The sequence below is a fragment of the Genypterus blacodes genome, unplaced genomic scaffold, assembly GCF_046128005.1.
Source record: "Genypterus blacodes isolate CSIRO-AG114 ecotype Tasmania unplaced genomic scaffold, CSIRO-AGI_Gbla_v1 ptg000011l_1, whole genome shotgun sequence".
Classification (NCBI taxonomy): Eukaryota; Metazoa; Chordata; class Actinopteri; order Ophidiiformes; family Ophidiidae; genus Genypterus; species Genypterus blacodes.
Window position 1 is genome coordinate 76,893 of NW_027466825.1, and position 144,179 is coordinate 221,071.

Genomic DNA, 144,179 nt, shown 5'->3' on the forward strand with positions numbered 1-144,179 from the left:
GACACCATACGTAACAGACAGTAAAATAGTTTATTCAAAATACGTTGCTCACGCTGAATTCTCAAACCTGTCGGCTGAAACATGCCTGAAAAACTTGCATTGAGGTCAAAACCTCAGGGGTATCACAATATTTTTGACAGACTGTGGAAAAATCTCACTTTGGTTTAGTATTAATCCTAGGCATTCCCTCATCACACTGCATCACAAAACAACCAGTTTTTGGTCTCGTAATGATTTGTAACAATTTGTTTGCAGTTGTTGTAACCTTATCCTTCTTCAGATGCAAATGCAGTTTTTCAATGCACTAAATGTTTTCCTCATTTGTCTAGTTATTCACTATGAAATATTTACTATTGCCCTTTGAAGTAGTACTACTTTATTAGAAGTAGAGCTTGGCTGCTTTAGTTTTTAAGGAGTTTAGAGTTTCAAAGTAGCTGTTTCAAAGTAGCTGTTTCAAAGTAGCTGTTTCAAAGTAGCGTCCCCAACACTGCCAGAAAAGGTATGCAAATCAGTCTGTTGTCTGGGGTAATATCATCCACAATCACATCCTCCATTTTTACTGCTAGAATGACAAAGTTAAGGTGTTTGTCACTGCATCACACACCTGCCTCTCTCCCTTCCTTCATTAAAATCGAGGACGCAAGCCCATTTCCCCAAAGTAATGCTCATTCACACTAATTTTTGGCCAAAAAGCCCTCACAAAAACACATATAAAACAACTGGTGCCCTGTCCACTGGTTGATTCACACACAGTCAACTCACATCATTTTGCTATGTGCCTACATGTCATTAGGGCGGTAAAACTTTTCGAAGTAAAAGTTTGAGAGAAAAAGTGCCACCACCCTCAAAAGGTACCCAACAGGTATGTTTATGTGTTATACTTCCATTACCACGTTCAGTACATCGTTAATTCAAGTCTGTTATATGATTTGATAGTGATACATGATAGATGATAGCCCTCATGTTAAGTGTGGATATTTGTAAATGTCTTTTCAAACATTTTATTGTTTGTTCTTTTATTTACATAGTTTGAGTTAATCTCAGATTTATAGTCTGCATTGAATTTGACTGTCAGAGGCGTGTTGTTGCAGAGATTAACAACCCGTATTGCGTGTTGCTGTCCCCTAATTGAAAACAGAAATAAACCTGAGTCCACCGTATGCCAGTGTCTCGCGTGTGATTGTACACCAGAACACAAAGCAGTGTAGTCGGAGCCTGCAGACCGTTACGGCTACACCTACATGTCATTAGGGAGCAAACAAATGTAAACTGTGGTTTATCTCTGATTATTAGATAACAAGTAAGGGTAGTGAAACGCAGTGATAATACAATAACATGGATATGCAGATAGAGAAGGGAGGAGGAGAGAGGAGCTCAGTGCATCATGGGAAGTCCCCCAGCAGTCTAGGTCTATAGCAGCATAACTAGGGGCTGGTCCAAGGCAAGCCTGGCAAAAAGGAAAGTTTTTAAGCCAACTCTGAGATTTCTGCCCCCTGGACCATATCTGGGAGATAGTTCCACAAGAGAGGACCCTGATATCTGAAGGCTCTGCCTACCATTCAATGTTTTAGATACCAGGAACCACAAGTGAGCCTGCAGGTTAGTCATGGAACTGAGCCTAAAAACTGACGGTAGGAAGGTATTTTAAGACAATGTATAGCTTATAGCTTAGTGCTTTTATGTCCTTGATTACAGTGCTGGAACAGTTTTTTATGTCATCAATCATCAATCAATCCATTCCAGCTCCACCTTGTCACACAGGACTTAGTAGTTAGACCACTCCTATCCATCATCTACATCCTCCTTCTTGGTCAGATCGTTGACACGACAGTCTCAACTTTCATGATACACAAGTGTATATTTCCATCAAGTCATCGATCTCCACCCGGCCATTAACTAACTGTCTGTCATTGATTCCTCCAAAAGTAATAAAAAATTAAGTATTTAAATCCAACTGGGCCAGAACACTGCATTTCACCTCAGCACCTGCTCTTAAGGTTGTGAGCATCTCAACATATCATCTTCACTGACTACACATTGTCTGACACATTTGTAAACAATTAATTAATTCATTTAATACTGTGAGATGGACTAAATTAGGCACCTGTAAAATGGTGTACAAAACAAAAAGAAATCTAAGAAGGCACAGTGTGCTAATTAAGAGAGCAAGAGACTGTTAGTTTTGTTTCTCTACTATGTCAGAAGTACTGTGCATCAACAAATAAACTGTGTTGTTTTTAGTTTTTTTGCCAAATAAACTGTTGACTCCCTGGCAGTGTGGTCCTTTACTCAACCCTCAGCATAACACAGACCCACAACAGAAACCTCCTTTCACCTTATTTCACCCTTCAAGCTATGAAGAAATGAAGCTTTTAAAAACGGCTTTTATTCTGATTGTTTTATGCACTGTTGTCAGTTGAGCCGTTTGTTCGTTCGCCACATTTTCAATTGTAAAGTAAAATCAGAAGACAATCACACAGTTTTACAGGTGACAGATGAGGTATGAGCTCAGTATGAGTGACATTCCTATGAATGGGGAACCCACCACTTTTGGGACATAGCACTACCACACTTGTACCTGTGCTTTTGTCCACCTGATAAAGCAGAACATCCATGTACGATAGTTACCGGAATAAACTTACAAAACCTGCAGTGCAGGTGTACTGTCTCTTTAAGTGTATTCATAGTTTTGGATACGTCATTTAGGCGGAGATTCTTCAAAAACAACAACACACCTCATCTCAGAACAAAAGAAAGAAGTCAGTGTTGGAACTCAGCCCAGAACCTGACAAAGTAAATGATGACAACGCATAGCTTCTAATAATTCCGATGTGTGTCTTCGGCTTTAGTGCCAGAATTTTTTTTAAGAATTCTTCATCTATGTGTCACTTTGATGTCACAACACTCCATAAGGGTCAAATTAAGTAAATTGTATTTGTATACACATAGTGTCTGAAAGGGCTTTACAGACCCACACCATCAGGAAAATTACCAAGTCCAAAGTCTAGTCCCAAATAAAAACTGAGAAAGTCCCAAGTCCAGTCCGAGTCATAAAGTTGAAATTTCAAAGTCTTTCACAACTCATGATCACACACAAACTATTTTTTTTTCTAAAAAATAACTTTGGAAACAAAGTTCAAAATATTTACATGAATCAGGTGTGCATTGCTTTGTCTATCAAAGTCACTCAAACTTAGAATTTTAATGATAATTAAATTAATCAATTAGCCAATTGAAAATACATTTTGGTAACTGCTAATTTGTTGAATTCATTTTGAGATTAATTATCATAGAAGCAATTCATAGATAAACTATTATTAATAACTTACCCCAACCAGAATGATCTCATCAGGAATTTTAGTAAATATGAATTCTATAACTGCTTGTAGAACAGAAAAACAAGTCTGCTACAAGTACAAGAGAAAACCAGATTACCTTAGAAATTGTTGTTTTCTCTTGTTGAACAGAAATGTCACATGAGAGGACAACAGAGCACCAATGACATCACTAAAAACTCACGAGGGTTTTGTCAAAATTCAATACCGTAATGTATTTACACTAGAATGAATTGGTCAGAGGTCCCACTTTGTCCATGAAAAGAAAAAAAATAAATGTATGACTTTAATTAATTGGCAAATTAGGGAACATAAGTGTTCAAGATTAAGAGATGGTTTGATTACATAACATGTACACATAATGTGCAATAACTTTGGTTTTGTAAAGTACTGTATTTATGCTGTATTTCTGATACATATCCATGTTTTATATGCATTTATGCATTTGGTACCCTTAATGACTTGCTAGCATTTCTGCTAGAACTGGAACCTCAACAAGGTACGAAACACGGCAGGTGAGTGGAATGCAGAAACTCATCTCACAGAACAATGAAAAGTGAGTCAGGCATGGAATTTAGCCAAGAGAATAAGGAAACAATTGACTCTGAGAGCATCTTCAGATTTAGACTTTGCTTTCCGTGGTGAGGGTGGGAAGACATTTTTGAAATACTCATCATCTGTGCGTCATGTGATGTCACTGCTGTATATAAAAGTCCATGGTGTGCATTCAAGACTGCCACTAATGTGAGATGGATTAAATGAGAAGACTCTGAACAGATACACAAAATTAAAAGAACCCTACTACAAAGAAGAGGCAGTTTTTTAAATTTGTTGTAAGTATGCAATATATTATATGAACATGTGGGTTTGTATATGTGGGTGTATAGGTATAAATTTGTTTCTTAAATTATCGATTTAAGAAACAAATGATCTATAATTATCCATTTCATATATACATCAAAGAATCAATGCTACTAAATTATAAATAAATGAAATAAAACACAGTTATATATATGTTTGTATAGAGAGAGAATATATAGAATAGAATATATAGCTGAGTTTTAATTCATTTATTTATAAATTAGTAGCATATATATACATATTAGTAGCATATATATATATATATATATATATACATATAGTAACCATAACACACATACACACAGCTACACAGATATATAAGCTGTGTTTTGTTTTATCTCATTTTTGAATTGATTGTGAAGCTGTCGCACACTTAATCAAACTATTTAACATCGAAATTATCTAGCCTGAAAAGCATACACCCGAGTAGCTATTTAAGCTCTTAAGCTTGATAACTTGTTGTAGCTTCTTGATATTTTGATTGTTTGGGTCTTTAATTCCTGTGATGCAGGAGACTTATTAGAAGTGTTCACAGTGTGTCTGATTTTTTATTTTTTTTTGGACTGCTGCTGCTGAAGTGAAGCGATAACCTGCTTTTCAGGTACAGCTCTTTCTGATGTGATGATTTATGTCTCTGTCTACCCAGTGGGGAGCATTGTAAATAGAAATGACCACTCTGTTATATTTAAGAAACACTGCATCTATCTTTACAGGCTGCTAACAATGTGACCATAACTGTAAGCTCAGCTTTTTTTGAACAAAGATAGGTTGTGTCGTGTTCCACGATGACAGGTGTAATCCACAGTCGACAAATGATATGAGGTTTCCTATCAAGACTTTCAAAACGTATTAACTAGTTCTTGAATAGTCAATGGACAAATTTCTGGCCAGATTTGAGAATGGTGAGATTTAAGGTTTCTAAAAGTCCAGGTGACGAGGTGTTTATTTTTTGGGTCTCTGTGCTGGTGTTGCTCGTTGGGTTGTGAAGGCAATATTGGTATGCACACACCCATGTCATACTATTGCAAATTTAAAGCAAAACAACCTTGAACATTGGGTGACTGAAACTTTGGCAAAATTTAAAAAAGGCATTGATAGACAGATATTGCAAATGTTTTTTTCATGCAAGTCCAGCCTTTGCATTGTTTTATATTTTAATTATTCTATAGATCTAAAGGAAAACAAGATGGATGTCAGACCACTTCTCTCCACAATGCTGATTCTAATGGGTAAGAGCTGCTGTGTAACTCTCTCTCCCTCTCTCTTCATGTTGTCTTTTCTTGTACTATTACAATTTGTAAATCATGCCCTTTCCTTGCCCCTTGTTTTACGGCTGGACAGGGAAGGATTCACCCCTTTGGGTTTTTTCTTCTTTGTCTTTGGAGGAAGCTTGTTCGAGCTCTATGTGATATTGGGCGATAATTAAACTTGACTTATATTTGTCCCCTTGTCTGATGGTAAAATATGTGTCATTGTGAGTACGTATTTATGAAAGTGAAGGGCTAAGAATAAGATATATGATGACCGATAGTGTATGTGGTAGGTTGCTTTTTATGGGCACTAAACAGTTATTGAATAAAGAGAAAGAAAAGACCAAAAAAGATCTACAAAAGACCAATTGTGAGAAAATCAATTCATTTTCCTCTTTGTCTTCTCTAAAAACAGGTCTCATTTATCTAACAACCATACCACAAACTGAAGCACAAACAACAGCGGCTACAACTGCCCCAACAACCACCACTACAACTGCCCCCACAACCACCACTACAACTGCCCCCACAACAACAACTACAACTGCCCCCACAACAACAACTACAACTGCCCCCACAACAACTACAACTGCCCCCACAACAACAACAACTGCACCCACAACAACTACAACTGCACCCACAACACCAACTACAACTGCACCCACAACCACCACTACAACTGCGCCAACCACAACAACTACAACTGCACCCACAACAACAACTACAACTGCACCCACAACCACCACTACAACTGCGCCAACCACAACAACTACAACTGCACCCACAACAACTACAACTGTCCCCACAACAACTACAACTGCACCCACAACAACAACTACAACTGCACCCACAACCACAACTACAACTGCGCCAACCACAACAACTACAACTGCACCCACAACAACTACAACTGCCCCCACAACAACTACAACTGCCCCCACAACAACAACTACAACTGCACCCACAACAACTACAACTGCCCCCACAACAACAACTACAACTGCCCCAACAACAACTACAACTGCACCCACAACCACCACTACAACTGCCCCCACAACAACAACTACAACTGCACCCACAACCACCACTACAACTGCGCCAACCACAACAACTACAACTGCCCCCACAACAACTACAACTGCCCCCACAACAACTACAACTGCACCCACAACAACTACAACTGCCCCCACAACAACTACAACTGCCCCCACAACAACAACTACAACTGCACCCACAACCACCACTACAACTGCGCCAACCACAACAACTACAACTGCACCCACAACCACCACTACAACTGCGCCAACCACAACAACTACAACTGCGCCAACCACAACAACTACAACTGCACCCACAACAACTACAACTGCCCCCACAACAACAACTACAACTGCACCCACAACCACCACTACAACTGCGCCAACCACAACAACAACAACTGCACCCACAACCACCACTACAACTGCACCAACCACAACAACTACAACTGCCCCCACAACAACTACACCTGCACCCACAACAACTACAACTGTCCCCACAACAACTACAACTGCACCCACAACAACAACTACAACTGCACCCACAACCACAACTACAACTGCGCCAACCACAACAACTACAACTGCACCCACAACAACTACAACTGCCCCCACAACAACGACAACTGCCCCCACAACAACGACAACTGCACCCACGACAACTACAACTGCCCCCACAACAACTACAACTGCACCCACAACAACAACTACAACTGCCCCCACAACAACTACAACTGCCCCCACAACAACAACTACAACTGCCCCCACAACAACTACAACTGCCCCCACAACAACTACAACTGCACCCACAACAACTACAACTGCACCCACAACAACAACTACAACTGCACCCACAACCACCACTACAACTGCGCCAACCACAACAACTACAACTGCCCCCACAACAACTACAACTGCACCCACAACAACTACAACTGTCCCCACAACAACTACAACTGCACCCACAACAACAACTACAACTGCACCCACAACCACAACTACAACTGCGCCAACCACAACAACTACAACTGCACCCACAACAACTACAACTGCCCCCACAACAACTACAACTGCCCCCACAACAACAACTTCAACTGACCCCACAACAACTACAACTGCACCCACAACCACCACTACAACTGCGCCAACCACAACAACTACAACTGCACCCACAACCACCACTACAACTGCACCAACCACAACAACTACAACTGCCCCCACAACAACCACAACTGCACCCACAACAACTACAACTGTCCCCACAACAACTACAACTGCACCCACAACAACAACTACAACTGCACCCACAACCACAACTACAACTGCGCCAACCACAACAACTACAACTGCACCCACAACAACTACAACTGCCCCCACAACAACGACAACTGCACCCACGACAACTACAACTGCCCCCACAACAACTACAACTGCACCAACAACAACAACTACAACTGCCCCCACAACAACTACAACTGTCCCCACAACAACTACAACTGCACCCACAACAACTACAACTGCCCCCACAACAACTACAACTGCCCCCACAACAACAACTACAACTGCCCCCACAACAACTACAACTGCCCCCACAACAACTACAACTGCACCCACAACAACTACAACTGCACCCACAACAACAACTACAACTGCACCCACAACCACCACTACAACTGCGCCAACCACAACAACTACAACTGCCCCCACAACAACTACAACTGCACCCACAACAACTACAACTGTCCCCACAACAACTACAACTGCACCCACAACAACAACTACAACTGCACCCACAACCACAACTACAACTGCGCCAACCACAACAACTACAACTGCACCCACAACAACTACAACTGTCCCCACAACAACTACAACTGCCCCCACAACAACAACTACAACTGCCCCCACAACAACTACAACTGCCCCCACAACAACTACAACTGCACCCACAACAACTACAACTGCACCCACAACCACCACTACAACTGCGCCAACCACAACAACTACAACTGCACCCACAACAACTACAACTGCCCCCACAACAACGACAACTGCACCCACGACAACTACAACTGCCCCCACAACAACTACAACTGCACCAACAACAACAACTACAACTGCCCCCACAACAACTACAACTGCCCCCACAACAACTACAACTGCACCCACGACAACTACAACTGCCCCCACAACAACTACAACTGCCCAAACAACAACAACTACAACTGCCCCCACAACAACTACAACTGCCCCCACAACAACTACAACTGCACCCACAACAACTACAACTGCACCCACAACAACAACTACAACTGCACCCACAACCACCACTACAACTGCGCCAACCACAACAACTGCCCCCACAACAACTACAACTGCACCCACAACAACTACAACTGTCCCCACAACAACTACAACTGCACCCACAACAACAACTACAACTGCACCCACAACCACCACTACAACTGCGCCAACCACAACAACTACAACTGCACCCACAACAACTTCAACTGCCCCCACAACAACTACAACTGCCCCCACAACAACAACTACAACTGCCCCCACAACAACTACAACTGCACCCACAACAACTACAACTGCCCCCACAACAACTACAACTGCCCCCACAACAACAACTACAACTGCCCCCACAACAACTACAACTGCCCCCACAACAACTACAATTGCACCCACAACAACTACAACTGCACCCACAACCACCACTACAACTGCGCCAACCACAACAACTACAACTGCCCCCACAACAACTACAACTGCACCCACAACAACTACAACTGTCCCCACAACAACAACAACTACAACAGCACCCACAACCACAACTACAACTGCGCCAACCACAACAACTACAACTTCCCCCACAACAACTACAACTTCACCCACAACAACTACAACTGTCCCCACAACAACAACAACTACAACAGCACCCACAACCACAACTACAACTGCGCCAACCACAACAACTACAACTGCCCCCACAACAACAACTACAACTGCACCCACAACAACTACAACTGCCCCCACAACAACTACAACTGTCCCCACAACAACTACAACTGCACCCACAACAACTACAACTGTCCCCACAACAACTACAACTGCACCCACAACAACAACTACTGCCGCACCCGTGACAACAACAAATACGGCAGCACCCGTGACAGCAACAGCTACGGCCGCACCCGTGACAGCAACAGCTACGGCAGCGCCCGTTACAACAACAACCACGGCCGCACCTTCTGTTGCTGTTTTTTCTATTGAAAGTCAGCTTGCTGAAGAATTCAATCCAGATCTCACAGACAGAAACAGTAAAAGATTCAAAAAGCTGAGTGCACGAATCCTCCCTGGCGTGAGTTAATCTTTTTCAATGTGTTGGTGTTGTGATTGAATTATTTGGAGGACAGCTTCATTGAAAATACATTCCATTCATATTTGGTTTCTGTTCAATTTATACTATTATTATTATATCATTAGATTGTGATATTACAATTTTAATATAAAAGCCTCCTAAATCATTTATTTATTTATTTTCCTCCTGCAGTGTAATCAAGTCTATAAAAGGATATTCAGCCAACGTTTCACAGCTTGCAAAATTAAAGCTTTCAGGTAAGACTTCATAAATTTTTCAGCTTCCAATGAAACATCAAATGATACATTTGAATAATTATCACCATTGTCGTTAATTATAATTTCTGTTAATCTGTGATGTATTCATTTTTGGTTTTGCTATGCAGGGAGAAGTCATCAAAACAACCACTCAATAACACTCTAGTTGAAATCGACATTGAGTTCAACTCTTCTGCTGGTGCAGTCCCACAGAGCAGTGAAGTTTTAACCACCTTCATAGATGCTGTGAAAAACAACACCCTCAACGTCACCGTTGATCCCAACTCTGTCTCAGTAATTGGTAAGTATTAGTACCATTTCCTTTTCCTTCATCAGTATCAAATCCTAAAATATCCTGCTCTGAAAAATGAAAGCAGTAAGCATTAGTTTTTTGAAATAAGTTTAGAAACAAAACTAAAGAAATCTTTCACTGTTTGGTGTTAAAAAGAAAAAAGTTATAAAGAATGATCACACAAGGTGAATACCGCTGTCTATCACTACTTTGCATTTTGACAAATTTCCAACTTATGAACTACACAATAATTTTGGGAAAGGCAATTGTTTTTCTGGTACAGCAGAGAAAGTGTTACATGTTTTTCTTTCAACTTTTTCTGTAGTAACTCCCGCACCACCAACCACTGCAACTACAACAACTGCAACTACAACAACTGCACCTGCAACCACTGCAACTACAACCACTGCAACTACTACAGCAGCAGTTGGAACACTGCAGCTGTCATTTCGATCCAACGAAACTTTTACATCAGAGTTGTTGAATCAATCTTCTCAGGCTTTTAAAACTCGAGCTTCACTGATAAAGAACAGCGTAAGTTTCCCCCAGAGAATGAAACGTCAATTACATGTCTCTGAAAATATACTTAAGTTATACTTAATATTACATTCCTTATCCTTCATTAACATCAGGGGGAATATAAGAAGGCAGCTTCCTTCCTCCATTCAATGTTATGAATGCACATTTTGGTATTCTCTGCAAAACAAGAGCAGATAACCATTGCAAACTGCCTAAGCCGTCATTTATTTTTTGTTTGTATAGCTCTCACCGGCATACAGTAGGGTATTCCCCTCCTTCAAAAGCCTGGTTGTGGACTCATTCCGGTAATTGGTCATTTCTTTACTTGAGGAGAAAATGTAAGAAAATTTGAAACATTTATGTTAAATAATATTTTTCTTTTTACAGTCGTGGATCAATCGTCAACGAAATCACCATGGTATTTAATGCCACATCGGTTCCTAATGCTACTCTGGTCGCAAATGTTCTGTTGTCTGTTGCTTCAAGCATCACAGGCTTCGACATTGAGACAGACTCCATTATTGTGGATGGCATACGTAAGCAATATTTACTGCTGTGTCATACAAATTTTCACAAATCCAAAGATTTATTCCTGAAATATAATATTCTGTGTTTATTTTTTATTTTTTTTATTCTTGTAGAAATTTCCAGTGGAATCAGTCATAAGATCAGTCTCATCACTGCGTCCTTCCTGGTGGTGTTGTCATGGCTTCTGTCAAGCCAGCAGTAGTGCCAGTGCTGATGACCATCTGAAAGGCAAAAGGAAAATGGCTGGACTTAATGGAATTAAAAGGACAGTGCCATTTAATAACAACAGCAACAACAACAATAATAATAACAACGACGAGACAGATTTACAAGAGTGGGTTAGGTTTTGCTGTCCATGTACACAGTAATAGACAACTTGGTCACTTGGAAACTTGAATGGGTGTTTCTATATCCCGGGATCCCATTGTGGACAGAATGAAATTAGTCGGCTCACCAGGCTCATTGAATTGTCAAGCTAACCAAGGACACTAAACTAACATGGACAGATACACCAAGAAAATCATTCATACCAATTCTCATATTATGTCCGTATATTTGCTTTGCTAAATTACTTGTTGAGTTCAACCTTTTATTCTAACTTTAGACCCCATGTGGCCATCAAATGCTTAATGTATACCTAACCATAAAACTAAGTAATATCCACCAGACTGAGTTTATATTCAACTTCTGGGAAATGTTTCTTTTGTTACAATTCACATAATCCAAATCTCCGATTTTCATATTTATTTTCATAATCAAACAAAATGTATTCTGTGAGCTTCTCAGTACAATTTTTGTGAGAAATGTATGTCTTCCCTATGATCAGAATACAGTTGTTGTTTTAAAATAATATCTATCTATTTGGTTGGTAAAGTAAAACTCAATTATATGAATTCAGAGATGTTTTCAATAAACACTTTTGTCATGTCTACAGTCAATCAAACCCTGCCTCATCATTTCCTAGATTTCATTTGACAATGGCATCTAATCAGTCATTTTTACCACTAACTCACCAGCCAGTGACTAACATTTGTTCACTCAGAAAAAACTAAAAGGTGTGTCACATAAAAATGTATCTTTCTAAAACAATATGCGGTCTTGTAAATGTAATGTATACAAGCGTATTTTTACACCAAAACCTACACCAAAAACACTGAACTAAATTATTACTGTACTTCATTACAGTAAACAAGTATGCCTACATATATGCCTAAAAGCCTAGAAAATGCTTTCTTAACTTTAAAACACTAAAATAAGAATTTGTCATATCCTGAACCACACATTATAGTTATTTACCAGTTTTCATGGATTTAGACAGTCTCACCTCTTGTTCCACATATTTTCTAAATGCCTTTCTTAGAATGCTTAGGGGCACATTTTTGATTAAATTGTTTTGTAGTTCTTAGGCTAAAGGTCCATGACAAGGTCCCAATTCATTGTGGTTAAGTCCTTTCAGTCATAAACCTACAGAGAGGGGGAGAGGAGGAGAATGTCTAGTAGTGGCTTCTACTCCTAGGAAAGGGTCTTCAAATTGCCATTCAGATTTATTCAGTGCCATGCAACAGACAGCTCTGCTGATTTCACCTACAGCTACACACTTTGATCCAGAAAGTTCACAAAAGAGACATTCAGATTGTAATGGAACAACGTAAATGCTCAAATTGTAAGACTATGTTACAACTGGAAAGCGGTTATTTAAACTGATGGACACGGTCGGTTCTAATTTAAAAGACGGGGCAAAAAGCACAGACCAATTGGCTGCGATTTAAGCCATCCCGCGTGATCTACTCAGCCAATCAAGTTTGTGCATTCCAGGTGGTAAACAGTGCAAACAGGTGAGAGAGTTAGAGGCAAGTTAGAGACGGTAGAAAGAAAGAGAAAGAGCGATAGAGGGGTAAGAGAAAACCAAGAGAGATATACAGTTGAATGAGCTGGAGGAAGTTGAGAAACAGGAGTGAGACGGAGAAAGTGAGACAAAAATGGTGCTCCAAAAAAAGAAAAGTGTGCAGCAAAAATAGAGCTCTTAATAATCCGGAATTATTTCTGTTCATATTCACACTTAACCAGTGTGGTGTGTCTCATATGTTCAGAAACAGTGGCACTTATTAAAAGTGGCAATGTGAAACGGCATTATGAAACAAAACATTAAGGTTTTGAACAAACATAGCCGCTAAAATCTGAAGTGAGATCATAGAAACAAAGTGGTCTAAGAGTCTAATGTGAGCAATCCACCAGGAGTCACCCATTCACTGCCCAACACCCTGCTCATCAGTGTTCCCTCAGAGCGGCTGGGATTTGTCTCTTCTCTTTTTGTGTTGAGATTTACTACCTGTAAAACTGGTTGAAACAGGCATGATGTGAATCACCAAATGGGAAATAAAAGCTCTTCCTCCATTTTCTTTATTTTATTCTAAGTTTATTGAAGTTAAGCACTTTATTTGAACATGCACAATTTTCACATGGAATTTATTTATTTTTTATGTATATGTTATTTTGAAATGCAGCCCTACTTTATAATATATAACTTGATAACCGGATACAGAAAATCTACAAAACTCCCTCAAAGGGGCTTCAGTGACAAAGACAGTAACAGACAGTTTATTCAAAATGCGTTGCTCACGCTGAATTCTCAAACATGTTGACTGAAACATGCCTGAAAAACCTGCATTGAGGTCAAAACCTCAGGGGTATCACAATATTTTTGACAGACTGTGGAAAAATCTCACTTTGGTTTAGTATTAATCCTAGGCATTCCTGCATCACACTGCGTCACAGAACAACCCATTTTTGGTCTTGTAATAATTTGTAACAATTTGTTTGTGGTTGTTGTAACCTTATCCTTCTTCAGATGGAAATGCAGTTTTTCTATACACTAAATGTTTTCCACATTTGTCTAGTTATTCACTATAAAATACATATTTACTTTTGCCCTTTGAAGTAGTACTACTTTATTAGAAGTAGAGCTTGGCTGCTTTAGTTTTTAAGAAGCTTAAGTAGCTTATAGTTTCAAAGTAGCGTCCCCAACACTGCCAGAAAAGGTCACCTGGTAATGCAAATGTAATGCAAATCAGTCTTTTGTCTGTGATTGGGGTAATATCATCCACTATCACATCATCCATTTTTACTGCTAGAAAAACAACGTTAAGGTTTTTGTCACTGCTTCACACACCTGCCTCTCTCCCTTCCTTCATTTAAATCGAGGATGCAAGCCCATTTCCCCAAACTCAAAAGTAATGCTCATTCACACTCATTTTTGGCCATAAAGCCCTCACAAAAAACACCTATAACTTCTATCTAACTATCTCAACTGGTGCCCTGTACACTGGTTGATTCACAACCCTCACATAATTTTGCTATGTGCCTACACGTCATTAGGGCGGTAAAACTTTTCAAAGTAAAAAAAAGTTTGAGAGAAAAAGTGCCACCACCCTAAAAGGTACCCAACAGGTATGTTTATGTGTTATACTTCCATTACCACGTTCAGTACATTGTTAATTCAAGTCTGTTATATGATTTTATAGTTATACAGGATAGCCCTCGTGTTAAGTCTGGATATTTGTAAATGTCTTTTCAAACATTATGTTGTATTTTTATTTTTTTTCATAGTTTCAGATTTATAGTCTGCATTGAACTTGACTGTGAGAGGCGTGTTGTTGCTAAGATTAACAACCCATATGACGTTTTGCTCTTTGTGTGAAAATTGAAAACAAGCATAAACCTGAGTCCACAGTATGCCAGTGTCTCGTGTGTGATTGTGCACCAGAACACAACGCAGTGTAGTCGAAGCCTGCAGACCGTTACGGCTACACCTACATGTCATTAGAGAGCAAACAAATGTAAACTGTGGTTTATCTCTGATTATTAGATAACAAGTAAGGGTAGTGAAATGCAGTGATAATGCAATAACATGGATATGCAGATAGAGAAGGGAGGAGGAGAGAGGAGCTCAGTGCATCTTGGGAAGTCCCCCAGCAGTCTAGGTCTATAGCCTCATAAGTAGGGGCTGGTCCAAGGCAAGCCTGGCAAAAAGGAAAGTCTTTAAGCCTACTCTGAGATTTCTGCCCCCTGGACCATATCTGGGAGATGGTTCCACAAGAGAGGAGCCTGATAACTGAAGGCTCTGCCTCCCATTCTACTTTGTAGATACCAGGAACCACAAGTGAGCCTGCAGGTAAGTCATGGAACTGAGCCTAAAAACTGACGGTAAGTAGGAAGGTATCTAAAGACAATGCATAGCTTCTTATAATTAGTGCTTTTATGTCCTTGGCTACAGTGCTGGAACATTTTTAAAGAATTCGTCATCTCTACATTTTTTATGTCATCAATCATCAATCAATCCATTACAGCTCCACCTTGTCACACAGGACTTAGTAGTTAGACCACTCCTATCCATCATCTACATCCTCCTTCCTGGTCAGATCGTTGACACCACAGTCTCAACTTTCTTGATACACAAGTGTATACATTTCTATCAAGTCATCTATCTTCCACCCGGCCATTAACTCACTGTCTGTCATTAATTCCTCCAAAAGTAATAAAAAATTATGTAGTTAAATCCAACTGGGCCAGAACACTGCTATCCACCTCAGCACCTGCTCTTAAGGTTGTGAGCATCTCAACATATCATGTACCATCTTCACTGACTACCCATTGTCTAACACATTTGTAAACAATTAATTAATTCTCTTCACTTTTAAAGCACATCATGCACTGGCCCATCATACCTGACTGACCTCATTCACCAGTATCACAGATGATGTGTTACTGTGAGATGGACTAAATTAGGCACCTGTAAAATGGTATTCAAAACAAAAAGAAATCTAAGAAGTAGTTTTGGATACGTCATTTAGGCGGAGATTCTTCAGAAACAACAACACACCTCATCTCAGATCAAAAGAAAGAAGTCAGTGTTGGAACTCAGCCCAGAACCTGACAAGGTAAATGATGACAACGCATAGCTTCTTATAATTCCGATGTATGTCTTCGGCTTTAGTGCCAGACATTTTTTTTTAAATTCTTCATCTATGTGTCATTTTGATGTCACAACACTCCATAAGAGTCAAGTTAAGTAAATTGTATTTGTATACACATAGAGTGTCTGAAACGGCTTTACAGACCCACACCATCAGGACAATTCCCAGTCAGTCCCAAGTCAAGTTCCAAATAAAAACTGACAAGTCCCAAGTCCAGTCCAAGTCATGAAGTTTAAATTTCAAGTCTTTAACAACTCATGATCACACACAAACAATTATTATTTTTCAAAAAATTATAACTTTGGAAACATTTCACAAAGTCACTCAAACTTCGAATTTTAATGATAATTAAATTAATCAATTAGCCAATTGAAAATACATTTTGGTAAGTGCTAATTTGTTGAATTCATTTTGAGATTAATTATCACAGAAGCAATTCATAGATACACTATTATTAATAACTTACCCCAACCAGAATGATCTCATCAGGAATTTTAATAAATATGAATTCTATAACTGCTTGTAGAACAGAAAAACAAGTCTGCTACAAGTACAAGAGAAAACCAGATTACCTTAGAAATTGTTGTTTTCTCTTGTTGAACAGAAATGTCACATGAGAGGACAACAGAGCACCAATGACATCACTAAAGACTCACGAGGGTTTTGTCAAAATTCAATACCGTAATGTATTTACACTAGAATGAATTGGTCAGAGGTCCCACTTTGTCCATGAAAAGAAAAAAAATAAATGTATGACTGTAATTAATTGGCCAATTAGGATTGAGAGATGGTTTGATTACATAACATGTACACATAATGTGCAATAACTTTGGTTTTGTAAAGTACTGTATTTATGCTGTATTTCTGATACATATCCATGTTTTATATGCATTTATGCATTTGGTACCCTTAATGACTTGCTAGCATTTCTGCTAGAACTGGAACCTCAACAAGGTACGAAACACGGCAGGTGAGTGGAATGCAGAAACTCATCTCACAGAACAATGAAAAGTGAGTCAGGCATGGAATTTAGCCAAGAGAATAAGGAAACAATTGACTCTGAGATAATCTTCAGATTTAGACTTTGCTTTCCGTGGTGAGGGTGGGAGGACATTTTTGAAATACTCATCATCTGTGCGTCATGTGATGTCACTGCTGTGTATAAAAGTCCATGGTGTGCATTCAAGACTGCCACTAATGTGAGATGGATTAAATGAGAAGACTCTGAACAGATACACAAAATTAAAAGAACCCTACTACAAAGAAGAAGCAGTTTTTTAAATTTGTTGTAAGTATGCAATATATTATATAAACATGTGGGTTTGTATATGTGGGTGTATAGGTATAAATTTGTTTCTTAAATTATCGATTTAAGAAACAAATGATCTATAATTATCCATTTCATATATACATCAAAGAATCAATACACATACACATACACACAGCCACACAGATATATCAGCTGTGTTTTGTTTTATCTCATTTTTGAATTGATTGTGTAGCTGTCGCACACTTAATCAAACTATTTAACATCGAAATTATGTAGCCTGAAAAGCTCTCAACATGCACCCGAGTAGCTATTTAAGCTCTAAAGCTTGATAACTTGTTGTAGCTTCTTGATATTTTGATTGTTTGGGTCTTTAATTCCTGTGATGCAGGAGACGTATTAGAAGTGTTCACAGTGTGTCTGATTTTTTATTTTTTTGGACTGCTGCTGCTGAAGTGAAGCGATAACCTGCTTTTCAGGTACAGCTCTTTCTGATGTGATGATTTATGTCTCTGTGTACCCAGTGGGGAGCATTGTAAATAGAAATGACCACTCTGTTATATTTAAGAAACACTGCATCTATCTTTACAGGCTGCTAACAATGTGACCATAACTGTAAGCTCAGCTTTTTTTGAACAAAGATAGGTTGTGTCCTGTTCCACGATGACAGGTGTAATCCACAGTCGACAAATGATATGAGGTTTCAAGACTTTCAAAACGTATTAACTAGTTCTTGAATAGTCAATGGACACATTTCTGGCCAGATTTGAGAATGGTGAGATTTAAGGTTTCTGTGTCCTAAAAGTCCAGGTGACGAGGTGTTTATTTTTTGGGTCTCTGTGCTGGTGTTGCTCGTTGGGTTGTGAAGGCAATATTGGTATGCACACACCCATGTCATACTATTGCAAATTTAAAGCAAAACAACCTTGAACATTGGGTGACTGAAACTTTGGCAAAATTTAAAAAAGGCATTGATAGACAGATATTGCAAATGTTTTTTTCATGCAAGTCCAGCCTTTGCATTGTTTTATATTTTAATTATTCTATAGATCTAAAGGAAAACAAGATGGATGTCAGACCACTTCTCTCCACAATGCTGATTCTAATGGGTAAGAGCTGCTGTGTAACTCTCTCTCCCTCTCTCTTCATGTTGTCTTTTCTTGTACTATTACAATTTGTAAATCATGCCCTTTCCTTGCCCCTTGTTTTACGGCTGGACAGGGAAGGATTCACCCCTTTGGGTTTTTTCTTCTTTGTCTTTGGAGGAAGCTTGTTCGAGCTCTATGTGATATTGGGCGATAATTAAACTTGACTTATATTTGTTCCCTTGTCTGATGGTAAAATATGTGTCATTGTGAGTACGTATTTATGAAAGTGAAGGGCTAGGAATAAGACATATGATGACCGATAGTGTATGTGGTAGGTTGCTTTTTATGGGCACTAAACAGTTATTGAATAAAGAGAAAGAAAAGACCAAAAAAGATCTACAAAAGACCAATTGTGAGAAAATCAATTCATTTTCCTCTTTGTCTTCTCTAAAAACAGGTCTCATTTATCTAACAACCATACCACAAACTGAAGCACAAGCAACAACGGCTACAACTGCCCCAACAACCACCACTACAACTGCCCCCACAACCACCACTACAACTGCCCCCACAACCACCACTACAACTGCACCCACAACCACCACTACAACTGCACCCACAACCACCACTACAACTGCACCAACAACCACCACTACAACTGCACCACCAACAACAACTACAACTGCACCACCAACAACCACTACAACTGCACCCACAACCACCACTACAACTGCCCCCACAACCACCACTACAACTGCCCCCACAACAACTACAACTGCACCCACAACCACCACTACAACTGTCCCCACAACAACAACTACAACTGCACCCACAACCACCACTACAACTGCCCCAACAACCACCACTACAACTGCCCCCGCAACCACCACCACAACTGCCCCCACAACCACCACTACAACTGTACCCACAACTACAACTACAACTGCACCCACAACCACCACTACAACTGCACCAACAACCACCACTACAACTGCACCACCAACAACAACTACAACTGCACCCACAACCACCACTACAACTGCACCCACAACCACCACTACAACTGCCCCCACAACCACCACTACAACTGCACCCACAACCACCACTACAACTGTACCCACAACTACAACTACAACTGCACCCACAACCACCACTACAACTGCACCAACAACCACCACTACAACTGCACCACCAACAACAACTACAACTGCACCCACAACCACCACTACAACTGCACCCACAACCACCACTACAACTGCCCCCACAACCACCACTACAACTGCCCCCACAACAACTACAACTGCACCCACAACCACCACTACAACTGTCCCGACAACAACAACTACAACTGCACCCACAACCACCACTACAACTGCCCCAACAACCACCACTACAACTGCCCCCACAACCACCACTACAACTGCCCCCACAACCACCACTACAACTGCCCCCACAACCACCACTACAACTGTACCCACAACTACAACTACAACTGCACCCACAACCACCACTACAACTGCACCATCAACCACCACTACAACTGCACCACCAACAACAACTACAACTGCACCCACAACCACCACTACAACTGCACCCACAACCACCACTACAACTGCCCCCACAACCACCACTACAACTGCCCCCACAACAACTACAACTGCACCCACAACCACCACTACAACTGCCCCAACAACCACCACTACAACTGCCCCCACAACCACCACTACAACTGCACCCACAACCACCACTACAACTGTACCCACAACTACAACTACAACTGCACCCACAACCACCACTACAACTGCACCAACAACCACCACTACAACTGCACCAACCACAACAACTACAACTGCACCCACAACCACCACTACAACTGCACCAACAACCACCACTACAACTGCACCACCAACAACAACTACAACTTCACCCACAACCACCACTACAACTGCACCCACAACCACCACTACAACTGCCCCCACAACCACCACTACAACTGCCCCCACAACAACTACAACTGCACCCACAACCACCACTACAACTGTCCCGACAACAACAACTACAACTGCACCCACAACAACCACTACAACTGCACCCACAACCACCACTACAACTGTACCCACAACTACAACTACAACTGCACCCACAACAACAACTACAACTGCACCCACAACCACCACTACAACTGCACCAACCACAACAACTACAACTGCACCCACAACCACCACTACAACTGCCCCCACAACCACCACTACAACTGCCCCCACAACCACCACTACAACTGTACCCACAACTACAACTACAACTGCACCCACAACCACCACTACAACTGCACCATCAACCACCACTACAACTGCACCACCAACAACAACTACAACTGCACCCACAACCACCACTACAACTGCACCCACAACCACCACTACAACTGCCCCCACAACCACCACTACAACTGCCCCCACAACAACTACAACTGCACCCACAACCACCACTACAACTGTCCCCACAACAACTACAACTGCACCCACAACCACCACTACAACTGCACCAACCACAACAACTACAACTGCACCCACAACCACCACTACAACTGCACCCACAACCACCACTACAACTGTACCCACAACTACAACTACAACTGCACCCACAACCACCACTACAACTGCACCAACAACCACCACTACAACTGCACCACCAACAACAACTACAACTGCACCCACAACCACCACTACAACTACACCCACGACCACCACTACAACTGCCCCCACAACCACCACTACAACTGCCCCCACAACAACTACAACTGCACCCACAACCACCACTACAACTGTCCCGACAACAACAACTACAACTGCACCCACAACCACCACTACAACTGCCCCAACAACCACCACTACAACTGCCCCCACAACCACCACTACAACTGCCCCCACAACCACCACTACAACTGTACCCACAACTACAACTACAACTGCACCCACAACCACCACTACAACTGCATCATCAACCACCACTACAACTGCACCACCAACAACAACTACAACTGCACCCACAACCACCACTACAACTGCACCCACAACAACAACTACAACTGCACCCACAACCACCACTACAACTGCACCACCAACAACAACTACAACTGCACCCACAACCACCACTACAACTGCACCCACAACCACCACTACAACTGCACCAACAACCACCACTACAACTGCACCACCAACAACAACTACAACTGCACCCACAACCACCACTACAACTGCACCCACAACCACCACTACAACTGCCCCCACAACCACCACTACAACTGCACCCACAACCACCACTACAACTGTACCCACAACTACAACTACAACTGCACCCACAACCACCACTACAACTGCACCAACAACCACCACTACAACTGCACCAACCACAACAACTACAACTGCACCCACAACCACCACTACAACTGCACCAACAACCACCACTACAACTGCACCACCAACAACAACTACAACTGCACCCACAACCACCACTACAACTGCACCCACAACCACCACTACAACTGCCCCCACAACCACCACTACAACTGCACCCACAACCACCACTACAACTGTACCCACAACTACAACTACAACTGCACCCACAACCACCACTACAACTGCACCAACAACCACCACTACAACTGCACCACCAACAACAACTACAACTTCACCCACAACCACCACTACAACTGCACCCACAACCACCACTACAACTGCCCCCACAACCACCACTACAACTGCCCCCACAACAACTACAACTGCACCCACAACCACCACTACAACTGTCCCGACAACAACAACTACAACTGCACCCACAACAACCACTACAACTGCCCCAACAACCACCACTACAACTGCACCCACAACCACCACTACAACTGCCCCCACAACCACCACTACAACTGCCCCCACAACAACTACAACTGCACCCACAACCACCACTACAACTGTCCCCACAACAACAACTACAACTGCACCCAGAACCACCACTACAACTGCACCAACCACAACAACTACAACTGCACCCACAACCACCACTACAACTGCACCCACAACAACAACTACAACTGCACCCACAACCACCACTACAACTGCACCCACGACCACCACTACAACTGCCCCCACAACCACCACTACAACTGCCCCCACAACAACTACAACTGCACCCACAACCACCACTACAACTGTCCCCACAACCACCACTACAACTGCACCAACCACAACAACTACAACTGCACCCACAACCACCACTACAACTGCACCCACAACAACAACTACAACTGCACCCACAACCACCACTACAACTGCACCCACGACCACCACTACAACTGCCCCCACAACCACCACTACAACTGCCCCCACAACAACTACAACTGCACCCACAACCACCACTACAACTGTCCCGACAACAACAACTACAACTGCACCCACAACCACCACTACAACTGCCCCAACAACCACCACTACAACTGCCCCCACAACCACCACTACAACTGCCCCCACAACCACCACTACAACTGCCCCCACAACCACCACTACAACTGTACCCACAACTACAACTACAACTGCACCCACAACCACCACTACAACTGCATCATCAACCACCACTACAACTGCACCACCAACAACAACTACAACTGCACCCACAACCACCACTACAACTGCACCCACAACAACAACTACAACTGCACCCACAACCACCACTACAACTGCACCAACCACAACAACTACAACTGCACCCACAACCACCACTACAACTGCACCAACAACCACCACTACAACTGCACCACCAACAACAACTACAACTGCACCCACAACCATCACTACAACTGCACCCACAACCACCACTACAACTGCCCCCACAACCACCACTACAACTGCCCCCACAACAACTACAACTGCACCCACAACCACCACTACAACTGTCCCCACAACAACAACTACAACTGCACCCACAACCACCACTACAACTGCACCAACCACAACAACTACAACTGCACCCACAACCACCACTACAACTGCCCCCACAACCACCACTACAACTGCCCCCACAACCACCACTACAACTGTACCCACAACTACAACTACAACTGCACCCACAACCACCACTACAACTGCACCATCAACCACCACTACAACTGCACCACCAACAACAACTACAACTGCACCAACAACCACCACTACAACTGCACCCACAACCACCACTACAACTGCCCCCACAACCACCACTACAACTGCCCCCACAACAACTACAACTGCACCCACAACCACCACTACAACTGTCCCCACAACAACAACTACAACTGCACCCACAACCACCACTACAACTGCACCAACCACAACAACTACAACTGCACCCACAACCACCACTACAACTGCACCAACAACCACCACTACAACTGCACCACCAACAACAACTACAACTGCACCCACAACCACCACTACAACTGCACCCACAACCACCACTACAACTGTCCCCACAACCACCACTACAACTGCACCCACAACCACCACTACAACTGTACCCACAACTACAACTACAACTGCACCCACAACCACCACTACAACTGCACCAACAACCACCACTACAACTGCACCACCAACAACAACTACAACTTCACCCACAACCACCACTACAACTGCCCCCACAACCACCACTACAACTGCCCCCACAACAACTACAACTGCACCCACAACCACCACTACAACTGTCCCGACAACAACAACTACAACTGCACCCACAACAACCACTACAACTGCCCCAACAACCACCACTACAACTGCCCCCACAACCACCACTACAACTGCCCCCACAACCACCACTACAACTGCCCCCACAACCACCACTACAACTGTACCCACAACTACAACTACAACTGCACCCACAACCACCACTACAACTGCACCATCAACCACCACTACAACTGCACCACCAACAACAACTACAACTGCACCCACAACCACCACTACAACTGCACCCACAACCACCACTACAACTGCCCCCACAACCACCACTACAACTGCCCCCACAACAACTACAACTGCACCCACAACCACCACTACAACTGTCCCCACAACAACAACTACAACTGCACCCACAACCACCACTACAACTGCACCAACCACAACAACTACAACTGCACCCACAACCACCACTACAACTGCCCCCACAACCACCACTACAACTGCCCCCACAACCACCACTACAACTGTACCCACAACTACAACTACAACTGCACCCACAACCACCACTACAACTGCACCATCAACCACCACTACAACTGCACCACCAACAACAACTACAACTGCACCCACAACCACCACTACAACTGCACCCACAACCACCACTACAACTGCCCCCACAACCACCACTACAACTGCCCCCACAACCACCACTACAACTGCCCCCACAACAACTACAACTGCACCCATAACCACCACTACAACTGTCCCCACAACAACAACTACAACTGCACCCACAACCACCACTACAACTGCACCAACCACAACAACTACAACTGCACCCACAACCACCACTACAACTGCCCCCACAACCACCACTACAACTGCCCCCACAACCACCACTACAACTGTACCCACAACTACAACTACAACTGCACCCACAACCACCACTACAACTGCACCATCAACCACCACTACAACTGCACCACCAACAACAACTACAACTGCACCCACAACCACCACTACAACTGCACCCACAACCACCACTACAACTGCCCTCACAACCACCACTACAACTGCCCCCACAACAACTACAACTGCACCCACAACCACCACTACAACTGTCCCCACAACAACAACTACAACTGCACCCACAACCACCACTACAACTGCACCAACCACAACAACTACAACTGCACCCACAACCACCACTACAACTGCACCCACAACCACCACTACAACTGTACCCACAACTACAACTACAACTGCACCCACAACCACCACTACAACTGCACCAACAACCACCACTACAACTGCACCACCAACAACAACTACAACTGCACCCACAACCACCACTACAACTGCACCCACGACCACCACTACAACTGCTCCCACAACCACCACTACAACTGCCCCCACAACAACTACAACTGCACCCACAACCACCACTACAACTGTCCCGACAACAACAACTACAACTGCACCCACAACCACCACTACAACTGCACCAACCACAACAACTACAACTGCACCCACAACCACCATTACAACTGCCCCCACAACCACCACTACAACTGCCCCCACAACCACCACTACAACTGTACCCACAACTACAACTACAACTGCACCCACAACCACCACTACAACTGCACCATCAACCACCACTACAACTGCACCAACAACAACAACTACAACTGCACCCACAACCACCACTACAACTGCACCCACAACCACCACTACAACTGCCCCCACAACAACTACAACTGCACCCACAACCACCACTACAACTGTCCCCACAACAACAACTACAACTGCACCCACAACCACCACTACAACTGCACCAACCACAACAACTACAACTGCACCCACAACCACCACTACAGCTGCCCCCACAACAACTACAACTGCACCCACAACAACAACAACTGCCCCCACAACAACTACAACTGCACCCACAACAGTTACAACTGCACCCACAACAACAACAACTGCACCCACAACAACTACAACTGCCCCCACAACAACTACAACTGCCCCCACAACAACTACAACTGCACCCACAACAACTACAACTGCACAAACAACAACTACAACTGCCCCCACAACAACTACAACTGCACCCACAACAACTACAACTGCCCCCACAACTACAACTGCCCCCACAACAACTACAACTGCCCCTACAACAACTACAACTGCACCCACAACAACTACAACTGCACAAACAACAACTACAACTGCCCCTACAGTAACTACAACTGCCCCCACAACAACTACAACTGCACCCACAACAACTACAACTGTCCCCACAACAACTACAACTGCACCCACAACAACAACTACAACTGCACCCACAACCACAACTACAACTGCGCCAACCACAACAACTACAACTGCACCCACAACAACTTCAACTGCCCCCACAACAACGACAACTGCCCCCACAACAACTACAACTGCCCCCACAACAACTACAACTGCACCCACAACAACTACAACTGCCCCCACAACAACTACAACTGCCCCCACAACAACAACTACAACTGCCCCCACAACAACTACAACTGCGCCAACCACAACAACAACTACAACTGCCCCCACAACAACTACAACTGCCCCCACAACAACTACAACTGCACCCACAACAACTACAACTGCCCCCACAACAACTACAACTGCCCCCACAACAACAACTACAACTGCCCCCACAACAACTACAACTGCCCCCACAACAACTACAACTGCACCCACAACAACTACAACTGCACCCACAACAACAACTACAACTGCCCCCACAACAACTACAACTGCCCCCACAACAACTACAACTGCCCCTACAACAACTACAACTGCACCCACAACAACTACAACTGCACAAACAACAACTACAACTGCCCCTACAATAACTACAACTGCCCCCACAACAACTACAACTGCACCCACAACAACTACAACTGTCCCCATAACAACTACAACTGCACCCACAACAACAACTACAACTGCACCCACAACCACAACTACAACGGCGCCAACCACAACAACTACAACTGCACCCACAACAACTTCAACTGCCCCCACAACAACGACAACTGCCCCCACAACAACTACAACTGCCCCCACAACAACTACAACTGCACCCACAACAACTACAACTGCCCCCACAACAACTACAACTGCCCCCACAACAACAACTACAACTGCCCCCACAACAACTACAACTGCACCAACAACAACAACTACAACTGCCCCCACAACAACTACAACTGCCCCCACAACAACTACAACTGCACCCACAACAACTACAACTGCCCCCACAACAACTACAACTGCCCCCACAACAACAACTACAACTGCCCCCACAACAACTACAACTGCCCCCACAACAACTACAACTGCACCCACAACAACTACAACTGCACCCACAACAACAACTACAACTGCACCCACAACAACTACAACTGTCCCCACAACAACTACAACTGCACCCACAACAACAACTACAACTGCACCCACAACCACAACTACAACTGCGCCAACCACTACAACTACAACTGCACCCACAACAACTACAACTGCCCCCACAACAACGACAACTGCCCCCACAACAACGACAACTGCACCCACGACAACTACAACTGCCCCCACAACAACTACAACTGCACCAACAACAACAACTACAACTGCCCCCATAACAACTACAACTGCCCCCACAACAACTACAACTGCACCCATAACAACTAGAACTGCCCCCACAACAACTACAACTGCCCCCACAACAACAACTACAACTGCCCCGACAACAACTACAACCGCCCCCACAACAACTACAACTGCCCCCACAACCACCACTACAACTGCGCCAACCACAACAACTACAACTGCCCCCACAACAACTACAACTGCACCCACAACAACTACAACTGTCCCCACAACAACTACAACTGCACCCACAACAACAACTACAACTGCACCCACAACCACAACTACAACTGCGCCAACCACAACAACTACAACTGCACCCACAACAACTACAACTGCCCCCACAACAACTACAACTGCCCCCACAACAACAACTACAACTGCCCCCACAACAACTACAACTGCACCCACAACCACCACTACAACTGCCCCAACAACCACCACTACAACTGCCCCCACAACCACCACTACAACTGCCCCAACAACCACCACTACAACTGCCCCCACAACCACCACTACAACTGCCCCAACAACCACCACTACAACTGCCCCCACAACCACCACTACAACTGCCCCCACAACAACTACAACTGCACCCACAACCACCACTACAACTGTCCCCACAACAACAACTACAACTGCACCCACAACCACCACTACAACTGCACCAACCACAACAACTACAACTGCACCCACAACCACCACTACAACTGCCCCCACAACCACCACTACAACTGCGCCAACCACAACAACTACAACTGCACCCACAACAACTACAACTGCCCCCACAACAACTACAACTGCCCCCACAACAACAACTACAACTGCCCCCACAACAACAACTACAACTGCACCCACAACAACTACAACTGCACCCACAACCACCACTACCACTGCGCCAACCACAACAACTACAACTGCCCCCACAACAACTACAACTGCACCCACAACAACTACAACTGTCCCCACAACAACAACAACTACAACAGCACCCACAACCACAACTACAACTGCGCCAACCACAACAACTACAACTGCCCCCACAACAACAACTACAACTGCACCCACAACAACTACAACTGTCCCCACAACAACTACAACTGCACCCACAACCACAACTACAACTGCGCCAACCACAACAACTACAACTGCACCCACAACAACTACAACTGCCCCCACAACAACGACAACTGCCCCCACAACAACGACAACTGCACCCACGACAACTACAACTGCCCCCACAACAACTACAACTGCACCAACAACAACAACTACAACTGCCCCCACAACAACTACAACTGCCCCCACAACAACTACAACTGCACCCACAACAACTACAACTGCCCCCACAACAACTACAACTGCCCCCACAACAACAACTACAACTGCCCCCACAACAACTACAACTGCCCCCACAACAACTACAACTGCACCCACAACAACAACTACAGCTGCACCCACAACCACAACTACAACTGCGCCAACCACAACAACTACAACTGCACCCACAACAACTACAACTGCCCCCACAACAACTACAACTGCCCCCACAACAACAACTACAACTGCCCCCACAACAACTACAACTGCCCCCACAACAACTACAACTGCACCCACAACAACTACAACTGCACCCACAACCACCACTACAACTGCGCCAACCACAACAACTACAACTTCCCCCACAACAACTACAACTTCACCCACAACAACTACAACTGTCCCCACAACAACAACAACTACAACAGCACCCACAACCACAACTACAACTGCGCCAACCACAACAACTACAACTGCCCCCACAACAACAACTACAACTGCACCCACAACAACTACAACTGCCCCCACAACAACTACAACTGTCCCCACAACAACTACAACTGCACCCACAACAACTACAACTGTCCCCACAACAACTACAACTGCACCCACAACAACAACTACTGCCGCACCCGTGACAACAACAAATACGGCAGCACCCGTGACAGCAACAGCTACGGCCGCACCCGTGACAGCAACAGCTACGGCAGCGCCCGTTACAACAACAACCACGGCCGCACCTTCTGTTGCTGTTTTTTCTATTGAAAGTCAGCTTGCTGAAGAATTCAATCCAGATCTCACAGACAGAAACAGTAAAAGATTCAAAAAGCTGAGTGCACGAATCCTCCCTGGCGTGAGTTAATCTTTTTCAATGTGTTGGTGTTGTGATTGAATTATTTGGAGGACAGCTTCATTGAAAATACATTCCATTCATATTTGGTTTCTGTTCAATTTATACTATTATTATTATATCATTAGATTGTGATATTACAATTTTAATATAAAAGCCTCCTAAATCATTTATTTATTTATTTTCCTCCTGCAGTGTAATCAAGTCTATAAAAGGATATTCAGCCAACGTTTCACAGCTTGCAAAATTAAAGCTTTCAGGTAAGACTTCATATATTTTTCAGCTTCCAATGAAACATCAAATGATACATTTGAATAATTATCACCATTGTCGTTAATTATAATTTCTGTTAATCTGTGATGTATTCATTTTTGGTTTTGCTATGCAGGGAGAAGTCATCAAAACAACCACTCAATAACACTCTAGTTGAAATCGACATTGAGTTCAACTCTTCTGCTGGTGCAGTCCCACAGAGCAGTGAAGTTTTAACCACCTTCATAGATGCTGTGAAAAACAACACCCTCAACGTCACCGTTGATCCCAACTCTGTCTCAGTAATTGGTAAGTATTAGTACCATTTCCTTTTCCTTCATCAGTATCAAATCCTAAAATATCCTGCTCTGAAAAATGAAAGCAGTAAGCATTAGTTTTTTGAAATAAGTTTAGAAACAAAACTAAAGAAATCTTTCACTGTTTGGTGTTAAAAAGAAAAAAGTTATAAAGAATGATCACACAAGGTGAATACCGCTGTCTATCACTACTTTGCATTTTGACAAATTTCCAACTTATGAACTACACAATAATTTTGGGAAAGGCAATTGTTTTTCTGGTACAGCAGAGAAAGTGTTACATGTTTTTCTTTCAACTTTTTCTGTAGTAACTCCCGCACCACCAACCACTGCAACTACAACAACTGCAACTACAACAACTGCACCTGCAACCACTGCAACTACAACCACTGCAACTACTACAGCAGCAGTTGGAACACTGCAGCTGTCATTTCGATCCAACGAAACTTTTACATCAGAGTTGTTGAATCAATCTTCTCAGGCTTTTAAAACTCGAGCTTCACTGATAAAGAACAGCGTAAGTTTCCCCCAGAGAATGAAACGTCAATTACATGTCTCTGAAAATATACTTAAGTTATACTTAATATTACATTCCTTATCCTTCATTAACATCAGGGGGAATATAAGAAGGCAGCTTCCTTCCTCCATTCAATGTTATGAATGCACATTTTGGTATTCTCTGCAAAACAAGGGCAGATAACCATTGCAAACTGCCTAAGCCGTCATTTATTTTTTGTTTGTATAGCTCTCACCGGCATACAGTAGGGTATTCCCCTCCTTCAAAAGCCTGGTTGTGGACTCATTCCGGTAATTGGTCATTTCTTTACTTGAGGAGAAAATGTAAGAAAATTTGAAACATTTATGTTAAATAATATTTTTCTTTTTACAGTCGTGGATCAATCGTCAACGAAATCACCATGGTATTTAATGCCACATCGGTTCCTAATGCTACTCTGGTCGCAAATGTTCTGTTGTCTGTTGCTTCAAGCATCACAGGCTTCGACATTGAGACAGACTCCATTATTGTGGATGGCATACGTAAGCAATATTTACTGCTGTGTCATACAAATTTTCACAAATCCAAAGATTTATTCCTGAAATATAATATTCTGTGTTTATTTTTTATTTTTTTTATTCTTGTAGAAATTTCCAGTGGAATCAGTCATAAGATCAGTCTCATCACTGCGTCCTTCCTGGTGGTGTTGTCATGGCTTCTGTCAAGCCAGCAGTAGTCCCAGTGCTGATGACCATCTGAAAGGCAAAAGGAAAATGGCTGGACTTAATGGAATTAAAAGGACAGTGCCATTTAATAACAACAACAACAATAATAATAACAACGACGAGACAGATTTACAAGAGTGGGTTAGGTTTTGCTGTCCATGTACACAGTAATAGACAACTTGGTCACTTGGAAACTTGAATGGGTGTTTCTATATCCCGGGATCCCATTGTGGACAGAATGAAATTAGTCGGCTCACCAGGCTCATTGAATTGTCAAGCTAACCAAGGACACTAAACTAACATGGACAGATACACCAAGAAAATCATTCATACCAATTCTCATATTATGTCCGTATATTTGCTTTGCTAAATTACTTGTTGAGTTCAACCTTTTATTCTAACTTTAGACCCCATGTGGCCATCAAATGCTTAATGTATCACTAACCATAAAACTAAGTAATATCCACCAGACTGAGTTTATATTCAACTTCTGGGAAATGTTTCTTTTGTTACAATTCACATAATCCAAATCTCCGATTTTCATATTTATTTTCATAATCAAACAAAATGTATTCTGTGAGCTTCTCAGTACAATTTTTGTGAGAAATGTATGTCTTCCCTATGATCAGAATACAGTTGTTGTTTTAAAATAATATCTATCTATTTGGTTGGTAAAGTAAAACTCAATTATATGAATTCAGAGATGTTTTCAATAAACACTTTTGTCATGTCTACAGTCAATCAAACCCTGCCTCATCATTTCCTAGATTTCATTTGACAATGGCATCTAATCAGTCATTTTTACCACTAACTCACCAGCCAGTGACTAACATTTGTTCACTCAGAAAAAACTAAAAGGTGTGTCACATAAAAATGTATCTTTCTAAAACAATATGCGGTCTTGTAAATGTAATGTATACAAGCGTATTTTTACGCCAAAACCTACACCAAAAACACTGAACTAAATTATTACTGTACTTCATTACAGTAAACAAGTATGCCTACATATATGCCTAAAAGCCTAGAAAATGCTTTCTTAACTTTAAAACACTAAAATAAGAATTTGTCATATCCTGAACCACACATTATAGTTATTTACCAGTTTTCATGGATTAAGACAGTCTCACCTCTTGTTCCACATATTTTCTAAATGCCTTTCTTAGAATGCTTAGGGGCACATTTTTGATTAAATTGTTTTGTAGTTCTTAGGCTAAAGGTCCATGACAAGGTCCCAATTCATTGTGGTTAAGTCCTTTCAGTCATAAACCTACAGAGAGGGGGAGAGGAGGAGAATGTCTAGTAGTGGCTTCTACTCCTAGGAAAGGGTCTTCAAATTGCCATTCAGATTTATTCAGTGCCATGCAACAGACAGCTCTGCTGATTTCACCTACAGCTACACACTTTGATCCAGAAAGTTCACAAAAGAGACATTCAGATTGTAATGGAACAACGTAAATGCTCAAATTGTAAGACTATGTTACAACTGGAAAGCGGTTATTTAAACTGATGGACACGGTCGGTTCTGATTTAAAAGACGGGGCAAAAAGCACAGACCAATTGGCTGCGATTTAAGCCATCCCGCGTGATCTACTCAGCCAATCAAGTTTGTGCATTCCAGGTGGTAAACAGTGCAAACAGGTGAGAGAGTTAGAGGCAAGTTAGAGACGGTAGAAAGAAAGAGAAAGAGCGATAGAGGGGTAAGAGAAAACCAAGAGAGATATACAGTTGAATGAGCTGGAGGAAGTTGAGAAACAGGAGTGAGACGGAGAAAGTGAGACAAAAATGGTGCTCCAAAAAAAGAAAAGTGTGCAGCAAAAATAGAGCTCTTAATAATCCGGAATTATTTCTGTTCATATTCACACTTAACCAGTGTGGTGTGTCTCATATGTTCAGAAACAGTGGCACTTATTAAAAGTGGCAATGTGAAACGGCATTATGAAACAAAACATTAAGGTTTTGAACAAACATAGCCGCTAAAATCTGAAGTGAGATCATAGAAACAAAGTGGTCTAAGAGTCTAATATGAGCAGTCCACCAGGAGTCACCCATTCACTGCCCGACACCCTGCTCATCAGTGTTCCCTCAGAGCGGCTGGGATTTGTCTCTTCTCTTTTTGTGTTGAGATTTACTACCTGTAAAACTGGTTGAAACAGGCATGATGTGAATCACCAAATGGGAAATAAAAGCTCTTCCTCCATTTTCTTTATTTTATTCTAAGTTTATTGAAGTTAAGCACTTTATTTGAACATGCACAATTTTCACATGGAATTTATTTATTTTTTATGTATATGTTATTTTGAAATGCAGCCCTACTTTATAATATATAACTTGATAACCGGATACAGAAAATCTACAAATCTCCCTGAAAGGGGCTTCAGTGACAAAGACAGTAACAGACAGTTTATTCAAAATGCGTTGCTCACGCTGAATTCTCAAACATGTTGACTGAAACATGCCTGAAAAACCTGCATTGAGGTCAAAACCTCAGGGGTATCACAATATTTTTGACAGACTGTGGAAAAATCTCACTTTGGTTTAGTATTAATCCTAGGCATTCCTGCATCACACTGCATCACAAAACAACCCATTTTTGGTCTTGTAATAATTTGTAACAATTTGTTTGTGGTTGTTGTAACCTTATCCTTCTTCAGATGGAAATGCAGTTTTTCTATACACTAAATGTTTTCCACATTTGTCTAGTTATTCACTATAAAATACATATTTACTTTTGCCCTTTGAAGTAGTACTACTTTATTAGAAGTAGAGCTTGGCTGCTTTAGTTTTTAAGAAGCTTAAGTAGCTTATAGTTTCAAAGTAGCGTCCCCAACACTGCCAGAAAAGGTCACCTGGTAATGCAAATGTAATGCAAATCAGTCTTTTGTCTGTGATTGGGGTAATATCATCCACTATCACATCATCCATTTTTACTGCTAGAAAAACAACGTTAAGGTTTTTGTCACTGCTTCACACACCTGCCTCTCTCCCTTCCTTCATTTAAATCGAGGATGCAAGCCCATTTCCCCAAACTCAAAAGTAATGCTCATTCACACTCATTTTTGGCCATAAAGCCCTCACAAAAAACACCTATAACTTCTATCTAACTATCTCAACTGGTGCCCTGTACACTGGTTGATTCACAACCCTCACATAATTTTGCTATGTGCCTACACGTCATTAGGGCGGTAAAACTTTTCAAAGTAAAAAAAAGTTTGAGAGAAAAAGTGCCACCACCCTAAAAGGTACCCAACAGGTATGTTTATGTGTTATACTTCCATTACCACGTTCAGTACATTGTTAATTCAAGTCTGTTATATGATTTTATAGTTATACAGGATAGCCCTCGTGTTAAGTCTGGATATTTGTACATGTCTTTTCAAACATTATGTTGTATTTTTATTTTTTTTCATAGTTTCAGATTTATAGTCTGCATTGAACTTGACTGTGAGAGGCGTGTTGTTGCTAAGATTAACAACCCATATGACGTTTTGCTCTTTGTGTGAAAATTGAAAACAAGCATAAACCTGAGTCCACAGTATGCCAGTGTCTCGTGTGTGATTGTGCACCAGAACACAACGCAGTGTAGTCGAAGCCTGCAGACCGTTACGGCTACACCTACATGTCATTAGGGAGCAAACAAATGTAAACTGTGGTTTATCTCTGATTATTAGATAACAAGTAAGGGTAGTGAAATGCAGTGATAATGCAATAACATGGATATGCAGATAGAGAAGGGAGGAGGAGAGAGGAGCTCAGTGCATCTTGGGAAGTCCCCCAGCAGTCTAGGTCTATAGCCTCATAAGTAGGGGCTGGTCCAAGGCAAGCCTGGCAAAAAGGAAAGTCTTTAAGCCTACTCTGAGATTTCTGCCCCCTGGACCATATCTGGGAGATGGTTCCACAAGAGAGGAGCCTGATAACTGAAGGCTCTGCCTCCCATTCTACTTTGTAGATACCAGGAACCACAAGTGAGCCTGCAGGTTAGTCATGGAACTGAGCCTAAAAACTGACGGTAAGTAGGAAGGTATTTAAAGACAATGCATAGCTTCTTATAATTAGTGCTTTTATGTCCTTGGCTACAGTGCTGGAACATTTTTAAAGAATTCGTCATCTCTACATTTTTTATGTCATCAATCATCAATCAATCCATTACAGCTCCACCTTGTCACACAGGACTTAGTAGTTAGACCACTCCTATCCATCATCTACATCCTCCTTCCTGGTCAGATCGTTGACACCACAGTCTCAACTTTCTTGATACACAAGTGTATATTTCTATCAAGTCATCTATCTTCCACCCGGCCATTAACTCACTGTCTGTCATTAATTCCTCCAAAAGTAATAAAAAATTATGTAGTTAAATCCAACTGGGCCAGAACACTGCTATCCACCTCAGCACCTGCTCTTAAGGTTGTGAGCATCTCAACATATCATGTACCATCTTCACTGACTACCCATTGTCTAACACATTTGTAAACAATTAATTAATTCTCTTCACTTTTAAAGCACATCATGCACTGGCCCATCATACCTGACTGACCTCATTCACCAGTATCACAGATGATGTGTTACTGTGAGATGGACTAAATTAGGCACCTGTAAAATGGTATTCAAAACAAAAAGAAATCTAAGAAGTAGTTTTGGATACGTCATTTAGGCGGAGATTCTTCAGAAACAACAACACACCTCATCTCAGATCAAAAGAAAGAAGTCAGTGTTGGAACTCAGCCCAGAACCTGACAAGGTAAATGATGACAACGCATAGCTTCTTATAATTCCGATGTGTGTCTTCGGCTTTAGTGCCAGACATTTTTTTTTAAATTCTTCATCTATGTGTCATTTTGATGTCACAACACTCCATAAGAGTCAAGTTAAGTAAATTGTATTTGTATACACATAGAGTGTCTGAAACGGCTTTACAGACCCACACCATCAGGACAATTCCCAGTCAGTCCCAAGTCAAGTTCCAAATAAAAACTGACAAGTCCCAAGTCCAGTCCAAGTCATGAAGTTTAAATTTCAAGTCTTTAACAACTCATGATCACACACAAACAATTATTATTTTTCAAAAAATTATAACTTTGGAAACATTTCACAAAGTCACTCAAACTTCGAATTTTAATGATAATTAAATTAATCAATTAGCCAATTGAAAATACATTTTGGTAAGTGCTAATTTGTTGAATTCATTTTGAGATTAATTATCACAGAAGCAATTCATAGATACACTATTATTAATAACTTACCCCAACCAGAATGATCTCATCAGGAATTTTAATAAATATGAATTCTATAACTGCTTGTAGAACAGAAAAACAAGTCTGCTACAAGTACAAGAGAAAACCAGATTACCTTAGAAATTGTTGTTTTCTCTTGTTGAACAGAAATGTCACATGAGAGGACAACAGAGCACCAATGACATCACTAAAGACTCACGAGGGTTTTGTCAAAATTCAATACCGTAATGTATTTACACTAGAATGAATTGGTCAGAGGTCCCACTTTGTCCATGAAAAGAAAAAAAATAAATGTATGACTGTAATTAATTGGCCAATTAGGATTGAGAGATGGTTTGATTACATAACATGTACACATAATGTGCAATAACTTTGGTTTTGTAAAGTACTGTATTTATGCTGTATTTCTGATACATATCCATGTTTTATATGCATTTATGCATTTGGTACCCTTAATGACTTGCTAGCATTTCTGCTAGAACTGGAACCTCAACAAGGTACGAAACACGGCAGGTGAGTGGAATGCAGAAACTCATCTCACAGAACAATGAAAAGTGAGTCAGGCATGGAATTTAGCCAAGAGAATAAGGAAACAATTGACTCTGAGAGCATCTTCAGATTTAGACTTTGCTTTCCGTGGTGAGGGTGGGAGGACATTTTTGAAATACTCATCATCTGTGCGTCATGTGATGTCACTGCTGTGTATAAAAGTCCATGGTGTGCATTCAAGACTGCCACTAATGTGAGATGGATTAAATGAGAAGACTCTGAACAGATACACAAAATTAAAAGAACCCTACTACAAAGAAGAAGCAGTTTTTTAAATTTGTTGTAAGTATGCAATATATTATATAAACATGTGGGTTTGTATATGTGGGTGTATAGGTATAAATTTGTTTCTTAAATTATCGATTTAAGAAACAAATGATCTATAATTATCCATTTCATATATACATCAAAGAATCAATACACATACACATACACACAGCCACACAGATATATCAGCTGTGTTTTGTTTTATCTCATTTTTGAATTGATTGTGTAGCTGTCGCACACTTAATCAAACTATTTAACATCGAAATTATGTAGCCTGAAAAGCTCTCAACATGCACCCGAGTAGCTATTTAAGCTCTAAAGCTTGATAACTTGTTGTAGCTTCTTGATATTTTGATTGTTTGGGTCTTTAATTCCTGTGATGCAGGAGACGTATTAGAAGTGTTCACAGTGTGTCTGATTTTTTATTTTTTTGGACTGCTGCTGCTGAAGTGAAGCGATAACCTGCTTTTCAGGTACAGCTCTTTCTGATGTGATGATTTATGTCTCTGTGTACCCAGTGGGGAGCATTGTAAATAGAAATGACCACTCTGTTATATTTAAGAAACACTGCATCTATCTTTACAGGCTGCTAACAATGTGACCATAACTGTAAGCTCAGCTTTTTTTGAACAAAGATAGGTTGTGTCCTGTTCCACGATGACAGGTGTAATCCACAGTCGACAAATGATATGAGGTTTCAAGACTTTCAAAACGTATTAACTAGTTCTTGAATAGTCAATGGACACATTTCTGGCCAGATTTGAGAATGGTGAGATTTAAGGTTTCTGTGTCCTAAAAGTCCAGGTGACGAGGTGTTTATTTTTTGGGTCTCTGTGCTGGTGTTGCTCGTTGGGTTGTGAAGGCAATATTGGTATGCACACACCCATGTCATACTATTGCAAATTTAAAGCAAAACAACCTTGAACATTGGGTGACTGAAACTTTGGCAAAATTTAAAAAAGGCATTGATAGACAGATATTGCAAATGTTTTTTTCATGCAAGTCCAGCCTTTGCATTGTTTTATATTTTAATTATTCTATAGATCTAAAGGAAAACAAGATGGATGTCAGACCACTTCTCTCCACAATGCTGATTCTAATGGGTAAGAGCTGCTGTGTAACTCTCTCTCCCTCTCTCTTCATGTTGTCTTTTCTTGTACTATTACAATTTGTAAATCATGCCCTTTCCTTGCCCCTTGTTTTACGGCTGGAAAGGGAAGGATTCACCCCTTTGGGTTTTTTCTTCTTTGTCTTTGGAGGAAGCTTGTTCGAGCTCTATGTGATATTGGGCGATAATTAAACTTGACTTATATTTGTCCCCTTGTCTGATGGTAAAATATGTGTCATTGTGAGTACGTATTTATGAAAGTGAAGGGCTAAGAATAAGATATATGATGACCGATAGTGTATGTGGTAGGTTGCTTTTTATGGGCACTAAACAGTTATTGAATAAAGAGAAAGAAAAGACCAAAAAAGATCTACAAAAGACCAATTGTGAGAAAATCAATTCATTTTCCTCTTTGTCTTCTCTAAAAACAGGTCTCATTTATCTAACAACCATACCACAAACTGAAGCACAAGCAACAGCGGCTACAACTGCCCCAACAACCACCACTACAACTGCCCCCACAACCACCACTACAACTGCCCCCACAACCACCACTACAACTGCACCCACAACCACCACTACAACTGTACCCACAACTACAACTACAACTGCACCCACAACCACCACTACAACTGCACCAACAACCACCACTACAACTGCACCACCAACAACAACTACAACTGCACCACCAACAACCACTACAACTGCACCCACAACCACCACTACAACTGCCCCCACAACCACCACTACAACTGCCCCCACAACAACTACAACTGCACCCACAACCACCACTACAACTGTCCCCACAACAACAACTACAACTGCACCCACAACCACCACTACAACTGCCCCAACAACCACCACTACAACTGCCCCCACAACCACCACTACAACTGCACCCACAACCACCACTACAACTGCACCAACAACCACCACTACAACTGCACCACCAACAACAACTACAACTGCACCCACAACCACCACTACAACTGCACCCACAACCACCACTACAACTGCCCCCACAACCACCACTACAACTGCACCCACAACCACCACTACAACTGTACCCACAACTACAACTACAACTGCACCCACAACCACCACTACAACTGCACCAACAACCACCACTACAACTGCACCACCAACAACAACTACAACTGCACCCACAACCACCATTACAACTGCACCCACAACCACCACTACAACTGCCCCCACAACCACCACTACAACTGCCCCCACAACAACTACAACTGCACCCATAACCACCACTACAACTGCCCCAACAACCACCACTACAACTGCCACCACAACCACCACTACAACTGCCCCCACAACCACCACTACAACTGTACCCACAACTACAACTACAACTGCACCCACAACCACCACTACAACTGCACCATCAACCACCACTACAACTGCACCACCAACAACAACTACAACTGCACCCACAACCACCACTACAACTGCACCCACAACCACCACTACAACTGCCCCCACAACCACCACTACAACTGCCCCCACAACAACTACAACTGCACCCACAACCACCACTACAACTGTCCCCACAACAACAACTACAACTGCACCCACAACCACCACTACAACTGCACCAACCACAACAACTACAACTGCACCCACAACCACCACTACAACTGCCCCCACAACCACCACTACAACTGCCCCCACAACCACCACTACAACTGTACCCACAACTACAACTACAACTGCACCCACAACCACCACTACAACTGCACCATCAACCACCACTACAACTGCACCACCAACAACAACTACAACTGCACCCACAACCACCACTACAACTGCACCCACAACCACCACTACAACTGCCCCCACAACCACCACTACAACTGCCCCCACAACAACTACAACTGCACCCACAACCACCACTACAACTGTCCCGACAACAACAACTACAACTGCACCCACAACCACCACTACAACTGCCCCAACAACCACCACTACAACTGCCCCCACAACCACCACTACAACTGCCCCCACAACCACCACTACAACTGCCCCCACAACCACCACTACAACTGTACCCACAACTACAACTACAACTGCACCCACAACCACCACTACAACTGCACCATCAACCACCACTACAACTGCACCACCAACAACAACTACAACTGCCCCCACAACCACCACTACAACTGCCCCCACAACAACTACAACTGCACCCACAACCACCACTACAACTGTCCCCACAACAACAACTACAACTGCACCCACAACCACCACTACAACTGCCCCAACAACCACCACTACAACTGCCCCAACAACCACCACTACAACTGCCCCCACAACCACCACTACAACTGTACCCACAACTACAACTGCAACTGCACCCACAACCACCACTACAACTGCACCAACAACCACCACTACAACTGCACCACCAACAACAACTACAACTGCACCCACAACCACCACTACAACTGCACCCACAACCACCACTACAACTGCCCCCACAACCACCACTACAACTGCACCCACAACCACCACTACAACTGCCCCCACAACCACCACTACAACTGCCCCCACAACCACCACTACAACTGCCCCCACAACCACCACTACAACTGCCCCCACAACCACCACTACAACTGTACCCACAACTACAACTACAACTGCACCCACAACCACCACTACAACTGCACCATCAACCACCACTACAACTGCACCACCAACAACAACTACAACTGCCCCCACAACCACCACTACAACTGCCCCCACAACAACTACAACTGCACCCACAACCACCACTACAACTGTCCCCACAACAACAACTACAACTGCACCCACAACCACCACTACAACTGCCCCAACAACCACCACTACAACTGCCCCAACAACCACCACTACAACTGCCCCCACAACCACCACTACAACTGTACCCACAACTACAACTGCAACTGCACCCACAACCACCACTACAACTGCACCAACAACCACCACTACAACTGCACCACCAACAACAACTACAACTGCACCCACAACCACCACTACAACTGCACCCACAACCACCACTACAACTGCCCCCACAACCACCACTACAACTGCACCCACAACCACCACTACAACTGCCCCCACAACCACCACTACAACTGCCCCCACAACAACTACAACTGCACCCACAACCACCACTACAACTGTCCCCACAACAACAACTACAACTGCACCCACAACCACCACTACAACTGCACCAACCACAACAACTACAACTGCACCCACAACCACCACTACAACTGCCCCCACAACCACCACTACAACTGCCCCCACAACCACCACTACAACTGTACCCACAACTACAACTACAACTGCACCCACAACCACCACTACAACTGCACCATCAACCACCACTACAACTGCACCACCAACAACAACTACAACTGCACCCACAACCACCACTACAACTGCACCCACAACCACCACTACAACTGCCCCCACAACCACCACTACAACTGCCCCCACAACAACTACAACTGCACCCACAACCACCACTACAACTGTCCCCACAACAACAACTACAACTGCACCCACAACCACCACTACAACTGCCCCAACAACCACCACTACAACTGCCCCAACAACCACCACTACAACTGCCCCCACAACCACCACTACAACTGTACCCACAACTACAACTGCAACTGCACCCACAACCACCACTACAACTGCACCAACAACCACCACTACAACTGCACCACCAACAACAACTACAACTGCACCCACAACCACCACTACAACTGCACCCACAACCACCACTACAACTGCCCCCACAACCACCACTACAACTGCACCCACAACCACCACTACAACTGCCCCCACAACCACCACTACAACTGCCCCCACAACAACTACAACTGCACCCACAACCACCACTACAACTGTCCCCACAACAACAACTACAACTGCACCCACAACCACCACTACAACTGCACCAACCACAACAACTACAACTGCCCCCACAACCACCACTACAACTGCCCCCACAACCACCACTACAACTGCCCCCACAACCACCACTACAACTGTACCCACAACTACAACTACAACTGCACCCACAACCACCACTACAACTGCACCCACAACCACCACTACAACTGCCCCCACAACCACCACTACAACTGCCCCCACAACAACTACAACTGCCCCCACAACCACCACTACAACTGTCCCCACAACAACAACTACAACTGCACCCACAACCATCACTACAACTGCACCAACCACAACAACTACAACTGCACCCACAACCACCACTACAACTGCACCCACAACCACAACTACAACTGTCCCCACAACAACAACTACAACTGCACCCACAACCACCACTACAACTGCACCAACCACAACAACTACAACTGCACCCACAACCACCACTACAACTGCACCCACAACCACCACTACAACTGTACCCACAACTACAACTACAACTGCACCCACAACCACCACTACAACTGCACCAACAACCACCACTACAACTGCACCACCAACAACTACAACTGCACCCACAACCACCACTACAACTGCACCCACAACCACCACTACAACTGCCCCCACGACCACCACTACAACTGCCCCCACAACAACTACAACTGCACCCACAACCACCACTACAACTGTCCCGACAACAACAACTACAACTGCACCCACAACCACCACTACAACTGTACCCACAACTACAACTACAACTGCACCCACAACCACCACTACAACTGCACCAACAACCACCACTACAACTGCACCACCAACAACAACTACAACTGCACCCACAACCACCACTACAACTGCACCCACAACCACCACTACAACTGCCCCCACAACCACCACTACAACTGCCCCCACAACAACTACAACTGCCCCCACAACCACCACTACAACTGTCCCCACAACAACAACTACAACTGCACCCACAACCATCACTACAACTGCACCAACCACAACAACTACAACTGCACCCACAACCACCACTACAACTGCCCCCACAACCACCACTACAACTGCCCCCACAACCACCACTACAACTGTACCCACAACTACAACTACAACTGCACCCACAACCACCACTACAACTGCACCATCAACCACCACTACAACTGCACCACCAACAACAACTACAACTGCACCCACAACCACCACTACAACTGCACCCACAACCACCACTACAACTGCCCCCACAACCACCACTACAACTGCCCCCACAACAGCTACAACTGCACCCACAACCACCACTACAACTGTCCCCACAACAACAACTACAACTGCACCCACAACCACCACTACAACTGCACCAACCACAACAACTACAACTGCACCCACAACCACCACTACAACTGCACCAACAACCACCACTACAACTGCACCACCAACAACAACTACAACTGCACCCACAACCACCACTACAACTGCACCCACAACCACCACTACAACTGCCCCCACAACCACCACTACAACTGCACCCACAACCACCACTACAACTGTACCCACAACTACAACTACAACTGCACCCACAACCACCACTACAACTGCACCAACAACCACCACTACAACTGCACCACCAACAACAACTACAACTTCACCCACAGCCACCACTACAACTGCACCCACAACCACCACTACAACTGCCCCCACAACCACCACTACAACTGCCCCCACAACAACTACAACTGCACCCACAACCACCACTACAACTGTCCCGACAACAACAACTACAACTGCACCCACAACCACCACTACAACTGCCCCAACAACCACCACTACAACTGCCCCCACAACCACCACTACAACTGCCCCCACAACCACCACTACAACTGCCCCCACAACCACCACTACAACTGTACCCACAACTACAACTACAACTGCACCCACAACCACCACTACAACTGCACCATCAACCACCACTACAACTGCACCACCAACAACAACTACAACTGCACCCACAACCACCACTACAACTGCACCCACAACCACCACTACAACTGCCCCCACAACCACCACTACAACTGCCCCCACAACAACTACAACTGCACCAACAACCACCACTACAACTGTCCCCACAACAACAACTACAACTGCACCCACAACCACCACTACAACTGCACCAACCACAACAACTACAACTGCACCCACAACCACCACTACAACTGCCCCCACAACCACCACTACAACTGCCCCCACAACCACCACTACAACTGTACCCACAACTACAACTACAACTGCACCCACAACCACCACTACAACTGCACCATCAACCACCACTACAACTGCACCACCAACAACAACTACAACTGCACCCACAACCACCACTACAACTGCACCCACAACCACCACTACAACTGCCCCCACAACCACCACTACAACTGCCCCCACAACAACTACAACTGCACCCACAACCACCACTACAACTGTCCCCACAACAACAACTACAACTGCACCCACAACCACCACTACAACTGCACCAACCACAACAACTACAACTGCACCCACAACCACCACTACAACTGCACCCACAACCACCACTACAACTGTACCCACAACTACAACTACAACTGCACCCACAACCACCACTACAACTGCACCAACAACCACCACTACAACTGCACCACCAACAACAACTACAACTGCACCCACAACCACCACTACAACTGCACCCACAACCACCACTACAACTGCCCCCACAACCACCACTACAACTGCCCCCACAACAACTACAACTGCACCCACAACCACCACTACAACTGTCCCGACAACAACAACTACAACTGCACCCACAACCACCACTACAACTGCCCCAACAACCACCACTACAACTGCCCCCACAACCACCACTACAACTGCCCCCACAACCACCACTACAACTGCCCCCACAACCACCACTACAACTGTACCCACAACTACAACTACAACTGCACCCACAACCACCACTACAACTGCACCATCAACCACCACTACAACTGCACCACCAACAACAACTACAACTGCACCCACAACCACCACTACAACTGCACTCACAACCACCACTACAACTGCCCCCACAACCACCACTACAACTGCCCCCACAACAACTACAACTGCACCCACAACCACCACTACAACTGTCCCCACAACAACAACTACAACTGCACCCACAACCACCACTACAACTGCACCAACCACAACAACTACAACTGCACCCACAACCACCACTACAACTGCCCCCACAACCACCACTACAACTGCCCCCACAACCACCACTACAACTGTACCCACAACTACAACTACAACTGCACCCACAACCACCACTACAACTGCACCATCAACCACCACTACAACTGCACCAACAACAACAACTACAACTGCACCCACAACCACCACTACAACTGCACCCACAACCACCACTACAACTGCCCCCACAACCACCACTACAACTGCCCCCACAACAACTACAACTGCACCCACAACCACCACTACAACTGCACCCACAACCACCACTACAACTGCCCCCACAACAACTACAACTGCACCCACAACAACAACAACTGCCCCCACAACAACTACAACTGCACCCACAACAACTACAACTGCCCCTACAATAACTACAACTGCCCCCACAACAACTACAACTGCACCCACAACAACTACAACTGTCCCCACAACAACTACAACTGCACCCACAACAACAACTACAACTGCACCCACAACCACAACTACAACTGCGCCAACCACAACAACTACAACTGCACCCACAACAACTACAACTGCCCCCACAACAATGACAACTGCCCCCACAACAACGACAACTGCACCAACAACAACTACAACTGCCCCCACAACAACTACAACTGCCCCCACAACAACTACAACTGCACCCACAACAACTACAACTGCCCCCACAACAACTACAACTGCCCCCACAACAACAACTACAACTGCCCCCACAACAACTACAACTGCCCCCACAACAACTACAACTGCACTAACAACAACAACTACAACTGCCCCCACAACAACTACAACTGCCCCCACAACCACCACTACAACTGCGCCAACCACAACAACTACAACTGCCCCCACAACAACTACAACTGCACCCACAACAACTACAACTGTCCCCACAACAACTACAACTGCACCCACAACAACAACTACAACTGCACCCACAACCACAACTACAACTGCGCCAACCACAACAACTACAACTGCACCCACAACAACTACAACTGCCCCCACAACAACTACAACTGCCCCCACAACAACAACTACAACTGCCCCCACAACAACTACAACTGCCCCCACAACAACTACAACTGCACCCACAACAACTACAACTGCACCCACAACCACCACTACAACTGCGCCAACCACAACAACTACAACTGCCCCCACAACAACTACAACTTCACCCACAACAACTACAACTGTCCCCACAACAACAACAACTACAACAGCACCCACAACCACAACTACAACTGCGCCAACCACAACAACTACAACTGCCCCCACAACAACAACTACAACTGCACCCACAACAACTACAACTGCCCCCACAACAACTACAACTGTCCCCACAACAACTACAACTGCACCCACAACAACTACAACTGTCCCCACAACAACTACAACTGCACCCACAACAACAACTACTGCCGCACCCGTGACAACAACAAATACGGCAGCACCCGTGACAGCAACAGCTACGGCCGCACCCGTGACAGCAACAGCTACGGCAGCGCCCGTTACAACAACAACCACGGCCGCACCTTCTGTTGCTGTTTTTTCTATTGAAAGTCAGCTTGCTGAAGAATTCAATCCAGATCTCACAGACAGAAACAGTAAAAGATTCAAAAAGCTGAGTGCACGAATCCTCCCTGGCGTGAGTTAATCTTTTTCAATGTGTTGGTGTTGTGATTGAATTATTTGGAGGACAGCTTCATTGAAAATACATTCCATTCATATTTGGTTTCTGTTCAATTTATACTATTATTATTATATCATTAGATTGTGATATTACAATTTTAATATAAAAGCCTCCTAAATCATTTATTTATTTATTTTCCTCCTGCAGTGTAATCAAGTCTATAAAAGGATATTCAGCCAACGTTTCACAGCTTGCAAAATTAAAGCTTTCAGGTAAGACTTCATATATTTTTCAGCTTCCAATGAAACATCAAATGATACATTTGAATAATTATCACCATTGTCGTTAATTATAATTTCTGTTAATCTGTGATGTATTCATTTTTGGTTTTGCTATGCAGGGAGAAGTCATCAAAACAACCACTCAATAACACTCTAGTTGAAATCGACATTGAGTTCAACTCTTCTGCTGGTGCAGTCCCACAGAGCAGTGAAGTTTTAACCACCTTCATAAATGCTGTGAAAAACAACACCCTCAACGTCACCGTTGATCCCAACTCTGTCTCAGTAATTGGTAAGTATTAGTACCATTTCCTTTTCCTTCATCAGTATCAAATCCTAAAATATCCTGCTCTGAAAAATGAAAGCAGTAAGCATTAGTTTTTTGAAATAAGTTTAGAAACAAAACTAAAGAAATCTTTCACTGTTTGGTGTTAAAAAGAAAAAAGTTATAAAGAATGATCACACAAGGTGAATACCGCTGTCTATCACTACTTTGCATTTTGACAAATTTCCAACTTATGAACTACACAATAATTTTGGGAAAGGCAATTGTTTTTCTGGTACAGCAGAGAAAGTGTTACATGTTTTTCTTTCAACTTTTTCTGTAGTAACTCCCGCACCACCAACCACTGCAACTACAACAACTGCAACTACAACAACTGCACCTGCAACCACTGCAACTACAACCACTGCAACTACTACAGCAGCAGTTGGAACACTGCAGCTGTCATTTCGATCCAACGAAACTTTTACATCAGAGTTGTTGAATCAATCTTCTCAGGCTTTTAAAACTCGAGCTTCACTGATAAAGAACAGCGTAAGTTTCCCCCAGAGAATGAAACGTCAATTACATGTCTCTGAAAATATACTTAAGTTATACTTAATATTACATTCCTTATCCTTCATTAACATCAGGGGGAATATAAGAAGGCAGCTTCCTTCCTCCATTCAATGTTATGAATGCACATTTTGGTATTCTCTGCAAAACAAGAGCAGATAACCATTGCAAACTGCCTAAGCCGTCATTTATTTTTTGTTTGTATAGCTCTCACCGGCATACAGTAGGGTATTCCCCTCCTTCAAAAGCCTGGTTGTGGACTCATTCCGGTAATTGGTCATTTCTTTACTTGAGGAGAAAATGTAAGAAAATTTGAAACATTTATGTTAAATAATATTTTTCTTTTTACAGTCGTGGATCAATCGTCAACGAAATCACCATGGTATTTAATGCCACATCGGTTCCTAATGCTACTCTGGTCGCAAATGTTCTGTTGTCTGTTGCTTCAAGCATCACAGGCTTCGACATTGAGACAGACTCCATTATTGTGGATGGCATACGTAAGCAATATTTACTGCTGTGTCATACAAATTTTCACAAATCCAAAGATTTATTCCTGAAATATAATATTCTGTGTTTATTTTTTATTTGTTTTATTCTTGTAGAAATTTCCAGTGGAATCAGTCATAAGATCAGTCTCATCACTGCGTCCTTCCTGGTGGTGTTGTCATGGCTTCTGTCAAGCCAGCAGTAGTCCCAGTGCTGATGACCATCTGAAAGGCAAAAGGAAAATGGCTGGACTTAATGGAATTAAAAGGACAGTGCCATTTAATAACAACAACAACAATAATAATAACAACGACGAGACAGATTTACAAGAGTGGGTTAGGTTTTGCTGTCCATGTACACAGTAATAGACAACTTGGTCACTTGGAAACTTGAATGGGTGTTTCTATATCCCGGGATCCCATTGTGGACAGAATGAAATTAGTCGGCTCACCAGGCTCATTGAATTGTCAAGCTAACCAAGGACACTAAACTAACATGGACAGATACACCAAGAAAATCATTCATACCAATTCTCATATTATGTCCGTATATTTGCTTTGCTAAATTACTTGTTGAGTTCAACCTTTTATTCTAACTTTAGACCCCATGTGGCCATCAAATGCTTAATGTATCACTAACCATAAAACTAAGTAATATCCACCAGACTGAGTTTATATTCAACTTCTGGGAAATGTTTCTTTTGTTACAATTCACATAATCCAAATCTCCGATTTTCATATTTATTTTCATAATCAAACAAAATGTATTCTGTGAGCTTCTCAGTACAATTTTTGTGAGAAATGTATGTCTTCCCTATGATCAGAATACAGTTGTTGTTTTAAAATAATATCTATCTATTTGGTTGGTAAAGTAAAACTCAATTATATGAATTCAGAGATGTTTTCAATAAACACTTTTGTCATGTCTACAGTCAATCAAACCCTGCCTCATCATTTCCTAGATTTCATTTGACAATGGCATCTAATCAGTCATTTTTACCACTAACTCACCAGCCAGTGACTAACATTTGTTCACTCAGAAAAAACTAAAAGGTGTGTCACATAAAAATGTATCTTTCTAAAACAATATGCGGTCTTGTAAATGTAATGTATACAAGCGTATTTTTACGCCAAAACCTACACCAAAAACACTGAACTAAATTATTACTGTACTTCATTACAGTAAACAAGTATGCCTACATATATGCCTAAAAGCCTAGAAAATGCTTTCTTAACTTTAAAACACTAAAATAAGAATTTGTCATATCCTGAACCACACATTATAGTTATTTACCAGTTTTCATGGATTAAGACAGTCTCACCTCTTGTTCCACATATTTTCTAAATGCCTTTCTTAGAATGCTTAGGGGCACATTTTTGATTAAATTGTTTTGTAGTTCTTAGGCTAAAGGTCCATGACAAGGTCCCAATTCATTGTGGTTAAGTCCTTTCAGTCATAAACCTACAGAGAGGGGGAGAGGAGGAGAATGTCTAGTAGTGGCTTCTACTCCTAGGAAAGGGTCTTCAAATTGCCATTCAGATTTATTCAGTGCCATGCAACAGACAGCTCTGCTGATTTCACCTACAGCTACACACTTTGATCCAGAAAGTTCACAAAAGAGACATTCAGATTGTAATGGAACAACGTAAATGCTCAAATTGTAAGACTATGTTACAACTGGAAAGCGGTTATTTAAACTGATGGACACGGTCGGTTCTGATTTAAAAGACGGGGCAAAAAGCACAGACCAATTGGCTGCGATTTAAGCCATCCCGCGTGATCTACTCAGCCAATCAAGTTTGTGCATTCCAGGTGGTAAACAGTGCAAACAGGTGAGAGAGTTAGAGGCAAGTTAGAGACGGTAGAAAGAAAGAGAAAGAGCGATAGAGGGGTAAGAGAAAACCAAGAGAGATATACAGTTGAATGAGCTGGAGGAAGTTGAGAAACAGGAGTGAGACGGAGAAAGTGAGACAAAAATGGTGCTCCAAAAAAAGAAAAGTGTGCAGCAAAAATAGAGCTCTTAATAATCCGGAATTATTTCTGTTCATATTCACACTTAACCAGTGTGGTGTGTCTCATATGTTCAGAAACAGTGGCACTTATTAAAAGTGGCAATGTGAAACGGCATTATGAAACAAAACATTAAGGTTTTGAACAAACATAGCCGCTAAAATCTGAAGTGAGATCATAGAAACAAAGTGGTCTAAGAGTCTAATATGAGCAGTCCACCAGGAGTCACCCATTCACTGCCCGACACCCTGCTCATCAGTGTTCCCTCAGAGCGGCTGGGATTTGTCTCTTCTCTTTTTGTGTTGAGATTTACTACCTGTAAAACTGGTTGAAACAGGCATGATGTGAATCACCAAATGGGAAATAAAAGCTCTTCCTCCATTTTCTTTATTTTATTCTAAGTTTATTGAAGTTAAGCACTTTATTTGAACATGCACAATTTTCACATGGAATTTATTTATTTTTTATGTATATGTTATTTTGAAATGCAGCCCTACTTTATAATATATAACTTGATAACCGGATACAGAAAATCTACAAAACTCCCTCAAAGGGGCTTCAGTGACAAAGACAGTAACAGACAGTTTATTCAAAATGCGTTGCTCACGCTGAATTCTCAAACATGTTGACTGAAACATGCCTGAAAAACCTGCATTGAGGTCAAAACCTCAGGGGTATCACAATATTTTTGACAGACTGTGGAAAAATCTCACTTTGGTTTAGTATTAATCCTAGGCATTCCTGCATCACACTGCATCACAAAACAACCCATTTTTGGTCTTGTAATAATTTGTAACAATTTGTTTGTGGTTGTTGTAACCTTATCCTTCTTCAGATGGAAATGCAGTTTTTCTATACACTAAATGTTTTCCACATTTGTCTAGTTATTCACTATAAAATACATATTTACTTTTGCCCTTTGAAGTAGTACTACTTTATTAGAAGTAGAGCTTGGCTGCTTTAGTTTTTAAGAAGCTTAAGTAGCTTATAGTTTCAAAGTAGCGTCCCCAACACTGCCAGAAAAGGTCACCTGGTAATGCAAATGTAATGCAAATCAGTCTTTTGTCTGTGATTGGGGTAATATCATCCACTATCACATCATCCATTTTTACTGCTAGAAAAACAACGTTAAGGTTTTTGTCACTGCTTCACACACCTGCCTCTCTCCCTTCCTTCATTTAAATCGAGGATGCAAGCCCATTTCCCCAAACTCAAAAGTAATGCTCATTCACACTCATTTTTGGCCATAAAGCCCTCACAAAAAACACCTATAACTTCTATCTAACTATCTCAACTGGTGCCCTGTACACTGGTTGATTCACAACCCTCACATAATTTTGCTATGTGCCTACACGTCATTAGGGCGGTAAAACTTTTCAAAGTAAAAAAAAGTTTGAGAGAAAAAGTGCCACCACCCTAAAAGGTACCCAACAGGTATGTTTATGTGTTATACTTCCATTACCACGTTCAGTACATTGTTAATTCAAGTCTGTTATATGATTTTATAGTTATACAGGATAGCCCTCGTGTTAAGTCTGGATATTTGTACATGTCTTTTCAAACATTATGTTGTATTTTTATTTTTTTTCATAGTTTCAGATTTATAGTCTGCATTGAACTTGACTGTGAGAGGCGTGTTGTTGCTAAGATTAACAACCCATATGACGTTTTGCTCTTTGTGTGAAAATTGAAAACAAGCATAAACCTGAGTCCACAGTATGCCAGTGTCTCGTGTGTGATTGTGCACCAGAACACAACGCAGTGTAGTCGAAGCCTGCAGACCGTTACGGCTACACCTACATGTCATTAGGGAGCAAACAAATGTAAACTGTGGTTTATCTCTGATTATTAGATAACAAGTAAGGGTAGTGAAATGCAGTGATAATGCAATAACATGGATATGCAGATAGAGAAGGGAGGAGGAGAGAGGAGCTCAGTGCATCTTGGGAAGTCCCCCAGCAGTCTAGGTCTATAGCCTCATAAGTAGGGGCTGGTCCAAGGCAAGCCTGGCAAAAAGGAAAGTCTTTAAGCCTACTCTGAGATTTCTGCCCCCTGGACCATATCTGGGAGATGGTTCCACAAGAGAGGAGCCTGATAACTGAAGGCTCTGCCTCCCATTCTACTTTGTAGATACCAGGAACCACAAGTGAGCCTGCAGGTTAGTCATGGAACTGAGCCTAAAAACTGACGGTAAGTAGGAAGGTATTTAAAGACAATGCATAGCTTCTTATAATTAGTGCTTTTATGTCCTTGGCTACAGTGCTGGAACATTTTTAAAGAATTCGTCATCTCTACATTTTTTATGTCATCAATCATCAATCAATCCATTACAGCTCCACCTTGTCACACAGGACTTAGTAGTTAGACCACTCCTATCCATCATCTACATCCTCCTTCCTGGTCAGATCGTTGACACCACAGTCTCAACTTTCTTGATACACAAGTGTATATTTCTATCAAGTCATCTATCTTCCACCCGGCCATTAACTCACTGTCTGTCATTAATTCCTCCAAAAGTAATAAAAAATTATGTAGTTAAATCCAACTGGGCCAGAACACTGCTATCCACCTCAGCACCTGCTCTTAAGGTTGTGAGCATCTCAACATATCATGTACCATCTTCACTGACTACCCATTGTCTAACACATTTGTAAACAATTAATTAATTCTCTTCACTTTTAAAGCACATCATGCACTGGCCCATCATACCTGACTGACCTCATTCACCAGTATCACAGATGATGTGTTACTGTGAGATGGACTAAATTAGGCACCTGTAAAATGGTATTCAAAACAAAAAGAAATCTAAGAAGTAGTTTTGGATACGTCATTTAGGCGGAGATTCTTCAGAAACAACAACACACCTCATCTCAGATCAAAAGAAAGAAGTCAGTGTTGGAACTCAGCCCAGAACCTGACAAGGTAAATGATGACAACGCATAGCTTCTTATAATTCCGATGTGTGTCTTCGGCTTTAGTGCCAGACATTTTTTTTTAAATTCTTCATCTATGTGTCATTTTGATGTCACAACACTCCATAAGAGTCAAGTTAAGTAAATTGTATTTGTATACACATAGAGTGTCTGAAACGGCTTTACAGACCCACACCATCAGGACAATTCCCAGTCAGTCCCAAGTCAAGTTCCAAATAAAAACTGACAAGTCCCAAGTCCAGTCCAAGTCATGAAGTTTAAATTTCAAGTCTTTAACAACTCATGATCACACACAAACAATTATTATTTTTCAAAAAATTATAACTTTGGAAACATTTCACAAAGTCACTCAAACTTCGAATTTTAATGATAATTAAATTAATCAATTAGCCAATTGAAAATACATTTTGGTAAGTGCTAATTTGTTGAATTCATTTTGAGATTAATTATCACAGAAGCAATTCATAGATACACTATTATTAATAACTTACCCCAACCAGAATGATCTCATCAGGAATTTTAATAAATATGAATTCTATAACTGCTTGTAGAACAGAAAAACAAGTCTGCTACAAGTACAAGAGAAAACCAGATTACCTTAGAAATTGTTGTTTTCTCTTGTTGAACAGAAATGTCACATGAGAGGACAACAGAGCACCAATGACATCACTAAAGACTCACGAGGGTTTTGTCAAAATTCAATACCGTAATGTATTTACACTAGAATGAATTGGTCAGAGGTCCCACTTTGTCCATGAAAAGAAAAAAAATAAATGTATGACTGTAATTAATTGGCCAATTAGGATTGAGAGATGGTTTGATTACATAACATGTACACATAATGTGCAATAACTTTGGTTTTGTAAAGTACTGTATTTATGCTGTATTTCTGATACATATCCATGTTTTATATGCATTTATGCATTTGGTACCCTTAATGACTTGCTAGCATTTCTGCTAGAACTGGAACCTCAACAAGGTACGAAACACGGCAGGTGAGTGGAATGCAGAAACTCATCTCACAGAACAATGAAAAGTGAGTCAGGCATGGAATTTAGCCAAGAGAATAAGGAAACAATTGACTCTGAGAGCATCTTCAGATTTAGACTTTGCTTTCCGTTGTGAGGGTGGGAGGACATTTTTGAAATACTCATCATCTGTGCGTCATGTGATGTCACTGCTGTGTATAAAAGTCCATGGTGTGCATTCAAGACTGCCACTAATGTGAGATGGATTAAATGAGAAGACTCTGAACAGATACACAAAATTAAAAGAACCCTACTACAAAGAAGAAGCAGTTTTTTAAATTTGTTGTAAGTATGCAATATATTATATAAACATGTGGGTTTGTATATGTGGGTGTATAGGTATAAATTTGTTTCTTAAATTATCGATTTAAGAAACAAATGATCTATAATTATCCATTTCATATATACATCAAAGAATCAATACACATACACATACACACAGCCACACAGATATATCAGCTGTGTTTTGTTTTATCTCATTTTTGAATTGATTGTGTAGCTGTCGCACACTTAATCAAACTATTTAACATCGAAATTATGTAGCCTGAAAAGCTCTCAACATGCACCCGAGTAGCTATTTAAGCTCTAAAGCTTGATAACTTGTTGTAGCTTCTTGATATTTTGATTGTTTGGGTCTTTAATTCCTGTGATGCAGGAGACGTATTAGAAGTGTTCACAGTGTGTCTGATTTTTTATTTTTTTGGACTGCTGCTGCTGAAGTGAAGCGATAACCTGCTTTTCAGGTACAGCTCTTTCTGATGTGATGATTTATGTCTCTGTGTACCCAGTGGGGAGCATTGTAAATAGAAATGACCACTCTGTTATATTTAAGAAACACTGCATCTATCTTTACAGGCTGCTAACAATGTGACCATAACTGTAAGCTCAGCTTTTTTTGAACAAAGATAGGTTGTGTCCTGTTCCACGATGACAGGTGTAATCCACAGTCGACAAATGATATGAGGTTTCAAGACTTTCAAAACGTATTAACTAGTTCTTGAATAGTCAATGGACACATTTCTGGCCAGATTTGAGAATGGTGAGATTTAAGGTTTCTGTGTCCTAAAAGTCCAGGTGACGAGGTGTTTATTTTTTGGGTCTCTGTGCTGGTGTTGCTCGTTGGGTTGTGAAGGCAATATTGGTATGCACACACCCATGTCATACTATTGCAAATTTAAAGCAAAACAACCTTGAACATTGGGTGACTGAAACTTTGGCAAAATTTAAAAAAGGCATTGATAGACAGATATTGCAAATGTTTTTTTCATGCAAGTCCAGCCTTTGCATTGTTTTATATTTTAATTATTCTATAGATCTAAAGGAAAACAAGATGGATGTCAGACCACTTCTCTCCACAATGCTGATTCTAATGGGTAAGAGCTGCTGTGTAACTCTCTCTCCCTCTCTCTTCATGTTGTCTTTTCTTGTACTATTACAATTTGTAAATCATGCCCTTTCCTTGCCCCTTGTTTTACGGCTGGACAGGGAAGGATTCACCCCTTTGGGTTTTTTCTTCTTTGTCTTTGGAGGAAGCTTGTTCGAGCTCTATGTGATATTGGGCGATAATTAAACTTGACTTATATTTGTTCCCTTGTCTGATGGTAAAATATGTGTCATTGTGAGTACGTATTTATGAAAGTGAAGGGCTAGGAATAAGACATATGATGACCGATAGTGTATGTGGTAGGTTGCTTTTTATGGGCACTAAACAGTTATTGAATAAAGAGAAAGAAAAGACCAAAAAAGATCTACAAAAGACCAATTGTGAGAAAATCAATTCATTTTCCTCTTTGTCTTCTCTAAAAACAGGTCTCATTTATCTAACAACCATACCACAAACTGAAGCACAAGCAACAACGGCTACAACTGCCCCAACAACCACCACTACAACTGCCCCCACAACCACCACTACAACTGCCCCCACAACCACCACTACAACTGCACCCACAACCACCACTACAACTGTACCCACAACTACAACTACAACTGCACCCACAACCACCACTACAACTGCACCAACAACCACCACTACAACTGCACCACCAACAACAACTACAACTGCACCCACAACAACCACTACAACTGCACCCACAACCACCACTACAACTGCCCCCACAACAACTACAACTGCACCCACAACCACCACTACAACTGTCCCCACAACAACAACTACAACTGCACCCACAACCACCACTACAACTGCCCCAACAACCACCACTACAACTGCCCCCACAACCACCACTACAACTGCCGCCACAACCACCACTACAACTGCACCACCAACAACAACTACAACTGCACCCACAACAACCACTACAACTGCACCCACAACCACCACTACAACTGCCCCCACAACCACCACTACAACTGCCCCCACAACAACTACAACTGCACCCACAACCACCACTACAACTGTACCCACAACTACAACTACAACTGCACCCACAACCACCACTACAACTGCACCAACAACCACCACTACAACTGCACCACCAACAACAACTACAACTGCACCCACAACCACCACTACAACTGCCCCCACAACCACCACTACAACTGCCCCCACAACAACTACAACTGCACCCACAACCACCACTACAACTGTCCCCACAACAACAACTACAACTGCACCCACAACCACCACTACAACTGCCCCAACCACCACCACTACAACTGCCCCCACAACCACCACTACAACTGCCCCCACAACCACCACTACAACTGTACCCACAACTACAACTACAACTGCACCCACAACCACCACTACAACTGCACCAACAACCACCACTACAACTGCACCACCAACAACAACTACAACTGCACCCACAACCACCACTACAACTGCACCCACAACCACCACTACAACTGCCCCCACAACCACCACTACAACTGCACCCACAACCACCACTACAACTGTACCCACAACTACAACTACAACTGCACCCACAACCACCACTACAACTGCACCAACAACCACCACTACAACTGCACCACCAACAACAACTACAACTGCCCCCACAACCACCACTACAACTGCACCCACAACCACCACTACAACTGCCCCCACAACCACCACTACAACTGCCCCCACAACAACTACAACTGCACCCACAACCACCACTACAACTGTCCCCACAACAACAACTACAACTGCACCCACAACAACAACTACAACTGCACCCACAACCACCACTACAACTGCACCCACAACAACTACAACTGCACCCACAACAACAACTACTGCCGCACCCGTGACAACAACAAATACGGCAGCACCCGTGACAGCAACAGCTACGGCCGCACCCGTGACAGCAACAGCTACGGCAGCACCCGTTACAACAACAACCACGGCCGCACCTTCTGTTGCTGTTTTTTCTATTGAAAGTCAGCTTGCTGAAGAATTCAGTCCAGATCTCACAGACAGAAACAGTAAAAGATTCAAGGACCTGAGTGAACGAATCCTCCCTGGCGTGAGTTAATCTTTTTCAATGTGTTGGTGTTGTGATTGAATTATTTGGAGGACAGCTTCATTGAAAATACATTCCATTCATATTTGGTTTCTGTTCAATTTATACTATTATTATTATATCATTAGATTGTGATAATACAATTTTAATATAAAAGCCTCCTAAATCATTTATTTATTTATTTTCCTCCTGCAGTGCAATCAAGTCTATAAAAGGATATTCAGCCAACGTTTCACAGCTTGCAAAATTAAAGCTTTCAGGTAAGACTTCATAAATTTTTCAGCTTCCAATGAAACATCAAATGATACATTTGAATAATTATCACCATTGTCGTTAATTATAATTTCTGTTAATCTGTGATGTATTCATTTTTGGTTTTGCTATGCAGGGAGAAGTCATCAAAACAACCACTCAATAACACTCTAGTTGAAATCGACATTGAGTTCAACTCTTCTGCTGGTGCAGTCCCACAGAGCAGTGAAGTTTTAACCACCTTCATAGATGCTGTGAAAAACAACACCCTCAACGTCACCGTTGATCCCAACTCTGTCTCAGTAATTGGTAAGTATTAGTACCATTTCCTTTTCCTTCATCAGTATCAAATCCTAAAATATCCTGCTCTGAAAAATGAAAGCAGTAAGCATTAGTTTTTTGAAATAAGTTTAGAAACAAAACTAAAGAAATCTTTCACTGTTTGGTGTTAAAAAGAAAAAAGTTATAAAGAATGATCACACAAGGTGAATACCGCTGTCTATCACTACTTTGCATTTTGACAAATTTCCAACTTATGAACTACACAATAATTTTGGGAAAGGCAATTGTTTTTCTGGTACAGCAGAGAAAGTGTTACATGTTTTTCTTTCAACTTTTTCTGTAGTAACTCCCGCACCACCAACCACTGCAACTACAACAACTGCAACTACTACAGCAGCACTTGGAACACTGCAGCTGTCATTTCGATCCAACGAAACTTTTACATCAGAGTTGTTGAATCAATCTTCTCAGGCTTTTAAGACTCGAGCTTCACTGATAAAGAACAGCGTAAGTTTCCCCCAGAGAATGAAACGTCAATTACATGTCTCTGAAAATATATTTAAGTTATACTTAATTTTACATTCCTTATCCTTCATTAACATCAGGGGGAATATAAGAAGGCAGCTTCCTTCCTCCATTTAATGTTATGAATGCACATTTTGGTATTCTCTGCAAAACAAGAGCGGATAACCATTGGAAACTGCCTAAGCCGTCATTTATTTTTTGTTTGTATAGCTCTCACCGGCATACAGTAGGGTATTCCCCTCCTTCAAAAGCCTGGATGTGGACTCATTCCGGTAATTGGTTATTTCTTTACTTGAGGAGAAAATGTAAGAAAATTTGAAACATTTATGTTAAATAATATTTTTCTTTTTACAGTCGTGGATCAATCGTCAACGAAATCACCATGGTATTTAATGCCACATCGGTTCCTAATGCTACTCTGGTCGCAAATGTTCTGTTGTCTCTTGCTTCAAGCATCACAGGCTTCGACATTGAGACAGACTCCATTATTGTGGATGGCATACGTAAGCAATATTTACTGCTGTGTCATACAAATTTTCACAAATCCAAAGATTTATTCCTGAAATATAATATTCTGTGTTTATTTTTCTTGTAGAAATTTCCAGTGGAATCAGTCATAAGATCAGCGTCATCACTGCGTCCTTCCTGGTGGTGTTGTCATGGCTTCTGTCAAGCCAGCAGTAGTGCCAGTGCTGATGACCATCTGAAAGGCAAAAGGAAAATGGCTGGACTTAATGGAATTAAAAGGACAGTGCCATTTGACAACAGCAACAACAACAATAATAATAACAACGAGACAGATTTACAAGAGTGGGTTAGGTTTTGCTGTCCATGTGCAGTAGACAACTTTGTCACTTGGAAACGTGAACGGGTGTTTCTATGTCCCGGGATCCCATTGTGGACAGAATGAAATTAGTCGGTGATAACAGACAACTTCATCACCAGGCTCATTGAATTGTCAAGCTAACCAAGGACACTTAACTAACATGAACAGATACACCAAGAAAATCATTCATACCAATTCTCATATTATGACCTTAGATTTGCTTTGCTAAATTACTTGTTGAGGTAAACCTGTTATTCTAACTTTAGACCCCATGTGGCCATCAAATGCTTAATGTATCACTAACCATAAAACTAAATAATATCCACGAGGCTGTTTTTATTTTCATCTTCTGGGAAATGTTTCTTTTGTTACAATTCACATAATCCAAATCTCCAATTTTCATATTTATTTGCTTAATCAAACAAAATGTATTCTGTGAGCTTCTTAGTACAATTTTTTTGAGAAATGTATGTCTTCCCTATGACCAGGATACAGTTTTTTTTTTTAATAATATCTATCTATTTGGTTGTTTGAGTAAAACTCAATTACATGAATTCAGAGATGTTTTCAATAAACACTTTTGGCAAATCTACAGTCAATCAAACCCTGCCTCTTTATTTCCTAGATTTCATTTGACGATTACATCTAATCATCAGTCATTTTCAGCACTAACACCAGCCAGTGACTAGCATTTGTTCAGTCAGAAAGAACTAATAGGTACGTCACATAAAAAAGATCTTTCTAAAACAATATGCAGTCTTGTAAATGTAATGTATACAAGTTCTTATTAATAAGCAGCTACACCATAAAAAAATTGAATACTGAATCATTACTGTACTTCATTATAGTAAAAAAATATGCCTACATATACATATATGCATTAAAGCCTAGAAAATGCTGTCATATTCTGAACCACACATTATAGTTATTTGCCCATTTTCCTGGATCTAGACCACAGGTGTCAAACTCAAGGCCAACGGGCCAAATCTGGCCCGCCAAGTCATTTTTATGTGGCGAGAGCACAGAGCTTTTAAGCATAAATTGTCCATAAACCTTATTTCCCACAATGCATGTCGATTTTGCGTCCCGCCAAGTGACGGCATCCCAACACAAAAATGCAGCGTTTCCACATCAGCGTCAGATCAGCACTAAACCAAGGTGATTTTCCGAGGATAGATTCTCTGATATTTTTGTAAATGATTCCTTCATGTAATCTCCGTCTGTGAACGGCTTTCCATGCCTTACGAAATTGATCTTCTTGATCGATTTGCTCTCCCCAGCTTTCCACAGCAGTATACAAATCGCTCTTTTACGTTCATTTCTTGCTTTATACTTTTCAGAAAAATGCTGCGTGTTTATTCTGGAAATGTCTTCTCTTATTTATTATAATTTCTCTCTCTCATCTCATTATTATTAATTATTATTATTGCTCTCCTGTATTGTTGTCAGTGAAAGCAAATTGTAATTGTCCAGGCAGCGTTAAACTGTTCCTCCAAGACTATTTTGGAGATAGTGAGTCAGTTCAGTTCACATTTCTACACAGATGTGGAAGTGTATGTACATTTAAAATCATACAAGTTGTTTTGTTGTTTTTTCCCTGCAGAAAAAGTTGACTTACTGACTTAAGAAATTTCAGGTTGTTCATATGTTTTGTAAAAAGATAAAATAAACATTTGCAATATGAACTTGTTCTTCTTTGCACTAAAACAAAGGGAAAACTTGGAGTTGTCCATTTACACCCATTTATAGGTTATTGTGCTATGATTTTACTTATCCGGCCCACTTGATTCTAAATTGGGCTGAATGTGGCCCTGAACTAAGATGAGTTTGACACCCCTGATCTAGACATTCTCGCCTCTTGTTCCACATATTTTTAACTACCAGCAGTGTCTTCAGAATGCTTAGGGGGAAAACTTTGATTATTATATAATATATTTCTCAGGCTAAAGGTCCATCTTTTGGTCTAAAACCTACAGAGAGGGCGAGAGGACGAGAATGTCTAGAAGTGGCTTCTACTCGTGGTAGGAATGGGTCTTCAAATTGCCATTCACTTGTTAGTAATTAAATTTAACAACAATATAGTTTGACAACATCAGACAGCAAAATTGGCACAAATGTTGCAACAATCCAACATGCATTAGTTGTGCGTGAGTTCTTGAAACCTCCCCAAAGGTGGTTCATGTATTCTCAGAGACATTATTACACTTGTGTAATGCAAATGAATGAGGTTATTTTACCACTGTCAAAGGAAGCAGTACAGAGCCCCATAGAACTGGAGCCCATTTCAGAAAGAATCAAAGCTGCCAGACTCAGATTGATTCAGTGCTTACATCTCTGCTGACATGGAAGACGCATTTCACCTAGAGCTACACACTATAAGATAAGAGAAAGAGAAACACCCCATACCACCCCACACTATGATCCAGAAAGTACACAAAAGAGACATTCAGAGTGTAATGGAAGAACGTAAATGCTCAAACTGGAAGACAATGAAACAACTGGAAAGGGGTCATTTGAACTGATGGATAGGGTCGGCTAAATGAATTCAAGAAGACAAATCTACAGCTTCACCACTATCAGTTGTTGCTTTTTGTCCAACCTTTTCAAATCAAAACCAACTGAAGTCGTTATTAAACATTCCATGGTATCACCCACTAAGTTAGTTCAGTATCATCATCAGCTATTTATAAACCAGAGAAACAAGATCCTAGCTGATGAAGTATCAGTATTGTATGGCCTTTAAATCTGGCTGAAATCATACAGCCCTTTATTCTGAGGGCATTTAACTCAGTTTCCCAGGATCCTCCACTGTCCACACCCAGGTGTAAAACCACCCTGGACCTCCTTTTCAACCATCATTGGTCAAGCGTTGCCACCGAACCGGAAGGGCTGATCATCTCCATTGGACTGAATTCACCATTTTAGGTTTCACACCTTGGCAACCCCAGGACTCTACCCTTGTGGATTGTGCCATTTTGTTCCACTTTCCCTTCCACACACAAACACGCACACTTACCTGTATATGGTCCTTGCTGTTTTAATATTTCCTGTTTTGTGTTTGTTCATTGTTCATTGTTCATTATTTTGACAACAAGTTAATGATGCTAAATGTAATTAAATGTCAGGTTAAAATGTTACATTGTAACTAGGAGTGTTCAGTTTGTCTGCCTGAATGTTGTTGAATCCGTCCTCTGCAACATCAAAACCTCACATGTACCTTGAGTGAGCTGATCTCTGGGTGTTGTAAGCTTAACAGTAATTATATTATTCATGAATTTTCATTTATTTTGATTATTTGAATTGGTAATTGAATATTCAAAATGTATGTGTGTATGAACCCTAAAGGCCAAGTCAAGTCAATTTAATTTGTATAGCCCAATATCACACACAATGTCTCAAAGGGCTTTGCAGGCCCACAACATCAGGGAAACTCCCCGCCCAAAGCTTTCTAGGAAGATGAGAGAAAACTCCCCAGAAAATATATTTCTTTAAATATACTTAGTGGCTGCTTTACGTGGTAAAAAACATTAGTCTTACTAGCATTATCCAACAGTTCCAGAAAATAACAAGGTTTAGAGTTTGTCTCATATACTCCATCTTCCCAGTTGTACATTTTACATTCCTTCTGAAAGTAATTCTTCCTATCCATTACCGTTTAGACAGCCACAACTAGCATTATACAACCAGAGATAAGATAGTTTTAGCCTATCAGTGTGGTGGCGGAACAAGATATCACATGATGTCACATCGAAACATCTATATATAACACATACTTTTTAATAGTTATATAGAAAACATCATCATCCTCTTAAGTAGAGCATTCTGTCCTTGACCGCATTAGCTGCACACCATCAATTGAAGAGGTTTTTGTTGCGCAAACTCAAAGATGTGACCACTTTATATAATAGCTGAGGTTTTGTTTGTCCACCCCTGGCACAAGTTCATGAGCACGCAAAATTGACTTTTAAACTCATCATCATCATCTTTCAGGCTTTCTTCTTTCACCTACTAGCTTGTATTACACCAGGATAGGTCCACATGTCCTTAGGCCAGTCTAGTGCAGTGGCAATTTTCTCAAATGCAATGAAATAGGAGTCAACCTCTGACTCCCTAAATGTGGGCACCAAGGGACTTAAGAACTGTTTGTGAAAATGCAGATTTCACAGCTGTTGGTGATCATGGGTGCCAATGAGAGATTTTCATGGCCTCTACTTCAAGCTGCCACACTATTTGCCAGCTTCAAACTCTGCATATTTGTAGTTGGAGATACTCTGCTTTGTGCTTCCTCTCATTTTCCTGTGCCTCCAATTGAAAGCCGGTTAGTCGAACCTTCAGCCTGGCAGCTTAAACTGGATTTACAGTTCTCTGGGGAGAAATGAGGCAAACCTTTTTTCTTTCTTTTTTTTGTTCTAAATTCTGACAATTTATCGTCTTCTAATACTTTTGGTAACTGTCGGATGATAACAATAAAACAAATAAAAAACAATAAACAATAAATTCTTATCGTCAAACAAGAAAATAATATATTGAGTGTGGCTTTATCCGCACGGAAGAGACGATAAAAATAAATGATTTTTTTTTTTTTTATGTGTGAACCGGAACAGGAAAACGCCTGGATTAGCGTATTTACGTCTGAAATCCCTCTCTGTGTGCCCTTCTCTAACTACCAAAACAAACTCACTCCATTTACATTTTCGGGTCAGATAATCCTTCGACTACACGGTATGTAATGTATCGTTTTGTTGTTGATCAATAATAGCGGTCTGTTGTAGTAGTTTTTGCGGACGTTTTTGCTGTCTGTCGCAGTCCGACCACCCGCCGCCTGTGGAAGTGGGACAGGGGAGCAGATGGCGTTTACCAGCCGGAGTGTGTGTGTGTGTGTGGGGGGGGGGGGGAGTCTGGCTGAAGAAGCGCAAAGTATTGGACATTAAATAGGGTTTTCCTCGAATATTGCAAGGCGTGTCTGCAGACCCGATGGAACAGTAACGCGGGTGACTTTGAGTGGAAGCGAGCCGATATTCAGATTGATGTGGGAGTGCTCGACCGCTGACATCGACTTAATCCTCCAGTTGACGTGCATGTTGAGTGGATGAGCGATGGTTGACAACCGCTACGCCACAGCATTGGTGATCGCCTGCGTGTTAAGCATACTGGCCACGGTGTATCTATCCGTGGCGATCGGAACGCAGCACTGGTACCAATACAGCAGCCCTACAGTGCGCGGAGAGGCCAACGTGTCCGAGGTGCGGTCCCTCTATGAGGAGTTCATGGATGGGGAGTTTGATGAGAAAACCTACAGCGACACCCTGTTCCGCCTCAACGGCACCGTAGGCCTGTGGTGGCGGTGTGTGCTGGTACCCGCCAGCGGTTTGTGGTACAAGGAGCAAGGTACGTCTGAGAAACATGTCACCCATCAACCCCAGCCAGGCAAGGTGCGGTGGCCTGGAAGCTGTCGGGCTGGAATTTGTCGCTCCTATCTTATACCGGAAGAACACATGCCGTATTTTAGTGAAACCCAGACTCATGCAACCTTCCATCTAAAATCTCCCCCTTTTATTTATGACCAAACGTAGGAGTGATTCTGGAGGACATTTATTTGATGTATAAACCTAGTTTTGTATTTTACGTTTTACAGTGGTTCGATATGTTTGCAGTTTAAACATATAAAATTAATCATGACAGGTACAAATACATCTCTTACCTGCAACAGTATAGCAGTACACTCAGATATTGGCATAATACTGCTGAATCATTCCTCTACATGTCACAGCACAGCAAGAAAATGAATGAAATATACGACGGAATATATTTACATTAGTTAGAAACTTTTGTGTAATTTGAAACACTTATCTAAACATATTGAAGTATTTGCCTGTTGATTACTCTGTACAGGCGTTAACAGTACATTCACCAACCTACACAGAGCCTTGGTTCTATACTGCATTCAAATGCTCATTGGAAAGTAGTATGTACCATTGGTCATGTGGTAAACACAACTTCAGTGCGTTCAAGGGGTTGGGACTTTCTATTGTCCAATACCACTTGAACACAGCTTAGGTTGGCTTCTTGGCACCAGTGACACTGCATATTTTCCATCTCTTCCTGTTCTACCCACACCTGGGGCCTGTACTATAAAGCAGGGGTTAGTCAGCTAAATTTAGGCTCAAGCACTTACGATTTCTTGTGACCTGAAGTTCTTTTATCTACCTATGTTGAACCACTTATTGGAAGTCGCTTTGGATAAAAGCGTCTGCTAAATGACCGTAATGTAATGTAAAGTCTGAGTTTTCAATGTCATGAAGCTGACTCACTTCTGATCGCACTCTGTTGCCGCAGTAACTTATGCTCCACGGCAATCCTGGTCCAGAGCAGCCTATAGTCAACAGCAGAATTTTAGTTAGGCAGAAATATAATGCAACGCCTCTTGGACAGTCACTTTGTCTGGAGAACAGCGTCACCATTCATGCAGGATCTCCTTGATGTGCAGTATGTATAGGGGGTCTCCCCGTATAAGGCGGGGCAAACATATTTACACAACAGCAAAATCCGTTTGATTTCTTTGCCAAAGCTACAGATTATTGATGAAAGACAGACAGAGTTTAGGTATGTGTCTTACCTGCTTTGCTATGTGTTTCACACTGCCGGGATTGCAACAAAAGCAATAATGATAAGAATAATGCTTAGTCCAAGGTATTGATCACAGGTGATATCCAATCAACAAGATACAGTAATGACAAATTAAATAAGTTAGACCATATGACGTCCACATCTCTGCATTAAGAAAGTTAGCATTGACAAATTGCGTTGATTTGCAAGCGTTGTGATTGTGGGGATTCGATTTTTTTCAAGCCAGCCTACACAAACAACACTGATGTCTGTTCAGCTTCCTTTGTTTTTAGCCAAATCAGGTGTGTTAAGCTAAACAAGGGAAGCCTCAACCTTTGATTCAGTCACCTGATTTTGATCAGAGAGTGAGTGGAGCGAGGAGTGATGTAAACTTAAGATAAGATAAGATAAGATAGAACTTTATTTATCCTGAGGGAACTTGTATTGTTGTGATTCTGGGGGCCAGACACGTACATGTTCCTTTACGTAAACGATTTGTTTCAGATACCAAGATGGAGATGAGGTGTCGAAGCTTCACTTTGCTTCACCAGTTCACTCCAAAGTACAAAGAACCAGGGAACCATAACAGTGGGGAGGACATGGTGCGCACCTGTGAGTTCACTGACCCAGTTCACTTTATGCAACATAAAGTTGTAGCCAGCCCTGTAATGAACAAAGCCTCTTCTCATGGCACTGCATTATTTATGACCAATGTGTGACTCTTCCCTGTGTCATAGACAAGATTGTAGCTCATGGATATACAGTACACTGCCCTGTGTGTGTGTGTGTGTGTGTGTGTGTGTGTGTGTGTGTGTGTGTGTGTGTGTGTGTGTGTGTGTGTGTGTGTGTGTGTGTGTGTGTGTGTGTGTGTGTGTGTGTGTGTGTGTGTGTGTGTGTGTGTGTGTGTGTGTGTGTGTGTGTGTGTGTGTGTGTGTGTGTTCATAGACCTGTGGCGATGTCAGTTTCTGCTCCCACTGGCATCATTGTGTTTGGTGGTTTTGGCCGGCCTGATTGGTTTCTGTGGGTGCATCTGCCGGAGCCTTGCTCCCACCCTGGGGATCGGCGTTCTTCATCTTCTAGCAGGTACAACTTGTTCAACTACAAAATACATGTTGAGGGTTACTAACTGAGCCTTCAACATGAGCAGTTCAAATGAGGCTTTCAAAGTTTGTATAAACAGTTCAGCTATGGAACACTGCAGTTATGCAGGCATTGTAGTTTGTGTCTGACTAAGTCAGACTCCAAAAATATAAAATAAAGACACATATTCAGATTTATTAGCATTTCAAGTAGTTGGTGTGTAAGTCAGTAAGTTGTCCGATCACCGGTTTCCTAGGTAGTAGCAATTAGGAATGTGTCGTCAACCAACCTGCAACACACACATATTTGGTGCATTCAATGTTTGATTCATTTACACTGTGACCCCAGCAACGTTATCTTGGCATTTTTTTCAAACCGTACCCAAAAACCTGAATCCATATTCATAAAGAAGAATTCACAGCCATAGAAATCCATCAAATGTATGAATATTTGTACTTATGCACCAATGTATTTCAAGTCTGTATTATGTAAATGTAAAAGTGTTAAACACAGGTGTTTGATATTGTCCCTTGAAGATGTAGAAGCTATCAAAATATCAAATGTGACCAACAAAATTGTTGTACATCAAAACATGTAGCATAAATGTAGACTAAAATGTCTTTCCCTAAATCTTACGATGGTGAGAAGTTAAGCAGTTCATTTTGGATTCCACCTTTAAAAACACTGTGGATGTCAACACTGAAGTGAGTCACTCATCGTTTCCAGAAATGAAGTGGTTGTCAACCAGAAGTTTCCACACTTGTTCAGTCAAACCTGCTTTGCATGTCTGTCTATTTTGTGAGTTGGGTTGGGAGAGGGTGAGGTTTATTTCCTTAATGGCATTGTCACATACCATAACGTCATTTTCAAAGTATGTCCCGAGCATGTTTGAGGCGTGCAATCATACCAACCTTCTGGCTTTCTGGGGACAGGTTGAAATCTGAGAATTAAACTTTGAAACACACACACACACACACACACACACACACACACACACACACACACACACACACACACACACACACACACACACTGTCGGTATCTACAAATACAATACACAAACTACAAATAATTCAAGTCAAGTTTATTTTTAGAGTTCAATATCACATACAATGTATCAGAGGGCTTACAGGTCCACAACAACAGATGGTTCCTGACCCAGCTCAGAGCTCTCTATTAACGTCTCCCGTTTTCATAGGACATTGCAGCAGCATTAGGGCCAAAGCAACAGCTAATAGGGAATGATCTTTGGTTATACTCGACATGCTAACTACATTTAAAAAATTAAATATTTAATGAAATCATTATTTATTGCGTTTACAAACACACCATACTCTTGTTGTCTATACCGTGATTAAGGGGTGTTACTGAAAAGTAAAACATGAACAGAGCTAATTGAATTCCATTGTTTACCAAATAGGCTATATGTGACTTATTGTCTGAGTTGACTGAACTGGATGATTGTTTACATGCTTGAGTAAACTGATTTACATGATTAAAATGATTTTCTTATCTTATGATCTAGGTCAATCCGAGCAGACTCAAAGTTTTAAAATGCATACATATATACACTGAGATTACTTGGGTCATCATATCAGAGATCGACTCTCAGAGTACAAGTCTTTAAAATCCGGCTCAGAAAAGTTGAAAATATGATATACGTCCTCTATCTTGGCTTTCAGGTCTCTGCACCTTAGCCACGGTGTGCTGCTACCTGGCAGGGATGGACCTGCTGCACAGGGTGTCTGTGCTGCCCGACAAGGTGGACGGCTCGCTGGGCTGGTCCCTCTACCTGGCCCTCATCTCCTCACCACTACACATGATGGCCGCTGCGCTGCTGGTGTGGGCTGCACGCAGCCACAGTCAGAACTACTACCGCATGACTGCGTACCGGGTGGCGTAGTGTGAAGTCAACAAGCAACACGAGGCATTTTGTAATGGTCTCAGATGAAGGAAATGTGGGTTAATCTCCTCATTTCACCCTCTGATGGATTGCATGTACGCCATAGTAATGACCCTATCTGCTGCATTAAAAGATTAGATTTTTATCTCTGAGCGGGCTATGGAATTGGTTTGGAAAAGGTCACTTCATGACCCAGAAAGGGACAGTGTTGATTGATAAGTTCTGAGCGTATCATTCTCATTGGAAGTAAAACAATCATTTAGTTGTTTGTGCTAATCAACAGCATTAATTTAACCCGCGTAATTATGACCCAACAAGTTGCAGAGGTAGGCAAGCCAAGCCTGACAGGTTTGACAAAGTAGAACAGCATTTAGCGATCACATGATTGTGGCTTTAAACTGGGTCAGCACAAAACCTGTTTGTAACATACACAAATCAATCGCCACCTCTGAACCTGTTGGGTCGTAGATGAAGATTTCATATCAACGGTGGGAGGTGTTGGGATAACAAAGAAAATGATTGAAACAGGGATAAAAAGTGTGCTCAGAATTTATCAAACAGTTTGGTGACTAATGCTTCATTCATCTGGAGTCATTTGCTGCCTCATTTGCATGAAGAAGTAATATGCCATTGTTAAGTTTGGAGTTTGGCCAGTTGTGGAAAGTCCCCTCTCCTCCATCTTTACTTGATTTGTCATTTTATTTCTTTAATTGATAGGAATAAAATTCATTTATTAAAATGCATTAACGGTCACAGCTACAGATTGGAAGGACTATTTTAGTTGAAGAACCCTTTATTAATGGCTTGCTGATACTCAGCTAATTGTTTATTATAAAGTCAGGATATACACTAGTCAAGTTTTTTTCAGATCCCAACATTGCGTGGTGACACTTAGGATTTATGTTTATTATGTATTATTAGATTCCTGTAAGGATTCTATGAGGGTTTCAGCAAATTCAATAGAAATGTGTTTTTCAAAATACTACCAACGGTGGCTTCAATGAAGATTTTTAATGAAGAATATAAATAGTCTAAGTATTATTATAATTATATTTAAGTATTCTTAGTAGAAAGGGGAAATGTTTTATATCTACTGAAGTGAAGGATAATATCCATGTGTTTAGGCTACACATATTTACACATCTGTGAACCTTTTTGAATTAAGTGATATTTTGTTCCAGACAATCCTAAATGATCATTTCATTTGTTGAACCTATGCCATATTTTGTTTTGTATTACTTATTCGATAGAAATATTGATATTAGTTGTGGTCAGTTTGTTCTCTCGTCCTTTTGTGATATCTACTTTCTTTGCATCTATTTAGGATTTACATTTGACTTTAATTCTGGGAACCGAATGTGCTCTGTTGACTGATTCAACAACAGTGAAATTGTGTATGTTTCCCCTTTTAAGCATTATGAATGTACTTTAAAGGTCACATTCAGCTAAGCAACAGGATTCCTTTGCACTATTTGATTATTCTGAATTTCTATTTTTAACAATGTAAATGTCGAACCATGACATGTGGAAAGAGGTACTAGTCTCCATTTAAATAGGAGTCATAACTTAAGAACATAGAATTATGATGAATATTCCTGTTGTGTTAATCAGATCCTATTTTGTAGCAAATACAGTAAATTATTAAATCATTTTTTTCATCGTTTGGTAAATATAACAGGAAATGTTAATTTATTATTGTGCTTTGGTGAAACCACAGTGAACTGCTGTCATTTCAATAAAATTGTTTTTTAATTTACGTTACAGTCCTGTGTTGTGAATCCATACACGATGTGATACTGTTTTCACTCCTCTCCCGATTTTACTGCCCATTCCTTTTCCTGATGCTCTCCCGTTGTCTGTACCTGGATTGGAGGAATCCTCACACTTCTCTTTCTTGCGAGGGAGAGAGCAATGCCCTTTTCATAGTAAGCGCATTCGTTGATGAAGAAAGGATACAGAGGTTCATGCCCTTTGTACCTCAGTGTTTCTCCTGAGAAGGCCTGGAACAGGGGGTCACCTGGGTGGAGGAGGCAGAAATCTTGGTCCTGGGAAGGAACAGGGTGAATTTAATATCTTGCTGAAATCCAATTTGCAGTAGCCAACAGCTTTACAGAAAAGTCAAGTTTCTCTCTCTCTCTGGCATGCAATTCATATCATATCTCAAGTGACTATAAAGAAGTCAGGGATTAAGATAATGTTTTAAGTTTGGGTATTACTACAGCCTTCAATTTGAGCAATTGTAATATGTTATTGTGATGAGTAGGAACGAAAGCCAAAGGAATAAAAAGGTGTTAACTTCACTCAACTCAAATAATTTCCTCACGTACTTTGAACCTATTGATAGTCTATCATGGGTTAAATATACCACATTTCTTCCATTGAAATCGGTGTTAAACTTTTGAAGAAACTGATAAACTGTATATCTATCAGTTCATCAGTGACAGCTTTAATTACAATGGCATTGTAAACACTGCAGGCATAACGTGATTCTGGATGTAGGTGGGTCGCTCGATTTAAGGCTGTTAGTCAGTCTGTAATGGAATGAAAACCAACTGCTGTCATTCCGTGTGTCAATGTTGTCCTGTCAAAATTGGCAGTGATCACATAAAAAAAATCTCAGCAACCCATTCTAGCAAGTAAGCTTGATGACCCACACAAATGCTATTCATAACACACCTGTAGCTCAGGATGAACGGCTGCTGTGATGCTATGAGTCTCACAGGATCGTGGGTAGTCAACATTCTTAACCAGGGTGTAGACCTCCACCCATCCTCCTTCAAAGAGATGACCTCAAAAATATACACGGAACAATTATAATAAGTTTGAAGGAAGTAAAATCTTCCCGGAATAATTACGTTTAAGGGCCAAACAAAGACATGAAAGAAGCCAGAGATATTCCAGGAAGATAGGCGTGTTTCTGTGATAGTGTTGAGAATGGCATTACTTCTGAATCTGCTTGGTGTAAAAGGTCAGAACCTGAACTGACGGCAGTTGCTGCCCACTTGTTTTTGTGGGATTTGACAGTTGTAAAACTTATTGTTTGTAAAAAAAAGTTGTAAAAAATGTAGTACCTGAGTTGAAGGAATGGACCCAATCCAACATGTGCTGCACACCAGCTTTCATGGCTGTGTAGATGTCTGACCTCACCACACCGTGGGGCTGAGGACCGATCTCCATTGCTGGAGAAAATGCACATCACCCAACAAATAATCAGAACATATATACAGATTAAGGTGTTACTGGCAAAAACGAAAATGTATAAAACTAAATTTGAACTTACCAAAGCCATGTTTGCCTACTGAGTCAAGGGAATATGCCTCGTTGGGGGACAAATCTAAATGGATGTACCTCACTGGAATATCTGGCATCTGCTTCTGAAAATGGAAAACATTTGAGATCCCTAACATCACTCAAGTCAGAACCCAGTGCTGTAATACATGTTAGTGTATTCAAATCCATGTTTTTGGTGTTTGCGCTTACTTGTAAATATCGGAGTATGTGCAGACAGATCCAGTCACAGTCAGAGTATGCAATGAGACACAGGCCCATGTTGGCAGTGGTGTTGTGCAGGTCGCATACGAGATCCACCGCTTCAGGACAACCTTTGGGACCCAGCATGTGATTCAGTTCCTGGGACCTGATGATCTCATAAGGAGCAACTTCTGGTCCAGGCTCACTAGGGAACAAAAGAATGAATGTCTATTTGTCATTAGCATCAACACCCGTAAGAAGGATCATTACTACAGCCTTACTTGAGGGTGGCCTGCATGAAGCAGCGGTTCAGGTCGGTCTCGATGTATCTGCAACACTGCTTGATGGCACGTGGATTCGACAGCACCTTCAGCACTGACACAGACTCCCCCTCCTTCTCATTCTGGTTTGCTTTCTTCATTTTCAGCAGCTCCCTCACCAAGTACACCCCAGACAGCTCGTTCCCATGGGTGCCACCACACAAGGCGACCCGAGACAACCTTGGCATATGCACCACCTCATCCACCTCCATCTGACTGGGAGCAGGCAGGGATCAGTGCAACTGGTTTATGTACTTTTCATGCTTTTGGATAGATTTCTCTATCCTACCTAAGTGTGATGCTTCCAATTTCTTAAACATCCTTTAACACTATCAATAACAGATACTGTATAAATGCAGACTTAAAAAGTCATCATGCAAAATCTCTGATGTCATGCTTCGAAGGGTATCAGTTACTGATGTTACTGGGTACAATGCAGACAGTGATGGCAGCGCTGCAACACAAAGCAGATATATCGTTTTGTGAAATCTTACCTTGGTTTTCCGAGAACTAAGGGCCAATTCTGCCTTTCAGCTAAACCCTGTAAAAGATGGAAAAGTCTTGCCGTTTGGGAGGAAGAAATTGTAAATTGAAGGCAGATATCTGGAGATTAAAAGATATGTCATCATTCATCTCACCCCATTTACCCTGCGCGTTGTCTTCCTCTGCCGGATGTTTCAGCCTCTCCCAACCTCTAATGCAGTTTCACTGATTCAGCACTCCCATCCCTCCCTCTGTGCAAGCGGTCGCCTGGTTGCGGTTATGCAAACTCTCATCGTCTCAACAACCCCTTTGTCCACTGCGCGGTACTTTTAGCGGGCAGGGTGTGTCCCACCACTGTGTAGTGCGCCGCATCCTTTGCTTCCTTTGGCAAGAACAGCTCAGGTCAGCCAAAACATAAAGCCCCTCCTCGTTTTCCACAACTCCCAGAGTGCAGTCCCCCCCACCCCACCCCCACGCTCCATGTATAGGACGGTAACTTCCAGTCTGCCTTTTAGACAACTGGTGTAAAAATAAAAATGCTGGCCTGACACAGCAGGAGAGGTGGACACAGTGGAGCGAAAGACGACTGACAGCTTAAATACAGGCAAACAGCAGATCTAATTTAGACCAAAAAACTTAAATATCTTAGTCCTTACAACAGCATATAGAACTGACAAACAAGAAAGCATCAGGCATAGAAACAATTGTTTTTTTTATTATTTCTTCATTGTAATCCATCCAAGAGACCTGATTTAACAAGCAAACTCGTGATTAATTAATAAATAAAAGCAGTGGGAATATTAGGAAATCAAAGGACAGTATGAAAAGCAACTTGTTTGACATAACAGCATTTGTTTATTACAGATTTTGTTTCCTTTGTTAATACAAAATACCGAACAATGTCAAGTCCCTTTCATATAATACGTTTCAGGAAGTCCCTTCTTGTGAAAATGAAGACATTCCTCTTCTGATAATACGAGGAAACAAAATACGAGAAAAATAACTACATTACAGTTATCAATACTATGATTCTCTATACATTTATAAAATCAGAATTATTTGCACTTCTTTAAATTCTTTATTCTTCATTATTAAGTACACTTACAAACAAAATTATGAAAAGCACAGTACATCCCACATTTTTGGTGTGAAAAAATAATCATGTATGCATCGACTTCTGAGGATTTAAATAAACTGTGTGTGTGTGTGCATGTGTGTGTGTGCCGTTTGTTATTTTGACCTCTAGATTCATTTTTTCTCACTTTCCACACTGGCATCCTTTTGTCTTCACATCACAATATCACACCACATATTAAATCCCGCACAAAAACATCGACTGACTTTTAGAATCGCGTCAGCTACGTAAATTAACGTCGCTATAAGGTGAAAACACGTCTTTCATTTATTGTTCATTAAAACTGTGCTAGCTCACATGTGACAATTTACCAAGTATTGTGTGTTTTTACATTGACATGATTTAAAAACAGTTGGGAGCAGTTTATTGTTACTAAGGCAAACATGTCCAGGACTTCCTGCCACTTGTCGTTGGCAGACAATATTTCAAGATTTTCATTTTACTGTTTTTCATCAAACAAAAATGTTCAAACTAAAAAAATCTCCTTTGAGGGGGCACATGTTTTCATTAAACACATTAAACTGCATCATGGCAGTTAAGGGATGGAAGAGCCGAAACGCAGCCATTCACAATCACACTAGAACCTTCACTTCATTACATTAAGACACAAAATCAATGAGATAAACAAGAAAACCTCGCTAACTCCTTGAAGGCCACCATTCGACATTTTGATGAAGTTATTTGAAGCCATTTTAATTCCTAAGCACATAGGGCCGTGGATGACACTATGAACACTACATTATCTCACAGGGTGCTATTAGCACGCAACAGTGGAGGAGATATGTCACGTGAACCTCTGCTGCTTTTGATCCACTACAGAGTCGGAAGAGAGATGAAGATGCAGACAAAAGGGAACAAGCTACATGATATAAGGAAGCACTGCCCATTTCATTTCCTCCTTCTCATCCTTAGTCAAAGCAGAACTGTGCTGGCTTCAACGGCTTCCAGAAAGCAAAGCCTCAACCATCTCGTTCATTCCAATCCTTTTCGGCTATGTCACAGCGGTAAGACTGCTACTAAGACTACGGGCAAGGAGTTGAGAATCAAAGAGAGAGGCCAGAGGCCAGAGGGAAAAACAATGTCCTGTCAGTGGCTCAGACAGTAGTCACTGTCCGGGAGATCTCTTAGAACAGAGAGCTGCTGGAGGGATACCACCATCGGCTAGGAACTGGCAGGCCTTGGCAGTTGCCATCCACCAGTGGGCTTCAATGGACAAGTCTCTTTGGGGCACTTTCCCGTCACTGCCAAGGTCAAAATATGTCTGGGCAGTCGTCCCAGCTACCATGATCCTTGGCATCCCAATAGCCGCCCTTATAGATATGAACCTGCTCACCTGTGATCTGATCCTCACAGCGCTCGAACCAAAGTGCGTTGTAGTTGTCATGTGGTACACCTGATGGGAAAACAGGGAACATTATCAAAACATGATTAAAAAAACTAAATCTAGGAGGAGGAGCGCATAGACCATAGAGCATACTGTAAACTGAAGGACAAAAAGGGAAGTACTTGCTTTTGAGAGAGGAGTCTGTAAAAGAGTCCTCATCGACAGCTTTTGGAAAAGAAAATGGGATCACAGAGACTTTTACCTGTTAGTTCCATTTTTCCAAGCAAGACAGAGAGGAAAAGGAATTGGGTACAATAAAGATTAAACTTTCACTCTCACCATCTTCTGATTGGCTTGTGGTTCGCTGGCTGGCAGCTTCCCTCTCCCTCTCGCGCCGGACGATGCGCTGCTTCTCCTCCAGCCGCTGCTTCTCAGCGTTGGCCTCTTCCCACCGACCGTCTTCCATCAGCCGCTGGTCGGGCCGGCGCCTGCTGTCAGTGGGTGCGACGCCCTCCTCGGCCTCATTAAGGCTTAGGGCCAAGGCAGTGAAATAGTACATGGTCTCTGCCCCTTCACTGCGGACAACCAGGGACAAAGAGCAGCCGCCACTCACAACTTTGGATTCATTTCTGCTCTTAAAGCTTATACTGCTAAAAGTTAATGATGACAATATTTTCTGGCTTATCTACCAAAGGGTGCTTGGTGGATACAGCTGTGCAAAACAGTACTCACAGCAGAGGATTCCTCCTCCAGACCTCTCGGGCTTTGAGGGTTTGGTAGACCGTCTTCTGCTTGCCCTCGACACCATTCTCCCCCCCTCGGCTGCTCTGCATCACCCTGGAGAATTCCATCTTCTCATCCCATGTTCCAGACAGCACATAGTGGGCCTTGCCGTCCTTGTCCATCACCACGCCCGTCACCTGAAGGGAAGAGCGAGAGGAATAAGCGGGTGGAAGTGCTACAAGGGAGGTAATGGCCATTGAAAATATCTACAACCTTCCTGGCCACATCTCTGGAGAAGTAGCTGTAAGGGGCAAACTTCAAGTGGCACCGGTCCCCAGTGGTGTGGTTTACTACATCTATTTCACCGGACTGGCACAGGAAAGAAAAAGACACATTTCAATTTCCTCTCAATGCCACTTGCTGCTGTGTATCTGGGGTAATAGTGTCAAGTCTCACCTGATCGATCCAAAGTTTTCCTACAATGATATTGTGGACAGTGGTGGTCACTTTTTTCCATGTGTAATGATTGTTGCCCTTTTCAAAGATTGCATGAATTGTGCCTGCAAAGAAGAAACAATGTTGCTATCCAATCAGGTCATTTCAGACCATCAATCAAACTCTGAGATCTTTAAAATGCAAAGTAGGGACCAGATCTCCAGCATCTCTTACCTAACGGCATGATGGAAAGGTATTTTCCTCTGAATTTGCTAGCGACAGTGATTTCTTGCCTCAGGGTCCAGCCTCGATCTGAAATGACATGATGCGCAGCTGCGGGAGGGTGGTGACTCACCTGGGGAGAGATAAGTTCATTTTCCACTTTATAATCAAACATGAATTCCTTACACCAGTCTATTTAAATTGGTGTGCAATCCTCACAACTGCCAAATCGATGAATCTATTGCTACCAATTGTTAATTTGATCCAACAACCCACATTGAAGCCTAACTGACCTTTCTCAACCCCCCATAGTACATAAGGTTGTTATGGTCACAATGAAAGTGGAAATGGCCTTTTCACATTTTCTGTGCTACAGAATGCCCCATGTAAGTCATAAAATGTCCAGTTTCCTTGCTAATATCCTGATATCAAACTTGTGAATGACATCAAAATAAGGAAGCAAGACGCTATGGAAATGCTGTGTCAGAGATTTTAACAAGACATCCTTCCCTTGTTTGCTTTCACTTTGTTGTTGTGACCTCTCACCTGCTCACAGAGGGAGCGGTAGCCACTCTCTCTCCGGCGGTCGAGTTCGTACGTCTCCCCGAGCAGAGGGTTGAAGGGCTTTCCTGTGCGGTGGACTGTGGTCGAGTAGGAGGAGACGGAGAAGGCTGCCACATAGCACATTTGCTCAAGGGAACTCTGGCACTTGCCTGCCTTGTCGAGTAATTCGTGGTACTCAAGGTCCTCAGACAACCTCTGCAGCATGGAAATTGGCTCATTGAAGTTCACCTTTTCAGAAAAAAGGATATATTGGTCAGATGAAAAAAAAAGAGCTCAGAACCATTGATGTTGATCTAAAATCATATTGATTGTGGTTTTCCATTTTAGAATGATATCATGCGCAACGTGGGTAGTTTGTTAAACTGGATGCATATGTTGTTGTAACCACAGACACACATGAAAGCTGAACACAGCATGCAGAAGGCTTTACTCGCATGGCCTCAATGAACTTCCTGTCAGTCAGACTGAATGTTGGGTAATCTCTGCAGAAATACTGACAGGCATCGGGATCTTGGACAGCTCTTTGCCAATGCAATTCTTCATGATACTCCACAAGTTGAGAGAGTAGTTGGGCTTGTCTGGGATCCGAGTCCGTCGCTTCTTCAGGGGCAACACTTCCTGAGAGGGGGATTCCTGGTTGATCGCTAGGGGCTCCTCAGTGAGCTACGGGTCACCAGCAGCAGAAATCACGAGTGTCAGTAATGTAACATCAAAGCTATTGAAACTGATTAAGCTTACGTAATAGTTTCAAGTCATGCTTATTAAGATGTTCATCAAAATTTACAACCTCACTAGTACCTTTCAAATTGACAAAGGGGTTGAGGTAAGAAAACTGAATCTATCCAACAATAATCTCTGTAGTGTTTATAGAGCGGAAGCCAGAATAAGACCTACCGACTGATCGTCAGAACACATTTCACTGTTGAACCCGCTGATGTTACTACTGGACCTTCTGTTAAATGGATTTGGAGCACAAAGAACGTCAGTCACAGAGAGCAATCTTGACAGTTGTTACAGGTAACAACAATAACAAAGGCGGACCTGACTAATACAGGAACAAAAGGGCAGCAATCCAAAAACTAAAATAAGTCACATGCAAAGCCACCGCCCTGTCTGACTTGAACATGCTTCAAATACATAAACATACAACAAAAAAAACACTGATGTCTGGCTGGAACGAGGTAAACAGTAAAGCTTACTATTCCTCTGTTCAGACTGCACATGCATAGATCACGTGTGGAACTCACTTGTGGAACTGGGGGTCTGCGGGTACAGTGATAAACTCGGGGGCCTCTTCCATGGCATCAAAGAACTCATTGTCATCATCCTCATCGCTTGCTTCACCCTTTCCTGGCCCAGCAGTACCTGTGCAAAAGCACACTCAGTGTAGGTAAATGTTTCCAGGATACTACTGTGAGCCTTGATAATATTGAACTTTAAAGAGTAAAACAATATATTTCTTTAGGAGTTAAGCTCCTACCCTTACTGTCAACGGCAGCGTTGGACTGCGCAGCTCCTCTGAATGCTCTTTCGAGATGATTGTGCTGCTTGGCCAGTTGCTCCAACGTCTCCTCCAGCCTCACCCGCTGCTCTCGCTCTGCTTGCAGCGCCTTCTGCCACCGCTTACTGTGGGCCTGGGCTAGCGTAAGGAAGTCTCGGCATGCCTGAAGAAGCAAAATATCAGATTGACACACTCAGAACCAAACCCTTTTAAACTAAATCATTTGACCCAGTCTAAGTGGTTTTCATTCAACAAGGCAGCTATGAATATACTGAAGGAGAGGGCGAGACTTACATTAATCATGGCATTGGAGGTGATACGAAACAATGTGGCCCTCTCTGCCACCTGACGAATCTTATCCCCAGCTTCCCCAGTCAGACGCAAACTGTCCAGCTCAGACAAAGACCTGAAATGTATCGTTTATGTAGGACATGAGACACAAATCAAATAAAACATGAAATCTAAAGCGCAAGTGCAAGTGCATAAAAAAGCACTACTTGCTTTCAGAATTAGGTCCTTGGCATAGTTCACTAAAGCAACAATTTCAAATGAACCACACAGTAAATTCATAATTTAACATACTCTGCTTTGACTGTAATGGGGAAGGAATTATTGCTGGGTGCCTTTCATGTGGACTCATGATCAGTAGCGCTTAGACAAGTTTGACGTATGTGCTGCTCACTTCAAAGATCAGATTTTTCTCACTGGATGATTCTTTATGCGCTGGTCTTTAACTTAGGCAAATAGTCAATCACAGAGGTTTAGTCACTGATTTATGGCCCCAAAAGACGATGTAATATGTGTGCTCTGCAGATCCAGAGTAACCAAATCACAACTACAAACACATAGGTATGTCATAACGGATCTTAAAAAAAACAAAAAAAAAACATAGTGACTTCTTCTGTACTGGAAATACGTTCATGAGACTTTCCAAAAATAGCCGTGGGAAATACACAATATAAAAACAACAAACACCATCTGTTGACATTGGCAACATGACTGGAACACTTCTTAAACACTATCGAGCTGGAACACCACACCTAGAGGTTGCATGAGAAGCCCAAAAATATTTTGCTATGACTCGAACAATCAATCAAAACATTCCTTCTCTCCGTCAGGTACATAATTGAGGTGAATGCACGTCACACCAGAGAACAGACATGAAGTTGTCACGAGACCTCTATTATAAGGTTATAAACTTTCCTTCTCTCCGTCAGGTACATAATTGAGGTGAATGCACGTCACACCAGAGAACAGACATGAAGTTGTCACGAGACCTCTATTATAAGGACCTCTATTATAAGGGGGAAATTCGTAATGTATCTCAAAATGGGTGTGTGGAGAGATAGAACCTATAGACATACTAAGGTGATGCAAAAAGAGAAGACAGGCTCACCTCTGGAGGGCAGAGCCATGCTTTGAGATCAGGTCATTGCATGTGCTCAGATCCTCCACTTTGCTCCCCAGTGTTCTGAGGGCCGACTGGACTTCTGAATTCTGTGCACCGCCACCTTGTCCAGGTGGCACAGTGGGAGAGGATGGAGAGAAGTCATCCCCAGAATCATCTGTTAACAATCAAAGTAGAGCAGAAGAGACCAAACCTTGAGACGGTTTCACAAAAGGACACTTTTACAATATTTTTGAATATTTTAAATAAGATCAGGAACACTGAACCCTTGTCTTCTCTCAACACAGGGTTTTACCTGACTCGGCCTGCATGCGAGCTGCCTTTGCTTTGGCCAGTTCCAATGCAGTGATCCATCGCTGACGTTCCACTTCACAGCTGGCTTTCAGGTGGTAGGTTTGTGCTCCGCCATTGGAGATGACAAAGTTGCATGCATCATCCACAGTGATAGTTGCTGTGGCCAGGTTGATTGTGCCTCTGCAGGTGTGACCCATCTCTGCCTGGGTCCTAATAATGAGAGGCATCATATTACATCAATGGGGAAAAACTGATATGTAAAAATAAGACAATTATCCGCTTCAGTATGAATTTCAATCAACAATCTTAAGGGGATCAGGAGTGAAAGTAAATTAGGCTATGGTTAAAATTGTCTGTAATAAACATGTATTAACAGCAGATTAAGATGGGGATTTCTCTAGGAGCGTGACTCCGGCCATACGTCCGATTTTATCTGTGTTTCACAAGATAGCATACCTGTAGTATGACAATAACCCATTACTGAGGACAAACCACCTCCGCTGATAACCCTTGATGTAATTAGTCCACTTGAACACCCATCCTTTGTATGTGTCACCAGCAGGGGTTGGAGTGGGGGTCTTGGGCTCCGACATCACAGCCCCCAAATCAACGTATCTATTTCAAGAACCTTTGAGAAAATATATTGTAGTTCTTAGGTTTAACATTTACTTTCACTTCAAGACATCACTAAGAATCACTCAGTGCTTGCTGTTGGTTTGTCAGGGTGGTGTGTCAGGTCAAAGGTTACAAGGTAACATAGTCATACGTTTAATAGAAGCCCAAACTACATGAGAAAAAAGGGAACTCATGGTTGCATTTGAACACATTTTGATTTGGTCTCGTTAACATTAAAAAAAACAAGCAAAACCTAATGTGTCACAAGTATTAAATTAAAATACGCGACTCATTTTGTTGAAGAAATTACCATTCCTCCAATCATTAATTCAAAGAAAACTCAAAAGTGAAGTAGAAATGGGTAAGTCTAAGCTAGCAAACGTTAGCTCCAGTTATGCTAGGTGGAAGTCATGAACACACATTCTTATCCAAAGTGTAAAATGTCAATGACCTTCGCTCGCATTTGTGCTAAAGTGAACCAAAGCTAACTGGGGAGAGTACAATTCAGCTTACCGGTAGATATTTGCATATGTACTTTCGACGCGTAAACACGACACACCGCTGAACACTCGTTAGCATGCTAGCTAGTGGCCAACTCGTCGATTTGCTGTGTTTACCTTGACGTGTCCGTAATGTGAGACGAGGAAAGCAGACACCCGGGGGAAGTCGCAGCTAACTCGGACACCCATATGCTACGGTGGATAGCTTTGGGGGCTAGGTGGCTAACTGACAACCACGGCTCCGCTGGTGCTGGAGAACAGTAAAAACCCAACAATGTCGAACACGACAGTCGTATAACTATCGATGACAGTAACAGGGAGTTGTCTTTAATTCAGTTTCCCAGCAGCCTAGTGTTTATTGAATATTATACAGCTGCGTACCACGACAGAAAATTCTAAAGCTAACTAGCTACATCTAACTAGCCTATGGATAGCTGACTGTTACACCCGGTGCAACAGTATTCCATCTCGTGTGGGAACTGGGAAGAGGTAGAAATTTACATAGTTCCTCCACAGGCTGTACCCCCCACTATCGAATGATCAAATTGCCTTCTCAATCAGTTTTAGGTGGAGATAACTTTACTGATGTGAAATGTATGATAATAAAAAAAAATGTACAGACGAACTAGATTAATAATAATAAAGTTAAATCATTTTAATTTTATAACACTGGTTCTGATTATTTTATTTTATTCTAAGTTCACAAGGGTTGAACTTCGATCAACCATTAGTCGACCATTAGTCTAAAGTGCATTATCTACCAACGTATAAATGTCACGTCAACGTTGTAACTTTTAGTTTTTGTGACGCATTCTTGTTAACCTGTAGTAGTTTTGGAGTCAGGACACTGGGAATCAGCAGTTTTTTTGCTGTTTTGCCTCTAACTAAGCTAGGATTTAGTCTGGAAAATCAAACCAAAATGTGTCAAATGTTTTTTGGAAAAACATCCGACTACATATACCGAATTGATACACAAGAAAAGGTTTGATTTTATATTAAAATAAGATTGAATTAATCTTGCACATTTTGAACGCGTCAATTAAACATTAAGTTTAAGTATATTGATTAAGTATAATCAAGACAAGTTTAAGTTTGTTCTATAAGACTTTGATTTACATACAACAAGCTAGTTTTGATAGTTGGTGTGTAATTATGTTATGTAAATCTGTTCCTATTACGAATAAAAGATCTATTTGACACAACTTGAAGATGTGCCATGTCAAAACAAAAACGCATGAAACTTTTAAAAAGACGACTCCGGTGGGACTCGAACCCACAACCTTTGAATTACTACGTAAGACCTAGAAGTCCAATGCGCTATCCATTGCGCCACGGAGCCACCTGTTGCATTGCCATGCGCGTTGTCGTTATTTAGAATGCACTTTACTATACAATTTTACACACGTTTCAGTCTGTCTTTGGGGGAAGAAGGGAAAGGGAGGGCGAAGAAGAAAAGGGAAGAAAAAAGAGAGAAAAGAGGAGAAATTAATTTCTCCTGACTCTAACCCTCATCACCAAAACTTTACATGTTGATTTGGATCACAAATAATTTAAGAACAACGTAGCTGTGTATTTCTATTCTTAGGGGGGAAGAAAGGGGAAGAAGACCTGTTGACCCTGAGGTTTCCGGTTCGATTCCCGCCCTTGGCGTAAGTTGAGTCGTTCATTATTTACTGAGAGGTTCTTTTTTTATTCTTGGAAATCACATAATTAGCTTCGAAATTATTAATTATTAATACTATATCAACGATGTGAATAATTCTCTAGTGAATGTCAATGTTTAAATATAATTTCATATATTTAGCAGCAGTTTTGGGGAATAGAGAATTGCATATAATTAAACTAGTATTTTGACAACATTTTCAGTAGCTTGCAGGCATATCCACATCATTCATATTCATCATCTTTCATTGGTTCATACAGTAAACGTTATTGTTGCAATTTTTGTGCAGTTAACCACTGAAACCATTTCAGGAAACAAATTGAAAGGAATGACCTTTAATTTATGACAATAATAAATATGACAATAACAGCAAACATAAAGGAAGAACTAAACCTATTTACAACACATGTATTTAGAAATAAGTGTCCAGTGTCCATGCATCTGGGAGGGGAGGGGGCAGAAGAGGTGTCAGTTGTCAGGCTGGGACCTCAGCTTCCTCTGGTCCTGCACAGGGATGGTCATCTCCCCCAGAATGAAGGTGCAGCCCCGGCAGTGGCATGCTGAAGTCCTCCAGACTCATCCTAGAAGACAACAACAAAGAAGAATGAGTTAACTGCATAAAAGAAAGCTGTACAAAAGATGACTTAGAATACCAATAAATAGATGTAGCTTTACTCACAGAGGCAACTGCCAGGCAGGTCTTAATAGCAGAGTGGAGCGAGGCTCGTGGTCCTCATGGAGGAAGGAGCAGGCATGAGGCATTTCTCAATCTGAAATGATCAGAATCAGTATTTAGCCATGGAGTCACTCAGTGAACAGTCCTTTGTCTGACTGATATTATCTGCACCATTGTATTGTCCAAGTTAACTGCATAGTAATGACTGTATTAAGTAAATAATGTTGATGCTTACCTTCTGATAGAGATCCTGCCACTTCCACTGCTTTGGCTTTTGGGCTTCTGGTGCTCTGAGGTTTAGTGCTCATCTAAAGATAACATGGTGATAGCAATAGTTACAACAATGTATCACAGCATAAACATCATGTGCATATACAAGGATACAGTAATACAGTACTGTACAAGAGGCAAACTACACTCATAACATGCTTTATTAACAGCTGTCATCTATCTAGATAGCATAGTGTATATTTACATTAAAACTGTAGGTACTTTAAGCAAACCCGCCATAGCTCTTGTCAACAAGTAAACAGTGAATGCGAACATGCATATAACAACACTGTGTGACACCACAGCACAGAAACACGCTATATGTAACGTTATCAATATGAATAATAATTTGTCAAGTAGTATAATCATGATGAGTTACAGTTACTGCCAGATTAATGTCGAGACGTCACGGCTAATTTAGCAAACTACCGTAACTACGATTACCTGAGCCGATCATTTCACCACTACTTACTTTAATTGCAGCGAATACTAAGTAAAAGAGGACGACAAAAACAAAAATATTTTACGATTATCTACTTTTGTAGCGTTCTGACGTAGTTCTGTAACTCCTTCGTAGCGTCGCTTCCATGTTTAGCAACGAAAATGAAGCGCCGCGACGCGATTGGCTGTCACGGGGCAACGGCGCCGCGAGGCTATTGGCTGATAGGCGGGAAAGCTCCGATCCCCGCGCGATTGGCCGACGCTTCAATCTCGACTAGGCAGCCATAGGCCGACGGTTCAATGTAGAATGACTAGCGCGTAACAGCGATAGGGTGCCGAGAGCAAGACTGTCCTGAGCCAGGCATTGTTCAATACGGGCAGTGAACTGACATGAAACCTAATATAGTTACTAGATATAGTAAGTTATAGTAAGATATAGTAAGCAAAAGGTCTGTTTTAGAGACACGGCCTCCGGCTAGTCTTATTTGTCTCGCTAGATGGCGCCAAAAGACCTACATAAGCATAGCGCCAGGCGCCACAGCGTCAAGTGCGGAATAGTAAAATATTCTAACTATACCTAATTTCTAAACATACTTAGGCCAAACGTGCACTTCTGGGTTCAGAGATGAATAATAACCACAGAAGTCAAAATGCAATCATTACAGGAGGAATTCATTGCAATATAACATCATGAGTGTACATTTATTGCGGCATCATTTGTGGAGCTAACAATTTGTTTTCATCAAAAACTGACAGATATGCTCTATTTTGAAATAAAACCTCCGAATCATTTCTATTGACTCAGGGCAGGGCAAAGATAGTGTAAATGCAAGCTAGTGTAGCTTCATTTCTGCTAACTTCCGTCTTTGCCTCTTTGGTCATGTTGTCACACTTTAAGTCCAAAGGTCTGTCAAAGCGCTACCCAGGTATATGTACTCGTCTGATTCTTTTTAAACGTTTGAAAGTTGCCGATAATCGACTCATTCATTATTTTAACCGCCAGCTGCCCCAAATAATGTGCATTTGCTTCACGCATGCGAGTTATGCTTAGGCGATATTTATCTTGACTCCTATTGGTCTTTGATACGTGCTAACATGGGCGGAAGTCTAGGGGATTGCTTCATCCATTGATCCAAAACAGTCCTCTGGAAACAGGAACGGGGCGATCGCGACCTGCACCACTTCCATCCATCGCCGAGGCTCCATTCACCGTCCGTGTGGACTATTAAACACTCGTATAAACACGCGGGACATGCTCATTCGCCTTTCGCGACATCGCGCGTCACGTGTTTAAATACCGACGACCCCACGGCTGAATACCTGATGGTGGTGGTGAATAATTCGGTGGGAATTTGTCTTGTTTTCGGTCACAGGTCTACTTGACCGACGTTTACACCAGCCTGGACACAGGAGCGGATTAAGTTACTGCTGCGAGCTGCGGATTATTTTATTGGCCTCCTCCTGTCACGCCACAACATTTGCTGCTCCTACACCAATTAGGAGAAGTCGCTGAAACGCAGGTATTGTACACGGAAATAACAACGTTGCACGTCCTTTGTTACCGCATTTGCTTTATCGACCGAATGCAAACCCACATATCTTCCCGGAAGGCCTCTGATGGCGTCTGTTTGCCCCGAATCATAATAATAACGTAACTATATCTTTTTTTTAAAGAAACACCATTTTGACATTAAAAGTCCAGTATAACGTGTGTTGAGAGCTCAATTTGTAGATGTTAGGCCTCACTCACGTGCAATTAGGTTTAAAGCTACTGTGTGACATGCATATACCTGTGAAAAGGAAATTTGCTTTGACAACTGTGAAGCATTATGTGGCATATAGGGTTACACTGGCTCCCCTCCCTCACTGGTCAGACTGGTGTGCCCAACCCCCTTTTCTCTCATTGCATGTTTTGGTTTCAGGCGGATCATTGGCCTTTTGTCCTCTTGAGGCATGACTGTACTTTCAGGACAGCCGTACAGTCTGAAAAATTTGCCTGCTTTGGATGCCTTTCTCACTTACGGGTACTTGGGAAAATGCTAGTGAATCAGTGACTAAAACGCAAACGAATAGTGTGCACAGCCCTCTGGAATGTGTTAACCTAACTTGTGTCAGTTGATTTTGATTGTGTCGGTATGGCCTCTTATCCATGAAATGAAAAACATATAAATATACATATATTCAAGGAAATCTATTCATCCTGTAGTTCAGAGTTGGTTCAGTATTTACACCTTGAAAAAAAGAAAATACATAAATCTAAATCAATTATCAGTAGCTCACTATCATAATTAAACCTTGGCAGTTCGTGCTCATATACACTTAAATAATCATCTTGTTTCCATCCTTTTCACTGCTCCATTTATCTTGTAATTCCTTTTTGTTGATGTTTTTTCTTCCTCAGAAATGTCTTTCCGAAGAGGAGTTGTCAGACAGAGCAAATTTCGACACGTCTTTGCACAAGCTTGGAAAGCAGAACATTGCATTGACGATGTCCGAGTGTCCCGTGTAACATGGGACAGTCCCCTTTGTGCCGTGAACCCCAAATTCATTGCCGTCATCATTGAGGCAGGTGGAGGCGGGGCCTTCCTCGTCGTGCCCATCGGCAAGGTTTGACCGCTTCTGTGCTTGACTACAAACAGGAATAGATAAAGCAGTAGATGAATATTTTTAAAAGCCTATTCCATAATGCTTAAAATATCTTATAAGACTACCTCTGTGCAGCAGACACAGACGGAGCACAGTGTTTAAGCTTAGATTCCTGTTATGCATTAACGTCTGACCACTTAATGTTTCTCTCAATTCCATTTCTCACACAGAGTGGCAGAATCGATCAGTCCTGTCCTACAGTTTGCGGCCATGCAGCGCCAGTACTGGATATCCAGTGGAGTCCTCATGATGACAACATCATCGCAAGTGCCTCAGAGGACTGCACAGTAAAGGTCAAAGTTGTACACAACACTCATTTGCACACTTTGACTATTTAATAAAGCTGTCTAGTGATATTTCTTTAATTGATGTGACCTGTGCCTCACCAATAGCAAATGACGGATGAGCTTTTTCATGTGTTCATCATTTTTTTGTAGGTTTGGCAGATCCCAGATGGGGGCCTGACGAGTCCAATGACAGAGGCCATTGTGACACTGGAGGGCCACAGCAAAAGAGTGGGAATCCTGGCCTGGCATCCAACAGCTTTCAACATCCTTCTGACAGCAGGTACAACAAAAATAAAAGTAGATGTTTAGATTTGATTTACGCTGGTTGTCTCGCATCTGAACAGGGTGTTTACTTTGTTTCACAACAAATCCAGTGTGTTACGGTGACTTTATAAGTCAAATGTAATCAGTACTGTTGCTCTTCCGTCAACTATGACAATTTTAACTGCACCTAAAAGTACCAGTGGTACTCGAGGGTATTGTATGATTTTACCTTTCCGCTAAACATTTCACATTACTAGATGGTGCACTCTTATTTGTAAATAGTGAGAGTTGAATAGCGCCTCTTGGTTTACACAGTTGGTGTTCAGTGACTTCAATTACTTCTGCATTATACAAGCACGGAATTGGGTTTCTCTCTTCAGGAATCTGTAGTATGCAGTGCAAGTTTAAAGGAGAATATGGTTGCCCTGAAAAATAATTACACTTCCTTCCCAGTTCTCTAGTCGCTCTCTATGCCAGTTCCTTTTTCACTCTAAATGTTTCACCCTCTCCCAGGCTGTGACAATATGATGTGTGTGTGGAACGTTGGCACTGGGGAGCTTGTCTACCAGCTAAGTGATGCCCACCCAGACCTGATCTACAGTGTCTGTTGGAATAAGGACGGCAGTGCTGTCTGTACTGTCTGTAAGGACAAGGCACTGCGCGTCATTGACCCACGAAGGGGCACCGTTCTCAAGGTTGGTCCACCTTTTTTACTTTGTATTCTGATAGACACAGTCGGCTTTGTTGAACTACTGACAAGTGCACACAATAAATGCATTAAAATGACTACAGCACTTTTTAAATCTAATCTAAAACCTAATTTACTCTTAGGTGAGAGAGAAGGTCCACGATGGCACCAGGCCAATGAGAGCTGTGTTCCTCTCTGATGGGAAGATCCTGACCACTGGTTTCAGCCGTATGAGTGAGAGACAGCTGGCCTTGTGGGATGCAGTAAGTGTAACAAGGCGCAATATGCAAACAATTCCTAATTTTCTCATATTCCTACAAAAGACAATGTCCATCTGCTCTGCTGGTGACAAATTGGTTGCTTTCCACTTCCAGAAAGATCTGTCTGAACCGATGGCAGTACAGGAAATGGACTCGAGCAATGGGGTTCTTCTCCCTTTCTATGACCCCGACACAAACATGATCTACCTATGTGGAAAGGTAAAGCTGCAGGATACGATCATGGGCACAATGTGTAGCATTGATTCCTGGTCAGGTTTGGCTCACTTATGTTTCTTATCTTTTGGCTTTCAGGGTGATTCCACCATCCGGTATTTTGAAGTGACAGATGAATCCCCTTACGTTCATTTCCTCAGCTTGTATAGCACCAAGGAGCCTCAGAGAGGTGCTGGCTTTCTCAGTAAAAGAGGTGTGGATGTCAACAAGTGTGAAATTGCCAGGTTAGTTGGTTTTGGTTGTCCTCAGCTATTTGTACATATATTCATACCTCACACATTGATCAGGAATCCTGATGTATTGTGTTCTGATGTAGGTTTTACAAAGTGCATGAAAGAAAAGTTGAACCAGTCTCCATGACTGTACCACGAAAGGTAAGCCATGTATAGCTTTTATCATTTCTTTTAGCCAAAGCACTTTATAATGGCCTTGCATACATCCATTTATTCACTGATGACAGGGGCATACCATGCAAGGCAATGTCTTGCTCAAGAACACTTAAACAGGCTCTCTAGGAGGAGACCAGAATCGAAAGGTTAACCCCCAGATGACAATTCTACCATGCTGTTCCCGTTTCTGTATGCCCAGTACAGTGCAAACACCCCTTTAAATGATCTGACCTCCATCTCTCTACAGTCCGATCTGTTCCAGGGAGATCTTTACCCAGACACAGCCAGCTTGGAGCCTTCTCTCTTGGCAGATGAGTGGATTGCTGGGCAGGATGCACCACCTCTGCTGGTCTCCCTGAGCCAAGGGTACACAGCACCTCCATCCAAGCACAGAGACATCCTCAGAAGCAAACCGAAGATTGCAGCGCAGGACTCTGGGACTGGGGCCTCCTCACCTTCAGCAGGCAATGCGGCACCTCCCACATCTACCCCTGTCCATGTGGAGACAGAAGGAGACGAAGAGTTGCAGCAGCATGTTGCAAGAGAGACAGATGGCACTTCAGAGGGGCAGAAGAGAGAGGTGAGCTGACATAACAAAGCAGTGTCTCAAAGGTTTTTGCCAAAGTTGTTTCCTGACCGGTGTCTTCTCCCTTTCCTCCACTCAGGATGACGTGTTGAACGAATTGCTTGCAGAAATGAAGGCCCTGCGAGCGGTCATACTTGCTCAGAGCCAAAGGATTGAACTGCTGGAGCGGCAGCTGGCTCGAATCGAGGATGGGGATGTATGAGTATTGGAGAGCAGCAATACAGTTGAAGGGGGTTCTTCCTAAATCCGTTGACTATAGCCTTATTAGAATCAGCAGTACCTTAAGATGTATGAGTGGGAGAATGTAGCAAAAATTAGTGACAGAGGCTGGCAAAAAGGTCAAGACTGCAATTTGAACAGACTGTGGGCAAAAAAAGCGAAGTCATCTGCATAGAGTGAGAGAATAATGTTTAGAGTAGCAGCAACGGTGCATATAATGCAGCTTTGAGCTTTGCAAAACTGGTTCATACGTATGACGTAATATAATCAAATGAGCATTTCCGATGAGCTTTGAATGAGGTGTATGTTGCATAGTATTACACACATTCATGGTAGCATTCCCTTAAATCAATGCACAAGTTTGCAATGAACAGAATTCTATTAAAATTCTTTTGGTGGTTACATCTTGATCATTTGTGATGTAGCAAAGCGATTATTCACTTGCAATGTTTCTCCTCTTTCGCACTGAGAAAACATATCTAATAGGGCTGTTAAATCACTTAGTTAAAGCTGTTATACTATGTTATCAGAGCCCAAAATGTTGGTTCAGTGTGTGCTTTGTGTCATTAACTGAAGAAGACGTACTGTATGTGCATTAAGGGTTGGGAAATAAGCTTGGACACAAATCATGGCTATGTCAGTTCTGTGCGAATGGGGGTTCATAAACAATGTAGTGACATATTTACTGTGCGTGTATTGTAATTCTGTGTAGAAAAGGCGAACTTTTTGTGAATTTGTACCTCTTGTTGTCAGGAAAGAACAGTAGCGTTGTGAAGTCACAGGGACTAATTTTCTGTGATGTCAGGAAGGTTAAACTGAAACAAATGTGTCCACAAGGAACTTTTGTTTTTGTTGAACCTTCTTTCTTTTTCCCATTGAGATTAGTAGGAAGAAGGCTGCACACAGGTTTAAAGATTAGAGGCAACTGGTGTGAACACGGGGTGTATGTGAGGCTACAGCAGACGCAACTAACACTAATTCAACAAAATAACTAAAAGTAACCGCTCGCATGTTTTAAATGCACATACAAGATGAAGACACAATGAGATGTGAAGATTTTTCAAACATGAATAGAAACAGTTTAGTCTGATGAAGACGCAGGTTTGTATTGGTGTTAAAAGACAGAAAGCTCTTTTATTTGTTATTTTTGTGGGTTTTTTTGCCCCCACACTTTACTGGTTTTGCATTGATCTGTTCCCTCTCCATCAAGTCAGTATAACTATGGTACATTTTGCATTGTTCTTATTCTGCGATTACTTAAGTAATTCGTATTTCTTTATGTGGCGATTTCCCAAGACGTGTCTATGTGATTGTTGACCAGTAGCAGGATAAATGACACTACACTGTGCAAACCTAATAAACATTCATTCCTCCTTTGTATTTATGAAGAAGCTCTTTTTTATTATCACATACATGTCCTGATTATGTTTTAAAGCTTTTCAAACCAATTATCTTGTGGTAATCTGTGAATTCTTCAGTGGAAATACATTATATGCCTCTGGACACAACAAAAGACGACAAACACCAGTAACCAACCGATAGTGCAAGCAGCTATCTGATAACACATTCAAAAATAAAGGGTGTCAATGGACCATCAGACCAAAATGATTGAGCACCCAGGAGGTACACTGTTCCAACTCTAGGTAGGAGTTGCAACAAAAAAAAAGGAGACGTGAAATTTTTGCATAACATCACACAAAAGATGCTGCTGTCTGGTTAAATGAAAATGACCCTCCTCAGCCTCCGTAGGTGAAGCTTATCACCCTGTTTTGAGTAAATTCCTAAGGAGAATGGCTTCAAAGCAGTCAAAGTCCTTTTGACGTCAATCCTGTTAGTAATCTATGAGGTTTAATGGGGTCAGCTGTGCAACTGAACTGAAATGAACTGAGTGAGTGTCTCATGGGGAAAAAGCTCACATCTAAAGAAACTAAAGTAACAGAAATATAAAAAATTTACAAGACAAGACAAGATTGTGAATGTTGCACATCAAAGAATTGTTTCCGCCCCCTGACTGAGTGATAAAATGTGCTTTTTATTTCTTCAGGTTTACTGTGAAGTTTCCTTTGTTGAGTGCAGGCGAAAAACAGGATGTGGTCAACTTGTTTTACATTCATGAGTTAGGTGTGCTACTCTTTGATTTGCTCTGTACAGTATTGAAAACGTTTTTAATATATAATTTCAAGAACTGGATGTTGATCCTTAAGGTTTTGTTTATATTTGTTGTCTTTATGATTCAGAAATATGTGATGAAAGGTGAATTCCAGTCAACACATATTTATTTGCTCATTCAAAAGCTCTATTCAATTTTCATACATACTGCGTATACTTTCTTGCAACAAATCAGTGTTTAATTAAATTGAGACACTGCAGATTGAGTGTAGATTTATTTAAAAGCTTCAGTATACTGTATTCAAATTTACCTTCCCCTTTTTATAAATATAGCTGCACATTTTCTGATCTATGTTTCCACCACACCCTATTTGAAGAACCCCCTAGCTTTGAATATGTGTTCTTACACATTTCAGCCTTCACCTCCGCCTACACCACATTTCGCGCATCTCTCCTCTCTCCACTATCACACTTTCCTGAGGCACTATAAATGATACATGCCACTCTCATCACCCTGTCTGGCACAAGAAATGTTCTACCAACATATTTGGTAAGTTTTTGGAGGTATATTATTCCATTTTATATTGTAATGTACATTTGTAGCTTCTTAGGTAATGTATTTGCTTGTTTGTATATACATTTCCAGATTACCTCTTGATGCCTATATTTTATAAAATCCCTTAAACACGCTCATATTTCTGCGATAGATGAATGATTTAGAGTCTTCTGTATACTCTCTGACAAAAATAAGAAAAAATTGATTTGGCCAACTTACACGTTTGTCTTTCAGTTTCAAACATATATTTGGTTTGATGACTTTAAAGTATTTTGAAATCTTTTGTAGTATTAATTTATCATTTGTCGATGTATAGACATTAACTTTTAGAAGGTTACTTTGGCGGGATAGCTGGCTGATGCTGTTTAATTATCATTTTGACAGGAAACCTGCAGCTCTGAGATGTGCCTGCTAACTTCCTGTCCCTTGCCACAGAAAGTTTTTGGTCATACAGACACTTCCTGTTTCGTCTCAAAGTTGCATACGATTAAATGTGTATGGTTACAGCTGCTACATTACATTACATTAAATTACATTACAGTCATTTAGCAGATGCTTTTCTCCAAAGTGCCTTCCAATAAGTGCGTTCAACATAGGTAGGCAAAAGAACTTCAGGTCACAAGAAATCGTAAGTGCATTTCCTTCCAAAACCAACAGCTAAGAGCATACCTGACTTAAAATTGTGAAAGGATTAGGATTCAATAGTTTTTGTCATTTTGTGTTTGCGTTTGTACAATTAAAGTTGTTAAACGTTTAACATAGTTACATTGTTCTGACTTTTTTTTTCAGATCCTGGATTCCAAATGGATCTCTTTGGGTTGAAAACTTCATAATTTCTTCAAAAATACACTGCAAAATTCAGCCTGTGACTGCAAGGACGACAAATTTTCTACTCAACAGTGAATTTATTGAGGAGGTAGAGTACATTTCTGAATATAATGTGATTTGGGATTTTACATGGGACTAAAAAAAACAATACATTTAGCAACTGAATCTGTTTCAACCTGTTTAAATGCCCAAATAAGTGGGAATTTACAGAGTGACCCTCTCTCTCTCTCTCTCTCTCTCTCTCTCTCTCTCTCTCTCTCTCTCTACCGATTCTAGACATGACTGAAGACGTCAAATACACAACATCTACTAAAACTGTGCTGATCCTGTTTTGCTTCCTTGTACTCCTCCTTGCATTGCTGTTCTTCTTGTACAAAAAGTTGAACAAGGAGACCAATGGAGAATATACTGTCCAACGCATGGTGTACAAGGAGGGGGGGGTTAGGGACCAGATGAGAGGCGCAGTGATAACTCTGGAGACATACCTCGGAGTCCACCTGTGGCCTCAAGGTAATCCAGAGGAGGATGGGGAGGAAATGCAGAATGTCCAAGCCGAGGCGGGAACGGTGGAGAATGGGAGTCAAAGGAGTGACAGCAACATCTACGAGCAAGAGGAGAGGAGTGATGTAGAGGAGTGTGGTGACACAAAGGGAGCTGAAGATGACGCTTATGATAACTGTAGTTTGGAGAGCGCAGAAGTGGGGGACCGGGCCAGGTTAATGGATCAGAAGGAGGCCAAGGGAGAGACAGAGGGTCAAAGTGAGGGAAAGGGGTTGAAATTGGGGGATGAAGATAAAGGGGAAGCAAGTGCAGGGGCGGGTTTGTTGATAGACTTAAACCAGTTCTCTGGCAGTGCCATCTGGTCTGAAGAAGAGAGTAAAGAGGGTACGGCCAGTGATGTCACTTTACTGTGAGATAGGATTAAGAGGAAATCATCATAAGTCTACTGCTTGTTAAGATATTTCTGTTGATTATGGTCAATTAAAATTTAAGACTTGAATTCTTATTATGTAAACAATTGTATCTTTTGTTTAAAACAGGCTCAAATTACTTCAACCTTATGTTAGCTTTGACTTTTTTGCTAATAGTCTCTATATTATAGAAGGGAAATAAGCTTCCTTTGGTTTTTAATGTTTCTGTTAAATTAAATGCAATGACTTCCAACCACATTCTTTCGCATGCTATTCAACGTTAATGCCTGCAATAATACAAGATGTTTAAAAAGAAAGTATCTGTATTTATTTCAAGTGAAACCTTACAACCTAATCAATGTGTGGCTGTATTTAAACAAAGTTGAACACAGTGACTATTTTCCTGGCCAATGGGGATGTAGCTCAGTGGTAGAGCGCATGCTTCGCATGTATGAGGTCCCGGGTTCAATCCCCGGCATCTCCATTCTTTTGTCACAATTTATCACAGTCTCTGTTTGGAGAAAATTAGTGAAGGGAATGTAAAAACCCACAACAACATCAGCAACAAACGAAATGTCATACGTCACTTCAATGACATGTGAGAAATGTCCGCTCACCGCTCTTCGTGATTGGCTTAACTAAGGAATCACTGCAATCTGATAGGATATCAGAAGGTTTCGGGGCGTGAGTGTCTAAAATCACAAAAGTCAAACATTAATTCTTCTATGTGGAAATGCAGGATACATTATCTACAGGCAGATGTCTCTCTCTTTCTGGGTGGCTCCGTGTCTCAGAGCCTTCCGATAGACACATCACTGACGCACCAAGTAAACCCAACCAAAGTAGCACTAAATTTAACAAAACAAATATGTAACCGGCATTTTAAATTTTCTTATAAGACCGAACAGAGGTGGAATCTTACGAAAGCATCCGAAATAAATAGTGGTTTGATTTTGATAGGAGACACGACACAGACACACACAGACACCGGTAAATAATCTACGAATTTGTTTTGAATTGTCTCTTTCTTTCTTCTTCAAATAAATCATAGCGGTAACCGCTTTATAATAATTTGCTGTGTTGCGGCCAAAGCCAGTCCGACACAGTTCCCCGCTTCATCGCGAGCATCCAAGTTGCATTTTCTCCTCTCAGCCTAACTTGATTGTGCCGGAGAAATGATTTCAGTAGACGTCACTTATCTGCATAGGGAGTAAAATGCAACCATCCTGCAAAGGTTTGCGCCCCGAAACGCTCCGTGTCCTCGCCGTTTGATTAAAGGACGGACTCGTTGCTGCATCTCCGCAAACACAATCATGGAAGGTACGCTCTGCATATGGTGTCATCTCATATCTATATATATATCTCCGGAGATAGGAGGCACATCTGGGTTGCAAACTGTCCAAGATGGATGCAGAGCCGCTGTGCGCGGGGATGCACGGCGGAACAGCAGGGTATCTCTAAACGAGCCGTCACCCCCGCTGCTATCGCTTATAATTACTGGATTATTATTGTTGTTGTTCTCCATTTTACTCCGCTCTTGCAGGGATAGGATGTTACTAGCATCCGCCGTGGTGGTATGGGAATGGCTGAACGAGCACGGACGTTGGCGGCCCTACAGCCCGGTTGTCTGTCATCACATCGAGGCAGTCATCCGGAGCGACCCGCGGTGTGGTAGTGTTGTCCTCGGCCAGGTGGACTCTCGCCTTTCGCCCTACATCATTGACTTGCATTCCATGCACCAGTTCCGACAGGACACAGGTGAGATCTCAGACCCGCGGCTGAGGGCGTAACGGTGGGGGTATGTGACTAACCGGGCCTGAGGTGGAGGCCTTTTATTGATCATATGGCGTGGAAGGTGTTTAATGGTGGTTCTGCTCGAAAACTGTAATGATTTGGCCGATGTGTTGTCTCTTTATTTATGCACTGATTATGTTCCTAGGCAACAATGACATGATGCCCCTGTTTAATATATGGCCAAATCCAGTCTCCCGTCGGTTACACTGCTCATCCCTTCATTGTGATTCATTATTTGGCACCTAGGACACAGACACAGACATATGCTGCCCCTGTAGTTTAATTGCATATATTATGATCAATATTACTCTCATACCTGGGCATGACAAGTGTGTTTCCTTTCATTAGATAATCAATCTAGTCAATAACAATAATTTAGGAGAGTGGGAGGCAGGTACCACAAGATGGGAATCAGCTGGCAAACTATCCAGCATCATCCTTCTCTCTCAATTTTGGATGACAAAAGCCTTTGTTTTCCAAAACTGGCAAAGATTGGATGGGGAGGGTTGCTGCCTGCTTCTAATAGCAGAGATGGAGACAGAATTCACAATTATGTGGCCATTGATAAATCAGGGTCAACAGCAGCAGATTTTGTGATTAATCTCCACTCTTGCGTTTTATTTATTGTTAACTGTCTCAAGTGCTTCTATGAAATGACCTAATTAAACAATCCTCTTTTCTGTTGTTGTGTTAGATAATATTGTGTCTGTATTTTCAGATGGCTTCAAAGAATTTTGCTCTAAATGAAGCACCTGAATTTATTTGAAAACACTATTACATTGGATGCTTACATATCATACAATTACATTTTTAGTTTATTCAGTGAAGTGTATCTGCCTGGAGAGTCACGTGGATCATATCAGACTGGGGAGTGTGAACTGTGTTTCAAACAATGTTATAATGTTTAGGGAAGATTATGTTTATTAATGCTTTCATTTGTATTGGAGTGAATATAGATATATATACCCAAACTAGCACAGATGAGGTCATTACATTTCAGTTCATGATCTTTTTCTCACTTTAATATCTAAGTTATCTGTGTTTGAAGAAACAGGATTTGGTTTGGAAGAATCTCTATGGAGATTTTGTGGAGTTTCCCTGGGCGGCTTGGGAAAGTAAACACAGCCAGCTTTTGGACAGATCAAGGCAGTCAGCCAATCAGAATTCGGAGTGCTATGTGCTGTTACCAGGGGCAACTTGTTTGCCCAAATTCTTAGTAAGCAAACACAGACGTGTTGAATTTGTCAGGTTGTAATCTACTTGTCCACCGCAACTGCAATCACGTGTCCAACAAACATTTAGCTCCTCTTTCATCCCCCAGCAGCATGAATGCTTCTTTATTTAACCTTTGTTTATACAGGTAATCTCATTGAGACCTGGTCAGACAGCAACAGCAATACAGACAAGGTTACAGACGGACAGGACAATCAATACAACAACGAGATAGCATAGATCATAAAAATGTGATTCATTTGAACTGCTATGTACAAGAGCAAATCCCCATAGATGCTTTCTCCATATTTCTTAAAAGAAGTTGAAAATCCCGTCATGCTGGACAGCTTCAGTAGTGTGTTCATAGTGTGTGCCGGATAAAGGGAGCAGCCTTTTTACCAAATTCTGTACAAGCTGAGGGGATCTGATCTTAGTTAATAATGTTCAACCACAGAGCGATGTTTGTTATATTATTCAAACTTTGTGGCTTGGGTGGAGTCCAGCAGATGCAGAGAAATCTCTTCTCAGTATGACCTAAGACATGATGTGATATCTGATCCAATGTCACACCAGGGCAACAGGTCCATAATGGGCCTGTATCTTTTGTGTTGTGTTAACCCTTTTCTCAGGTACCCTTCGACCGGTACGACGTAGCTTCTACGACCCCACGTCAGCTCCAGGCCAAGGGTGGCTGTGGGAGTGGGAGAACGACGCTGGGAGTTGGACGGCCTACGACACTGAGGTCGGCATCGCCATTCAGGCGGCACGTGATCGTCAGCAGCCCTGGCTGGACCTGGCGCCGCTGGGTTTCTGCTACTTCATCGACTTTGAAAGCATGACCCAAATCAACGGGCAGACACAACGCTGCCGACGCATCCAGCGCCGGTCTGACCTGGCTTACCCCCTGGTGTCAGGTCCCCTTCCCAAATCTCACCATGCCTGGGGCCCCACATCCATGCCCGGCCCCGGGGGACTGCTAGGGGTGGATGTTTCCGGCGTGGGCATGGGGATCGGAATGAGCAGCAGCGGGACTGGCAACGGGAGCGCCTACCCGAGTGGTGCGCTGCCCGCGTCAACCATCACCTCACTGGGACAACCCTGCGCTTGCCAGCAGTGCATGTTGGTGCTGAGTGTCAAAGCAGGCACAATGTCGACTGCTCACACACTAGGTCGGAGGCCACCCCAGACCAAACCACCGAGTCCCAAAATAGGCGGTCATCCTATCCCAGCGGGGTCTTACTCACTAACCCTGCCTCGGCCGCCATCCATGTCACGTTCATTTTCCCCTCACAGGACAGCCATAGGTGGAGCTGCAGGTGGTATGGGTTTTGGAGGTATGGGGGGTGCAGGAGGGATGGGTATTTTTGGTGGCGGAGGTCTTGGTAGTGCTGCCTTTGGTGTTGGAGGAAGCTTCGCCCACTCTCTCTCTCTTCTCGGTTCAGCCACCGCCACCCTATCCATCTCCTCTACGCGGCCTCCTCCTCCACCTCTCCCGCCGCCTCCTCCACCTCCTGGCCCACCCTCCATCATGCCCTTATCTGTTGCCACCTCTCTCCCCCACGCCTCCACCTCTTCCTCCCTCTCTGCCTCCTCTACACTGCCCAACCCTGGCCCTCCGCTCATCTCCACAGTTGCCTCCACCTGCACGCCCTCACCCTCGGCCCGTGTCCTGGGCCCGGTGTCGTCGTCCGGGGCTGCTGCTTGCGCTGCCCCTCTGCCGCCCCGTTCCAGCCTTACAGGTCTGAGCCGCCCCGCATTGCAGCGCATCGCCATGGCACAATCACGTGCCCTTATCGCCTCTGGGTGAGTAGCCAACCACTGCAGCTGAATGTCAACTTCTGGTTGAAAGGAGCAATTTTCTATTGTTTTCATCATTTAACACATTTTTCTTAAATAGCACCCCTCGATGTCAACGATGTCTTTTACAGTAGTGTCACTCGCTATGTTTACTCCATGACGTCATTTTTGTAAACGCCAGCATAGAAATATTAGTTGACAAAAGTTTATTAGTAAAATGTCACATTGGGTTACATTCTTATTAATATAGTGTTTATGTAACAGTCACAAAAACATCAGACCAAAACAGACAGATTGAGCAATAAAACCACTCATCATGGATTTTCTGTTTGTTTGAAGTCCTCTGTAGTTATTGAATATCTGCTTATGATCATCAGCATTCATAAGCCTTTAATCTTCTGTGACAAAGTCCAATTCATCCATTCATGTCCTGGGAAAACAATGCAGGTCGTTGAAGCTCTCATTGGTGTTCTCATTTCAGACATGAATAATGTACAGTAACTGCTCAGTGATGGGACAGGATGAGGGGTCCGGCAAACAATGCACAGGTTCCACTTTGTCCCCTAAAATTCACGTGCACAACACATAGTTGTTTTTAAATTTTTGGGGCTTGGGGCCTCGAGGAATGAGAAAAGCCTGGCAACTGTGGTGTGGTGTTAGAGAGAGTGAGAGAGACAGAGAGAGAGAGAGAGAGAGAGAGAGAGAGAGAGAGAGAGAGAGAGAACTTGGATTGGTAACCGTAGCAACCATTGTGGCCCAGGCTTGGTCCTGGTTCCAATTTGTGGCACAAAGCTGCAACTGTGTCATAGGTAATGTCTAGTATCGTTGCTTAATTATGAGCAGTGGAGCGAAGTGCTCAAGCAAAGTGCTCTAGTGGGAAACCTGAAGGGCCCTTTGGGCGCTTTCCCCTAGTTTCACCCTGTCACCCCAGCTTCCCTTGACCCTCTTTCCTCCCCCCGTTGCTCCTGCCCTAATTAGTAAAGAATGAGTTTATCTGTGGCCTTAGGTGGCCCCAAAGACCTGCTGAGCTTCCTTATTTGGCGATCGTCCTCACAGTGGTTAGTTGAAAAGTCAGACAGGTGTTTGATATGATCCGCACATGAGCAGTGTCTTCGTGTAAGTAAGATGGTATGTGTGCAGTGGACACCATGTGTTAGCTGTTACATTAATATCAATATTTACCTGAGGCCTGAGGCAACTTTAATGACTTTGTTTGCTTCATTTTGTGTTGTCTCTCCTCACAGTGGTCATCTGAAAAGTCAGGTAGTAAAACCTCATGGTCGAGTGAGGCCATATTTAAATAAGGGGTATGGGGTGCGCATATTGTGTTTCTTGAATAAAATTAGCCATGTCCTTCATTCTAGGCAACGGCCACATTTGAAGTAGGTGGTTTGTATACAGTGATTACATCAGGTCATTCTTACCTGTGTGTTGTGGAGTTTCATTTGCATGAGCTAACTGTTGCACTTTGCATTGCTTCATTTGCTTGAGCTAACTGTTGCGCTTTGCATTGTCATCTTCTTGACAGTGACGTTTCCGTCTCCTTCAGTATTGTGCAAATGAGTTCCCTTTGGGAGTGGAATGTGGCAGCTGTTTTTCTCCAGTATGTTCTCAAAATAGTCCCATATTCCGTAATGTGCGCAGAGAAAAGTCGTTTTTGGAACTGCTGAACAACAGGCAATTTTGTGTAAATGGTGCTTGTTGCAGCTCTGGACAAACAGACACATGCCCAGACACCTGCCTGCCCTCAATTATAGTAGCAGGAAAGCATTATTTGCAGGTGATTATGAGGATGTTACAAATTCTAACATTCAGATTCACCATCAGATTGCGTTTACAGCTAAATAGACATGGTTGTTTATATGAAATGAAACCTAAAGTTCATCAAGGTCCGTTGTATTGCCTGAATTATAATGCATGGACTACTAAACATTAACACTGCCCAACATTCATCTTGTAAATCCTGGGATCATCTCAAATAAATTCTATAAACCAGCAGTTCTGCAGCAGCAAAGCCTGAGAGTTATACCAAATACCACATGTGTGTTGCTCCTGTTTGTTGTTATTCAAGTGGTGTGAATGACTAGGTCATGAGGTCACAGTGCTCCACTGTCCGGTAGATGGTCTCATATTCGAGCTAAAAACGAACGCCACGCAGATCACCAGAGTCGCACTGATCCATCCTTTCAGCATCTCTCTGCTGGGTCACCTCCCTCTCTCCTTGTGCTCGGTTTTATGTTAAACTGTACTCATCACCTTACCACCTTCTCAAGCAAGAAATAATATTAGATACCACACGAACGCCAAATTATGGCAACCCAAAAAATCCCAATGCAGCCATTGTTTGTCATTGTGGTTTATGACTTTATTTGGCTAATCTATGGATAAGGGATCAAGATCGAAACCTTACCTGGGCTCATTTAAAGAGAATACCAATTTAGTTGAAGGAGAAGTTTTGACTTTACTACCAGTAGTTGTATTTGTGGTAGTAAATGAACAGTTTGAAATATGTTTTAGTTGTGTTAAATTCCAACCAATACCAGACTCAAAATGTACTCAGGTTCAAAGCCTTAAAAATAAATGTTTTGTTTACTTTTATCTTTGTCTTAAGCAGTGGCTGTAGATGCTCAAATATAAGTATTTCTTTACAGTCGTTGGAATATAAAGGAGCCCTAATTAAACTAACCATGCAATTTACGTTGATTACTTTTAAAAGCTTGATCCCATTGAAAAAAATACTGTTCTTATTATGTATTGTTGCATGTTTGTGAGGAGAGACTTTGCCGGAAATGAAAATATAACAGATGGCTCATTTCGTGAAGGGTCTCAAACGTCACAGATTATCACAGTGACAAGCGTTACCGTTGGTCCACACACCTGTTCTGCACCTTTCTCCCAGAACTACTGTGGGTTTGTTTTGAGTGTATCGGCGCAACAACAAAAAATATCACACACTTCATTCATTTGTGCCTGAGCTGAGATATTGGTACAGATTCCAGTTTTCAGTGTAACTTCGTTTACGTGTGAAAGTGTATGTGTGTGTGTTTTTGTGTGTGTGTATTTGTGATTGGCGCCATATGTTGCAGTTTGTGTCATCCACCGGTCCAGATGGAGGCGACTCTAATGCTGCTAGATTAGCTAGGATCAAAGAAACGTGACTAACACACCTCGTGCCTTTCCCACCCTTTCTCTCCTTTAATCATTTGCTCAAACTTGCTACCTGAAACAATAATGTTAATTATCTCATAACTTTAGGCTGTTAACTGAAGGGTACGCTTAATGTTATTCAGGTTTAACCTGGTTAGTCAGCGCGTCTTGTGACAGTTTCGATCACATGAAGCAGGATATTAATAGCTCACACACGTTGCTTGTTAGTTGGTGAACGGAAGGAAGCACAAGCACACAGAATCCCTGACATCTTCATGACTTTAATATAACAAAAAAGTTGGGAATATATTTACCTTAAATGATTTTCACCCACATTTGCTGGTTGGTTGATTAGTTTGTTATCAGCATTACTCAAAATTGGAAGGGTGGGGAGCGTGTTGTGTTGATCTCTACAGACTCATGCATTATACAGTATATCCTATGACAGATTATCAATCTGTGCATAATGACCAGACACAGGTAACAATCAGGATCTGGTGGACTAAAATATACTGTACGCTCAGAATGGGGGATACGTCAATGAATTTGCTGTTCAGTAACAAACAGGTCTGAAACAGCTGAGATGATGCTGATTCAGTCGTGTGAAAACACTTTTGACACAACTCCTGTTACCTCCAGTCAATTCTTAAATAATTCCCCTGCACTGTCAGCCTCAGTATTTGTGGCCAGAAACGTATGGAAAATACAATTCAAATGATCTGTGTGCATTTCCATAATATAAATATGACTGTACTGACATATAGTATAGTAATAGCAATGCAAAGGTGCAGTGTTAGTATATTCTGTGTAATTGCCGTACGTGCTAAAGCCTTATGGTTGCCTGGCACTGTGACGTGGTAACTGACAGGTAATCCCCCCTGGCTCACAAACAGAATTTAGTCAACAGATGGAAACAGGTGGATTAACGGTATAAAAAGGAAAGCGGCACGAGACGCAGACAGAGACGACACAGAGCGAGACCAAGATCTGGTGTACAGATCACCAGGCTAGAGAAAAGAACAGAGGGAATATTGAGATAAAGGTGGATAGAGGAGTGCAGGAGTAAGTCCCAAGTTGTGTTTTTGGTGGTTCCAAGAAGGAAAGATGACCGTCATCAAAACTGGCAGGCCGTAAGTATGCACATCTGTAGCAAAAAAGAGGTTATTGCACCTTTCACAAGCTATTATCATGAGGAGGTTTGAGAAGAGACGCGCTATAACAATGGGTTGTTTCAGAATTCTCATATTTGGAAAAAATTGGTTTACTGGTTACAAATAGGAACACCTGATGTGATGTTTAGGAGAAAATAATCCTTTATACATCCCACAACGGGGAAATTCACACAATTGAGGAGCAGACTAGCACCCTGACCTTAAATATTAAGCTCTACATGGCAGTATAGGACAGTGTGTCATGGTGCTATTCCAGGCGATGACTCTGCTAAAGCTCCTTAACATGTTGACGTGCTGTTTGTCGAGAAAATAGCATATGTTGTGTGTCATCCTACCCATTTAGAGATGACTCATCAGATTTGAGGACCTCAAAATCGAGTATGAGGAGCCATTTGCCTGTCGACATTTCACAGAATAATGTTGCTTCATGTGTTTTCTATGTATTTCAGAGTGCCAACAGTTCCAGTGAAGAACCTGAATGGATCCAGTCCTGTCCACCCTGCACTAGCAGGTACAAATCTACAATCTAAATCATACATTCATGTCGAAAAAGATGTTAGTTATCATGTTTTAGGATAGGTAACTCATACTTAAGTGGTATTTAAGCTAAAGTCACTAGCCAGCCTGTCTGACTAAGGTTAATAGATCATTTCCTGGATAAAGATTGCAACATGCAAAGGGAAACTTCGATTTCAGTGTTTTACACCCCATCTGCTGGTCTTACCAGGTATTACAGGCATCTTGATGAGTGCAGCAGGACTTCCAGTCTGCCTGACTCGGCCCCCAAAGCTGGTGCTTCATCCTCCTCCTGTCAGCAAGAGTGACATCAAGCCTGTACCTGGTCTTGGCCACTGCTGCCGCAAGACCACCAAGAAACAGGCCCGAAAAGGTGGGAAAAACCACTGTCTCATGTTTGTTCACACACATTATAATCACCACTGGTGAATGGAACATAGTGACTTAAACATCTGTTTGACTGTCTCAGGTAAGACCCCCGAGGAGGTGGTTAAGCGGTACCTGCAGAAGGTCCGCAATCCCCCTGATGAGGTGAGTTAATAATCTACCGTCATGATTGTTTCAGTCACAATTTTGATGTGAAAATTAAAATAATAATTCAGTTGGAATGTAATTAATTAGTTCAGACAAGAAACACTTTCAGTTGTTCAGTCACTTGAGCCGGCAGCTTTTCTCCAAATTACTAGGGAATCATTGGAATTAAAGAAAGACAAGAAATTAAACATTCCTCCCAACCTAGGACTGTACCATCTGCATGGAGGCCCTTGCTGGCCCATCTGGCTATAAGGGCCCCGGAGTGGGTGGAATCTCCCGAGCGGAGTCAGTGGGCCGTCTGGCACAGTGTGGTCACCAGTACCACCTCCAGTGCCTTGTTGCAATGTACAACAATGGCAATAAGGACGGCAGCCTGCAGTGTCCCACCTGTAAGACCATCTATGGAGTCAAGACCGGCAACCAGCCCCCTGGAAAGATGGAATACCACGTCATTCCCCATTCGCTACCCGGCCACCCCGACTGCAAGACCATTCGGATTATATACAACATCCCTCCTGGCATCCAGGTAAATCAGGCCACCTGTCAATGTAACAGTTTGAACAGGTGTATTGGCTGTTGGCTTAGATCTGATCTCCTCTGATGTCATGATCCTTAGGGACCTGAGCACCCAAACCCTGGCAAGCCGTTTACTGCTCGTGGATTCCCCAGACACTGCTACCTTCCTGACAGCGAAAAAGGACGCAAGGTAAGGCCCCATCATCTACACAATCTTTCTAGCCTTAAATACATGACAAGATCATGTCACAAAGTGGCATTCCTCTATCTCCCTATCCAGGTTCTAAGACTGCTGCTGGTGGCATGGGACCGCCGCCTCATTTTCTCTGTGGGCACTTCCAGTACGACTGGAGAGTCGGATACAGTTATCTGGAACGAGGTGCACCACAAAACGGAGTTTGGCTCCAACCTGACGGGCCACGGCTATCCAGACCCTGGGCACTTGGACAACGTTCTGGAGGAGCTCAAGGCGCAGGGCATCACAGAGGAAGAGTGTCTACTCAGAGACTGAAGTAAACACCAACACAAAAAAGCCGACTGAAGCCCTGAACTTTCCAAAATCCAAAATGTTGGTCAGGAATGAAGCAGAGGCAGAACAATCTAAAACTCTTTACTGGAACTTGGTGAAACCCAGACTGGGGGTTTCAGCGGAATTTACTGAGACTGAAAATTTCTCGCATGAGTTGGTTTTCAATGTGTGAGCAGCAATTTGTTTCCTGATGCAGTAACAGTGTCAAGATTGCAGATGTTATATGTTTGAGACCACTGTGCACATACAATTCAGTGTTAGAGTTTAAAACCAGTCATTTATACTGTGAGAATCCAACAAGAATGACAAGAATGTAATACGTTTCGCTGACCTGACAAGGCGCGTAACATGACTGCTGCTACGTGGAAAAGTGGAAAAGCAGGACGGGATGGAGGGAAAGCAGTGTAGGAATAGAATTAATGTTCTCTTTCTAGTCCACGAGCAGAAACTAAAAAAACTTCTCACTGCAGAGAATTCAAATTTGTTTGTGTAACTGGATATCTGAGCATGGACATTTGCTGACCTCTAGTGGTACTTTTTCAGAACTACATTCCTTTTTAGGTTTTTATTTTTCAATTGTATTGGTGTATATTATGTAAACTTGGTATGTTATGATATTGTTTCCATGCTATCACTTTTATATCTTCATTTTGCATCTTTTATATTTTGGGTGACAGACAGAGATGTGGGGTGGAGTCACTGGTACACCAGAGTTTTGCCTGTCACTCCCTTTTATTGTTAACAATCATTTTCAGTATAAACTTAACTTTTCTGCCGTCTGAGCATGAATGCATTAACTGCTTTCTTTGTCTTCTTGTGTCTGCATTAATGACGAGGACTGAGAGAAGCTGAAGAAGAAACTGGTTTGGATACAACCAGCAGTGCGGTCCCTAAGACTCAGAACGGACCTTCTGCCTGAGCTCATATTTGCACAGAGCCTGGTCTTTCCACGTATGATCCTCAAAAGTAAAGTGTTACAGCTTGTATCCACTGTATTTTTGTGTAGAAAACACCAGCCTCAAATGCCCTAATCACAATACAAAATGTGTCATGTTGTTTCTGTCATACTGTTTTTTTGCCATGTGCAACTGCAAAAGGAAAAGACTATTGATGTGGATCCAGCTTTGGCCAAAATGGTCCAGTCAGTGTGCATTAGGTCTGTTGTTGACCTGTTAATTATGAGATACTTTAAGCAAGAGGTACAAGAGTATGTGTTAACATACTCATGTAGGCCAACATTCAGAGCATTTATACTTTATAATACTTTATGTATGCAGTGTACTGTATGTACTGTTTGTGTTTTATGTGCACAAATTTACATTAAAACATTTTCTAAGGTTCAAATTTATAAAGAGAGCTGCACTGGTTTAATGTTTCATTTCATGTCGCGCACTTCTGTAATAAAAAGCACACATCCAAACTCATGAACACTTAAATGTCACAGAAAAATGTAGGTTTGGCTACAGGAGGATGGAAGAACCAATTTTAACTGGGATGATGTAATACTTATTATGTAAAATAGTTTAAAACCTGGAAAGACATGTATTTATCACACAGCTTGATGCAGAAGATCATGTTGGCATTGTAATTGATTAGATTTGACAAATAATTCAAACTGTTGACATATAATTCACAACACCCCCCCCCCCCACACACACACACACACACACACACACACACACCCCTTCTGTCTCACAGTGGTTGAACAACACTGTGTTTTTTCATAAACTTGAGGATATCAAACACACACTGACAACAGACTTATCAATTCTTTCACAAATAACCACTCTTATATTATTTTACAAATCTGACTTTTGTTACTGGTGGGCCAGGATGGGGTGTGTGAATGTGATGTTGAGTGGCTGGGGGCTTTTCTATTTTATTTATTTTTCTTCCCCTCTTTATGTATACAAATAATCTCCAAAAAGTTTTTCCTAAACGTATGCTCATTGTTATGTGAGATGCCTTCTTCAATAAAAAGTTCAGCAAAAAAGACGTGCATGACCAGATTATCTGCAGATTATCTCAACTCTGGCTCGGGGACTGTTAGTCTGGATTAGCGCCCCTTTAATGAATGAAAAACAAAGGGAGATGACTAAACACACTAAAAATGGACCCCATCAAGAGGATTCAGGTAAATAATATTCATTACGCAGCTCTCATTGTTTTGAAACAAGCAACTGTAACTATGCATTCAAACATGTGCAGATTAGTGATTTCAAAATTTTTAGACTAAGACTGTTTAAAGAAAATGTCAAAATAACCCCCACCATACCCCCTAAAAAGTAAAATCATTATCAAGAAATCAGTGAAGTGCTCAATATGGAGCCACAACCACAAGGTCAGTCATTTCCGTAATTATATCAGACATGGGCCTTAATGGTTCACTGGAAAAACCACCCCAGGAAAACTTTCATTAGGTCCTCCATTCGTGCAAGGGCAGATTGCATTTGTCTTAAGTGACAGATGTGATGGATTGGCTAAAGCTGCCAATTTGTGGTATGATAAATGGACCAAGCGTCTGTCAGGGCTGAGTGGCAGATGGGTTACAGGTCTACCGGGGGGGAACTGAGTTAAGCCACTGTGACGCAGTATTGGCAAGGATAAAGAGGGAGAGAAGAGGTTTTTGCTTCTTCAAGACCCCAAAAGGAAACTTGGGTCTGGCCTGGTTTATGCATTAGGAATCTGTGATGAACCGGAGGGAAAACATTCTGGAAAGACAGGAAGAGGGAGGATTGGCTGAGAGAGAAGGGTGGGGGAGAGGCAGACACTGTGGCTGTGAAGGAGCAGATGGGGGAAGCGGGAGACCCACCCCTCCATTCAGACCTGAATGGGGGAGGGGGTGTTTCACTGGTCTGAGAAACCCCTTCTGCATGGGGTCTATTGTCTGCAGGCCAAGGCTGTGAATAGAAAGTTGATTACAGCAGTTAACATACTGGATGTCACAGCAGGGGTTCTGAGGGTTGATCACATGATGCCTTTTTGCCGTTTTTCTCCTTGTGTCATTTTAAGAGATTTAAAGCTATTCTCGATTTTAGCAGGTTGGGACTGTTTTCTCCTTTTTCTACATCTCACCAGCTAATCCCTCCTCTCCCTTCTCAAAACGACTTGTCTATTATTAAAAGCTTTTAAATGCAGCAGCGCCTTGGCTGACCTCCAAATCCAATGCCGTGTTGCCAAGGAAACACATTCCAGCTCGCTCGCTCTCATTCTCCCTCCCCCGAGCCTCGTATTTCAAAAGTGTCAGCACTCTCATGCGCTTACCCTGCTGCCTTTCAGCTAAAAGCTTTTTGTACAGCCAGTAGAGCAAACAGACGGAAAGGAGAGATGGTGGGAGTGGTTGGAGTAAAGGGGGAGGGAAAATGAAGGGCCTCCTTCACAGTTGCCAAGGCAACGTGACGTCACAGTGACATCAGGCAGCACTAAAAGCTTTTAACCCGGCTCCTCGCCTGCCTCAGGCCCCATTTTGAGTGCTCTTTCAGCTAAGCTAGGGGAAGGGCACAGGCAGAAACGGTGTGTGTGCCTCTTTGCTTGTCTCAGTCCCTCACTGCAGAGTTTAGTCAGATCTAAAAGGCTTTCAAATCCAACCTTTACAGGCTCTGACTTCATTACACAGACAGCAAAGGCCAAGGGAGGCATTTGAAAATGGCTTCAGAGGATGGTTTCAGCTACCTTATGCCAACCCATACTGAGAAACACAGACGGGCCCCAAACTGGACTGATGGGGAAATGAAAGCCCTCCTGTTTGTGTGGGAGGAATATCACAACGAACTGAAAGTTAGTAAGAGGAACGCTAAAGTTTATGAGAAGATGTCCCAGAGATTTTTCCAGCTGACCGGAGATCAAAGATTTAAAGAGGAAATTAAGATGAAAATCACCAACATGTCCTTCCAATTCAGGTGAGTGCGCCAATAATCTGATCTGACTCATTCACACTGAAATGTTCACTTCAAATTTCAAATTCCTGCTGTTTTGTTCTAATAGGAGGTTGAAAGCTACAATGGCTGAAGGTGGGGAGACCCCTGACTGGCCATATTACTCGGCCATTGAGAAGATCATTGCCAAGCCGCTTGAGAATGGGAGGGTGACCTCATTGGAGTTTCAGACCTCTGGGGCTGGTCCTTCCACTTCCTCCCAGTCCACAGAGAATCAGCCGCCTCAGTCGGAGGAGGGGATGATGGGATTTTTGCCTGAGTACACAGGCTCCTCAGATGAAATGGAGATCAAAGAGGAACATGACTCTTTGAGCTCTGACAGTGAACACACGCAGGGCTCCAGGTAAAATTAATAGAGACAAATGTGTGTGTGTGTGTGTGTGTGTGTGTGTGTGTGTGTGTGTGTGTGACTTATGATCATTGATAATTGGAACAACAAGTCATTAAACTCCCCTTGGTAATCTGTAGTGTTGAGATATTGAGATACTGACTGGAGATATTGAGATATATAGCGATTTCTCTACAATGTTACCGAATCGCTCACTATGCAACTGAAAATACATATTTAGATTCATACGATTTTGTGTGTTTAAAGCTTAGAGCTCTTATTTTTTTCCTTAGGGAGAAAGTTGTCTGACGCATAGATTCCTCTTTCTTATTCTCCAGCTCCCATGCGGTTCCAGCCAAGAAGAAACGTTACATGAGGCAATTGTCAATGAAAAGGAAGAAACTGCGGCTAATGCAGAGCATGCTGCAGCAGCAGAAGAAGGTGAGTCGCGCCATGGAGGAGACATGCAGGGAGGTCCGTCGGGCTATGCACCAACAGAACCTCGTCCAGGTGCAGTGTCTTCAGCTGCAGGAACGTATGATGAACCTTCTGGAGAAGATGATCCAGCCTCAAGCCGCTATGTCATGGGGTCAAAGTGGGGTTAAAGACCCGGGGAAGCCATGAAGATTCAGTCATGGTTAACCCTCATCTATAGCCTCCTTGGACCAAATGAAAGTATGTTGAATATAAATATGGGTTAAACACTGAGCATTTTTAATGTTTATAGTGTTGTATATATTGAAATATATATAATTCGTCCAGATAGGCTAAGTGGTGTAATTGTACTCAAGGATCATTGTATCTGATCCTTCATCTTGGTAACTGCACCCTATTATGATCACTGTGAGAACAACAGTCTTGCCAAAATAAACGTGTCACTTCAATGTCACCACGTCAGCATAATTACATGTTGGTAACGTTTGATATGTAAAAAGGGGGATTTTCCTTGTGAAGGCTGGGAGTTCAGGAAGCCCTGCTGTTCATAGAAGGACTGGACAGCAAATATCAACATTATTGAGTTCTGCTTTCAAATATGTCATTGTATGTCAGTAAATGCAGCCTCAACAGATATAAGCCGACTACCATCTGCCACATGTCTTGATTCATGAATATGAACCGCCATTTTGATGTAGCTCCACCGTTCTTTTTTCTCGGAATATGTGGATATTTCAATCTTTGAACCAACAAAATATCACTGTGTGAAGTGACTGGTATAGTGCAGAGCTTGTTCTGTAGCATTTCTGCTGACTTAACTACACTGGTATGCCAAAATGTCATGTCTTTCTCTGTAATACGAATGAATTTGGGGGGGAAATATGGAAACAGTGAAGGTCTCAGCATTCTCTGAGGATCCGGATACATTTGGGATTATATTGCTCGATTGTGATTTTTCAAAATCCAAATAAACAGTGAAGAAGAATGTTGTGAGCAAACTACTTCCTGATTGTTGTCTGAATGTGTGTATGGAGCACACGTGTCGAACACTCACGTAACTGTGTGAATGTGTACGTGTGGGTGTGTGTATGGGTGTGCGTTTGCAACCGTTGCAGCCCTTTGGCACTGAGGTCTTGTTTACACAGCTTTAGGAGTGATTGCTACAGTGCAGCAACAATGTGGAAGACTATTCATGGAATTGATTAACAGTGAGGTGATAACATAGTTACATTGGTAAGACTTGCAATTTATTTTTATCAAATGTTTTGAAATAAACAACGGTATATAATTTCTATTTAACGTGATCCTCAGTGGCAAATGAAAGCTTATCAATAAATATTGCCATTCTGTAAGTGTCGTTCGTTGAGTAAAAGATGTGCATTTATTTGGTTTTAATTACTTAAATGCATTTACACTCTATCCTTTGCATGCCAGGGGTAATAAATCTCAACCAATCAGCTTCCTTTCAATGTTTGAATATTGAAACGTGACACGCGCGCGCTGATTGGCTAGGAGCCGTCACGTGCCACAGATACGTTACGCTGTCATGGTGAAAGACGCTTTGTAATCTCGGCAGTGAGTGAATGGAGGGAGGCGGTGCGTTCATTTTACTACTCGGGTTTCAGAACTAAAACAGGGACATTGCTTTGCAAAAATAAAATAAGGAACAAAAACTTTGTACTTCCAATTAAAGAAATGTACACGTGTGGACTTCTCTGGCCGTGAACGTAAACCGTGGAAGGTTTTGCGCAGAAAAATCGAAAAGGTAAAAGTTGTGAAGATTTAAGCTCTCAATCGGTTTGTTGTGGTGATACGTTTCTGGATAATCTTCAGGCGTTTTCATTAGCTACTTTACTTGAATAACTTTAATAAAACGTGATAAAAACACGCACATTAAGTATCGGAGTGACTTTTTAGAATGTTTCGAGTATTTTAAACTCTAAATATGTGTTTTGTGTAGTAATTGGGATACACTGAGATACCGAAATCAGCTTTGTGTGTTTACCAGCTGGCTCTGTGTTTGCATTGAGACTGGGGGCAGATTGTTGATGGGGAATTTTTCTTTCTTACGTGTCAGATGTGACAGATAATTGTTAAAGTAAGATGGATAGCATTTAATTCAAGAAATGATTTTTTTGAAAGTACAAGTTGGGAATTAGCTCTCTCTGACTCTATATGCGTTAAAGCCTGCTATGTTGTCTAAGTAGATTTCAGTAAGTCCGTTTTTGCAATTTTGGTTTTTAAGCAGTGAAAAAGAGTTTTGCAGTGTTTTTAACTGTTTGAATCACTACAAATTTAAGAAAGGCAATCAAACAAAGTTTTCTGGCAATGTAAATTTTACATTTAATTTGATATTGCCATACATTTAAATAACAAGTAATTTGTCATATGGCAGTGAGGCATTTGGAGTGTGTATCAATAACTCAAACATTTGAACTCCACTGTGTTCAAAGCGGACAAGCCATTATTGAATCATTCCACACATAATGTGGAGGGGGCTGGTTTGTTTATTTTGCTATAGTACAAGCAAACAACTTTTTAAAGTGGTTTCTTCATGTTTTCTGCCCACCTAACTGTAGGATGAAAACAACGCAATAGCGTTGGCTTACTGCAAGTGGTTCAGCTCTCTCTCAAAACAAAGATGAGGATACAAGGCCAGGCTGATGCTGCAAGGAGGCGCTTGGAGTTAAATCCCGTCGGTGAGCTCAAGAGCATGAAGGTTATCCGTGGTCGGGCAGGATACGGCTTTACCATCTCAGGACAACGGCCATGTCTGTTGAGTGGCATCCTGGAGGGGAGTCCTGCAGACCAAGTAGGACTTAAACAGGGGGACAGCATAATGGCTGTCAATGGAACAGATGTGTCAACTGTGTCACATGAGACTGTGGTGCAAATGATTGGCTGCTGCAAAGGGCCCGTACGGTTGATGGTGCTTACTGAAGGTTGTATGGGGAACCCCATCCTTAGTGATGAAGAATTTGGGATTGGTGAGAAGAAGAGTCCTTTCCAGAAGACAGGTGTTCTACGTACTATCTCGGATGATTCCAACAATTCTTCCTTTAACTCAAGCAATGTCATCCCCACAAAACAGAGACCAGTGTCAGAACCTGATATGTCACACTGGTCACAACAGTGGAGCACTTTAGGTGAGCAGCTAAAGGAGGAAACTACCAGAGTGGGGGACACTGACTCTGTTTTTACAGACACAGAAGAATCTAATCAAGACTGGGGGATTTTAAACATGACCATGGTGGTGGGCTACCTGAGCTCCACTGAACTAATTTTGAACACTACTGAATCAGAGGAGGACTGTTTAAAGGCTATCCTTGAACAAATACGACAATTGGGCACAGAGCAAGATACCCATACTCTCGTAATGATGAAGATCATGTTCGACTGTATCCGCCTTTGTGACGACACGGGAGCTGTACTGGCAGCCTTTCCCGCTGAGAACCTGGTCTTAGGAGCCGTTTGTGCAGAGGACCCACGTTTTTTCTGTCTGGTTACTACAGCACATATTGTCGATGGCTGCACCCCTGAGAATGGTCCTCTGCGTGCCTCCTCTCATGTTTTCTTCATAGACCCAGAACTGGGCCACCACAATGACCATGTAGCCATTGCTGGGCGTTTTGGCTTTGACTGTACTCCAGACCCAGATGCAGTGGGGTGCTTGGAATTCCCTCAGACTACCCCAGATGTCCTTCACTTTGTGTCTGTCCTGTACAGTGACATGGGGGAGGCTGTTGAGAGGCTTAGGGTCAGACTGGACATGGAGGCCCAGCAGCAAGCCAAGGAGAATGGCAGCACTGGCAAACAAGGCAGTGCCAGCAGCAATGGGGACAGCGGCATTGGCAACGCTTCCCCTCCTGAGGAGAGAACAGACAGGGATTTCCCTTTAGCTACTCAAAACCATTCTGGGGCCCACCTCCCCAGCTGTCCATGGGATTATCCTTCGGCTGAAGATCTCAACCCACTAAACCTTAAACAGAATGATGAAAACTTCAGTCTTAATCCATGCACCTATGCCAGCACACATTCCCTTTCAGAGTCACTACCTGGCCCCGATTCTCTGACCAGCCTTTATGGAGGGCCACCACCGAAGCTTGAGTTCCAGTTTAAGCCCCCACCACCTCCGCTGCCTTTGAGTAAAAAGCCAAACTTCTTTGCAGGCCCTCTCAGAGGTAGCCAAAAGTGGTTTTCAAAGCAAAAGTGGCCAAAGGCCCTAAACAGCGAGCATGAGCCTCAGTCTGCATCCACCAATAACTGGCCCTCAAGCATCAGCCTGACCACCTGCCCGAACACCCTGCCACCCCCCATGAGTCAAATACCTTCATACAGGTACCAGTCAGCAGAGACCTTGATGTTGCCTCCGAGGGAGGAATGGACCAAAACGTTCCTGGAACAGAGAGGAAAACAGCAAAAGGATTACAAAAATGTAAGTATGACAATTATGCTACACCTTAAAGTCAAACTACAGTATATTGCTTAGCCTTAGAAACAGCACCTTTATTATGATTTTCTTTTGTTAAAAACATTGTTTAGCCTTGGCCACTGAACCAACTTTAGATTTAGATTTGATTTTTTTCAAGTAGGATTTAGGGTTAGGTTTAGAGGTATTATAAATGATAGATCATGTTTTTGCTTTCATAGATCATTTCCAATAATTCCTCACCTGTGCGACTGTGAAATCCTTACAATGGTTCTCTTTAGTGTTATTGTAAGCTTGGTCAAACAGAGATGAAGGCACATGTTTCTGTGCTTCATTCATGCTTAACATCGATTGCAGCACAGGAAGTATTAAATAGTCACAGGGAGCTGAGTTTCCAGACGCTGAAGGGGTGTTAAGTCTGTTTTTGGTGGAACTTATAATTAAATACAATGCCCTTATTTTAACAGTTGGTTGGTGGAGAGTGTGAATTAGACTCTGGAAAGCACCTGTGCTAAGTCAGTGATGTCATTGTGTTAAGTATTGCTGTCCTCAATGTCCACAAGATGTCCCTGTTACCATCTTGTCCTGAGGAAATGATCCAGGAAACGCTGATGTGTATGAGCATCATTTTAAATTCAGTGTTATCATATTCAGTTCACTCCCTTTTAATTTAGCTTTGGCCTAGGTTTACATATCGGTGTTTTTCATCCAGTGTGTTTAAGAAAAGCATTATGAATTGTCTCTCTGTGCCCGAGTTTGTATTAGATCAGAAATAAAACGATTTATTCCTGCGCTGGAAGCACAGGCAAATTACAGGGTAAAGCCCACGTCATGTCGTGGTAATTATATGCAATTGTTTATTCTTTTTCAAGCATTAGGCACATCTTCCCCAGTCATAACAATAGGAAGTGCTGGTTAAAGTCCATTCTCATGTCATTTTGATACAGCAAAGAGAAAAGTGAGACAAGGCTGTGGGTAAAAAGTGGTAGGCACATGGAAATCCATAGCAGTTTGACAGTATTATGTTGTAAATTAAATTTTCTGTCTCAATAGAGCTAAAAAAGAAAAGAAGAAGATAGATAAATAGTACAAGCACATTTGTGATTTCATTTGCAAATGCTTCAGAGAGGACATGTGTGTTGCTATGACTATTCCGAATCACACGATGTATTACAAATTCAAGCTCTTTTAATTGCCTTTCCACACAGTTGCCTCTTACAATGGTACTCTATGAGTAGCTGTCCTCTCTGAATTACTCATCTGACTTTTGTCCTCATGTAAAACATTGTACACACACACCTGTCTTGGGAAAGCTAACATCCAATGTAATATGTGCTGTAATATTGAAAGCATAGTACATTTTCAATACACAATTGTATTGAACTGCATGGGATATAGAACTAAACCTACAAGTACAAGTATAAAATTGTTCCATATTAATATCATGTGTAGAATGCTATCAAAATTGCTCATCTGTCTTGGTTGTGTTCTGCTAGGGTTCCAGATTTCGGGCTAAGGGTGTCATCCGTGCTTCTAGACGGCGCTCGTCCAAACGCCTCAGCCTGGCAAGATCACTGGATGACCTTGAGGTAGGCCCCAAACTCAATTCCTAGAGATATTCTTTGTACATTATTGCCTATTGCCCATTATGGTTCTTTTTATGTATTTTTTCTTTTATTCATAAATCTTGGTGAATGAATTTCTGACAGTGAGTCCTTGAGTATTTTTATGCACAATATCCCTGGCAATCCTTCTTGGGGATTGCACTTCCCATTATCTTGGGTGCGCATGCAGAGAAGTTGGTCAGCTTGACTAATGCGAGCATTGCGTCCACAACATCCCAATCCACTTTCAGCTCGTTTTTACCCTTTCATTTCCGTTGCCTTGAACTCTGCATTTGGTGCTAAACTTGTGGTAAGTGCTGGGTCACAAAGTGGTCTTTGTGCAGGCCCGAGGCTGGGCCCTGTTTGTTTGGCCTCTCTAATGAGCACCGCTGAATGACTGAACATTGTACTCACATTCTCTCATATTAATGTTGCTGAGGAAGTCCCTCATCTGTGTCCCTTATTCTCTGTCATGCACACACATATGAATGCTTTTATAGCACATGCATACAGATTGTATTTCATACATCATTTCTTTGAAGGGACAGAAAAACAAATCAAAAAATGGCGTACTGTATATGCATTAGTCACAGACACACCCACAGACCACACATTGTACTCACAGAGGCACACCGCAAAACTGCTCCTCAGACTCGCCTCAACACACACACACGAAACAGGACTGTTGTATTAAAGCTTGATGTTTTCAGTCAGTCTGCCCCAGATGTAGAGCCGCAGGATTAAATACAGCTATTAAAGACTTCAACAGCTGCTGAATTGCAGAATTTCTGCTTGCATTGCCCAACATGTGCACACTTTCTAGCATTGTGGATTTGTTACCCTCGTGTGTCTACAGTAGGATCATGATTTCAGACAAGAATAGTACAAATCCTAATGATTTCCAATTATGCCATTCTCATCTCTGTATTCATCCTGCTGATTTTCTGCTGATTGTTCTCCAAAACTCAATCACTGCACTCTCCTACATAAAATGTGGAATCTTAAGATGGAAAGATTTGAATGGTTGTAATTACTTTATACGTCATACTTCTGCAGGAAGGAAGACCAAGACTTTAATTGTAGTAGTAGAGTTGAGTTTTCATTGTTACAGGGTGTTTTGTCCATAGTGCTGGAAGCTGACAGCTCTTCTCTTTGTGCTAACATAATACATGAATTGATGCAGAACTACAGTATTTTGAAAGTATGTTTTATCATTTTAAGGCATATGGTGTATATACTGTACAGCAGACTTTCTTATCTGAGTATTGTTGTCTTAATATTTATTCTGAGTGTCTGACCATTGGACTGAAATTCTTAATGGTCTATGCAGATACGTGACCATGTACTTGCATAGGTAATGCCAGTTCTTAAGTCTTTAAAAGTCCAGAAGAATTCCGTTTCATCCTGCTTGTACTACTACTTTTAGTGTAAAGATCATTCACATTACCTTTCTATTTGCACCAAGTGGCCAAAGGTTCTGAACTGTCAATTTTCAGTTCTAGAGCCTGTACAGGTTTCATTCCCACAGGCACCTTTTTGGTTGTCAAAGGCAATAAGATCCTCACGCAGCACTTGGCCCTAGGCTCTGATTTCAGGGGCTGGGCTTTATTCAGGGTTCATGGTCAGAGATCGTCTTTGTAAAGCACCTGCTTCAGCAAACGTAAACCAGTGGAATTACCAATAATGTCCATATAATCATTCGCACATACTGTATGTAAGAGTTGCTGGGTTAGTCTAGCAAGAAGAAATCCCAATATAGTATTCTTTCCATGTTTAGATGCTTCTTCAGTTTAGCTGAAGGAGTGCAGGTAACAATTTGCTGCGTCCAGTGGTCCGTTGTTGCCGCACATCTTTTCTTGCGTGTTGTTGTGAAGGGCTGTTCTCATGTGATGCGCTCCAAGTCACTGCTCGCATCTGGACTCACAAGGACACTGTGAAACTATTTTGGAGTTCACCATCAGCACTTAGGGCAGACCCCTGCGGATAACCCTTGGATGTGGCCTTGTTGTAGGATATTGGGAGGACGAGAACAATTTAGACACGTGTGGCCATGTTTCTTTTTCCATGGTCAGTGGTGTGCGTCAGAGCAGCGTGTGCAGGAGCAAGCAACTGCATGTTATTTTTCTTGTCATGTCAAAGACTTGTAGCATTTGCAAACCCACGCACCGAGCCAGAACGGTATAATACAGAGTCTTGGGCTTTTGGACGCGTTTCGATGTGTGCCCTTCTGCCTCAGCAGAGGGACAGGCTGGTATCTTATTCTGCGTTTGTGTATGCGCAGGCTCATTTCCACTCTTATCTGGCTATGAAGCAAGAAATTCGTCCCGATGTGTGCCTAGCTTTTCTTGTCAGATCCCCTTGTGTTTGGGCATGTCAAAGAATGTGGTGCTTTATATCTTCCTATCTTATTTCCATGCAGTGACTGTCAGAGTCCTACTGCAAATGCCCCCACATCCCATACCGCCACACTGAACTCATCACACACTCGATGTTTCTTGCTCCAAAAACAGATGCTTTCCACCCAGATCGCTCAGCAGATGACAGCACATTCAACTTTGTGGGGATGACACCAAGAGCAAGCTGCTGTAGCTGAGTTCACAGACTCTGTTGCAATATTATGAGATGTTGGTGCACGTGAAAGCTTCAGTACTTAATGTACTGTTTTAGCTTGACATAGGTGTCCTGGTGGGACGTTTGGTACACGTCTCTCATCTCCATGAGTGTGAAGATATTAGCAGCTCTTGTTTGCATGCCTGTGGATAGAGATCTCTCCTGTGGGCGTAGAGGAGGCACAAAGACACGGAGGCAGGGAGAGAGATAAACATAGAGGCAAAGAAAAGGAATCTACAGCAGAGAGAGAAAGAGAGAGCGAGCGAGAGGGAGGGAGGGGGAACAAGCCAGAAGGAGGGGGAAAGGAACGAGCAGTAGAGAGAGGGAGCTTTTGAACTCCCAGTAGCTGTCAGGATTTCGGCTCTCCTGCACGCTCTCTCCTCCCCCGTTGAGCTCTGTCTCTCTCCACTGCAAATACAGACTCACACACGCATCACAGAGCTCCAGCGGATGGACTCCTTTGCACACACCAGGCGTGTGGAGCAGCGCTGAGGACGAGCCAGGCACACGCACACACCACCATACATGGAGCAAACTTTAACTCTCAGCACTGTAAGTTGCCATGGCTCTGAAGTTGTCTTTGTGAGTCTCTATGATTTTGCCTTTCTTCTGTTTCTCTTGTTCAGTGATGCCACCTTTATCTTTTATGCTGCTGGTGTCTTCTCATCAAGGGTTACTTTTCCATCTTTGGGCTCTTTGTAGCTCCTGTTGTAGCCTTTGGGAGGCATACAGTGGTTAGCTTGTGTGGTCTGGCAGAGGAATGTTTTGGCCAATGCCAGCTGAACTCTCGTGCGCTGCATGACACACTGTGCTGCTGTATACAGCAAATGTGGTCAAACATCTATATGAGGATGCACGCTGAATTTAAAATAGACGCCATTCTAAAAGGTTTTTGTGAAGTGACCCAGGATTCTTCCTGTCGCCTGCACACCAGACCTTCTGTATGGGCCTTGAAAGAAGTGTGTTTGACTGAGACGTGACCCCTCTCATAATCGCTTGGCGCCGTCAGGTAAAGTTGCACTTGGTCTGAGGGAAATGGAAATTAGGGGGGTGTCATCAGAAGGAGTTACATCTTCATAAAACGTTCAGAGGAATCATATTTTTAGATGCCATTGTATCTGCCTCATTACAGCACAGTTTGAACTTGAAATTGTTACCTGTGGTTTTGTCCTTTTTGGTTTCAGATAGGCTTTTCCCTGCTGTGATTCACCAACGCTCTTGTTCATTTTTCCCATAATAACCCTGAAATATGTCTTTGAATATAACATATGCATGATTGTTGTTAATCATACATCTTAAATAACACATAAACATGCTGTTTGTTTATGATTTTGTAAAGGTTCAATTATATGCCGCACTTTTATCGTAGAAATTCTGTGATCTATTTTTGATGTGGCTGTTATGACGACGTGCTGTAATAGTGTGTTCCTGTGGATTAGCAGTAGAGGCAGGAGAACACGACACACTTTTTTCTCGCTGACATCACATGGCCAGCTCTGGAGTGTGGGTGGACAGTTGCGCTCACGAAATGTGTCCTCAGGCTAGTATTATGGGATGCAAAGAGTAAGCAGCTTGGCATTTTCTAAATGTCTCCCCTGTGATGCTTTTTTCTCCTTCTACAGAAGTTTTATTGCAAATTCATACATGGGTTCTCCAAACCTATCTGGAAAAACATAGCATTAACAGAGCTTAACTTGAGTAGAAGTTATTTGACTGTCCAGCTACTAAAAATATGAATATACAACAGCCAATAACCAGATGACCAGATGTGGCTGTGGTTGCTGAGTTTGCTGTTTGATCAAACTGTAACCACGGAAAATACCCGCGGCTCAGCCATCTCTGGATGAAGGCGCACTGCAGATCTACTCTTGGCTGTTGTCTCACCAACAGTATGACATCATCTATCAGCATTTAGCAAATTATGTTGCTCTATATCATCCTCAGCTATAGGAAATGTGGTCCCAAGGACTGCTATGGTTGTGATATGTAACATCTGCAAATGATTCATTCCCCACAAACTTGTTTACCTTCCTTAAACATACTATTATTACATTTCTCTGCTTCATTGAAAGGGAATCTACTGCCAAGGGTGTGGAGCTTACTCAACAAGGATCGGCCTTAGTGCTCAACTGCTTTTTCACGTCACCGGTAACAGTCCGGACACGTCTTTGAAATGGCAAACTCCTCGCTCTCTTCAAGCCTCCAGCTCACACCTGTGGCATAGATGTCTGTGGGACTGATTTGTCTTGTGTCTTCGACACCGAGTAAGACAGACTGTCTTGTTTGAACTGGACAGAATTCCAGGGAGAACCAGAAAGTGGTTGTGTTTGGTATCTTTCTGGTCTTGTTTTGGCACAGGATTTTGTTAAATCAGGCCAAGGACTGTGGAAGTCTTTGGACAGCCAAGATATTCTCCCTGTGTTATTGTGAGGGATCGGTCTGGTGCTTTTTCTGGCAACCAAAACAATAACTTTCCTTGTGAGCTATTACTTTAACTTCATCCTCTTGTCAATGCAAAGCGATTCAATATATCTGTTTATGTGCTGAGGTTGTTGCATGACCTACTTGCTGCAGTTTGAGTAAAATGCCACGTTTTGCTCCTGCTGTGACCTGCAGCATGAAGCAGTTTGCCCTAACATGCATGTGGTGTAGTCCTAGTCTTGATGTTGAGTGTTAAAAGTGAGCCATGTACTTCACAGAGAAAATGCCATACAAGTGTTATGTGTAATATGTAATGCTTCCTGACCAAGTGATTGTTGCCATGGACTTGCCCCAAGTCGGCACCCTATAGCCCAGAGGGATGAAACCTTGCATTCATCCCATCTTTCTCAGGCTCATTCAACCATCTCAGGTTCCACATATGTCTAGTAGGAACAGAGGATAAGGTGTAAGGGCAGCAAGACCCTGAAAGCAATAAGAATATATTCAATAACTGTGATTGTTACTTTTATGTGCCAAGGTCTGCCTTCTTTCTCAACAAAATGACTCAGAGCAGAGGCACAGAACACCAGGATTTCCTGTAAGTTAGATTGAAAAGGGTAGAAAGAGTCACAGAGCTAATTACAAGTGTCAGATTTCAGGTGGGAAAGTCCGTTTCTGGTGTCATTTGTGGAAAGGGAAAGAGTAGAACGAGGGTGTGGTGGCATCTTATGTGGTTTACCCACCTCCATCCCTCCAGGCGCATGCAGCCTTTTCTTTGCAATGATAAATTGGGGGGTGATTGTCCGTGGCTCTGGTTTCTCTTGATGAATTTTTTTTATAGGGTTCCGTCATGGAGTCTCATCCCAAACGTCACATTCTCTACATTTTTTAGTCCATACAAATAAGGAGAAGGTAGTAAGTGTGATGCCATGATTAATCACAAACTGCAGGTTCAGGCACAGTTAGCGAAACATTAGTGTAATACATTGGGACAGACCTATTACCCGACCCAGTGAGAAGTAGGGCAACCAATGTGAAAAAAGTAAACAAGTCCATTCAGAGTAATGCTAACACTCCCTGTTAGCTTTTTATCAGCAATGGTTGCTTACAGACATGTACACAGACAGGCCGGCACAAACCATTGTAATGCCACTTAAATCCAGGCGAATTGAGCCGGCTCCATCTGCTGGGGCTAAATGGTGAGGATTGGGCCACTAGATTATTGTCAATCAGGGAGATTAACAGATGAAACACACTGTGACAATAGCCTGTGATCGCATGCCATTGAGTCCTGACTTTCTTGCGTAGGGGGAATTGCGCTTAAAAGCTACTGCAACAAAGGTCCGGACTCTTAAGTGTGTGAATAAAAATCCCGTAATTCCAGGACCGTTCCAGTATTCTCCAATACCTTTATGTTGTTATTTCATTGCAGAATACCCCAACGTTAACTAGTTTTGAAAGATGTTTACAATCATGGGACCGTTTTGAGGTTTTTGTGAAATCAGCCAGCGTTCAAGATATTGACATCACCTAAAACTAAATTGCTTAAACAAGTTCAATGTAATGCAAGTGGGAGTTTCCAGACAGGAATGACATGACATTACATCACTTATTATTACTATGCACATATATTTGCTGCCAGAAAATCAAGAGAATGTGCTACTGCTGGAAGGCACTCGGCACATGATTGCACAGCCCCTTGATCTATCGATGCAGAACAGATAGCAAATCCACAGGGATGCTAATTGTGTTTGTGTTGTTGTTGTTATACCATCCCAAGTCCCTTCAGCATCACATACGCACGTTTGACCTCATCAGATCTTTGCTGATGTGATAGAGTGGCGGGCAGATTTACTGTGACAAACAAGCAAACACAAGCTCATGATTTCTCTCTCTCTCTCTCTCTCTCTCTCTCTCTCTCTCTCTCTCTCTCTCTCTCTCTCTCTCTCTCTCTCTCTCTCTCTCTCTCTCTCTCTCTCTCTCTCTCACTTCACGGTTGGTTGAGAAAGAAATGTCTCTTCCATCTTATCAGTCGCCGCACCCTCACCCTCCTTCCCTGAAGAGGAAGTTGCTTCCATGCAAGTTTTTTTCCTTTAGATGTTTCAGGGAACTGTTTGTAGTCTACCAAAGATAGCGAACACTTAGTATGTCCTCTTCACTCAAGATAGCTGGATGGAGCACTTGACTTGCAGGTGGAGGTCTTGTGGCCATTTTGTGAAGAAATGTCAGTGTAGATGTCTAAATCCAGAGTTTGTGATTGCAAAGCCTGGAGAAAAGGTTTTCCCTAGGGGCTTTTGGAAAATTCCTCCGTTTGTGCGTTTCGATGAGCTCACCTGGTTACTCTGAATGTTCTGCCCCAGGAGGGGCAAAGGGCAAAGGGCTACAGAAGACCGGTGTGGGTCATGTGATTTTTGTGGCTATCAGTTATGGATGACTCATCCCACTAATGTGGACAGCTTCTAATTACAGCATGAATGATGTTATCTGCACAAGCAAGCGTACACATGCAGGGACGCTCTGTCTCCTTCCTTTCTGTCATCCTTTCCTTTGCGTGTTCCCTCTTTCACTCATCGTCCCCTTGCATACTTGCATTTGTAAAATAGCAGATTGTACCTTGATAAACAAAAGACAAATATCTATTATCCAAAGTGTTTAAGCCAGACACAAATTGAAGTTTATTAAAACGAGTCTTAGTCCCCTTTTTACAGCAACATTAAATCTTGAATCTTGAAGTGTTTATTTCCCATGGGGGAGACCTCAGAATGGCCGGCATGCTGATGGTAGACGTAGAGGTATGCCAACAAGTGCTGTAGAGCTGTAACGGAGATGAGGGGTGATGCCTGAAATTAACCACTTTTCTTTTTTGGTTTAAATCGCAGAAACACCAATTGACACGATAAATATCAGAGGCTCATATTGTTACCTCGATTTCAGCCTCAGACTCTTTACGTTTGGATAGCAGAGGTCAGTCCATGGTTTGCCAAACTTGTGTTTTGATTACAAAAATCCATATGGCTTCAATTTATAGGGACTAGATATTTCTTTCCTCGCTCTAGTCAGGAGAGCGCCAAACAAAAAGGAGAGGGGGCTATGTGGTTTTGACATAGTGAGTGTATATTTTCACGGGGGGATAAGGGGGGTTAATTCATCTGATTCCTTCATGCCACTGTGGCAGAGGCTGTATGTATTGTCAGGCGGGTTGCCGTGGCAACAGCTGCGGAGTAAGGAAATGGAACTCTTTCTTCTGCTTCGCACCCCTTCCCCATCCCCCTTCTCTCTGTCCGGCACTTCGTCAAATTTCTCCTTCTCTCTCCCTCTCCCTCTCTGACTTGTACAGACATGGTTAGCAAAGTTTGGGTGGGGAGTGTTCAGGTATGTGTTCACACACACACACACACACACACACACACACACATCTGTGTGCTGCTAGTGTAGCAGACCCAGAGAACAATGAGTCTCAAAAAGAGACTTTCTTTCAAGAGGACGTGGAACTTTAACACTGTAAGTAAACTCGGACTTGTTCTCAGCCTCCTCTTCCTCCCCTCTATGAAGTGGGGAGAGTCCTTTTGTTAAGTCAGCTGTTTTTGCCATTACACTCTCCCTCTTTCCCTATTTCGCATTTCTCTCTCCCATTTGGAACAGCTGTTTCAAGCAACGGGGCTCGTTTTTGTTTGCTTGTGGTAGTAGGAACTGCCTTGAATTGTGTAGAAGTACTAAAGTAACAGCGATGGTAAATCTTCACCCCATGTTTGGTGGCAGGGACATGTCTTAACAAGTTAAATTGGGAAAACAAGTCACTTAGAATATCACAAGTACTCTGTGTGAGGTGTTAATTGTTTACATTTGCATATGTGTGTTTAAATGGTTTTATCTCGCAGCCGACTGAGCAAAGGTGAAAGTCAAGTGTGTTTTGGTTATTGTGGCTCACTTTAAATCACAGGCGGTAGTTTGTCTTTTGTGTGATCATCTACGTTTCTCCTGCAGTTGGTGTCTTAAGGCTCCAGACTGTATGGCGTTGGGGGCTGTACCACAGTAAAGCTTTTTCCAACTTGAGAGCCAAGTCCAGCTCGTGTTTGGGTGCAGAGAACAGCGCTAGTGACTCGAATTGTGGTTTCATCCATTTGGTTGACATAAACCCCTAGCAAAGACAGTATTCAGTGGTAACGCGGGATCAATGTGGTAGAACCCCAAAATGAAAGGGATCAAAGCCGGCTGTTCTTAAAGCCACCCACAGAGGACCAGCTCAGAGGTGTGAAGACAGGAAAGGAGTGGGGCCGGTTTTGTGGACAGGAGGTGACGGTGTGCCTGGGTCATCACCTCACCCTTATTGCAATGTGCTTTGACTTCAAGGAAGCAATTACAAGCCAAAAACCATGCAGAGGTGTGTGTGGTCTAACCCCTGTGGACTTCTGTATACATACACCCACACCTCTGTTTATTTGTCAGGCTTGCATTTAAGAATTACAATCTTAAACTTGATTTTGCAACCTTTCCATCTGTCATAGGTCCTCACATGATGTTTCAGCCTTCTTGCACAACTTGCGATATGTGTCATCAAGATAATTCTCATCTGAGTGAGTGCGATGTAGAAATACAGGTGTTACATCAGAAGCTATTATAATTCATTGTAACTCCCACACTGAACATGTGTCACTGAGAGAGAAAAGTTAGACAGGGAAAATTGGTAAAGTTTTACCCCAATTCGTAATTTCAATGTTTCCACTTGGGGAGTTTCCCTGTGTTTTAAACCAACATTTACGTCATATTGTGTGATGTCTGTCTTGTTCTTTAAAATGAACCACAGACGCAAGACTCCATATATTTAAGGTTTTGAGGTTTAGCTGTTTTTAGACATTTTAAGCGACAGGCACATGGAGTGGGTGTTCTCTTCTTTTCTCTCTCCTCTGTTTTGGTTTCATGTTGGGCTTCATCCTACCAACCCTTGATTTCTGTACACATGCTAGCCACGACACAAGAGGAGGCTCTTGGGTGTTGACTGTATGGGCTGTTGGGTTCAGTAGCTGTAGAGCTGTAAAGAGGCTGTCACAGACAATTAGTGGTTTAGTGGTTTATGTCGGATAGAGCTTTTACATGTGGCCTGTCCCAAAATGGAACGAGCAGTCACCTCAGTGCACATGGCCGACATCCCCTGGGCCAGTCTACATAAAGTAAGAGAGACACTCATTTGATTACACATCACGACACCAATTATACTATAAATAGTAACAAAAAAGGAAGGATTGACTGTTTTTCAAGATCCATAAACTCCAGAACTAAATGCATTCCTGAATTGATAGGCACAGTGACACTTTGGTTGTGTAACACATTCCTTCAATTCGGGCAAGTGTGTTTCTTACCTCTGTGTCCTGGGAATCGTTTTACTTAGTAAAAGGATGTAAAAGAGTATTTTGTTTCTGATCCGGAGTCAGGTTTTGGTCTGGATCCACACTACTGAGTATGTATGTGGTGTTATAGTGTCATCCTATTGAGGTGTTCTGCACATGATTTAACAGTTTTACTTCTTAACAAACACTCCCACTATCTTTTTGTTTAATCTGTAATATTGCAGTTGTATTATCTAACAGCATGAAGTCGAGCTTAAGCACAAATTGCGAGTACAGCTCACAGTAAAACACTAGCCTGCCAGTAATTAGCCGTATTATCTGCCTTGAACATTCACACTTTGAAGCGGCAGTTCAGAAAAATCTGGAAATAGTCTGCACTTTTCATATGAATCCTCCAACGCACCGGTTTAAAGAGTGTTCTTGGACCAAGCCCTAAGAAGCGCGTCTCATATCCTCCCCTGCATTTTGAAATATTTGTGTTGCAGTTTGGGTATTAAATCTGTCTTGAATACGCTTAATGAAATGTTACCTACAGGCCCACTGCTGGGGCGACCCAATATGCCTGTTAAATATTTGTGGATCCATCATAGGGCCAGACACAAGTGGTGTTTTATTTAACATTATACATTGGCTGTAATTAAACCCAATTACGCAAAGCAATCGTGGTGGAATTTCCATGCTAGCTGAAGGGACTTTTGCCATTCGCTTTTTATTCAAGGCCGAACCACAGAGCCATAAAGCACTCATTCCTTGAATTAGCAAGTGAAAGGAGGACCATTACTGACACTGATGGCCTCTCAAGTAGCTGTGCCTTGATGAGCGCTGAGCCGTTTTGTGACTGCAGTCAGTAGGAATGCACATTTGTGTGTGTGTGTGTGTGTGTGTGTGTGTGTGTGTGTGTGTGTGTGTGTGTGTGTGTGTGTGTGTGTGTGTGTGTGTGTGTGTGTGTGTGTGTGTGTGTGTGTGTGTGTGTGTGTGTGTGTGGAAAACGAGAGGCGGATCCTTGTGTGGAGGTGTGAACAGCTGTGTGTATGTGTGCAGGCCAGGGGTCCACCCACTTACAAATTAATGGCTCTGTTTAAGCACCCAAGATCCAGCCCCCTCCCACTAGGACACACACCACACACACACATCGCAGATAGGCCAGTGGGATGTCTGGAGAGACGCTGCCATCGGGCCAGGCTTCAGTCCCTAGTTTCAGCACAGGAGGTCATGAGGCCAGCTTTTCACTCATGTCTCTCTTTGTTCTCTTTCAGTCTGCTGCTTCTTCAGATGGTGGTGAGTAACATTCCTTTACTATATTCTTAAAAAACAATCCACAAACCTTTCATTTGATTGCTTACGATTATTTCTTAAACCACAAATGAATGAAACAGGCATGGTTACCCGTTGTTGTCCATTTTATTTGTTAAGATTTATGTTTGTGATCTTGGGGCCAGTTCCCTCCATGATTGCCCTTTTATTTCTTATTTTGGGGATTTGTAGTTAAATTGGCTTAATAAAATGAGTTGTAGGCATAGTGAGTCATATACAATGTATGTGTGTGTGGTGAGGGTTGTTTGGGTTACCTTCAGAGCCAGGCTGTTTGCTGTCTGGTTTTCCCCTTTATGGCACTTTTAATAACATTTGCTTCCAGGGTCAGTCAGACTGTAGCGTTTGGTGTTTTGCTGCTCCTCTCATTGTGGAGGTGGATAAGACACGAAAGGCTGTTTACTCTCTAAAGCTCATTAATCGAATAGCACACACTGTGATCCCAAAGCCTCTTTACTAATACCATTCAAACAAACTCCAAAATTAAATGTTCAGCGTAAACTGAAACAAGGCACCTGGACTTATTAAAGTCCAATTCTATGCAATGTCAGAGCGTCAGGCTGAAATGGCGCCTATACAAGTCATGTTGAGGCCGCATTAGTCATCATCCAAGAGACTTCGGTGTAAGAGCTGTCAGTGATGTCATGTACTATTTACACTGCTTTTGTTTCACAAAGCCAGACTTGAACTGCACCAATTTGTAAATCCGCCCCCACAAGGACGCAGATCAAAATTGAAGACATGCATGCGCAGCTGGAGACCTATTTTACTTGACCACGCAAAGATTTTCATTACATTCTCCACCATAATGCTTCTGAATGAGAAGACAATTTATTCTACTATCAATTAATTGTTTTGTTTTGTTGTTGTTTTTACTGTATACTCTCTTTGTGGCCATCTGCTGCCACGACAGCAGGTAATGTGCAGACCAAGACCCCCCCCCCCCCCCCCCCCCCCCCCACAGACACACATACACATACCTTTTATTGCTTCTTTGTCTTAGCACCTGAGTTTGAATTAGTAGGAAAGAGACATCTGTTGTTTTATTCAAGGGAGGCAACAGATCCTCAGCTGTAGCTTGTTTTTGACCTTTTGACTTTCCCTTGTTAAGCTATACATTCACATACAGGCGATGTATCAATCAGTACAGTGCAGAGCCATCAACAAAGACCCCATGTGGTTCCTTTCTTGTTTTTGTCTTTTATCCATTCTGTGGCTGTGCTTTCTTGATGCACTGGTGGGGTTCCTGCCTTTCTTGTCTGAAGTCTAGCTGAACCAACACATTTACGCTAACCAAGAGTTTGCACTAACCAAAAAACCTGACTAGATCCATTCAATCAATTCACAATCAGGCACAAAATCGTGCAAAAACCTCTGCAGTGTGTGGCCTCATAGAATCAGATCATTTTATATTAGACTACTTTCAAATTTACAATATGAACAGATCTTTGGTTGCACACCCACTATTTTGACTGTGACAACACTTCAAAATGCATTTGTCTGGAGTAAGTAGTCAGCTTTTGTTCAACGTTTTTAATCTGACCCCATTCCTCCCTGCTCTTGCCACATTATCGCAGAGGATCGTAGCAAAAACGCCGAGGAGAGCATGTTCTTTTCAGCTGTTACCAGTGCCATCTCTCTCTGAGATCATCATATTGAGTCATGTTGAGTTGTACTTGACATGGTTCTAATGCTTGTATGAAAATGTGATAGTATAAGTATGTAAGAATGCACAGGAATATTTATAAGGAAGGGATGGCTCACTGGACAATAGCTTTACCATTCCTTCTATGGCAGGACTGACTGACCTTTGCTCCACTCTCTCTCCTTGTAGACTATGGTGGTGGTGGTGGTGGTGGTGGAGTCCAGTTGCAGGGATGCTGCAGCCAGAGCAGCCTGAACAGTAACGGTAGCCTGCCAGGAGCAGGCACCCATCGTGGGCTTCCGGAGCGCCGCGTGGCCAGCTGGGCTGCCTGCTTTGAGCGGCTCCTTCAGGACCCCGTGGGTGTACGCTATTTCTCGGTAAGGGGGAACAGTTTCTGAGATTAAGCAAAGACCTTCCTGGGTTTCTAGATGTGTTGCAATGAACAGCTGCCATGTATTAGCTGACCACCCAAATAGTTGCTCTATTGTTTCATATTTTCGACGTAAAAGTGAGAAAGAGTGGGTGAGCACGGGCAACTCATTCGGGTTATCATGTAGGCACGTCCCACACAAAAGATGTTTCTTAGAATTCGGCCCACATTGCCTTCAGAGGTCTGAGCGGTAAGTTGTGGTGTCCCAGAACTACTTCTTTCCACACCTTCCCTCAACGCTGATCACTCGCCCACACTATGTTACACTTGCGCAAATCTTGTTCACAACTTAGCACCCAAATCATTTCTAGCTTCAAGGACGATTTTGACAGCAAGAGCGCTGGTTAGATGGGAAAGTGAACCCCAGTTCTTAGAAACACTCTGTACTCTCTCTGCAGGAATTTCTCAAGAAAGAATTCAGCGAGGAGAATATCTTGTTCTGGCAGGCCTGTGAATATTTCAGTCATGTCCCTGCAACTGACAAAAAGCAGGTAAGTTCACAGTATGAAGCTACAGATGCAATTCATTTATCTGCAGATGACTTATTAATCCAGCTGTTTTGGACATTTTGACTACCAAACATTGCAGTTGTCCCAGAGAGCAGGTGAGATCTACAACAGCTTCTTGTCCAGCAAGGCCACCATGCCGGTCAACATTGACAGCCAAGCCCAACTGGCTGATGACGTCCTCACCTCCCCATGGCCCGGCATGTTCAAGACCCAGCAGCTACAGGTACTTGCACGACAGCTGCGGTGTTCATTCTAGACCATTATCAAGTATAAGCATTCGATTGCTCAGATACTGATTTGTTCCGGCCTCCATTTGCATTTTTAGGCTGTAGCAGATTGGGGGACTGGGATATTGCTATAACTTTGTGAGGATGGATTTGTTGTGCACCAGGGGGGCTTGTTCTCCTCTAGCCTTTAGTCACTTTGCATGAGCATATTGAGGGTTTTTTTGGAGTAACCATCTGTCTTTGTTTACAAAAAACGCTCTGAAGCTTTACAAACTGGCACACACACACACACACACACACACACACACACACACACACACACACACACACACACACACACACACTGGGAAAATGGCGCACGCTGTACACAGAAACACATAGCCATGTCTCCAAACAGGAACTGTATATTTTCAGCTGGCACGTTCGTATAATAAATTGTTAACTGTTAGGACACCTGTCATAACATCAGTTGAAATCATTTGGTAACATTTGCACTTTCTTCATCTTCTTTCCCTTCCTCTTGGTTTTGTTTTGTCTCCCTTGCTGTATACCTGTGTCCATCTGTCCACTCCTGCTCTTTGTCACGTTCACGTTCACTCACCCCCCTATTTCCTCCCTGTTTGTAGATCTTCAACTTGATGAAGTTTGACAGCTACTCGCGATTCCTCAAGTCCTCCCTCTACCAGGAGTGCATGTTAGCCGAGGTGGAAGGCCGCCCCTTGCCAGACCCGTACCAGATCCCCTGCAGCCCTGCGCCATCCAAGCACAGTGCCAGCTCAGATCGATCTACTCTCTCCACTCCCAAAAAGGTGCCAGTATAGTTTGTCTGTGGTTAATTTACTGCTACAGGGAATATGCCTTTGATGAAATTGCTCCCAAGGCCAGTTTAACAATGTCAGTTGTCTTCCAAACTTTCAGGAAGCCAGAAAGCAGAGGCCAGGGAAGTCGCTGACTGAGGACAGTAGAGATGAGAGCGCTGACAAGAAACGGGGGATCTTTTTCTCATGGTCCCGCAACAGGAGCTTTGGAAAGGGTCCAAAGAAAAAGGACATTGGAGACATTAACCTTGGTGAGAATGAACTTGATGTTTCTGTCAGTGTAGATGATTTTGTATAGGCAAACAACTATCAGTAAAAGACACCATAAAGCTTCAGACAGTGTGAATAGTGAGCTAATATCTTTGTTGTCTCGGACAGATTACTACAGCAACGGACGGAGGGAATCACAGGGCTCCCTGTCCTCCGGTACCAGCCTGGAGATGTCCACTTCCTGCTCTGCCGGCAAGATTGAGGTAAGATTCTTCTGGACAAGTCACCATGGCAACACAGAGCCAAGTAAAGCCATCACACATAATAGGCTGCAGTTGTTTTTTTTCTTAATTTTCTCATCCCACTCGTTTCTTGTTAATGCACCACACAAATCAGAACATGGAAAAAAAAGTGAATCTACCACTTAATCAAGCTGAATCGAAAACTTTTAATGGTTTAATATTAAAAAAGGCCTTAATTCAACCTGTCACCCTTAAAGAACTTGTACCTTGCTACCTTTTAGTCGGATAATCGTCACTCGGGTGCCGTGTGGGAGCGGGTGCGTGAGTGCTCCCCTAAACACTGCACGGTGATTCTGCCTGACGGATCCTGCTCCTCCATCACTTTGCGGCCCGGCGCCTCCATCAGGGATGTCCTGCAAGATCTGTGTCAGAGTATCAGCGTCAACATCGCTGCTGCCGACCTCTTCCTGGTGGGAGGGGAGAAGGTGAGAAACGAAGACATCATCAACAAATGACTGAAATAGCCCAGGGTCTCAGAAACAAGAACACCTCAGAGTGGAGACAAGCTTGTGTAGCGTCACCACACCTTCTAAATTATTCTGCATTTTGTTTGAGACAGCAAGGATTGTATAGCATTTTATTAAATGACTGCATCATGTTTTTCATGGTCACCATCTTCTCCTCACAGCCTTTAGTGTTGGACCAAGACTGCCTGACCCTCAGCTCACGAGACCTGAGATTGGAGAAGCGCACCTTGTTTAGGTACTGACAATCGATCAAACTCGTATTCTATAAATTCTTCAATGTATACAATGTAAATGCCTCAAATGCTTGAACATTATTTTTTCCTCTCAGGTTGGATCTGGTACCCATTAACCGCTCTGTGGGCCTGAAAGCCAAACCTACCAAACCTGTCACTGAGGTCCTGCGCCCTGTGGTGGCCAAATATGGTCTCCACCTCAGCGATCTTGTGGCCAAAGTAGTAAGTCCTCCCGGGTGGCTACGATGCCTTAATCTTTTTGAAGTTCCTGTGTGTCCAAAGCCTATCCAGTGTATGACAGCGCCACAGGGTGGAGTATCGTGGTTAGGGGAGGGAAACAACCGCATCCTTTTCCATCTCTACTCAGTGGTTAGAACTCTGACTCAACCCAGCTTCTGAAGATGGAGCGCCAGGAGTATAATTAAGAATGACGACACTCCTCAAACATCCCGACTCCTTTCTCCTTTCTCCTCTCTCCCCCCCTAAATCCTTGCCAGATGATTTATTTTGGTCCTGTGGGTTTCCAGGCATTATGGCTGCATTACACAGTAGACCTAGAGCTGAAAGCAGCAATATAAATTGAACAAAGGTTCATGAATTTTAAAGCTGGTGAATAGGAGTGAACTAAAATAGCAGCCACATGCTAATGGAGATTAGAAGCAGCACAATTCAACTTCTGCACATTAGCCAAACATCCTAACACGCCTCACTTTGTTGTTGTAGAATGGAGAAACTGAGCCTCTGGACCTGGGCGCCCCCATATCCAGCCTGGATGGTCTGCGAGTTGTGTTGGAGCGAGCAGACCCAGCCTCAGGGAAAGGTACACATCCACTAAGCCCAACAACAAACTAATCCTTTTTTTTAAACCATAATCTCACATTTTAACACACACCCCGTCTGCCTCTCAAATAGACAAATCCAAGTCTTGCTCCCTAAAAGGCCACCCACCACCCAGAAGTCTCTCTGCAACAGTAAGTACCCAGGACATTGTTACTCTCCTACAGTATGCTGCTAAAAACTGTTTGTCCTTTTCTCTTGCTTTTCTGCTTGTGTAACATCCAGTATTATTCAGTACTTAACATTGTAGCCAAATACAAGCTTTGAATTGATTTAATTTCGTATTTGTTGCTCTAACATTGCCTGTGGCTGACTCACTCCCTCGCACTTCTCTGTGCTCAGACCACAAACCGTTACGCTTCATGTAGGAAGATACTGCAAGGTCGGTTACAGACACAGAGTTAGATGGTATCAGTGAATTTGGAGGCTTTGCTCAGTAGGGCGCTCAGCGGCACATGCTTGGCCTCATAACTGTCCCCTCTCTCTGCGACCCGCTCTACCTCACCCCTCCATCCCCTAACAGAGTGCATTGTTATTGTTGCATCTGCAGGGAGATGAGAGGTCATCAGGAAAGGACTTTTCTGTGAGAGCAAGTGGACCAGACTCAGCGCTCCCAGGGGAAAAGAGAAAACAGAAAAAGATTAATATAGATGAAGCTGAAGGTAAACCCCCCTTTCCTTCCTTCTCTCTCTCTCTATGACCTGTGGTGAATTTCTCTTGGCTTTGCTTTGCTTCATTGGCAGCACAAGGGGAGATTTTTTTTCTCTGTCAAATGTGAGGCTGCTCTGCTGCATGCTAAACCCAACTAATCCCTCTCTTTCAGGTTCTCACCTATTTTAAGTAAAAGGACTTCTTTGATCTGTTATTCCTTCTCACCCAGAATTCTTTGAGCTGCTGAGCCGGGCACAGAGCAGCCGAGCCAACGACCAGCGTGGACTCCTGAACAAAGAAGACCTGGTGCTTCCCGACTTCCTGCGTCTGGTTCCTTCCTCCTCCGCCGACTTGGCCTGCTCCACTCCTGACTCCTTCAAGCAAAGCCGAGAGAATGGCGTCTGCGCACGTGCCCCCCTCTCCTCCAGTCTTCGATCAGAGAGCCTGGACTCTTCCCTCAGCTCCAGCGCAAACGGACACTCCGCGCCCAGGCGGTGCCTACTACCCCCTCCTCGCCACCCGACTTTTGGCACCCACTTGTCCCCCATCTCTCGGGCCTCAGACAAGCGGCCAAGCCTCCGCACTGTGGAGGAGGACAGCCACACTGACCTGACCCTGGTGGGAGAAGGCGACATCAACAGCCCCAACAGCACCCTGCTGCCTCCATCGCCATCCCCCCTGCTGTCCATGGAAGGCAGCCTGCCAGAGGCCAACTTCACCCCCCCACTACCCTGCTCACCGCCTCAAGACGCAAAAGGAGAGGGACAGCCCACTTCAGGTATTTCTACAGTGTAATGATACAGTGCTCGGTGGGTTTGTGTGTGTGTGTGTGTGTGTGTTGTATGTGCATGTGTATGCTCTCCAGTGGTTGGACCTGACCGTCATAATAACTCCCTCTACACTGACTCTGATGCACTTTAATGACAAATTGATATGGAATCTTTCTCAGTTTGCCAATCATTTCAATTCATTTTGTTCTTTTTGAATAAACTTAAGCAAAGCATGTGCTTGATTGACCTTAATTACTCTCCCATCAGTTGTAAATAGTGATGTGTATATATTGTTTAGTGAGTAACGTTTGCTCGGATGTTATTTCCTACACTACAGACTGTTGCGGTGGCCACATGACTGAGATTAGTTTATTCCAGTTGAGTTTATTTTGAACATGAGAATGCTGATGTAACTGATTGCAGATCTATCTGTGATGCATGGATAATTGATCAATCAGAGCGATCAGTTCTGCAGCATTCTCCTCTGGCATGATGGTGTATAAAGAGAACATATTGTAGCAAACCAGACCTATGGGGTAATTTTTATCTTGGATGTGTTGTACCTGCCAATTTTAAACATCATGACTGAACAAATGCTGTATTCTTCTCCATCCCACCACCTTTAGTCGTGTGCAATTCAACAATGTCGGGCAGCAAAGCATATTTTTCCTTTTTCAACTCTAAAAAAAAAACAGTGAGTCACAAAACGGTATCGGCTCCCAGTGAAAATAATTAATCAGTGGAGCACAAGTGCTGCTTAGTGCCAGTGACATTGTTGAATTGCCTGTCATTCTTTATCTGGGCCATTCTCTCCCTCTCTAGATGCCTGATTGTAGATAATCACTGCCAATAAACTCTGTACCTGTGATTGAGTAGATTTAATAAATGTTAGAATTGGAAATCACTCTTGTTTGTCTTTTTACACATTTTACACTCAAACCCTCCTCGATTCTCTCCGCCTCCGCATGCCTCCTCCTATGCTCCCTCAGCTCCTTCTCATCTTGTCTCATGGCTTCCTTCAGCTCATCCCCTCCCACTCGTTTGTGCGCTTTTCCTTGTTTTGTTGCACGGCGTCGATGCTTTGTGTGTTTCTGTTCAATGTGGTGTGTTTGTGCTCTCCTGTCAGCTACTTTGGATTAGTACCTGTTGTTTGTAGCTTGGATTCATCAGGTCTGGTGTGGGTCTAGTGAATCTGCCTCATGTGGTTGCGGTTGTGGTTTCTGAGCTTCTGTTTTGTGCTGGAGTTTTTGGTTCATTCTCTATAGAGCACAAGATCATAATCATTCCCCCTTCCTATGTGTTGGTCTCCCCCACTTTCCCTGGATTGAATTCTGTTGCTTCAGGTCTGTTTTTACACATTTTAATTGTCGACTTTAAAGGAAATCCATGGAAATGATCAAGACGGCAACCAAGTGTGTTCATATGAGAAACACAAAAGTATTGTGCATTTCAAAGCACACAGGTTGGTCAGTGTGACATAATTGCCGTGATGCTTTTGATCATAGATGGCCTCTGCAAGGGTGAAACTACACACCATGAGGAGGAAGAATCTCAGCTTCTCCACACACTCGCTCATCTTTTCTCGTTGCTAAGTGCATCAGCCTGATTCTTTCCACCACTGGGCACCATGGTAACCTTATCCATGAGTTGACTGAGCTACAGATAGAAGCTGTCACTACTGGTTTTCATCTATCCGCCGTCATATTTCTTTCTGTCTCATCTCGTGTCTAAAATAGAAGCGCAGCTATGATTCCAAAGATACCCATATTTTTAACACTGTTGCCACCTTGGTGAGGCGGCGTGCAGATCTGCAAGATAATACGCCTACAGTTCCCACTTTGCAGAGACATAATTGAGATGTTATATTTGAAATTGGGTGGGCAGTCGTGCGCACAGGCACGTAAATATATTTGGGGGGTGAACAACCATGGCATGACTCCAATTAGTCCAAAACAAATCCAGTTAACAAAGCAAAGTTATATAGCAGTTTTCTTCTCTCTAAATCTTCTTGACTCATGACAGAAACTACAACACTCTGCCATCAATCTGTATTATTGCTAGACTGATGCCCTCTACTGGTTCAGAGTACTTTTCAGCACAACTCGCCATAGACTACTACACTTCTTCTATTATAGATACATTTTTATTTGCAGAAACCCACAATTCCCTGTTATAGATGTGTAGAATTTGCCTCTCTAACAGAAGATTCCATTCAATGTCCAAGTACCGAACCCTGTTGCATGTTCACTGCACTCATTAGGTGTAAATTATCCCCCTGATTCAACTGCTGGAATTAAAACCAGCAGGGTCCTGATCTGCACACAGAGCAACAGAACTGAGAACTGCTGCTCTCAGTTAACAACAGCCTTATTTAATGATGGTTGTAATCACTTCTTAAGCAGAATCTGTAAACTTGGCCGGTGCTGATGACTACTACGTGTCCACTAGGGGGTGACATCGCACAGCCTAAATTGGTACACTCACATAAGCCTGATTAAATAAATTTATGAGGCAACAATAACGAGCTGATTGCAGTTTCCAATTATCTCTCATGACTACAGAACAATGTATCTAATGTGTAACAATAAACAGAAAATTGCAGCAATTATGAATGAAAGCGGAGGACTGAGATTGGGTTTCACTCAGCTGTTGTGGTCAGAATTCAGTTGGCGATGTTTTGAGGGGTTTTTTGGGCCGCTGGACTGTTGAGCCCATACGGAGAAGATTAAAGGATTCCTGGAAGTAAATGGAACATCAGGTTGTGTCTGAAAAGAGCCCTGTAATGAGCCAGAAACCATTTCAGCAGCCTGCACCTGAGGGACCATATGGCTCAGTTTTCCTTCAGGCACATTTCACTGGCCGTGCCGGCTCTGAAAGCTGGCAGCAGGCGACCCCATACTGGCCTTATCACCACTGTGTAACTGGTCAGGGAGTTACTCGACACAGGTTTTTGGCAGGTAGACGGCTTGCTGCTGGGTCTGTTCCGCTCTTGCTGCTCTGTCTGATTCTGTTGCTGCTTATCTGCAGATAAGACTTACCATGTCATGTCATTCACAGCTGTATGAAATATTTGTAATAAAGTCGTTTTTCACAATTCATGGCATGTTGGTAAGCTTTAAAGCGGAAAACATGCACAAGAAAGACTTCTATTAAAACAGACATCCTGGCTGGACAAACAGGAATGTGTCCATTATTCATGCAGTGGCACAGCTGGCGTCGGTTTCCCCACACAATCCACACCTGCATGTCAGGCCAATTGTGTAAATGTGTCTGTAGATGCATTAGTCATAAGGTGTTTCCTTGTCTTTTGCCCATAGTGAGTTCTCATTGATTACATCAGCACACAGACGGGGTGGTGTACTGTAATTTCCAGTGTCTGTCTGTCTCTTTGGATCAAATTTGCCAGGTTAGGGTTGGGACATCTTTTCTGGTCAGCTTGCTGGTGGCGCTGAATTTAATTCAGTGGAGTGCAGGTTCCGCATCTCCTACATTCTTAGTGTCACAGAACACAGAACAAATTAAATGTCCGGGCAAAGCTGGATAAGAGCTTCACTGCCAGATTTGAGTGGCTGTGGTTCATTCTAAATGTGTGTCAGCAGCGTGAAGCAGCAGTTTCTTGACCACGCTGACAAAATCCCAAGAAATTGTTCATTATTGCGTCCTTGAACTTCAAACAGGGACCTTGAAAGTCAGAGAAAAGTGAATGATTGGTGTTTCAAGTTGAATTTTGTGACACTTTAAAGAGGGTAGTTTTGCTGTGGGCCTGTGAAATGTCAGCTGTGGGATGTCGCACACTGTGTTTACATCCACTCTGAACTGCTGTGAATCACAGCCGGCAGAGTTCGGAGAGTCTGTGTGTTGAAGTGCTGTGTTTGAGTCACTCAGGCCTCTGTGTTTAGAGTCCAGGAGGCCCCAGGGTTCACAAGAGAAATGGAGTTTATCACTCACCATGACTATTATGCCAGCGTCTAGAATCCCTGCTTTTTGCCCTTAATTGCACTTTGCAGAAATACAGCCTGAGTGCCTTTAGATCTCTCTTTTCTGATTAAACTGAAGCAAAAGAGATGAATGATTCTGAAGGGATGGAACCCAAAATGGCAACAATGCAAAGAATTTTTATGCTTCAGTTCTTTCATTCTGCCCTTTTCCCTTAAGAAGTTTGTTTGGAAACAGTGACATCATCAGGCTCATGTTGAGACCAGCTGTGTAGATTACACATCTATACGTTAAATAAACACGTGTAATGGGTGTGTGTGTGTGTGTGTGTGTGTGTGTGTGTGTGTGTGTGTGTGTGTGTGTGTGTGTGTGTTCACTGATGCAATGCTGTTGAAAGCCATAAGATGACTCATGAAGTTTCCATTTCTTAGATGATTTAAAATCCAATGTAACCATCTCCTCCGATCAACATCCAGCCACAGTCATCCATGGGTCTTCTCATGTTGTGATCCTGCTGGTGAAAAGTTAAAATGTTTGCATTTAGCACAGATAACTTGAAATGTGCACCATTTTAAAGCATTTTCTGTATTTTGTCTTTTTCAATCTCTGATGCACAGAAGGAAGAACAGACGCCAAACCCCCCTCCGAACCAGCTGACCCCACTCAGGCGGTGCAGGAGGTGATGGACGTGGAGGGGGTTCACCTCGAGGAAGGGCCGGGCAAGATTAAGGGGGACGAGGCCGAGCTCAGTCTGAGCTTCCAGGGCTACGTCGCCGAGTTGCGGCAGTGCCAGAGCAAGATGAGGAGCACCCAGGTGCCCCAAAACAGCCGGACCCAAGCAGAGGACAAAGACTCCAAGACGGACCATTACAAGGCCACGATTGTCTGAAGGGAACCCTCTGCCACTGCTGCACTTTCTAAGCCTATCAGGCAAAACAATGGGCTGTCTATTCCCACTTCGAGAATCTATTTTATTCTAATTGTTTAATTGTATATTTGTTGATAATTCTTGCATCCTTCTGTTGATTTGTAGTATCGGTTGTAATTTTGGGATAGTGATGTTTTGTTATGATATAGTTCAGTTATTAGCTCAAAGCTTTCAAAATCGCATTTAGACTGACAAAAAGCCATGAAATTCACTTTTATTGGTGCAGATGTTGGGACAGGATGTTTGTAGGATCATAAGGGAAGCAACTCAATACTTCCTCTATTAATCTTCTTCCTCATGTTTTGCAGATTTCTCAAAAAAAAAAGGTACTTTAGTTATTTGTACTTTTCTGTTTCTGTGGTTTTGGAGTGCTCCATTGTTGAAATGTCAAGTGATTAAAAAGCTTTGATTGCTATAAATCCAACACTGTTGTGTAAATGAGTTGCATCCCACTCCAACCTACAGCCCACCTCGGAAAACAACTTCAGATATTCCTCTCCTCTCCTCTCCTCTCCTCTCCTCTCCTCTCCTCTCCTCTGCTTGTAATTTATCACCCAGTGTCTTATGTAAGGCGCTCACAGCCCTTCACCCGTCCGGCATATTTGCCTGGCTAAACTTGCTTTCCAAGTTAAGCAGAATTGTCAATAATTAACAATTTAGTTATCAAAGTTGAACATTTCCCCTCTGTGGAGGCGTTCAAACTTCACCTGGAGCTTCCTTAATTCACATAGACGTGCAGTCAAGTCGTCCAGCCTCCTCTTTATGTCTCTAACGACAGCATCTGGACAGAGATTATTGTAGCTGGAGAAAATGAGAGGTTAGATTATGGGAGAGTTTGGTCATGACCCAGCATGTTGCTCCTGGAATGCTGATAACACAGAGTTGTGTAGGTATAAAGAGGCTTTAGTTGGGATTCTTATAGATAGTGCAAGAAAACAACATTAATACAGACTTTTGATGTAAACTAGCTGAGATTAAAGTCATCATCTGTGGCTTTAATTTGGGATTTCTGAGTTTTGATTAAAATGTAAATTAATAGATTGATATGTAATCCCAGGATTCACAGAATTTAATCACAGAATTTATACTTTCTGAGGTTATATGAGGAGTCTGACTTTAAACTCAGGAGTTTTGCTTTGGATATGAAAAGAATTGGTCTTTGGAATTTGGATTTTAAATTTGGAATAATCTTATTATTCTGTCTTCTCTATTGCAATTCTTTGGTTTTGATTTCAGAATTTTGACTTCAATCTCACACAATCCACATTCAGTCAGAGATTTGAGTCGGAATCTGCTTCATAGTATTACAAAACAGAGGACAAAATAAAAACTTGATATCAATCCTTACTCCAATTGTGCGGCTTGTGTTGTGCACTTAGTGACCTGTGACTGCAGGAGGTCCTCTCTCTGGAAAGTTCCTCTCCTCTCTCGTGTTCAAACCGTGGGCGTCCTCTCATAGTGAGGGAACTCCGGGACCGAGGATGTCTCGCAGATAGACAAGTCCAATGACGCAACGGGTTTACTCAATCCGGCCTGAAACTGCGAGGGACAGGATAATACTTGCAGGGTTTCCTATGACCAAAAGCGGACCGAGGACTCTGAATCTGACAGATATAACGTGACACGCAGAGGGGAACAGAGCGTCTATCCGGACACCAGGCACCGCAGCGGACAGACGTTCATCATGTCTTACGCGCTCTGGCTTCTCCTGCCGTGCGTTTTCAGCACACGGACGGTAAGTTGGAGACATTTTCGTGCGTAGAAAAGTCAACTTTGGCACGGAGGCAAACTGCGGAATAACTTTACCCACTTTGTTTCAGCGCGTAATCCGACCTGGACTTGGACACGAAGCGGTCATCACCACAGAGCCGAGCAGAGAG

General features: G+C 42.6%; 11 protein-coding genes, 3 long non-coding RNA genes and 2 other non-coding genes across 25 annotated transcripts in view; 12 read left to right on the forward strand and 4 right to left on the reverse strand.

The window, feature by feature from the left end:
* Positions 1–17,588: 17,588 nt before the first annotated feature.
* On the forward strand, positions 17,589–18,369 carry LOC143008007 (uncharacterized). Its single transcript, XR_012964543.1, has 2 exons — positions 17,589–17,707; positions 18,143–18,369. It is a non-coding gene; the product is annotated as an uncharacterized LOC143008007 (long non-coding RNA).
* Positions 18,370–18,752: 383 nt separating this feature from the next.
* LOC143007893 (uncharacterized) lies at positions 18,753–30,605 on the forward strand. Its single transcript, XM_076159392.1, has 3 exons — positions 18,753–18,758; positions 28,218–30,348; positions 30,541–30,605. The coding sequence occupies exons 1-2, from the start codon at positions 18,753–18,755 to the stop codon at positions 30,258–30,260; spliced, it is 2,049 nt and encodes a 682-aa protein (XP_076015507.1). The 3' UTR covers positions 30,261–30,348; positions 30,541–30,605.
* Positions 30,606–31,831: 1,226 nt separating this feature from the next.
* LOC143007903 (uncharacterized) lies at positions 31,832–48,431 on the forward strand. The gene is made up of 4 exons (XM_076159404.1): positions 31,832–31,952; positions 32,058–32,142; positions 39,758–48,174; positions 48,367–48,431. Exons 1-3 carry the CDS (start codon positions 31,832–31,834, stop codon positions 48,084–48,086), a joined length of 8,535 nt encoding a protein of 2,844 aa, XP_076015519.1. The 3' UTR covers positions 48,087–48,174; positions 48,367–48,431.
* A 7,473-nt stretch (positions 48,432–55,904) lies between these two features.
* On the forward strand, positions 55,905–56,685 carry LOC143009531 (uncharacterized). Its single transcript, XR_012964691.1, has 2 exons — positions 55,905–56,023; positions 56,459–56,685. It is a non-coding gene; the product is annotated as an uncharacterized LOC143009531 (long non-coding RNA).
* Positions 56,686–57,416: 731 nt separating this feature from the next.
* On the forward strand, positions 57,417–59,465 carry LOC143007911 (uncharacterized). Its single transcript, XM_076159416.1, has 3 exons — positions 57,417–57,421; positions 57,584–59,208; positions 59,401–59,465. Exons 1-2 carry the CDS (start codon positions 57,417–57,419, stop codon positions 59,118–59,120), a joined length of 1,542 nt encoding a protein of 513 aa, XP_076015531.1. The 3' UTR covers positions 59,121–59,208; positions 59,401–59,465.
* Positions 59,466–65,698: 6,233 nt separating this feature from the next.
* Positions 65,699–72,435, forward strand: LOC143009066 (claudin domain-containing protein 1-like). 2 transcript variants are annotated; one of them, XM_076161081.1, is made up of 5 exons: positions 65,699–65,812; positions 66,160–66,478; positions 68,201–68,308; positions 68,642–68,779; positions 70,459–72,435. In XM_076161081.1, the coding sequence occupies exons 2-5, from the start codon at positions 66,187–66,189 to the stop codon at positions 70,677–70,679; spliced, it is 759 nt and encodes a 252-aa protein (XP_076017196.1). In that variant the 5' UTR covers positions 65,699–65,812; positions 66,160–66,186; the 3' UTR covers positions 70,680–72,435. The 2 variants fall into 2 exon arrangements, with proteins under 2 accessions (XP_076017196.1, XP_076017191.1); XM_076161076.1 differs by having other exon boundaries at positions 65,699–66,478.
* Positions 72,436–72,481: 46 nt separating this feature from the next.
* On the reverse strand, positions 72,482–74,695 carry LOC143009059 (N-acyl-aromatic-L-amino acid amidohydrolase (carboxylate-forming) B-like). Its single transcript, XM_076161063.1, has 6 exons — positions 74,432–74,695; positions 74,160–74,355; positions 73,960–74,053; positions 73,751–73,858; positions 73,356–73,468; positions 72,482–72,724 (listed from the first exon to the last, which is right to left on the reverse strand). The coding sequence occupies exons 1-6, from the start codon at positions 74,680–74,682 to the stop codon at positions 72,482–72,484; spliced, it is 1,005 nt and encodes a 334-aa protein (XP_076017178.1). The 5' UTR covers positions 74,683–74,695.
* Positions 74,696–75,785: 1,090 nt separating this feature from the next.
* Positions 75,786–84,150, reverse strand: LOC143008244 (oxysterol-binding protein 1-like). 4 transcript variants are annotated; one of them, XM_076159923.1, is made up of 17 exons: positions 83,792–84,150; positions 83,016–83,187; positions 82,561–82,769; positions 82,254–82,422; positions 81,152–81,263; positions 80,837–81,020; positions 80,604–80,721; positions 80,251–80,308; positions 79,855–80,019; positions 79,339–79,584; positions 78,805–78,925; positions 78,592–78,695; positions 78,409–78,504; positions 78,145–78,332; positions 77,752–77,987; positions 77,599–77,637; positions 75,786–77,481 (listed from the first exon to the last, which is right to left on the reverse strand). In XM_076159923.1, the coding sequence occupies exons 2-17, from the start codon at positions 83,150–83,152 to the stop codon at positions 77,339–77,341; spliced, it is 2,325 nt and encodes a 774-aa protein (XP_076016038.1). In that variant the 5' UTR covers positions 83,153–83,187; positions 83,792–84,150; the 3' UTR covers positions 75,786–77,338. The 4 variants fall into 4 exon arrangements, with proteins under 4 accessions (XP_076016038.1, XP_076016047.1, XP_076016029.1 ...); XM_076159932.1 differs by having other exon boundaries at positions 80,843–81,020; positions 83,688–84,149; XM_076159914.1 differs by having other exon boundaries at positions 83,688–84,149.
* A 776-nt stretch (positions 84,151–84,926) lies between these two features.
* trnar-ucu (transfer RNA arginine (anticodon UCU)) lies at positions 84,927–85,013 on the reverse strand. The gene is given in 2 exon segments: positions 84,927–84,962; positions 84,977–85,013. It is a non-coding gene; the product is annotated as a tRNA-Arg (tRNA).
* A 456-nt stretch (positions 85,014–85,469) lies between these two features.
* LOC143008924 (uncharacterized) lies at positions 85,470–86,881 on the reverse strand. Its single transcript, XR_012964635.1, has 4 exons — positions 86,756–86,881; positions 86,249–86,321; positions 86,017–86,107; positions 85,470–85,918 (listed from the first exon to the last, which is right to left on the reverse strand). It is a non-coding gene; the product is annotated as an uncharacterized LOC143008924 (long non-coding RNA).
* A 934-nt stretch (positions 86,882–87,815) lies between these two features.
* On the forward strand, positions 87,816–93,677 carry coro1b (coronin, actin binding protein, 1B). 2 transcript variants are annotated; one of them, XM_076160876.1, is made up of 11 exons: positions 87,816–88,244; positions 89,126–89,331; positions 89,541–89,663; positions 89,808–89,937; positions 90,435–90,616; positions 90,753–90,872; positions 90,984–91,088; positions 91,182–91,327; positions 91,420–91,477; positions 91,740–92,072; positions 92,158–93,677. In XM_076160876.1, exons 2-11 carry the CDS (start codon positions 89,128–89,130, stop codon positions 92,278–92,280), a joined length of 1,524 nt encoding a protein of 507 aa, XP_076016991.1. In that variant the 5' UTR covers positions 87,816–88,244; positions 89,126–89,127; the 3' UTR covers positions 92,281–93,677. The 2 variants fall into 2 exon arrangements, with proteins under 2 accessions (XP_076016991.1, XP_076016997.1); XM_076160882.1 differs by lacking the exon at positions 87,816–88,244 and adding an exon at positions 88,354–88,375.
* Positions 93,678–94,582: 905 nt separating this feature from the next.
* dtx4a (deltex 4, E3 ubiquitin ligase a) lies at positions 94,583–108,536 on the forward strand. Of its 3 annotated transcripts, none has more exons than XM_076160595.1 (11): positions 94,585–94,956; positions 95,347–95,590; positions 95,752–95,878; positions 96,067–98,459; positions 100,337–101,510; positions 106,273–106,334; positions 106,551–106,712; positions 106,809–106,870; positions 107,079–107,399; positions 107,490–107,579; positions 107,670–108,536. In XM_076160595.1, the coding sequence occupies exons 4-11, from the start codon at positions 98,015–98,017 to the stop codon at positions 107,898–107,900; spliced, it is 2,547 nt and encodes an 848-aa protein (XP_076016710.1). In that variant the 5' UTR covers positions 94,585–94,956; positions 95,347–95,590; positions 95,752–95,878; positions 96,067–98,014; the 3' UTR covers positions 107,901–108,536. The 3 variants fall into 3 exon arrangements, with proteins under 3 accessions (XP_076016702.1, XP_076016710.1, XP_076016718.1); XM_076160603.1 differs by lacking the exon at positions 95,347–95,590 and having other exon boundaries at positions 94,655–94,956; positions 96,067–98,021; positions 98,245–98,459; XM_076160587.1 differs by lacking the exon at positions 95,347–95,590 and having other exon boundaries at positions 94,583–94,956.
* Positions 97,114–97,185, forward strand: trnaa-cgc (transfer RNA alanine (anticodon CGC)). Its single transcript has one exon. It is a non-coding gene; the product is annotated as a tRNA-Ala (tRNA).
* A 2,788-nt stretch (positions 108,537–111,324) lies between the features above and the next one.
* On the forward strand, positions 111,325–113,617 carry msantd1 (Myb/SANT-like DNA-binding domain containing 1). Its single transcript, XM_076161104.1, has 3 exons — positions 111,325–111,817; positions 111,903–112,196; positions 112,520–113,617. The coding sequence occupies exons 1-3, from the start codon at positions 111,564–111,566 to the stop codon at positions 112,803–112,805; spliced, it is 834 nt and encodes a 277-aa protein (XP_076017219.1). The 5' UTR covers positions 111,325–111,563; the 3' UTR covers positions 112,806–113,617.
* Positions 113,618–114,248: 631 nt separating this feature from the next.
* On the forward strand, positions 114,249–142,698 carry rgs12a (regulator of G protein signaling 12a). 3 transcript variants are annotated; one of them, XM_076160829.1, is made up of 18 exons: positions 114,249–114,381; positions 115,196–117,051; positions 118,542–118,634; positions 130,282–130,303; positions 132,171–132,358; positions 132,810–132,902; positions 133,000–133,143; positions 133,774–133,956; positions 134,066–134,216; positions 134,344–134,438; positions 134,699–134,902; positions 135,106–135,179; positions 135,273–135,399; positions 135,901–135,997; positions 136,090–136,148; positions 136,565–136,676; positions 136,895–137,443; positions 141,989–142,698. In XM_076160829.1, the coding sequence occupies exons 2-18, from the start codon at positions 115,258–115,260 to the stop codon at positions 142,258–142,260; spliced, it is 4,257 nt and encodes a 1,418-aa protein (XP_076016944.1). In that variant the 5' UTR covers positions 114,249–114,381; positions 115,196–115,257; the 3' UTR covers positions 142,261–142,698. The 3 variants fall into 3 exon arrangements, with proteins under 3 accessions (XP_076016944.1, XP_076016961.1, XP_076016953.1); XM_076160846.1 differs by lacking the exons at positions 114,249–114,381; positions 115,196–117,051; positions 118,542–118,634 and adding an exon at positions 121,496–121,811; XM_076160838.1 differs by lacking the exons at positions 114,249–114,381; positions 115,196–117,051; positions 118,542–118,634 and adding an exon at positions 127,044–127,181.
* A 1,049-nt stretch (positions 142,699–143,747) lies between these two features.
* The window catches only part of hgfac (HGF activator), an 8,990-nt gene continuing 8,558 nt past the window's right edge, over positions 143,748–144,179 (forward strand). Inside the window, exons 1-2 of the mRNA XM_076160935.1 lie at positions 143,748–144,034; positions 144,120–144,179. The exon at positions 144,120–144,179 is cut by the window's right edge and continues 13 nt beyond it. Coding sequence (XP_076017050.1) covers positions 143,984–144,034; positions 144,120–144,179 — 111 coding nt within the window. The 5' untranslated portion in view covers positions 143,748–143,983. The remainder of the gene's footprint in view (positions 144,035–144,119) is intronic.

Bases quoted from the DNA above. Each gene is read 5' to 3' on its own strand.
- LOC143007903 (XM_076159404.1), top strand. From the start codon at position 31,832: ATGGTATTTAATGCCACATCGGTTCCTAATGCTACTCTGGTCGCAAAT. The intron at 31,953-32,057 runs GTAAGCAATATT...TTATTCTTGTAG, and splicing joins CATTATTGTGGATGGCATAC to AAATTTCCAGTGGAATCAGT. The intron at 32,143-39,757 runs GTAGTCCCAGTG...CACAAACTGAAG, and splicing joins TGGCTTCTGTCAAGCCAGCA to CACAAGCAACAGCGGCTACA.
- LOC143009066 (XM_076161076.1), top strand. From the start codon at position 66,187: ATGGTTGACAACCGCTACGCCACAGCATTGGTGATCGCCTGCGTGTTA. The intron at 66,479-68,200 runs GTACGTCTGAGA...GATTTGTTTCAG, and splicing joins TTTGTGGTACAAGGAGCAAG to ATACCAAGATGGAGATGAGG. The intron at 68,309-68,641 runs GTGAGTTCACTG...GTGTGTTCATAG, and splicing joins GGAGGACATGGTGCGCACCT to ACCTGTGGCGATGTCAGTTT.
- LOC143009059 (XM_076161063.1), bottom strand. From the start codon at position 74,682: ATGGAGGTGGATGAGGTGGTGCATATGCCAAGGTTGTCTCGGGTCGCC. The intron at 74,054-74,159 runs GTAAGCGCAAAC...TTCCATTTTCAG, and splicing joins ACATACTCCGATATTTACAA to AAGCAGATGCCAGATATTCC. The intron at 73,859-73,959 runs GTAAGTTCAAAT...CATTTTCTCCAG, and splicing joins AGTAGGCAAACATGGCTTTG to CAATGGAGATCGGTCCTCAG.
- LOC143008244 (XM_076159923.1), bottom strand. From the start codon at position 83,152: ATGTCGGAGCCCAAGACCCCCACTCCAACCCCTGCTGGTGACACATAC. The intron at 80,309-80,603 runs GTGAGTTCCACA...TCCATTTAACAG, and splicing joins GCAGACCCCCAGTTCCACAA to AAGGTCCAGTAGTAACATCA. The intron at 78,696-78,804 runs GTAAGAGATGCT...TCTTCTTTGCAG, and splicing joins CCTTTCCATCATGCCGTTAG to GCACAATTCATGCAATCTTT.
- coro1b (XM_076160876.1), top strand. From the start codon at position 89,128: ATGTCTTTCCGAAGAGGAGTTGTCAGACAGAGCAAATTTCGACACGTC. The intron at 89,938-90,434 runs GTACAACAAAAA...ACCCTCTCCCAG, and splicing joins CAACATCCTTCTGACAGCAG to GCTGTGACAATATGATGTGT. The intron at 91,089-91,181 runs GTAAAGCTGCAG...TTTGGCTTTCAG, and splicing joins TGATCTACCTATGTGGAAAG to GGTGATTCCACCATCCGGTA.
- dtx4a (XM_076160587.1), top strand. From the start codon at position 98,015: ATGGAAGGTACGCTCTGCATATGGTGTCATCTCATATCTATATATATA. The intron at 98,460-100,336 runs GTGAGATCTCAG...CCCTTTTCTCAG, and splicing joins CCAGTTCCGACAGGACACAG to GTACCCTTCGACCGGTACGA. The intron at 107,400-107,489 runs GTAAATCAGGCC...CATGATCCTTAG, and splicing joins ACATCCCTCCTGGCATCCAG to GGACCTGAGCACCCAAACCC.
- msantd1 (XM_076161104.1), top strand. From the start codon at position 111,564: ATGGCTTCAGAGGATGGTTTCAGCTACCTTATGCCAACCCATACTGAG. The intron at 111,818-111,902 runs GTGAGTGCGCCA...TTGTTCTAATAG, and splicing joins AACATGTCCTTCCAATTCAG to GAGGTTGAAAGCTACAATGG. The intron at 112,197-112,519 runs GTAAAATTAATA...CTTATTCTCCAG, and splicing joins GAACACACGCAGGGCTCCAG to CTCCCATGCGGTTCCAGCCA.
- rgs12a (XM_076160829.1), top strand. From the start codon at position 115,258: ATGAGGATACAAGGCCAGGCTGATGCTGCAAGGAGGCGCTTGGAGTTA. The intron at 132,359-132,809 runs GTAAGGGGGAAC...CTCTCTCTGCAG, and splicing joins TGGGTGTACGCTATTTCTCG to GAATTTCTCAAGAAAGAATT. The intron at 133,957-134,065 runs GTGCCAGTATAG...CCAAACTTTCAG, and splicing joins CTCTCTCCACTCCCAAAAAG to GAAGCCAGAAAGCAGAGGCC.